The 137,340-nt window shown below is 34.9% G+C and overlaps 13 protein-coding genes and 1 pseudogene across 37 annotated transcripts; 7 read left to right on the top strand and 7 right to left on the bottom strand.

Annotated features, from left to right (window-relative positions):
• Positions 1-2,171: 2,171 nt before the first annotated feature.
• Positions 2,172-10,667, top strand: LOC140802976 (ABSCISIC ACID-INSENSITIVE 5-like protein 2). 9 transcript variants are annotated; one of them, XM_073158630.1, is made up of 5 exons: positions 2,172-2,275; positions 2,398-2,480; positions 2,760-3,643; positions 3,745-3,816; positions 4,171-4,514. In XM_073158630.1, the coding sequence occupies exons 3-5, from the start codon at positions 2,825-2,827 to the stop codon at positions 4,264-4,266; spliced, it is 987 nt and encodes a 328-aa protein (XP_073014731.1). In that variant the 5' UTR covers positions 2,172-2,275; positions 2,398-2,480; positions 2,760-2,824; the 3' UTR covers positions 4,267-4,514. The 9 variants fall into 9 exon arrangements, with proteins under 9 accessions (XP_073014731.1, XP_073014728.1, XP_073014727.1 ...); XM_073158627.1 differs by having other exon boundaries at positions 2,173-2,275; positions 2,585-3,643; XM_073158626.1 differs by having other exon boundaries at positions 2,173-2,275; positions 2,639-3,643; positions 4,171-4,513.
• Positions 10,668-15,679: 5,012 nt separating this feature from the next.
• LOC140802975 (uncharacterized) lies at positions 15,680-30,163 on the top strand. Of its 8 annotated transcripts, none has more exons than XM_073158622.1 (11): positions 15,695-15,793; positions 15,875-15,947; positions 17,347-17,453; positions 17,528-17,569; positions 25,922-26,015; positions 26,116-26,363; positions 27,492-27,650; positions 28,272-28,425; positions 28,762-28,901; positions 29,141-29,176; positions 29,344-30,163. In XM_073158622.1, exons 5-11 carry the CDS (start codon positions 25,937-25,939, stop codon positions 29,926-29,928), a joined length of 1,401 nt encoding a protein of 466 aa, XP_073014723.1. In that variant the 5' UTR covers positions 15,695-15,793; positions 15,875-15,947; positions 17,347-17,453; positions 17,528-17,569; positions 25,922-25,936; the 3' UTR covers positions 29,929-30,163. The 8 variants fall into 8 exon arrangements, with proteins under 8 accessions (XP_073014718.1, XP_073014723.1, XP_073014720.1 ...); XM_073158619.1 differs by having other exon boundaries at positions 15,875-15,951; positions 17,343-17,453; XM_073158621.1 differs by lacking the exon at positions 17,528-17,569.
• Positions 30,164-39,327: 9,164 nt separating this feature from the next.
• Positions 39,328-43,727, bottom strand: LOC140802974 (protein DETOXIFICATION 24-like). Of its 2 annotated transcripts, none has more exons than XM_073158614.1 (9): positions 43,586-43,727; positions 42,917-43,160; positions 42,197-42,738; positions 42,030-42,116; positions 41,897-41,953; positions 41,560-41,798; positions 40,099-40,217; positions 39,683-39,769; positions 39,328-39,580 (listed from the first exon to the last, which is right to left on the bottom strand). In XM_073158614.1, the coding sequence occupies exons 2-9, from the start codon at positions 43,154-43,156 to the stop codon at positions 39,500-39,502; spliced, it is 1,452 nt and encodes a 483-aa protein (XP_073014715.1). In that variant the 5' UTR covers positions 43,157-43,160; positions 43,586-43,727; the 3' UTR covers positions 39,328-39,499. The 2 variants fall into 2 exon arrangements, with proteins under 2 accessions (XP_073014715.1, XP_073014716.1); XM_073158615.1 differs by having other exon boundaries at positions 42,917-43,179; positions 43,586-43,684.
• A 21,177-nt stretch (positions 43,728-64,904) lies between these two features.
• Positions 64,905-70,070, top strand: LOC140802973 (uncharacterized). Of its 3 annotated transcripts, none has more exons than XM_073158612.1 (4): positions 64,905-65,061; positions 65,177-65,232; positions 65,351-68,249; positions 68,803-70,070. In XM_073158612.1, exons 3-4 carry the CDS (start codon positions 65,427-65,429, stop codon positions 69,703-69,705), a joined length of 3,726 nt encoding a protein of 1,241 aa, XP_073014713.1. In that variant the 5' UTR covers positions 64,905-65,061; positions 65,177-65,232; positions 65,351-65,426; the 3' UTR covers positions 69,706-70,070. The 3 variants fall into 3 exon arrangements, with proteins under 3 accessions (XP_073014713.1, XP_073014714.1, XP_073014712.1); XM_073158613.1 differs by having other exon boundaries at positions 65,177-65,249; XM_073158611.1 differs by having other exon boundaries at positions 65,177-68,249.
• Positions 70,071-71,676: 1,606 nt separating this feature from the next.
• Positions 71,677-76,005, top strand: LOC140802972 (uncharacterized). Of its 2 annotated transcripts, none has more exons than XM_073158609.1 (2): positions 71,677-71,855; positions 73,531-76,005. In XM_073158609.1, exons 1-2 carry the CDS (start codon positions 71,849-71,851, stop codon positions 75,618-75,620), a joined length of 2,097 nt encoding a protein of 698 aa, XP_073014710.1. In that variant the 5' UTR covers positions 71,677-71,848; the 3' UTR covers positions 75,621-76,005. The 2 variants fall into 2 exon arrangements, with proteins under 2 accessions (XP_073014710.1, XP_073014711.1); XM_073158610.1 differs by lacking the exon at positions 71,677-71,855 and adding an exon at positions 71,912-72,659.
• A 414-nt stretch (positions 76,006-76,419) lies between these two features.
• On the bottom strand, positions 76,420-77,946 carry LOC140802971 (probable cytochrome c oxidase subunit 5C-1). Of its 2 annotated transcripts, none has more exons than XM_073158607.1 (3): positions 77,863-77,946; positions 77,717-77,777; positions 76,420-76,883 (listed from the first exon to the last, which is right to left on the bottom strand). In XM_073158607.1, the coding sequence occupies exon 3, from the start codon at positions 76,853-76,855 to the stop codon at positions 76,661-76,663; it is 195 nt and encodes a 64-aa protein (XP_073014708.1). In that variant the 5' UTR covers positions 76,856-76,883; positions 77,717-77,777; positions 77,863-77,946; the 3' UTR covers positions 76,420-76,660. The 2 variants fall into 2 exon arrangements, with proteins under 2 accessions (XP_073014708.1, XP_073014709.1); XM_073158608.1 differs by having other exon boundaries at positions 76,420-76,896; positions 77,863-77,931.
• Positions 77,947-80,617: 2,671 nt separating this feature from the next.
• On the bottom strand, positions 80,618-84,430 carry LOC140802970 (probable protein S-acyltransferase 1). Of its 2 annotated transcripts, none has more exons than XM_073158604.1 (6): positions 84,020-84,430; positions 83,035-83,214; positions 82,640-82,945; positions 81,822-82,043; positions 81,123-81,566; positions 80,618-80,986 (listed from the first exon to the last, which is right to left on the bottom strand). In XM_073158604.1, exons 1-6 carry the CDS (start codon positions 84,116-84,118, stop codon positions 80,966-80,968), a joined length of 1,272 nt encoding a protein of 423 aa, XP_073014705.1. In that variant the 5' UTR covers positions 84,119-84,430; the 3' UTR covers positions 80,618-80,965. The 2 variants fall into 2 exon arrangements, with proteins under 2 accessions (XP_073014705.1, XP_073014706.1); XM_073158605.1 differs by having other exon boundaries at positions 81,116-81,566; positions 84,020-84,427.
• A 656-nt stretch (positions 84,431-85,086) lies between these two features.
• LOC140802969 (histone-lysine N-methyltransferase, H3 lysine-9 specific SUVH1-like) lies at positions 85,087-89,107 on the bottom strand (annotated as a pseudogene).
• Positions 89,108-93,640: 4,533 nt separating this feature from the next.
• On the top strand, positions 93,641-94,135 carry LOC140803749 (uncharacterized). Its single transcript, XM_073159632.1, has one exon. It carries the CDS (start codon positions 93,641-93,643, stop codon positions 94,133-94,135), a length of 495 nt encoding a protein of 164 aa, XP_073015733.1.
• Positions 94,136-99,950: 5,815 nt separating this feature from the next.
• LOC140802967 (alpha-L-arabinofuranosidase 1-like) lies at positions 99,951-107,061 on the top strand. The gene is made up of 17 exons (XM_073158603.1): positions 99,951-101,465; positions 101,538-101,592; positions 101,696-101,907; positions 102,223-102,344; positions 102,455-102,602; positions 102,863-102,932; positions 103,230-103,375; positions 103,463-103,508; positions 103,592-103,644; positions 103,765-103,909; positions 104,020-104,138; positions 104,226-104,297; positions 104,376-104,479; positions 104,787-104,843; positions 104,937-105,135; positions 105,596-105,742; positions 106,887-107,061. Exons 1-17 carry the CDS (start codon positions 101,289-101,291, stop codon positions 107,031-107,033), a joined length of 2,019 nt encoding a protein of 672 aa, XP_073014704.1. The 5' UTR covers positions 99,951-101,288; the 3' UTR covers positions 107,034-107,061.
• A 468-nt stretch (positions 107,062-107,529) lies between these two features.
• Positions 107,530-110,534, top strand: LOC140802966 (E3 ubiquitin protein ligase RIE1-like). Its single transcript, XM_073158602.1, has 4 exons — positions 107,530-108,275; positions 109,235-109,354; positions 109,450-109,738; positions 110,146-110,534. The coding sequence occupies exons 1-4, from the start codon at positions 107,806-107,808 to the stop codon at positions 110,305-110,307; spliced, it is 1,041 nt and encodes a 346-aa protein (XP_073014703.1). The 5' UTR covers positions 107,530-107,805; the 3' UTR covers positions 110,308-110,534.
• Positions 110,535-112,231: 1,697 nt separating this feature from the next.
• Positions 112,232-113,890, bottom strand: LOC140803634 (large ribosomal subunit protein cL37). The gene is made up of 2 exons (XM_073159539.1): positions 113,753-113,890; positions 112,232-112,713 (listed from the first exon to the last, which is right to left on the bottom strand). Exons 1-2 carry the CDS (start codon positions 113,829-113,831, stop codon positions 112,358-112,360), a joined length of 435 nt encoding a protein of 144 aa, XP_073015640.1. The 5' UTR covers positions 113,832-113,890; the 3' UTR covers positions 112,232-112,357.
• Positions 113,891-114,638: 748 nt separating this feature from the next.
• Positions 114,639-121,387, bottom strand: LOC140802965 (aladin). 4 transcript variants are annotated; one of them, XM_073158598.1, is made up of 15 exons: positions 121,260-121,387; positions 121,106-121,161; positions 120,816-120,977; positions 120,281-120,395; positions 120,084-120,183; positions 119,804-119,977; positions 119,333-119,391; positions 118,549-118,636; positions 118,363-118,438; positions 117,516-117,624; positions 116,767-116,818; positions 116,216-116,353; positions 115,972-116,059; positions 115,733-115,796; positions 114,639-115,157 (listed from the first exon to the last, which is right to left on the bottom strand). In XM_073158598.1, exons 1-14 carry the CDS (start codon positions 121,315-121,317, stop codon positions 115,749-115,751), a joined length of 1,323 nt encoding a protein of 440 aa, XP_073014699.1. In that variant the 5' UTR covers positions 121,318-121,387; the 3' UTR covers positions 114,639-115,157; positions 115,733-115,748. The 4 variants fall into 4 exon arrangements, with proteins under 4 accessions (XP_073014699.1, XP_073014701.1, XP_073014700.1 ...); XM_073158600.1 differs by having other exon boundaries at positions 114,639-115,106; XM_073158599.1 differs by having other exon boundaries at positions 114,639-115,016.
• Positions 121,388-131,021: 9,634 nt separating this feature from the next.
• On the bottom strand, positions 131,022-131,998 carry LOC140802964 (calmodulin-binding protein 25-like). Its single transcript, XM_073158597.1, has one exon. It carries the CDS (start codon positions 131,800-131,802, stop codon positions 131,170-131,172), a length of 633 nt encoding a protein of 210 aa, XP_073014698.1. The 5' UTR covers positions 131,803-131,998; the 3' UTR covers positions 131,022-131,169.
• Positions 131,999-137,340: the final 5,342 nt, after the last annotated feature.

The following is a 137,340-nucleotide window of genomic DNA, read 5'->3' as shown; positions in this document are numbered from 1 at the left end:
ACTCGTAAGCGAGCGGTGAATTCCCAAGTATAATGCATTGACTCCTACATATTATGAAACTACAAGCAACCTCATCACCCGATGACCCATAATGGATTTGGTAAACAGATCAAATTGTATGCTAATACGTAGAGCATCTACGTTGTCTTAGGTCAAATAACCAATGATGTACAACCCTAACAGCAAACTATTCCCCTCGATAAGTGATAACCACTTGAAAAGATCGAGGGAAGGTTGTTCGGTGCATCACCATGACGTTTACGTCACAGATGCTAGTCTCAAGTTCAAACGACATTTATCCTTATTTAGGCAAGTGAATCGACTATGAACCTGTTTAAACTATACAGTACACTTTATAATGAGTTTCGTTATCTTACGTTGCGAGAGAGACCTCGTGATATCTATTGTATATTCAAGAACTTTAACTATACAGCTTACATGAATATACAGATAAAGTAAATATCACAATCAGATAAAGCAGTTTTTTCCCTAAAAAAATCAAACATATAGAATCAGTTCGAATTAAAACTCGTGGTCCACCAAATAAAATAGTGTTTTCCTACTTTGCCATATAGAAATTGTATGTTTCTTAATTATAGTTGATATACTTATCAATATAAATTAAGATGATTATAAGAAAATCTTGTTAATAGGTACAAAACTAATTGACCAAGTTTGAGTCAAATTTTAAGATCCAACATACATATGGCCCCACGAGTTCCGACCATTTTACATGACATGACTCCACTATAAGATTTTTCTTCTAAAATGTCCTATAGATGTACCAAATAAGAACTCAAGGATTAAGGCGCACAAGACTATATTTTTAATCAACTCGATCTTTTATAATTATATTTAAATCATTATCAAAAAACTATATTTAAATTAAATAGATTCACAAACTCGATACATAATTCATGTTTTTGCTATTAAAGCTGAACAATTAACAATCAAGGTTTCATGTGCCAGTGGAGCAAAAACAGTTAACAATATGTCTTGAGTAGTTGTATCTACCATAATTTTTTTTATTAAAAATACTTAATTTGATATATAGTTGAATTAAAATTCACTTGAATTTTGTCCATATAAAAAATTTAATGAATTTAAACCGAAATTCATCAACCAAAACTCAACCGATATTCCATTACATGCTAACAAAATCATGATAGAATAAGTCTATTATGAGACGATCTCACGAATCTTTATCTGTGAAACGGGTCAATCCTACCGATATTCACAATAAAAAGTAATACTCTTTGCATAAAAGGTAATACTTTTTCATTGATGACTTAAATAAGAGCTCCGTCTCACAAAATACAACCCGTGAGACCGTCTCACACAAATTTTTGTCATCGAAATATATTATTTATTCCATTATTACATAATGAACACTTGCTAATTATAGAATACATATTAACATAATAGAACATGACATTTATTATACATAAACACTGGCATCTTGGTCTATAATGTCGTCATAATTTGATTTTTTTTTAATTTTCTTTAAATTGATAGGTGTGTACTTACTATTACCCCGTTTTGATAATTTTAAATTCAACAAAAAAATATCATAATCCAAAAGGTAATTATTAAATAAATTAAAGCATAGAGTACATAATAAGGATAAAGCAAAAATTTGTGTGAGATGGTTTCATGGGTCGTATTTTGTGAGACGGATATCTTATTTAGGTCATCCATGAAAAAATATTACTTTTTATGCTAAGAGTATTACTTTTTATTATGAATATCGGTATGTTATCACAGATAAATATACGTGAGACCGTCTCATAAGAGACACATTCTAAGGATAATCGTGCTTTTCAAAAAAAAAAATCATGTTTTAATTAAAATATTATAAGGTTAAAATAAAATTGTAATTATTTTAACACGGTTTTTTCATTGAATTTACCGCAAGTATTTTAATACATACCACATACGCACAGATTATATATTTCATTTTTTAAAACTACGTATATTATATTATATAATATAATACAAAAAACTTCGACAAGGAGGCACAAGTACCGGTAACGAAAAAAAAAATTCTAAGTATTTTTTTAAATTTAATTTCTTATATAAATAGACCCCAGAAATCAATTTCATTTAATATTATTGTTTTATTCCCTTTATTTAATTGTTATATTCCCTTTATTTAATTGTTATAAAATTTAATATGTAAATTTCTGACTTTTTTCTAGAGTACGAGGCTTGTGGGTGTTTCCTTAAGTCGAGCATATGTATACAGTTTACTCTCTCGGGGGAGAACAGAATGTGGGTCTGACTTCAAATTCCTCTGCATTTATAAATTGTTCTATGTTTAAAATTGATTTTTCCTGAGTCAGATTGAGGTTCTCAGGTTTTGTGGCTTCTGGGTTTTTTGTTTTTTTACATACACAGTGCGTTGGAGCGCAGTGACTGCATGCAAACCAAACTCGCAGGGTAAACGTTTGCTCTTTTCTGGGAATCTTTTAATCCTTCTGGTAAGTAAGATTTTGTGTTTGATTTTTCTCTATTTTTTTTCTCATGCATTTTGTGGGATTTGATCTGCCTCTAATTATTGGGAAAATTGATGTTTTTTCTGCAGTTTTTGATTGAGGGGCTTGCTAATTTGATGGGTTGCTCTTTTTGTTTGTATTAGGTTCAATGGTGCATTTCATGCAAAGCTTTGTGTGGCAGGAGTTTGTTTTGCTGCTTTGATTAAGGGTTTGTTATCTTTATATTTTTGGAAATTTTTGATTTCTTGATGGACTGAATTTTAGGTTGTGGGTGTAGAAGAAAGTGGAGAAGGGGGAGAGTGTGAAGTAACTGAATAGTTGTTGAGAAAATGGGATCTCAAGGGGGTGGTACTAATAGCAATGGGGGAACCCCTGCTCAGATCCAAGTTCAAAATCCAGACCCCAAATCCAACCCCTTGGTTAGCAAAGGGTCTCTGTACAACCTCACTCTTGATGAGGTACAGAATCAATTGGGGGATCTGGGGAAACCTTTAATTAGCATGAATATTGATGAGCTTTTGAAGAACGTGTGGACAGTTGAGGCTAATAATCAAGCTAGGGGAGGCATTGATTATGGGCCACCTGGGCAGCCTGAGTGTGGCTCGTCTTTGAACCGCCAGTCACGCCTCTCATTATCCAAGGATCTGAGCAGAAAGACCGTTGACGAGGTGTGGCATGATATTCAGCAAGGACAGAAAAGGAGTAGTCTTGATCGGAAAAGGACTCTCGGTGAAATGACTTTGGAGGATTTCGTGATTAAGGCAGGAGTAGTTGTCGAATCATCTGCAGGGAAAAATAATCAGGGCTCGGTTTTTGGAGGAGTTGATGTGATTGGATTACCTCCGCAAGCCCAATGGATGAATTATCAGATCCCCTCTATTCCGATGCAGCGGCTTCCTGCTTTCATGCCGAGCCAATCTGTTCAACAAACTGTTCCTCTTGGTGAAAATCATATAATGGATGCTACATACCCGGAAACTCAAATAACCATGTCTTCATCTCCACGGTCGGGTACTTTATCGGATACCCAGACTCCAGGACGAAAAAGGGTTGCACCTGGTGATTTTGTTGAAAGGAGTGTCGAGAGGAGACAAAAGAGGATGATCAAGAACAGGGAATCGGCTGCTCGATCACGAGCTAGGAAGCAGGTGTGTTTTTCATGCAAAAACTATCTGGCCCTTTTTTTGTTGGTTCTTCTTCGTGCTGGCTATAGACACACATTATCAGCTTTTTTACCTGCACTGTGCAGGCTTACACCCATGAGCTGGAGAACAAGGTTTCACGCCTTGAGGAGGAGAATGAACGCCTCAAGAGACAAAAGGTTGCCTTTTTATCTCTATTTTCGTCTATCTACTTCGATAAATGTTTTAGCATTTTAGTGCAATTCCTGCTACATTAGAATATGTACACATATAGTACCAAAACAGCTAACTTCATTTTCGAAAGATGACAATGAGACATGTTATTGTGAGAAGCTAAAACATATAAGCATTTTCCCCATGTAGATTTTTAACTCGTTCAGAAATTTATTTGAACTATTTGATCAGAAAATTTAAAATAACAACCTAAGTACTTACTGTCCCACCTCATTACTCTCTCTTATTAACATAAAGTCAAAATGAGAAAATTGACTTTTGCCAATTTCAGTGAGATTTTCATTAAGAACTTGATTCAGATTTCAAGGAATGCTTTGCTACGTGGAGAGCCAGTAAGAACTATCAATTTCAAACTGTTCGCAGACATTCATAATCGAAGTGTGCATCAATGTTAAGAGGAAAAGACATGTCAACTTCAGAAACTTTCAGGCATGCTATTTAGGTTAAAGTAACATAACCTGATGCTGTTTAGTTAATCCTCCTTCTACGGCTATGCCTTGAGCGAGTTGGAGTCCTGTTGAGCCTAATCCTCTAACAGACTAGAATGCAAATGAAATCCAATTTTCATCATAAATTCCATGGAACCTGTTTAGATCTGAGTTAACCATTTTCCATGCATAAAATATTTGGCAAAATAATATAGCAGTATTCTTGCTCTTTGTGAAGTTTGTGAATTTGGCTGAATAAATAATTTTATTCCTTACACTTGGTATTTATACAAGAATTACCAAATCTCCTATTAAAATAAAATATTCTATAAAATCTCCTATTAAATTAAAATATTCTATAAAATCTCCTATTAAAATAAAATATTCTATTTCTATTAAGCTTAGAATCCGGAATCATTTGTCAATAAATAATTCCGGATTTAGCATATTTTCCTATTATAGAATAAATAAATAAAATCATAAATACAAATCTGACTAGGAAATAATAGTAATTCTAACACTCCCCCTCAAGTTGATGCATAGATGTCGATCATGCGCAACTTGGATTTAAAAGAGTCAAACTGAGGTCGATGAAGATTCTTCGTAAGAATGTCAGCAAGTTGACCATCGGACGGGACGTACGGAATGCAAATTTCCCCGGTGTCAATCTTTTCTTTGATAAAATGACGGTCAATCTCGATATGTTTAGTTCGGTCATGTTGAACGGGATTATGAGCAATGCTGATAGCAGCCTTATTATCACATAATAACCGCAGAGGAGTAGTGAAGGACATATGCAGTTCCCGAAGTAGAATCTGTAGCCACAATAGTTCACACACACCGTTAGCCATAGCTCGATATTCTGCCTCCGCGCTACTTCGGGCAACAACAGATTGTTTCTTGCTCTTCCAGGTGACCAAATTTCCCCAAACAAAAGTGCAGTAACCCGACGTGGAGCGGCGATCATGAACCGAACCTGCCCAGTCCGCATCAGTATAGGCCGACACGTTCCGAGAGGAATTCTTGCGAAAAAGGAGGCCCGAACCCGGAGTACCCTTAAGGTAATGGAGAATGCGAAAAACAGCCTGAAGATGGTGGGCATAAGGGTCATGCATGAATTGACTGACTACATTCACGGCGTGAGCAATATCGGGGCGAGTATGTGCAAGGTAAATGAGGCGGCCTACCAAATGTTGGTACCGAGACTTGTCAACGGGAACAGCGTTAGGAACGTCGCACAATTTCTCATTAGGATCCATTGGAACAGTAACAGGTTTGCAATGTAAGAGACCTGTGTCGCGAAGTAAGTCGAGAACATACTTGGTTTGGGACAGAGCAATCCCTTCAGATGAGCGCGCGACCTCCATCCCCAAAAAATAACGTAGGGGTCCCAAGTCCTTCATAACAAAGGTAGAACTAAGAATTCCTTTAAGCCTTGCTAACTCCGGAAGATCACTGCCGGTAAGAACAATATCATCGACATACACAATCAAAATCGAAACAAGACCCTGAGAAGAGTGCTTAAAAAACAGAGTGTGGTCTGATTGAGCCTGAGAATAACCGTGGTTAGTGATGACGGATGTAAACTTCCCGAACCAAGCCCGGGGAGACTGCTTAAGGCCATAAATAGCCTTACGAAGGCGACAAACATGACCCGGAGGAGAGTCTGCAAGGAAGCCCGGAGGGAGCTTCATGTAAACTTCTTCTTCAAGCTCACCATTTAGGAAAGCATTCTTGACATCAAGCTGATAAAGGGGCCAATCAAGGTTAACGGCAAGTGAGAGTAGAACACGGATAGTATTAAGTTTAGCCACTGGGGCAAAGGTCTCCTCGTAATCCACCCCATAAGTTTGGGTATAACCTTTGGCAACTAACCGAGCCTTGAAGCGCTCTATTGAACCGTCGGAATTATACTTGATTGTAAATATCCAGCGGCAGCCAACCGCACGCTTCCCCGCTGGTAACACGCCCACTTCCCACGTTTTATTAGTAGTCAAGGCATCCATCTCCGACATAACAGCCTCCTTCCATTTCGGATCCTCCATGGCCTCATCGATAGAGGTAGGGACACAGGTAGTCTGTATAGCAGAGGCAAAGGCTCGATAGGAAGTGGAAAGTTTAGCAAAGGAAATAAAATTATTCATGGGATATAAAGGTGTCCTGGTACAAGTCCGCGTCGGTTTTCGCAGAGCAATCGGAACATCCAAATCAGTAAATACCGGGTTAGGTAAGGGAAAAGATGTATTACCTGAATCGTCGGTCGAAGTGGAATCAGGCAGTGGTAGAGGGGTGGCATGACCTGAAGTAACGGCAGGAGGGCGGCGCCGGGAATAGACCTGAAGAACCGGGGCCTGGTCAGAGGGCAGGGTAGATACCGAAGAAGGTTGATTTATGAAGGGAGTGGGTAATGGTATGGGAATAGGGTCGGGAAGGTCACACTCCCCCTGGGATGTAACCGAGTCATAGTAAGGAATGTTTTCAAAGAACGAAACATCCATGCTAACAAAAGATTTGTTAGTGACGGGATTATAACATCGATAGCCCTTTTGCGTAGGAGCATAACCCAAAAAAAATGCATTTTATGGCTCTTGGATCAAACTTGGAGCGAGTGGGCGATATATTATGAACAAAGGCAGTACAACCGAAAACTTTAGGGTTGACGGAGGTAAAAGAGCGGTTCTGCGGGAAGTAGGAGTGAAACAATGTAAAAGGCGTTTTAAAGCGAAGGACTTTGGACGGTAGCCGATTAATCAAATAGGCAGCGGTTAACACGGCATCGTTCCAAAAACGAGTAGGAACTTTAGATTGGAACATGAGGGAGCGGGCAGTCTCAAGTAAGTGGCGATTTTTCCTCTCTGCGACACCATTTTGTTGGGGGGTGTCGGTACAAGAGCTGTGATGAAGAATTCCGTGAGAGATAAGGTATTCCCCCAGAATAGAATTAAAGTATTCACGACCGTTATCAGTCCGCAGTACTTGAATATTGGTATGAAATTGAGTTTTGACAAAGGAGTGAAAATTTTTAAATGTGAGGGCTGCCTCTGATTTATCTTTAAGATTAAATACCCAGCAAAATCGAGTATGATCATCAATTAATGTTAAAAACCATCTTTTATTGGTATAACTCGGGACCCGAGATGGACCCCATAAATCACTGTGTATAAGGGAAAATGGAGCAGAAGGTGTATATGGATGTGGTGGATAGTGAACACGGTGGTGCTTTGCTAATTGACAGATATCACATTGAAAAGAAGACGGATTTTTATTTGTAAACAAAGAAGGGTACAAATGTTTTAAATAATGAAAACTCGGATGACCTAATCGGAAATGTAAAAGCTTAATTGGACACACATTAGAAAAGGAAAAGAGGCCTAAGTGTAAAGACCGATCTTTAATGGGACCAACGCCGTCTTCGTGGTGAAAGATGTAGAGGTCATCCACTCGTCTAGCATTGCCAATCATCCTCCCCGAACGACGATCCTGAAAAACACAGACATCGGGGGAAAACTGTAAGGAGCAATCTAGATCAGTGGTTAATTTACTGACGGATAGTAAATTGCAATGTAAATTAGGGACGTGTAAAACAGAGGTAAGGGTTAAGGTGGGTGAGATAGTAATGGAGCCTTTGCCAGCAATGGAAGAAAATGAGCCATCCGCAACCTTGACTTTATCACGACCCGAACAGGGAGTATAAGAAGAAAACAACTCGGAACATCCCGTCATGTGATCGGTGGCACCGGAGTCTATAAACCATGGTCGATGGTGTAAGAGCGAAGCTAAAGCTCGAGGGATGTTACCTTGACGAACATGGGAAGTCGATGAGGAAGCAGGAGTAGGCTTGAGGAGACTCAGCAATTGATGAATTTGATCAGTGGAAAAAGTCATAGGGGCAGGGGCAGAAGACCGTGGAGAGGTTGTAGTAGCCACAACGACACTTTTTCCAGTCGTCTTCGAGCTCGATGGTAACTTTGGGGGCTTGCCATGTAGGGCCCAACACTTCTCCCGAGTGTGCCACGGTTTATGACAGTAATCACACTCAAAATAGTCAGATTTGCCCGGTTTCCGGGAGTCATTGGTTCGAACTTTGGCTGGGGCAGGGGCCTGGGTAGCCATGGCAGAAGGCTCGAAAGAGGCGACGTCGGGGCCAAGCCTGACCGTACGGCGGCTTTCTTCACGACGAACCTCGGAGAAGACCTCCCGCGGAGTCGAGATAGGATCCCGGCCAAGTATCCGACCACGAACCTCATCGAGATCCTTATTAAGGCCAGCAAGGAATTGGAAGACACGGTCTTTCTCGATCAATTTGAGGAACCGAGCATGATCCGCAGAGCACTTCCATTCAAAGTCATAGTACAGATCGCATTCCATCCACAAGGCCATGAGATCGTTGAAATATTGAGTGACAGATTTGGATCCTTGCTTAGCATCCCGCATCTTAGTAGTTACCTCATAGAGTTGAGCCGAGTTCCCAACATCTGAATACGTATCCTTGACAGCGTCCCACAAAGCTCGTGCTGAAGGTAGAAACAAATAGGAGCGACCAATAGAGGGCTCCATGGAATTGATCAACCATGACATAACCATGGAATTCTCAATCTCCCAAGCATTGTAGGACGGGTCGGTTTTGGCAGGTTCAGTCGTGGTACCATTGAGGTGGCCAATTTTTCCTCGTCCTTTAATGAACAAGGTGACCGATTGGGACCACTGCAGAAAGTTGGTACCATTAAGCTTATGGGTAGTGATCAAAAAATTGGTGGAAATTTCATTTTGGTTAAGATTGGTGGAAGAGTGGCCTCCACCAGTGGGTTTTGTGGTAGATTCACCATCAATTGTAGTGTTCGGGGAAGATGACTCAGCCATAAAGCTTCCAAAGAAAAATTCCGGGTAGCTCATAATAGAAGAGCAATCGGAAAAAAAGAAAGGTTTAAAGTATCGGATCGATTATAGCTCTGATACCATGTGAAGTTTGTGAATTTGGCTGAATAAATAATTTTATTCCTTACACTTGGTATTTATACAAGAATTACCAAATCTCCTATTAAAATAAAATATTCTATAAAATCTCCTATTAAATTAAAATATTCTATAAAATCTCCTATTAAAATAAAATATTCTATTTCTATTAAGCTTAGAATCCGGAATCATTTGTCAATAAATAATTCCGGATTTAGCATATTTTCCTATTATAGAATAAATAAATAAAATCATAAATACAAATCTGACTAGGAAATAATAGTAATTCTAACACTCTTGAATTTGTCTTTCTTGTGTTAGTTGAAAGGGAGTCCAGAGGGCTTTGATCTAAGTTTCTCTTTTAGGATGTCATTTGCATGAGTTGCTCCACTACTGGATTTTGCCTTCCCAGATTAGGTGAAAGTGGGATGGAGTGGCAATGAGAGTGAAAGGTCTACCCACTTTGGATCTCTTGGAGGTTGGGGTGACGTAGAAGTGTAGGGCTGCCATATTCTTTGAACCCATCATTCCTGATCCCATATCGAATGGAATGGAAGGGAAGATGGAATAATGCTCGAAAATGTAGAAACCCAACCTATAAATGTGTTAGTTATTACAATTTTTGGACCATATCTAGTCATTGTCCATGCTTTTACTTACCCTTTTCTCTTAGTGTAATTCCCTTCCAAATCAATGAGGTGAACCTCTCTTGTTTCGAGAAAAGTTTCTCGCAGATTGGGTACTTCATCGGTGGAGGAATGATAATTTGCTTGAATAGCTTCAATTTTGTGTCCCAGTTAGCTGGTAATACAACAACTTCAGCAAACCGAGCCTTGGTTTTTCTATTTGAACGTATGTTCGTTATTGGTCACCCTTCCCAGCTTTTCTGTCCTATTTGCTTGACTCGAGCACAAAATTTGTGATGATGTATAACAATATTTTAATTCAAGCTAAAGGCCGAAGACTCTTTTTGGCTCGCAAGGAATACATTCTCTTTTAATTGCTTTCTGATGTCACGAATACGCACTCGATGCACGTGATTTATCCATTGCTATAATTATACTTGCAGGAATGGGAGAAGGTGTTGCCTAGCATGCCACCACCCGAGTCAAAGTATCAGCTTAGGAGAACGAGCTCTGCCCCCATATGAGGGTCATGTAGATTCATCGTGTTGTTCTGCCGTTGTTTTTACTCAGTAGTATTTGTTTTCATCGTCTTTGGTGCTTCCGGTATGCCGGACCTTGTCCAGACGACAGCCTTAGGTTGTAATCTTTCAGTTTTTCTATGTGTGAACAGTCTTCAGACTTCTTGTAGTGTTATGAGCCTCGTTCTTGTATGTACATTATTGTCGTAAATACTATGTTCGAGTCTGTGTCTATTGGAACTAATTATATAGTAAATTGGGTTTTTTTTTTTCCTTTCGGGTTTGCGCATTCGCACATTTTCTTATGGCTCGAACACATGATTTACACACCATGTTATCTGGTAAGCTACTCATATGTAAGTAGCATTTGCCATGGACTTTTGCTATCTAGTTGATTTTTCACTTGCAAGGGTCGGTTGAATTTTTGGTACTTTCGAAAAATATTTTATACAAGTGTATCTTTAAAAATGAAAATTGGAAAATGAGATGTAAGTTGGATGATGTTATCAATTTGTTTGGTTTTTTAGAGTTGGCCACCGTGTATGTGTTAATTTTTCTTTGTTTTAATTGATCTTCTCATCTCTTTAATTCATTGGGGTTTGGATTGGTTGCGCAAGTGAACGTGGAATTTGAAGCTACCACGTCGGATTTTAAAAAGTTGTTTTTTTTTTGCCTCACTTTTGATAATTAAATATAATCCTTGCAAATGGGTTGGATGTGACTCGCTTCGAAAGAGAAAATAAGATTCTTTTTTTTTAAAAAAAAAAGAATCTTATTTTATGAAAGTGAGAATTGAGTGTAAAGTGTGTGTGTATATACCGCGCTCACTTTTGTGTCCATCTATGAAGAAACACTCACATATTGGATGTGATGAATCATATTAAAATTGTATATCCAAAAAGTGATACCATAGACACAAATGTAGACACCGTTGGTAGATAACATAACAAAACCATATACATACATATGAGATCCACTTTTTTCAATGGACTGATATATGAGCATTTCACAAGGGAGAATTTAGAAATATTTAAAACATTTTGGATATGATTTTGTACAAAAAAAAAATTAGATATAACTTCACACCAAAAGAAACTAAAATTTTACTACTCAAATATGGCCAACAAGATGTTTAAACAGAACATCTCTAATCAAATTATCAAAAGTTCACGCTGATGATGTTTCCAGACATGGATCGGTAGATCCTGACTATATTCTCTCATATGATTCGGTAATAGTCTAGTCATTTAGCTCCTAGTTACAGTAAAGGAAGAGCCGTACTCCGATGTCCTAATCCTAGGATAACGCTTTGATCCTAGAGGGTACATGTTCAGAAAATGAGAGGAAAAAAATAAATAAAAACGACATTTTTATTCTCGAACACGATATTGGCTGGTATCTCCTCCTTGATAATCTTGTCAAAACTGTAGTTTCCAACATTCGATAAAAATCAAATACTCAAATTCACATACAAATAAATGTATGTATATGTATGTATGTATCTGAGTTGCTTACATGGTGGGAGAATTGGAGCGGGAAGCAGCAAGAGCAGCCTCTTTCTCGGAAGCCATTTTCGTCAGCTGCTGCTGCTGATTGCCGGGGTTTATGTTTTCAGGTAATTCGATATGGCCCCCATAAAGTACAAGTATTCTCCATTAACCCCTTTTAATTACATACCGTCCTTCTATATTTCTTACTATACATTTCGGTCCTAGATTGTCGATTTTCTCGGACATTTATGGCAAAAACTTGTGTGAGACGGTCTCACGGGTCGTATTTGTGAGACGTATATCTTATTTAGGTCATCCATGAAAAATTATTACTTTTTATGCTAAAAATATTACTTTTTATTGTGAATATAGGTAGAGTTGATCCGTCTCACAGATTAAGATCCGTGAGACGGTCTCACATGAGACTCACTCGACATTTATTAGGTAGTGTTATCAATAACTTATTTTAAGTAATTCCAAAATTTTATAATTAGAATATGTGAATCACTTAAAATAAAATTCTTGCAAACAATACGTTCCTTGTACCTTTGAAATATTGTATTTCGAAAAAAAAAAATAGTTAACATTTGCGAGAACAAATATTAAATCAGAATAATAATAATTTGTATTCACGATTAGATATTTTTTCCTTAATAAGATATTCTCAAAAACTAGATGTTTTCTTAGTTTTTTTCTATTATATATAGTAATAATCAGTAGCTAATGAAGAAATGTAAGAACATATTGTAAATATATTTCCAAGATTAAATCAAGTTTTCTTCATATTATTCACATTTATTTATGCAATCACATCTAATAAAAAAATTGTGTATCCATACTTACTTACAAAATATTACTAATATTTTTTTAATTTTTTTTTAAAAAAAGTTATAATTGATGTCTCATATTCGAGATCTAATCTTTTTATTAGATTGTTGATATCACTTAGTCAAGAGTGAGTCTCATGTGAGACCGTCTCACGGATCTTAATATGTGAGACGGGTCAACCCTACCCATATTTACAATAAAAAATAGTACTCTTAGCATAAAAAATAGTACTTTTTCATGGATAACCCAAATAAGATATCCGTCTCACAAATATGATCCGTGAGACCGTCTCACACAAGTTTTTGCCCTTAGGTCAAACTTTTGTGACATTGTTGTTGTTGTTATTTATCAAGAGGAGTGTAAAACAACTATCATGTGTGGTATCTAGTCGTGATTTTTTTTTTGACAGGTAATTTTCCTATTCTTTTTAGTTTTAAATTAGTGATAAAACTTAAGTTTCAAATCAATAATTTATTACACATATACATAATTATTATCTCTTCTTTACGGATAAAATATGATGCCTCGCAATCAAAGACAAAAATAGTGGCGTCGCTTTTGAATTAAGTGTTCGAAAATAACAACCTTCAATAATACAAAAATCAATAATCAATTTTTAATCGCATAAAAAAATCATCTTTACATTATAAATTCTCAAATACAACAATGAAAAAAAATATATTCTAAATAAAAATAGCAAAATATTTAATCTTGTTCTCATTTTCATTCTTACCCTGGAGAGGTAAAGTAGATGAGTGATATGAGAGTCGCTCAACAAGTGAAATGTGATTATTCCAATTTTTAATCAAAATAATATTCACAGATAACAATAAATCAAATAGAACAAGAATAAGATAATTATGTCAATTTCAAAATAGGTAAAAATTTGTGTAAAACGGTCTCACGAGTTGTATTTTGTGAGACAGATCTTTTATTTGTGTCATCTATGAAAAAATATTACTAAAAAATATTACTTTTTATGTTAAGAGTATTACTTTTTATTATGAATATCAGTAAGTTTGACACGTCTCACAGATAAAGATTCGTGAGACCGTCTCACAAGAGAACTACTCTTCAAAATATTATAGAGTATTAGAAAGTTAAATATTTCATGAATAGTATGTTTAATATTTTCGGTGTTAGACATTAATCATTTGGATATGAATCTTTTGATGGGAAAATATATATACATATTACATGTTTTCAATGTTCACGAATTTATAAAAATATCATAGTTCACAGCATTACAATGAACTTGAAATGATAAAACACCTTAGGCTGAGTTTTTTAAGTAGAAGAATGTATACTTTTAATATATAATTGATAGTGAATTTGGATTAATTTGTTTTATAACATTATTTATAGCTATAGTAGCGATAGTTCTTTAGGAATCGTCGCTAAAATAGCAACGGTAAACTATACACCGTTGCTAAAAAAATGACGGGTATTAGTAAACCGTCGCTTATTTTATTTAGCGACGATGTTTTGTTGAACCGTCGCTACATAACGACGGTTATAAAACAACCGTCGCAAATATAGAGACGGATTGTCTAAAACCGTCGCTATTCGATCCGTTTTTTTGTAGTATAGGCCTCAAGTATTGGTCTTGTAATTGCATGCTATTTATTTGGTCCGAAAGTTTAAATAATGTACATCGAAATATAGCAGTTGTATGTTTCTACGTTATAAAAAAAATTGTTTAGTAATAATCAAATTAATACGTTAAAGTTCATTGTTGTGAAAAGTTAAGACTGTATAATGATATTTAAGGCTACAATTAAAAAATATTTTAAAGATTATAAGGGAGAGGGGGAGGTGGAGAAATCGATTATCACATGAAATATTTCGTACTTTATTTTTTGAAATATTATTACAAAACTAATTAAACACAAAATATATCAATTATCAAGTACACCGAAGTTGTGTGCTCCAATTTTCAAAACTTCATAATAGAGGTGATCACGGTGTAGTTTTTTTTTTTAAAAAATAAAAACGAATTACCATATACGGTCGGTTAGTATTTTAAAAAAATAATCGCGGTTTTACATGTATAATTAATCTTACGGGTTTGAGCTGTTTCAGACGGTTGCAGTCGGTTTACAGTTTTTTAATGAAAACATTAAAACTTATATTTTAATTTATTTTAAAACAAAAATAATATAGTGTCTTCAAATATAAAATATAATTCAAGTCACACAAAGATAAAACTAGATAAAACAATAATCAAGATTCAAAACTAAGTTAATAATTTAACAATAAAACACACTCACAACAAAAATGACATTTACACTATTTTATTTTATTTTATTTTTTTTATTTTCAAACCTCAAACAAAATATTTTTGTAAAAGAAATAAATACTCTAATAAATTAAGATGAAGATAAGTTTATTTTATAGGAATAATATTTTAAAGAGAGTTGATATATAACGAATGACGACTTCTTTAATTGAATATGTTGTTTACAAATTATTATAATTTTATGTTAAATATTATGTCAAATGGTTTTGGCGGTGCAGTTTAGTGCGGATTGGCAAAAAAAAAAAAACCGAACTGCGAATGCGGTGCGATTTATGATTACTATTTTTAATCACAGTTTTTATAAAAATATTAGGAAAAACGATGCGATGCAATACGGTTCGGACGGTTTGTGCGTTTAATAAAAAATTTTGATGACCCCTAACTTCAGCTAATTAAACCCATTTATTTATAAGCCTTTATTTGCAAAATTCCACCATGTACATTAATTTTGAACAATAAATTTTTTAAAGTTTATTTATTAAAAAGTAAAAACCCTATTCATATTCATATTTTTTTAAAAAAGAAATATACTGTTTTTTCCAAAAAAAAATTGATTTAAAAAATTATATAAAAAATATAAAATGCAAGATTACAATCCACCCCCCATGCAATTTCATTCGACCCCTTCAATTTCCCTTTATTTACTCATTTCGACTTTTAAGGTTTTTTTCCTAAACCTCAGCCCACACATAAGGTCCCACGTCCTCTTCTGGCTGAAACAACAGTTTCCCATATCCTCAACGGTTTTTTCCAATTTCTTTAATTTTTTTGCGAACATATGTGAGTGTATTCGAACCCGTTTGTTTTCTTACTTGAATTTTGTGAATATTTGCTTACATATATAAATTTTATTTTTTTCAGGTTTTTTTTTTTTTGGAAAAAGCTGCTATCTTGGAAGTGCAGCCAGCCAGCAGGTGGAAGGCAATATTACTTTGTAGGTCAGTTTTTGTTAGTAATTTTACTGGTATTTCTGGGTGCCGCTATTAGTTTTTAACGTATTTCTTTAACCGGGTTTTATTGAGTTTTATCATAAAAGAGTGGAGTTGAGGTAAAAATATTCTTAGAACTGTGTATTCCAACTATATGAATGGATATTTCATATTTGTACTTGTAATATTTTGTGTATGCATCTCCATAAACGTGTGTACTTGTAATACATATGCCAATTGACGTTGAGCACCAACGTGTAAAACTTACTGGAAGGAGCATGTTTCAATGAAGTTGTGGTTTTCTTTTATTTTTGAGTGATGGTAAGGATCTATTGCAAGTAAAAGAATTCCTTTTTTTTTCAAGAATTAAGATCTTGTCTATTGGATTCCTCGAAGAGTGGTGCAACTATGGTAACTTTGGCATTTGTAATTTATGCTCTGTGTATGCTTCGACCAAAATTTAGTTATGTTGTGTTTCATGAATTATATCATATATCGTCATCTTTTTGATGTGTAATGTTATGATGAAATGAAAGAAAAACTAAATTGGTATCAGCCTTGGGTTTTCTAATTTAGAATGTATCCTTTAGTAAATTTCAAACCTGCAATCTATGCCTTCATATACTTCTTTGTCCCCTGTTCATGATTACACGTCTCCTAGAACAACCTTGTTTTGTCAATTAAATGTATGAATCATAGTTATTGAAGTCACAATGCTAAGGTAATATGTGCCTTGGAAGGCCAGTCACAAGTGAAAACATGCACGTAGAGCGCACGAATGAATAATATTTCAAATTTTAGATGCATAGAGTAAATTATGTCTTACAACTTATGATATAAAATTTTCTGTCCATTCAATATGAAGAAATCAAATATTATCCAGCAAATATGAACGGCTGTAAAATCAAATTTCACATCAATTACGGAATGATTTACGATGCACCAAGATGCATGCTTTAGGCCCAATCAAACTCTTAGGAATTATCATCCAAAATGAGAAACTCTACGGTTGTACAAAATCATTCAAGGCATGGCATAAGGGGTTTGGTTAGAAATACGCTTCAATGAAGCGTGTCGACAACTAACATGCAGAAAATGCGACAATTTTCAATATATTCGCTTAAATGAAACGTGTTGACGACTAACATGCAGCAATAGCGACAAGTTTCAATATAAATTTCTCAAACCCTAACTTATCCCACTTTGTTTCTGTTTCCCCTTCCCTCTGCACCGCCTAGAAATTTTTCCATTGCACCGCCTAGAAACCTTCATCTTCAACAAACGTCTTTGCAATTCAAACCAAGTTATTCAATACCTGGAAACAAAAAAATGGATGAGAAAAAATGTATTCATTCAGTGTTACATTTTTCAATGCATTGAACAATTTTTTGTTGTTATAGGCAGATTGCTACATGGACAACTTCACTCAGATAGTGAATAGAAGTTAAATGCTAGAAAATTGATTTCAGCGCTAATTTGTTCCTTGCTTTACAGCACAAAGGCAAAATTTTGTAAGATCCATTCCTTTACATTTGTGTGCTGATATCTTGATTTATTATGTTTGATTCTCCAATTTTAATTGCAGATCAACAATCCAGTTATAGTGTTCTCATATTTCTAACTGGTGGTTTAGACTTCCTCTTTTATACTCTCTTTTGTTCTGACCAAATCTCAAGTATGATCTTTGAGGATTGTAGAGTTAATACGAGTCCCAATCACCTAATTGGTAATGGCTAGATCCTAGATCTATGATGTGTCAAGCCAATTAGTTTGTACTTTCACACTTTTTGTAGAATACAAAATTTAATGAACTAGTAAATGGGACATCAAAGTTGTGTTAATATTTTTATCCTCGTCATGTGCACTTACTAGAGATTTGAAAGCTGTGACAAATAACATTTTAAGCTCTAATGATGGGTTAAAGTCTGTTTTGGACCCATGACGACGGGATGAATTCCATCATTCCGACTCGTAAACAACGAGGCTAAATAAGTGTGTTAGACCCATCGTGAAGGAGACAGTATTTGTCAATTCACTCTTTTAGCGGGCATGGTCAGTACTTATGGTACAGTCGTGTTGACATGATTATGAGTTTAGGGACCACAAGTATGATAAGTATATGCTCAGATTCGCTTTGTTTAGACTTTGGTCCCATATATTTTTGACAAATGGAGGAATGGAATTAGAGGTTTGGAGCTCGAGGATTAAGAAGTTGGGATTGAGAAATCGGTCCATATTTGAATAGAAATTATGTTTAAATATCTGAGATGCATAATAGGATTCCTTTATATGTTCTTGGAGAAATGTAATGAATACTGTTTTGACTTCGTAATTTTATTTAGTTGAATTCCTGGTTAAGCAACATTCTAATCCTACACAATAAATTATTTTTCTATTCATTTCCTCTGTTCTGTTTTGTTTATATGACCGCATTCATTTTTCTGCCAGAGAGAGACTCTGCTTCTGCAAATAATTTGTTTTTTGGGTTTAGATTTAGGTTTGAAATCCCGATTTTAGTTGTTTCTGCTAAGGAATCAAAATCTAAGAGCTTGGCGATCAATAGGATCGGTGATGAAGCCAGTTGCCTCTATCATTTGGGATTCCTGTAGTGACTGTGTGTTAGGGGTATTCAAAAACCGAACCAAACTCTAAAACCAAATCAGAACGCATGGTTTGGATTCCCAGTCAGTCGCAAGTTGGATTGATTTTAAACAAAACCGAAAAAATGGTTTGGTTCAAATTATGGATAAAAAAAACCTAACCAAACCAATTTACATGAATATAAAAAATTATGTAATAAAGTTTGTTAATCTAGTGTGAGAAAATCCCCTTCAGGCTCATGCCAACCAACCAAAAATTTTTTCGTAGAAAAAATAAAGATTATCGTTCTAATAAAAGATCAAAGTTTTGGATGGTTCTCACAATCCCATTTGTATATAGAATTTGGCCGAAAAGGCATCAGAAAGGTTGGAGTTTTTACCTTCTCGGGACTCCATGGACCAAGAACTTCATCTATTAAATGGTCAATACCGATTTACTCTGCGCTGTCCGTTAAGCTGCCATTTTCGTATGTTGAAGAAGAAAATCGACAAATTGAATAGGGAATCATATGTGGTCTGAATAAGATCAGCAGAAAACACAATGGATAGGGTGTCGATCAAGGTCGAAGAACCTCCCAAGGGATGTAACTGAAGTCCTAAGAGATGGACTTTGAAAGCAAAGGACAGCAACGGAAATTGGAGAAATCTATCTTTTCTTAGGGACAGTAAAGGCTACTAGAAGGCGGCTATCGCTCTATGAAAGTCCATGAATACCTTCTTGAAAAAGTCAAATTTTTATTCCCAACGACAAAGGAACGAGCATTTTCGGAGGTCCCCTTCTTTAACTCGTACAGTTCTTTAGGAAGCCCCTTAAAGCCATTAATAGAGACCATTAAGAACCATAGAAGGATAGCTATTTTTCTTGGATTTAAAAATATTTTAATTGATTTTAAATATGTCTTCTCTTATTAGTGAGTTTTGTCATAGTCGAATATAAATATAACGACAACCCTAAAAGTTTAGGTTTTTTATAAGTTGTAAAATTATTTTTTTTTTTTGATCAGAAACTAATATATATTAGATTAATAATGTTAAAAGATTACAATACGAGTGGATGAGCCATCCACGAATTCGAAAACAACCCATAAATGTAACTTGTTCAACAAAAAATATAACACCAATCCCTAATCAAATCGGATAATAGGTATGTCCGAAACTTTGGTACGCAAACTGTCCACGTCGCCACCCTGAATCTTATCTTCTCCCAAACGTCATCTCTTGATTCTTCTTTGTCACTGAATAATCTGTTGTTGCGCTCCAACCAAATCGACCAAAAAACACAGTGAACGATTATGTACCAGAAGTCTTTGAATCCCTTTCCTGTGAGAAATTCATTATCCAAAATGAACATATCTCTTGACGATTCTGGAAATGTCCACTCGAAACCCAAATGTTGCACTACCTTGTTCCAGACACTCGTCGTGAATGAACAGTGAAGCAAAATATGATCCTGATCTTCCTCGTGTTTCTTGCATAAGTAGCACCAATGTGGGTTCAAAACATGATCCGGCCGTCTCCTCTGAATGCTGTCACAAGTTTGCAGTTTTCCCAAAGCTACTATCCAGGAGAATACCTTAACTTTTTGTGGGATAGGAACTTTCCATATGTTGTAATAGTAGGGAAAGAAGGGGTGTGTAGTACTCTGAAAAAATGATGAGTATAAAGAACTGACAGAGAAAACACCAGATGAATCTCCTAACCAAACCCTGACATCCCCCGAACCCACACTCAAAGATACTGACTCTAAAACCCCTAAAAGATCAGTGAACTCACCCAACTCGACATCATTCAACCCTCTCCTGAACCTAATATCCCATGATATGACCGAATTACCTAGAGTACTGGACACCGTGAAGAACTGAGAGATAGGTTTGTCTCTTACAGTAGATAATGAATAAATGTGAGGATAAACAACTTTGAAGGACAATAAACCCACCCACCTATCCTCCCAGAACCTAATGAGATTCCCCCCCTTAAGCACCGTACTAATCAGTGTTTGACAAGTCGAGTAGGACCGAGAGATAAACTTCCAAGGGCTTTTAAAGGTCGTGTTCCTTGCGACCCTTAAGTCCCAGCCATTACTGTGAAATCCGTAAATGCTACCGACTACTGTTTTCCAAAGAGAGTTATCTTCCACAGCGCCTCTCCACCACCATTTCCCTAACAGTGCTATGTTCCTCAGTCGAATACTGCCCAATCCTAATCCCCCCTTGTCTAACGGTTTACACACCTGATTCCAATTGACAACATGGTACTGCGATTCTCCATCGGCTCCATCCCATAGGAAATTCCTCATCAATGCTTCCAATTGTTTTGCCACTTTGTTTGGGACCTTGAAAATTGACATGAAGTAAGTAGGCAGTGAACTAAGGACTGCTTTGATCAAAGTCAGTCGGCCTCCTCTTGATAAATAGGCTTTTTTCCAACTTGCTAGTTTGGTTGACATCTTGGAAATCACCGGAGCCCAAAACTCCAGCTTCGTTGGATTCCCACCCAACGGTAAGCCGAGGTATTTTATTGGCCAATTTTCTTTCTTGCAACCAATGGCTGATGCTAAACTGTCAATCTCATCGTCCAAACGATTGATTCCAAGCAGAAAACTCTTTTCTAAGTTGATTTTAAGTCCGGATTTAGAGCAAAATAGTTTGATAAGATCGACAACCGCAAGCATGTGTCTGTCAGTTTGAACTAAGAAGAGTGTGTCATCTGCAAATTGAATGTGCGAAACTTCCTTTTTGTCTTTCCCCACCACGAGCCCTCTAACATCATTACCCGTCCTTGCCTTATCCATCAATCTCCCCAGCCCATCTATCACTAAATTGAACAGAAAAGGTGATAGTGGATCGCTTTGTCTAAGACCCCTTTGTCCCTTGAACCTACCCCTTGGTCTGCCATTAATGAAAACCGAGTAAGAAACGTTACTGACACAACCCTTCATCCACTTCCTCCACTTATCCCCGAAGCCCTTCTTCTCGAGTACGAAGTCTAAAAACCTCCAATCCACATTGTCATAAGCCTTTTCCAAATCGATCTTCAAAACCCACCCTTTTTTCTTTTTTCTTCTATACTCTTCCACCACCTCATTAGCAATAAGACAACAGTCAATTATCTGTCTACCTCGAATGAATTCACATTGATTTTCTGAGACTGTTTTGGATAAAATTTTTGTCAATCTTCTCGTCAATACCTTAGCCAGTATTTTGTACAAGCTAGTAATTAGGCTAATTGGTCGAAAATCTTTTAGCTTCGTTGCTTCTTGTCTCTTAGGGATGAGACAAATGTACGTTTCGTTCGTCAAACCATTAACGATGCCATCTGAGAAGAAATCAGCGAACACTTTTGAAAGGTCATCTTTTATTGTGTCCCAATTGGATTGATAGAATGCTAAAGTGAAACCGTCAGGCCCCGGCGCTTTGGAGCCATCACAATCCATCACCGCACCTTTAATCTCCTCCTCCGTGAATGGCAGCTCCAATTGGTCAGCATCAGCAGTAGTTATTGGCGCCCAATCCACCCCATCAAGTCCCGAACCATCCCCTGTCGATGATTTGTACAGATTTGTGAAAAACTAATTATTGCATTTTGAATTTGAGCTTCATCAGAAAGGAGAGTCCCATCTTCCAATTCAACCTTATCTATCACTGCTTTGTTCTTTCTGTTTTGCAATAACGAATGAAAAAACTTAGAATTTTGGTCCCCATCTTGCATCCATTTCACTTTGGCTTTCTGACTTTCCATTTGTTGCTTTCGAATGATCAATGTTTCCAACTCACAACGAGCTTCCCGTCGCTGCTGATTTAGGTAAATTGTCCAGTTACCTTCCGTTTCTTGTGCATCTAGATGTTTCAATTTATTACGCAGCTCTGATATTTTAACATGTACGTCCCCAAAGACGTCCCGATTCCATGCTGTAACTTCCTTCTTAATGTTTTTAAGCCTTAGCATGAATTTGTACCCTTCCCAGCCATGGATCGTTTCACTAAGCCACCACGTAGGTAGAGATTCTTTAAAGTTCCTATGCGTCAACCAAACGTTCTCAAATCTAAATGGAGTTGGACCCCATTTTGACTTTGTTGTGTCCAATAAAATCGGGTAATGATCCGATGTAAGTCTTGGGAGAACCGTCTGTCGGAAAGTGGGGTATAATTCCTTCCACCCCTCGGAGAATAGGTACCTGTCAAGTCTACAACAAATCGGATTATCCCTGAAATTTGACCAAGTGTACCTAGCATTTAAAAGAGGTGGATCTTGAAGGCCCAGCTCCTGTATCAGATTATCAAAGCATTGCATACTAGTGGTGTATGAGTTGCTGTTTAACTTTTCACTCAGATTCCTGACAACGTTGAAATCTCCACCAACACACCATCTGTCACCACAGATCGAATACAAACCAGCTAGTTCATCCCATAGCAAATCCCTAGTCCTTGATTTACATGGACCGTACATAGCAGTAAACCACCAAACCAACTCGTCTTTCCAATGAATTTGTATCGAGACAGAAAAGTTCCCAACTAAATTGTCACAAACTCGGACCACTCTAGGATCCCACATCACCAAAATTCCTCCTGATCTACCTTCCGCTGGCAAAGAAACCCAATCCACGAATCTTGATTTCCATAAACTGGCTACAAAACGACGATCAACTGAAATTCTCTTTGTTTCTAACACCACTGCAATATCCGGGTTCTCCTTGCGAATGATTGAACGTACTAATTCCCTCTTCCTCGATGAACCTCCTCTCCTGATATTCCAGGAAACTATCTTCATAAACAACGTTTTGATCCCTTCAAGGTCGAACCTTTCTCATAGTTTATACTGCACTTCAATCTGCCAAGCTCTCTGATTAATTTGCCCGAGGACTTACTCAGCTCAATGTCTCCTTTCTCGACTTGGCCACCCTCCTGTAAATTCTCACTATCAATGTTGTCATTCTTCCTTTCATTCCCTAAGAGAGCATATCCCTCGATCCCAGACTTGTCAATGACTGAAGATTGCCCCCCTCCTAAGAACCCACTAGACAACCCCAAGGCATTGAAAGAACAAGGGAAAAGATAATTTAACGCGAAGGAATGATTAAGAGTTGAAGATTGAAAACAGGAAAGTACCTTATCCACTAAAGGATTAGTATTTTCGAGGATAGTAGCTTTTTTAGGAGTCACGATTACCTCGTTTTCTTCGAACAAAGCCTGTAGATCCACTTCGATTGCTTCGTTACTGAGCAAAGTTTCCGTATGCGAAGATATGTGGCTGTCTGCATCCGTTGAATCAAAGCCATCATCCAGAAAATCTTCATCTGAGTCCTCTAGTGGAAAATCATCAACATCATTCTGATGAAACTCCCCTGAGTTAATCGGTTGTTCAATGTCCAGCACTTCTGTGTTCTTCGAATCGCCAATATATATGGATTCCAGAACCTCCTCAGTATCTTTGTCATCTGAATTGCTGCACACCTGAATTCCTCTTTCCGATAGTGACTGAACTGGAGAGATTTTGAAATCCTCAATTGGTTTAGGGGAGATACGTTGCAGTATTTTTGCCACCTTCGTAGCCTTCGATTTATCTGCAGGCAAATCATAATCTTTACTGGTCGAGTGGCTGCATTCCGGCAAATCTTCATTCATAACCTTTAGACTTTTGGATGGCGCCCGTAATTCCTCATTGATCCCATTTAATTTAAACTTCCCCCTGCCTGCTACTGTCCTCATACCTTTGACCAAAACTTTGGCATAGGTCTGTTTCTGAGTTGTCTCGTAAGCCTTAAAATCAAATGTGTCGACGCTAATTTCGAGTTCCAGTTTGTCGTTGTTCAGTAAAATCGTCAATCTGTTATTAATAAAGCCATCATTCTTACCAATTACCCTTATCTTAGCAGCACTCAATTCAGTGAAACACCTTGTATCTTCACTGATTTCCATTAGCCCCCCACACTGATCCCCTATTGCTTTGAAACTTTCTTCCGTCCATAGATTCCAAGGTAACCCGTAAATCTTTATCCAGCTCTTGTAACACCTGAGTACCGAATCCACTGAATTGATGTTTGGGCTCCACTCCTCGAAGTTTAATACCACTCCGCCATTGAAGAATCCTCTTTTCAAATCTCGAAAGAACGTCAACTCCTTCGGAGAAGCAGGCCACCATACCGCTTTATTAGCTTGAAAAATCTGTAAATGGACCTTCCTCTTAACATCTTGTCCTAGTAGCATTTCCACTTGCTCCCACGAGGTGTTTACTTTTTCCTTAGAGACAATAAGAGCTTCATTCCAATTTCTCTCCGGTATCCTTCTGATATATGCATCCCTAACATTGCTCGAATGTTGACAGTAAGGCCGATCAATTATCTTGAGTGGCTGTTGAATGCTCGGAAATTCTCTCCTCTGAGGTTGCCTAGTCAATAGATTAATGAGGATATCAGAAATCCTTATCCATCCTTGAGAGTTATACCCGCTTGGCACTATAATACTCTTTTTTTTCCCCATGTTACTAAATCTTGAAATTTCTAAGAATCGGCCTCTTCTATTGGCAATCCTTTGGGCGACAATTGTTGCATTTGTGCCCCGAAGTCGGTTAAAATCCCATCTAGACTGAGGATTAATAATAACATTTTTGATAACTGAGCTTAACCAGCGTGCCTCTTCTCGTTCCAAATCCAACACATAGCTAGCATTCCTCGTTCTTTCAGTCCACCTCAGCGAAGTTCCCCCATTAACCAGCTTAAGTAAGAACAACTTGTACTCAATCTTTATCTCTTGCTCTTTGCCCGATGACATCGTTACGGAACGAAGAAAACCCCAAGGCGTGAGACCGTATAGATCGGCGTTGTAATATATCATAACATTAAAAGCAGTGAAAATTAAAATTTCTAGCCCACGATAAAATTGAATGTTCACTCAATTTCTATTAACTGTCAATTCCTACTTTTTAAAAATTAAAATTCATGCATTAATTCGCTATGAAATTCAAAAGTTGAAATTAATCATCCAAACTCGATCAACTGAACCAAACCGAAATTCATGGCTTGGTTTGGTTTGGCTATGAATAATTCATGGTTTGCTTTGATTTAGAATTTGTAAAACCGATTAAATATGGTTTTATTCGAATTTTCATCTAAACGCAAACCGAACCAAACCGTTGAACATCCCTACATGCCGTTACAATATAGATTATTTATTTACCCTTTGTTCTTCCCTTGTTCTATTTTTATTGGCATTATTAGTTGCTTGAACTTTTAAACTACTTCTTAGCTTTGGGTTGAGATGCTACAGTTTCAGCTCCATCCTATTTGTTATTACATTAAAGGACATGATCTCTTTTCCATCTTCACCCGCAAACAAAGTTTTCTCCTGCTTCTCTTCGGTTTAATTTTATGCTTTCTATTGCAGGCATTTCTAGGTGTAATGGCTGATGACATTTTAGATGAGAAATTGTTGATGGAGAAACTGTCTAAACTAAACAGTTCTCAACAAAGCATTGAAAGTATCCTTTCTTTTGAGACAATGACCATTTTTGTGTAGAGTGTGATAATTTAGATACATAATATACCGTGGTTTTCTTTCATCATCCAATCACTAATCAGCTTTATCTCGGTGGTGTGTTTTTCACCGCAAAAAGGCCCAGCAAGTTGTTGAAATATGGGATAGATTATTTAAATCTGCACAACAGGAGCAACTGGTTTCCTTTTTATATTTAGCTAATGATGTGCTACAAAATAGCAGGCGTAAGGGCAGTGAATTTGTGAGTGAGTACTTGAAGGTCCTTCCATCGGCTCTCAAGTTCGTTCATGAAACTGGCAACGAAAACTGCAGAAAAGCCGCATCTAGATTGGTACTTTTCTTTTTGCTTGCTTACTCGATCTATCATCATTTTACTCTTTTCTCGTGCTCGTGTATGCATGGCTTGCTTTATCGTGAATCGTGATAGTATAAACTGTTATGCTGTTTTTGGTATCCTACACAAATGTTCACGCCTTTCAGCTCTATATGTTTTGATGAGGATTGATTCTTGTCTTTGGATTCTCTGTATCAAGTAGATTAAGATCAAATTCCTATGATTTATACGACACTAAAAAGTCCAAATTTTAACTTGAACCAATAGAACCAAGCCTCTTAAAAGTAAGCACAGTTCTTGCTCATCCCGGGTAGCTTCTTTATCCAGGCGTGGGTTTACATGGAGCTAATCTGGTAATATTAATTTTCAATACACAACTAATATTAAATGATAATTTTTTTTACTAAAAAAATGGGGATGTTATTTTTTGAAACTTCAGTAGCTTTTGTTTTTGGAAAATTAATAAAACCAAATTAAGACAAAGTAAGAGATGTGACAGAAATAACGGACTCAAAACTACAACCATGCTAGGGAGGAATGCCTGTGTTAAAAAAAACCTGGAAAAATACCCTGGCCAATGAAAAACTAACTTAACATCCTGTCTAGTTTACGAGCCCAGGTGAATTAGCCCTGGTCTTAGCATATCTGGTTGTTACCACTGGGTTTTCTGAGTTCGGTTTATGCCACTTGTTATAGGAACTCTGAACGGTGAGTGGGAGTGTATACCTTGTATTTACTTTCTTTGTTCTACCCATGTGGCAGAAGATAAGTTACATTATGTCTACAAAGAATGGAATTTGAATGCCATCAAAGAAAATTCTCGATAACTATGTTTTTTATTTGTGTATTGAGTGTGAACTTCTATAAATATAGTTAATCATTTCGGCCTTTTTTATTTGGTGTTATCCGACAGACAACAGTTTATCATATTTGTGAAACCATAGAACCTCTGATCATAATTCTAAGATGGAGTTGTGGTCCACTAACTATTTTTTGAATGCTTCACTTTTATGGAACTCTATGCTTTTCATAATCATAGTCTATGTCCCTTTCCTTTTATCAATCACCCTTTAGTTTGATCTTATCTTCTTGGCTACTGACATCTGGGCATGCTCTTTACCGTAGGTGGACATATGGGAAGAAAGGAAAGTATTTGGATCGAGGGTTCAAAATCTTAAAAATGAAATGCTGGGAAATAATCTGTCTGCAGTCCACAGTGGAAATCTTTCTCCTGATATTAGCACTGGAACCAATTCTAATCCTATCAAGGTTGTGAAAAGAGATGTAAGTATAATTCCATCTAGTCGCGAGCCAAATGTCATTTTGTTTGTGGTTTTTTGTCCTTTGTTATGTGAATAGGGATGAAAACAACCTGGGATCCAAGCCAAAATTTTACCTGCCTCGAAAGAACTAAGCTAAAAATTAGTTTGGTGCTAAGCCTGGTCCGGTTAGAGTGAAAAAAATCCCACCATGTAAAAACTAAAAACCCATCTTGACATGGTGCCCAGCCCAATACCCTACCCTATATGTATATTTTAAAATTTTGTGACCTTTTAAATATATAGAAAGAAAGGAATTTTGTCAATTTAGACAAACGAGTGTTTTTTGTTACCAAAATATACACAATTTTTTAACAAGGTTTAGAATAGTTTATTTTCATCACTACTACGTACATGGGTCTGTCCAACTTACCCAAGTATGAAACAAACTTGTCCTATTATATATGCCTAGATTGGTTAATGCTCGAAAATCCTCCTGATTAACAATCAGACTCAACCAAGCTGGGCTTAATTGGTCCAGTTTTCATCTGATTGATAACGGTATTTTGGCTTTACGGTTTTCAACTTTCGTATCTATATGTTGGTCTTTTTCTTACTAGTGTCTTCCCCCTTTTGTGGATTCCAGAAATCGGCTGTTGGAGGCTTGCCAAGAAAACTCTTGACCAATTTCCAGCGGGTACAAGAAGAAGAAGTCCATGAAGAAACCACCTTAAACATTTGTGGAAATGTTGTTTCTAGCATTCAAGAAATATTGGATTTTGCAGGTGCTTCTTCTCAAGGTATGATTTGAACGAGTTTCCGTTAGATTTACTTTATGTTGAAAATGGACTACTGGTGAGTTTTGATACGGAATCATTTTTTTTTAAAACAGCACACTTTTTAAATAAGAAAACAAATGTTTTATTAGCAAAAGTTCTTTTTCTTTTTATTCAAACGCAATATATGCCTTGCTTCAAACTTCTAAAAAGCACTGTAATTCCATTGGTTCAGCAATCGCACGCTATACGTGTGATAGCTTCTGTTTTTTGATTTAATCGTGTGGTTGTTCTTTAGCTTAAGACACTCATTCCTTAACCTGTAAACCTCAAATATTGATCTTTTAACTTTGTCTTTAGGTAACCTGCAGGGTTCTGACATAGTGGATTACATACAGAAACAAGAGAACATCCTTCAGCAGTGCATTAGCCAGCTTGAGAGCTCCGCGGCGATCAGAGTTACTCTAATTTCTCAGCTGAAAAAAGCTCTCCAGGATCAAGTATGGTCTTATTTCTCGAAAATCCTTTGCGTACAATGAAGTTAGTTATGTGGGATTTGGTTGTGTTGTACCATTGGACTAGTGTTTTAGTTATCATTTGTGTAATAGGCATAAATTCTTATTATTTAGGTTAGTGTCTCAATTTCTCGTAAAAACGCTAAATTAATCTAAGAGAGAGATAATCACAGTCTACGTATCTTTGGCCTTCGGTTGTTAAATTCTGAGACTTTTTTTTGCAGGAGTTCAAGCTGGATCTGCTTCAAAATGAGTTACATGTAATATCTCTCTCGCTCTCTCTCACACACATAGCAATGCACACGCAAGAAGCGTGAATTGATATTTGATATGATCTTGATTGATATTTATTCTCTGTGTATTTTTTGTTCACTTTATTCTAGACTATGTGCACTTTTCGTGCATTAACTGTTCTCGTGACATGCAGGTTGCTCAGAGCCAGATCGAGAAAGCAGAAAATATAAGCCTGAAGCTAACATCGTCCCCAACTGTTCGAACAACGAATCAACCTATAGTTGAAACAGGATTTCCAACAGTGAAAAATTGGGTCGGGCCTCCGTTTTCCAACAAAGAGGAGAGCAAGAAGGCAACAGCTGCTGCTCTAGCTGCACAACTTACCTCCATATCATCTTCTGCGCAGATGCTTACTTCCATTCTCTCATCTCTTGTAGCAGAAGAGGCGGCATCAAAGAGCAGTGGCTTGAAATGGTCCAAGCTAGAATCACCATCACCACCTTTTTCTAGCTTGAACAATGCCGAGGTAGTTAGTTCTACCTATTTTCCTCAATTGATCCCATCACAAGCTCCGTTTTGCCCACCACTTGGTAGCTCTTATAACCATGGTTTGAGCAACCAACTGCCGCCTCCCACTATGGTACATTCTGGGCCTGGCTCATCACCACAGCAAACCAGCCAGCAGCCACAATTTCAGCAGCATCAGCAACCTGGAAGTGGTGGACATTTTGGATCCTACGAGCACCAGCCATCGATCCATCCTGTACAGAAACAGTGACATTTTTGTATACTACTATGATAGTTACTGACGGAGTAGGGATTTTTTATGATGTTTTTGTTTCATATTCATTTATACCGGGTATGATAGGGTTCTTTCTAACCAGAAATGCGGATAATGCAAACTAACCAGAAATGTGGAGAATGCAAACTACAAGTAGAAGAGTATCTAACCATAGGTAGAACTTGGCCAAGGTTCCAATTTGATTTAGTTGATATGTTCCCTTTTGCCCATTCATTTAGGAGTTCTATTGTTCATATTTTTTCTACTAACTTAACAAAATGCACGTATGTTGCACGTGCATGAACGTTGCATGTTTATCGCACGTAAAATACACGAAAGAATCTTAAAAAAAAAAACAGTGTTAAAAATGATGTTATTTTAATATTTATTGATATACTGTGTTTGTTCTATTTTATAAATCTATAATAAGTATATCTATTTTCATAATAAAATTATTGAAATCATATTAATTATTATGTGTTGCATGTTATATGCATCCTTTTCTTAATATTAGTAAACATATGCACATGATGTATATTCGTAAATTAATTTTTTTATATCTAAAATACAATTATAAATAATAAATTTTTATGTGAAATATAATGAGATTATATCAATTTTTATTAAACGTTATGTTTTTTAAATCACTAAAAATATTATTGTTTCGCTTAGATGTCGTAATGTCATCTATTTTTAAACTCGAAATCATACATAGCTATTTGTGAAATAACATTTGGGAAGTGTACCATAAAGTAAATCATTACTATATTCTTAAATGTTGAATGCATGGAGTATTATTTTATATAATTACTTAATAAAATTATTAAAGTATGATTAATAATTTAAAATTATTGTAATTACTTATTAAGTATGATTAATAATTTAAAATAAAATTGAAAATATTTCACATTTAGTAACCTATTCATTATATATTTATTATTGAACATTTAATACATTACACATATACTTACATGATATTATTATTTCTTTTCTGACAAATACATTTTACCATGATTTTACTAAATTTAGCATACAACTCTGTTTATATATATATATTTCAATATAAGTAATTAAATTATCATTTAAATATACATATTTCATTCGATTAATTGATTAAGACTTTGGTTGGAGTATAAAGAAAGGGCAACATAAATAAATTATAATAATAAGGAAGAAAAAACAATCTAATTTCTTTTAACTCTTCAAACTAGGGGTTTATATTCAGTCCGAACCGAATCAAATTTCACCAAAATTACGAACCAAAAACCAAAACGTATTTCACAGTTCGGTTCGCTTAAAAACTGAAATATTTTGGTTTAATCGAATTTCTATTTCTTTTAATTTTTTAATAAAATATTATTTAAAAACTTAACAATGAGTTTAAAAAAATTTTAAAAATCGGTTTTCAGTTCGGTCAACTGAGCTAAAAAAATCGAACCAAAAAATATATACCCAAAAAGTTAAAAATCGAAAACAGAACCGAATTTTAGATTTCTGTTGGTGTGAGGGATTAACTGAACCGTGAACACTCCTATTTCAAATATGTGTTCTTGGTTAAGGGTGGCAGGGTTTGGATGATTTTTTATTGTTTTATTATTAACAATAATTATTTGTAAAATTTTAAAACCTTTGAATATTTTTGAAATCAAAATTGAAAGGGGACAACTATGTGTCGATGCTCTAACTTCGTTTGGATAAAACATTTTTATAAAAGTGTTTTATACAAAGTTTTTATAAAAGGTGTTAACCGCTGTTTTAAGAACAAATATGATGTAGGACTGAGCGTTTCACTAAAAGATATAGCTGTTGTTAAATGTGCAACTCAAATATTTTAAAACGTACAATAGTCCAACACCACGTTTCGATTGTTATATTCAACATGAACAATTATTGCATGTAACAATCTCCCTACTAATAATTGCACTTTTTGTGATCAATGAGAATCAAACTCGTAACCTTGAGTCTAATATCAATTGTAGTACCTAACACTTGCAGTTTTACCAAAAGCAGTAGCTTACGATAATTATTCAACTCAAATAGTTTTAATCATACAGCACCTCAAGTACCATGTTTCAGTTGCTTTACCCAGCTGGATAATTATTGCATCTAACATATATATTTGAACAACTTTTCTATAAAAATATTTTTATACTTAAAAAATAATATGCTTTGATTTCCATCATGACTTTCATTTCTATAAACATATAAAACACATTTCAATTCTTCTTTGAAAGATAACACTTTTTTTAAAAAAAAAAATTTCAAAAATGTTTTATAAAATCTTATCTAAACACATATTTTAAAGTTTTTTTCCCATTCATAAAGCACTAAAAACATTTAAAGTACTTGTCCAAACGCATGATTAATTTCTCTCATTATTGTTGTTAAAAATAAATTATATACCAACTTAGGAATAATAAGAGCACTAACTATTAAACTCTTTCAAATACGCCATATAATTAATTTCAACAAATTAATTATCTTATATGTTAGGATCAATTGATTAGTTAGAAGAGGGTCGAATAAATAATCATCCCTTCTTCCTAGTGCGATGGATGTTCATTAGAAGGCTTTGAAGATTACTACTTTTGTAACAACACTGTCTAATTAAAACTCCTATTTTAGTTTACTTACTCAAACAACACGGAGCAATACATTAATTGTTAGTTTAAAATTATTTAGAAATCAAAATATCAAGCACAAATTGATGATCCACAATACTATGATATAATACTTAAGTGTGTGTTAATAAATTTTGAAAGCAGTTGGCTCATTGAAAGCTTAAATACTTGAACTTATGCCATGATTCCATAGAGCCTAACTAATTTACAAGTTCTTTTATTTATAAACTTGGATTCAACGGTAAGTAAATCAAATATTATATATTTTCCAAATATAATAGCCATTAATCTTGTCTTTTTCACGTCATTTCCTTTTTGACAATTCGTATACTATGGTACTGTTTGGTTCAAGTACTTGTAAGTACTAATATAAATAGTCCTATCATATCACTTGTTTTGTACAAGTATTATTTATCTCGATCAATCAAATTATTAATTATTTATTTCACATCAATCAAATTCGTAATAATTTATCTCACATCATCAAATCAATAATATAAAATTACGATATTACCGTTAATAAATAATATTATTAATATTCTATTAATATTTTGAAAATGACAAAATGGTAATATCATATTATCTTAAATTTAACCAATCAAATCAATTAAATCAAACACTACATTAACTATAATTTTCTATTTATTTTATTATTACAATATATTACTTATCTCCATACTATATATCTCATACCATGAACCAAACGGTACCTATAGGTAATGCTCGCGGATTTCTGATAATTCAGAGACTGTTGGTACGGAAGGCTTTATCCAATATTTCAGTTTTGTAACTTTGAGTAGTCTAACTGATTCTTCAGCGAATGCTTTTTCATTTAGCCAACTATTTTTTTCTTCCAGTTGGTCTTCAACTATCAGTTCGATAGACCTTAATATCAGTTAAACATCAAACATATTTAGTCTTGTGATACTTCGTTTTTAGCTCATTATCAATTCAATTTGATTTAGTTAAATCACAAAAACTTAGTCGTTTCAACATTAGGATATATATCTACTTTAAATAATTGCGTTGCACCTGGGCTTGTCTTCACAAATTAATTTGAATCCGATATTTTCCGAAAAACTGATTAGAAGTTACAAAAAATACTCGCAAAATTAATTAAACTTGTTTTATTTTCTGTTACTTTGTAAGAGAATGAATAAATATGGTAACCATACATTTTTACGTGAAAAATCCACGTGTTTCATATAAAGTGTGGGAAATTTATTTTTGTTTTATTTATATAAGAAATGAGAGATTAAATTAATTCATACCCACAGCCGCCGAATATACTTGTTCCAACTCTCATATAATCACCAAAGTTAAAATACATCACCAAAGTTAAAATACATCACCAAAGTTAAAATACATGTCTTCCGATCCTCTCAAGGGTTGGAGAAACTTCCCATGACCAAACTCAATCGTTTAAAGAAATACAAACACGATGCTAATCAATCAACAATGAAGTTTGATCATTAATTAGATCCATTCCATAATTTCACCCATTATATAAAGCCTATTTCATCGCCATACAAGCATCCGGAAAAAAAAAAAAAAAAAAAATAAAAAAAAAAAAAAAAACATAAAAAAGCATCGCGCGATTCGATCGGATATTACTAATTTGTTTCATCATGTCTAAGAGTAACATAGTCCCCATTAGTGTTTGCACTTTTCATGGGATTTGCACTTTGGTGTTATGTTAGTAATAATAACCCTACCTTGGTCGTCTCCAGGGATGGTTCAATGTTGGATGCTGATGGTTCTGAATATATTGATTCGTCTACATACAATTTTAATCCACTAATTTACATTTTCTTTTCATTTTAAATCATCTTACATTGGAGAGCTGATGTGACACTGAAAAATACAGATATGTCTCATGCTTAGAAATCGCTAAAATTGAAAAAACATACAAATTAATGGCTAAAAATGTGACATACCTGTGTTCCTAGCTGTTTGACTTACCTGATCAGCTCCTAGTTAGCCGACCACCTAGCTAACCTAGTGCTCGAGAAGATCTCAACCAGGGACGGAGCCACCCCAAAGGCTGGGGTGGGCTCCAGCCCAGGCTAGATTTTTGGGCCTATTAAAAAATATGGTGGAATTAGCGACGGTTTTACTAAATCCGTCGCTAAATTTTTTGAATTTATTAAAAATTTTAGCCTATAGTCCACACTAAAAAAAAACGGATGGATTATTTTAGTAAATCCGTCGCTAAAATTACGACGGTTTAGTACAACCGTCGCTATATAACGACGGTTGCGTACAAACCGTCGCCGATCTCGACGACGATTTAATCAAAACCGGCGACGGTGTTTGGAAGAGCCGTCGCTATTCAGCCCAGTCTTAACTTATTTCCTGGCTACGTCCCTGATCTCAACGAAAAGTGATGATGTGCAAGTCTTGGAGCAAAGTTTGTTGTGACCTCCACTATGTAAAGAAAACCGAATCCTTCAAGATTTATACTATTTGGACGTGTGTGAGAGCGACCTTTCGAATATATACATCATACATAAAAAAGAGTGGTCTCCGGTAGAGATTAATAATGTTCTGAAGGTGAAGGACTGACGATTTGGTTACAAGGGACAAATGAATGTTCCATCTCCCGTACGACAAGATCTCATAAGTGAGTGAGTCTCATGTGAGACCGTCTCACGGATCATAATCCGTGAGACGGGTCAACCCTACCCATATTCACAATAAAAAGTAATACTCTTAGCATAAAAAATAATACTTTTTCATGGATGACCCAAATAAGAGATCCGTCTCACAACTGCGACCCGTGAGATCGTCTCACACAAGTTTTTGCCCTCATAAGTTAATTTACTTGACTCAATTGGGGAGGGCTCAGTTCCCGATTTGACCTAAGATTTGCTAAAACAAGTGTTCCTTTAACTTTTGGTAACTCATTCTCCCTATAAATGTCAGATTTGATTTCATTTTCAGTGGTGCATACACTCTAATTTTCTGCATATATTTTTATATAGGAATTTGACTTGATTGTCGGAGAAGGTACACCGGAGCTCACCTCTAGTGATATGATTCTTGTAAGAATGAGAAACACAAACACAAGTATATTAAACATGTGTCATCGATTCCACAAACAACAAGAATTCACGGGGAAACGTCCTTATCATCTTTGACTCAAGATTCGTATTTCTACCTCTAAACTCTATGGTTTAGCAACAAAATAACAAGAAACAAACAATTGTAAACAATTGAACATTCAAAAAACTTGTCATTGACAACCCAATTGAAGAACAATCGACAAACACCACAAAATTGAAAACTTCGATAAAATTTTTTTTTGACAAAAACGACACGACTAGATGCAAAGAATTATGATATAAAATCAATAATTATCATCTAAAGTTTACTACAATTAGATATTCGTAGTGAACCAAACATACAAAAATTATAAAACTTTGTAAATAAGGAAATCTGCAATTCATCAAAAGAAACCTAAGTAGTACATATGACCTAAATTTCGAAATTAATTAATAAGTTTGAAATATAAACTTTAAAATTTGAATTTATATTAGAATAACCTAACTCAACCGAAGCCTTAGCCAAACAGCCAGTCGAGTTCCATACGCGCAATGAATGCATGTGATCTACTTGCCAAACTTCACTTTAAATCTCCATGCATGATCTTTGAACCTTTTTAATGGCTTGAATATGCTTGATACTTCATCTCCAATCGCTGTAAAGCTTGTACAATTTTGTTTTCTTGAAATCTCTTCCCTGATTTAACACATGATGCATGATTAAGATCACATCCTCACCTCGGCCGCAACGGCTGGTCCAATAAATTTTAATCAATGAAGAAACAATTAAATATCCTAACACAAAATGGAAGACAAAGCTACGACATGATACTTTATCAGGTGGAATGCTACGAAGGAATCTGTTAATAGCTTTATCAGGTGGAACCCTTCTCCAAAAACGTGGGGGAAGATGACGGGCTACGGTGGACTTTGGAGAAATGGATTGGGAGAATGGATCAAACTATCAAAGGTTTCATCCATAACATCGGATCATGCACTACTGAGAAAGCCGAATTATGGGCTGTGTACAAAAGACTTGAGCTAACTTGGGAATTAGGCTACAAGAAAGTGCTATTTGAAAGTGACTAAGAGAAATGGTGAAATTGCTTCGTAATGAAGAAGGCACATGCTTGGAAGTATTCAACCTGCTTACCAGATGAACTTAGTGTTAGAATAGGTGTTCAATGAATCAACTTGTAGCTTGGACTTTATAGACTCTTATATAAAAACAATCTATATTTTAAAAATAATTTATGATTTTATCCAATTGTGAAAAATATTTTATCTTTATACATATGTAAGCTGAATAAATATAAAGTTCTTGAATATGCAATAGGTACCACGAGGTCTACCTCGCAACCTAAGATCAAAAAACTCATTAGGAAGTGTATCGTATGTTCTAAACAGGTTCTTAGTCGAACCAGCCGCCTAAAGACACTCTTCTCAAACTCGTTAGGAAGTGCATCATACCACGAGGTCTGCTGGGTACTTATCTGATCAACACAAACCACGTTCTCAAACCGGATATGTATTTACTCGTGGAGGCACTGCAATTTCTTGCGTTCATAGAAACAAACACTCGTAACAATTTAATCAAATCATGGCGAGATTATTGCACTACATGAGCAAGCCGTCAATGTGTGTGGCTAAAATCAATGACCCAACATATCCAAATCTTATGCGGATCATTATCATTCGACAAGAAGCATATGACAACTATATGAAGATAATGATGCATGTGTTACTCAAATGAAAGTAGAATACATAAAAAGTGACATAACTAAACATATTCTCCCTAAGTTCTTCGCATTCACCCACGAGCTTGATTAGAATAAAGATATTGATATTCTTTACATTTAATCAAGTGAAAACTCATCATATCTCTTCACAAAGGCACTTCCTACAACAATATTCAAAAATCATATATATAACATTGGAATGCGCAATCTACGAAATTTGAAGAATAGTTCGTGTTAACGTGAGAGGGAGTTTACGTTACTGTACTTTTTTTCCTTGATATGGTTTTTATCCCTATGAGTTTTTTTAGTAAGGTTTTTAACAGCCCAATATAAAAACATGTAATAAAGCCAATCATTATATCATGATCATTATCAGAATAAGGAGTATTGAAAATATTGAAAATATGATGAATGCAATGATGTAATTATTTTCAAAGAAATTCTATAAATAGGGCTCTCAGTTTGTGAAAATTAAGTGAAAAAAATTTTACAAAGTGTGTAATTTAATATATTTTGTGAGTTTGAGATTTTATTATTTACCGTAAATTTTTATTTTAACAATAATTAAATAATTATCATTTTTTATATGTATAATTTTAATTATTAATATGTTATTATTAATGATTTTGAATTTATATCAAATATAATAAATTAAATAAAAATTTCTTAAAAAAATTGAAATAATACATATTAAATATAATCCGACTAATATTATATATATAAATATATTTCAAATCCGACTTATATATAAACTAAAGTGTGCAATAAGCTGCATCACCAACAAAATATAATAAAATCCTACGGTGCTTCGGTCTCGTCATATCTTCACCATCACAGTCATTGTGCATCACCCTTATACCCGTCTCGATCTCCGTTTTTTCGAGTTCAGGGAATCCTCAAACCCGAAACTTCGGGGATCAACTTTCCTATCCCCGCCTCCATCTCCATTCAAAAATATTAATATGGCAAAGCGATACGGATTCGGAGATTTTCTCAAACCAACACTTATTATTATCTATTATTATTAGTGGTAATATTAATATTATTATTAATATCAATATTAATAATAATATTTTAAAAAATAATGATATTATTATATTATTGATAATAATAATACTATTATTTTACTATTGATATTATTTTCGGGACGGATTCGGGGATGTGGATGGTAATCACATACCCGTCCCGAACTACATCGGGGATTTTAAAAAATCTCTGAACCTGAAAAAATCGGGGATCCTCATCCCCGTTTCTGGTTTTCCCCGTAGGGCCCCAAACCCATGAGGAAAGTTTAGGGGTGTCAATCAGGTAGGGTGGGTAGGGTTTCGGGTCAACCCGCGAATTTTTTTTTTCAACCCGAACCCAACCCGAGCCTGAAGCAACCTGAAAACCCCCAAACCAAACACGAACTCGTCTAACCCGACTCAACCCGTCTAACCCGCATAACCCGAATTTTATTTATTTATTTTTAAAAAAAATAATGAAAAAATTCAAAAAAAAAAATAATAATAAAATTTTAATTTAAACACATAATAACAAAATTTTCGATTTAAATTTGAAAGTTTAATGGTAAAAAATTAAAGTATATTTATTAAATCAAATAAACAATTGTTAAAAACATAAAAAAAATATACAAAATAAATATTAAATGATGAAAATTTATCATATCAATATACAATAAATTTTGTTCATACATACAATATATAAAAATATAGATAATATTTTCAAAAAAAAAAAGTTTTCGGGTCAACGTGTGACCCAACACGATCCAACCCAAAACCAGTCTAACTTGACACTAACCCGAACCAATTCATGTTTTATGCCTGTCAAATTTCTTTCGATGAATATTTGTATAACTTGTAATCAGTTTTTCAATGACGCGATTTATGGATAGATCTTTATAATTTCAAAATATATCATGAAAAATTCAGATATTACAGTCGTTGTATGTTCATGTGCAACGTACATACATGTCTTCTACTCATACAAAAATGACCAAAAAAAAAACTCAAATTAAAGAGACGAATTGTGAGCTTCTCTCCCAGAATTAGACCATCACGGACAGGGAAATAAATATGCATATCATTCAAAAGAATCAAACACGAAATTTGAACAAATTTCCTTCATTGAAAGTGCCCGCCACGCTCCTGTTCCGAGCTAGAACTCAAGCAGGATTAGTAGCTTGATTAGCCTCATCTGGAGTTTCCAAGTACCATCTTTTGAGTCGTGCTGAAGCTTTCAATACCTGTTATGTCCATCATCCGAGTCTCAGTCCAGACCAATAAACACAAACTAAAATGAGAGAAATTAATCATTGGCGCGAATCCATCCCGCGAATGGAGAATACCTCTTCATCCCAGTTTATTCTCCACATCATGACACTCAGAGCAAGTGTCTCGGTGATAACTCCACACAGCATTCCAATCCAAAGTCCCTGTTAGATCATCGTCACTTTTCAAATAAAACTACGGGTGTCATAATGTGTTGAGGAAAAATATAAAGTTGAAGATATGGGAACACGAATTTCAGTTATAAGTTAACATAGGAGTTGTGTGATATCTGTGTTCTTGATTGCTGAAAGCTGGATCTTTTCCTTTATGATCATAACTCTCATATGGACGAGTCGGGATAGTATAATCTATTATATTTGGTTACCCATTTCAATTCAGCTATAGACTGTGTTAATTAGTTATATATCCTCTACAACTTGAGTGAATCAAATGGTAAATATTTAGTTAGTTGCATTGGAAACGCCTTGTTTACCTTTACTTGAAGATTGGTCACATATCCAAGAATCAGGCCGATTGGTAGACCGATCAGATAGAAGCAAACGACGTTGACGATAGCTACCGTTGCTTGCAGACCAGCTCCCACAGCCACACCTAAGACCACGACAAGATTCCGGGATTTTTCAAGCACTACAAGAAAAATGGTTTTCCGCAGCACGTCATCAACGGCGTGCAATAAAAGCACGCTGCGAATACCACTTTCCGCGGCGTGCATCTAATGCACGCCGCAGAAATTCACTTTCCGCGGCGTGCATTAAATGCACGCCGCGGAAAGTGATTTTTCGCGGCGTGTATTAAATGCACGCCGCGGAAAGTGAATTTCTGCGGCGTGCATTTATGCGTGCTGTTAAAAAATCATATAGACGACAGCGTGCAGGTTTATGTGCACTGTTAATAATAATAAAAAATTTTAAAAATCGTGTCTAAATAGTAACGGCGTACATTAAGCGCACGCCGTAATAATTAGCGACGGTTTTGTGATAACTGTCGCTCATTAGCAACGGTTAAGGCAAACCTGTCGGTATTTTAAAATCAGCGACGGGTTTATTTTCGTCGCTATTAGCGACGGTTTAAAAACATTCCGTCGCTATTGGCGACAATGATTACAAACTGTCGCAAATTGCAACGGTATGTTAAATGCTGTCGCAATTAGCGACGGTGTACACATAAACCGTCGCAAATAGGGACAAATAATCTGACAGCCGTCGTACCATGTCTATAAATATCCCCACTTCCGCTCCATTTTCCCCACAGGACAACACTTAAATTTTTCGAACATTCTCGTTAAAATTTAGAGTTTGTTTTTTCGTTTCATTCTTTGTTAATTTTTAAGTGTTATTTTTTTTTTTATAAGAATTTTTAAGTGTTATTTTTTTTTTTATAATTAGTTTTTTCAGGTTCTTTTTTTTTACAAATTTATTACAATTTTATAAAAGTAATTTTTTTTTATTTTATTTAAAAACTTAGCGACGGAGTTTATATACCGTCGCTGATCCAGAAATTAGCGACGGCTGTAAAACCGTCGCCGATTTATAATTAGTGACGGCTATAAAACCGTCGCTGATTTAAAATGCGCGACGGTTTTATACCGTCGCTAATGTTATATGTTTCCACAGCAAACAATGCACGCTGCAAATAATGGTATTAATGGCGTACGCATGCACGCCGCGGATAATAGCATTAACAGCGTGCACATGCGCGCCGCGGATACTCTTTAACTTTCAACGGCTTTCAACTTTGCAGCGTGCAAATGTGCGCCGCGAATATCTTTCCGCGGCGCACATTGCACGCTGCGGAAACACACTTTTCTTGTAGTGAAGCATGACAGAGAGATTTGTAACTCACGTATTTCATTTACTTGAAACATTTATATTTCGCAGAAGTGTAGTTTTAAAACTAAGGTTTAGAAATCCATAGATGGAGAAATAAGAAAAACCTGAGAAAACTGGATAAATGCTATTGAACAAGACGGAGAATGCGAGCAGAATAGAGAGATCCGACACAGTCTGGGCAACATTTTCATCGTTGCTAAACACGTATCCAATTTTCTTGCCAAACACTAAGCAGAGAATCCAAAAGATGAGCCCTAATGCAACTGAAGTGGAGAGTATGACTTTGATTGCAAATTTAACAGCTTTAGCATCTCCTCTCCCGAGTTCATTTGCAACCCGCACGCTTTAACATCAAAAGAAGTGACTTGTCATGCAAAAATTTCAAATCTCAAGTGATAATATATGGGTTTGAATTGGAGCACGCGAGATAAGAACGCTTACCATGCCGCACCAAGTAGTCCTAGGCATATCATGAACTCCCAGCCGTTGATATTGATGCTGAGATTCTGAGTATTTTAGTGGCCATCTTTAAATAAAAGGCAAAAAAAGGATGAAAACCGAATGGAATTCTTACCAAACAGAGAAGGCGGAAATGGCAACTTCTGCATCTTTCATGTATCCTGCTACTAGCACAAGAATGGCATAGTACCACATCTCCAAGCTATACAATGATTATCATTGATCAACGACACAAGTAAACGACATTCGCTGAGACCTAAACATAAACGGGAAAGATTTTACCAAATCATAAGACCAGAAGAGATCGAGAGTTTCACAACCGGGAAGACATCCTTCAGTGCAGCCACCGTGAATCCTTTCCACGACTCATCACACCAGCCGCCAAAAATGTATATAAACTCACCAAACACAACAAACCATGAAGATATACACAGAGAACCCATTGCACCATCGATCCCGAAATCCAGAACGTTAACAAAAAGCCAAGACAGGGGGACATGGAGCACGAACTGCATAACCGAAAGCCATGCAATGACAATGTTCTTTTGCTGTGCTTGCAGATACATTTGTATTGTCAAACTAAAGACAAGGGCATAACAGAAGAGAATGAACCATAAAGAAATATATCCTGCAGATTTAGCGATAGTCTCGTCTTCGCCTAGGAGCTTAAAGATTGGCGTTGCGAATAAAAATACGGGAAGTAAGATTGTCAAAGTGATGAGATCAACGAGCCATGATCTTTGCAAGAAAATACCCATCATATGGTACTGTTTTGCTCCAAATGCTTGGCCGCATAGAGTTTCAGTCGCACTAGACATTCCTATCTGCGAAAACAGACATCAGGAAAAGGGAATGCGTGGCCAAATACAATCTCTCGTATAGTTTTAGCAGCGCAACAAATTTATGAAAACTCGAAAAAGGTATATCCAACACATGACACATCTAAAATCTAATCATTATCAAGAAAATCGCATTGTAAATGGTCACATAGCTCGAAATTACCAATATCCCGTTAACGAATCGGACGAGTAAGGTCTGAACAAGTGCGTAACCAGCAAGATCCTCGGAACTTAAGTGCCCAATAAACGATTGGGTCACTACAATAGTGCCGAAAGAAGTTACTCTTGATATTACACTGGGCAAGGCAACCCTCCATATCTTTTTCGATTCTTGACAAATTCTCCCTTTCAAATCACCCTCCTTTCCTGAGTCGAGCAGCCTTTCTTGGATTCCACCTTCCATTGCTCTACAACAATGAATGGAGACTGAAATTTCAGCAACGTGGAATAATATTTTTTTATTTATAATTCATAAGCCACAACTTTTTTTTTTTGACCACTTCACCGAAGTCGAGATCTTGGTTCCAATCCATGCTCTAAAATTAATTCTACTTGAGCAAATATGTTACACGAGGCATTAATCTCGTAACTGAATAGCCAAAGCTTACGTGCAGGCGCTTTGAAAAAAGATGAAGTCTCGTATTTAGCACATTAATGAAAATGGTTCGAACGTACAAACAAATCAAGAAACATGAACATCAATGTAACAATTACACACAAGATTCACTGAATAAAGATGCAAGAAATATAAAGTTTAAAACAGTATAACTCAAATGCCGAAATATTTAATGAACACGAAAATAAACACACGTTACATAAACAAAAAAGACACCTCAGAAGCTTGCTGTTTGACTGTGAAATCAAAGGTTTTTTCAGATTCTATAATGATTTATGAGTGTTTTATTTTGTCTGAAGAGGAAAATGAATTTGATAGTTAATGCTGTTGGTGGGTTCACTTAACCGGGGGTTGGGTAGGTAGAGCGACCGGTTAAGATTTATCAATCAACGTGGAAGACGTACGCCCATGACGAAACTGTACGGTACTTCTGAAATTTATTTGAAATTTGCAATATATTTTTGTTTTTTTTTAATCTAAAAACTAATAAACAAATATATATTTATTTGCGTTTTGACACAATTAAGAAAATTATTAGAAAAACAAATTTCATAAATAAATTAATTTAATGAATATTTCAATTAAAGATGTCAATTAGGTGAGTATGTGGCAGGTTTGGTTAAACCCAAGACTCTCCCTATGAAAAAAACTTTGAACTATTACCCGTCCCACCTCGGTTAAATATTCTTCGGACCCACCCCACCTCGAATACGAAACGGGGCCGGGTAGACCAGTGAGACCCGAATTTTTTTAAAATAAAAAAGTAATATTTCTTCTCACGTGACTAAATTATGAAACAGACAAGCCTCTAAATGCAACATTGTGGAAAATTAATTCGTGTTTTTGACCACACTTAATAATAACAAACAAAGTATTTGCACGACATAAAAAAAGTTGTTAGCTCTCCAAAAAAATCTTGACATCTCCAAAAATAAGTCATAACATAATTTAAACAGATCAATATAAAATCAGTGAGTAGGCAATATTTAAGTTTACTAAGATGAGAACCAATTATTCTTCCACTATTGCTAAAAGCATATTCAAATACAACAATTGACATAAGAATATCTAAGATCGTTATAGTTGAGGTAAGCTACTAAAAAAATGAAAATTAATAAAACTAAAATCCTAAAATATTTATATATACATATATGGGACGAGTATTATAGAACTCATGATCCGCCTCATATCCGGACGGGTCTGAAAAATTAGACCCGAGACCCATCCCATGACCCATTTAGTATACCCAAACCCACCTCATACACGCGGGTCTATTGCGGGTCTGGATAAAACCCAAATCCATTGACATCCCTAATTTCAATATGATATTTTTTTTTTAAAAAAAAGTAGCTAATATAATATATTATCCTGTATATTTGGAACATATGTGGATAAAAAAATACAATATTTATATTTAGAATAAGAGAGCGATGATTAATCAAATTTATCATTCCATAGGCTAGGCATGTCTAGATTCTAAATCTAAATCAAGACTTTTATGACCAGAATTTATTGTTATCATTATTATATTATATTCTATCTATTCTATTTTATTATAATTGATGACATGATAGTAACCATATAAGAATGACGTTAATTTTTTTTTCTCAATTTTATCCTTATATGATACTGATATTACAATTTTGTTTTTATTTTTTTTTAAATTTCAACACAGACTTTTATTTTTATTTTTTTATTTCAACGATTCAAATATCAATTTAGTCCCTCCATAATTTGTCAAATTTCACTTTAGCCAATCGATAATGATAAAAAAGAATATACACACGTACATCGCATGTGCAGAGTAACTAATTTGAATAATGGTCAAGAATTTAATTTAAATCATTATATTTGACAAACGAACCTTGAAATAATCAGACAAATATCTAAGATATTGTAATTGGCTGCCCTTCTCTTTCGTTGGAATAAATATATGTTAACTACAGTCCACAGAGAACTTGGGCGACATATTTTTTTCAAATATATATACTTCAAGTTTCGTTTATGGCAATGAGACGATAATATAATATTGTTTTAATTATTATTTTTTTTTTGGAAGAAACATTGCTTGTGGAAAAAGATTTTGAATATTTGAGAATTGAGAATTTTAAAATACTCGTGGGGAGAAAGGATAGTGTATTGATAATGAATGTCCCAGACTTTTATTTTTAAAAATATAAGTATTAATAAATTTGAATACATTATAGAAATAATTTGTCTTACGTACCTTGTATTAAATCATATCCTTAAAAATAGGCTTCATAATTAATTTTTATAATCTGAAATATTCTTATAATATAAATATTATTAATAACCCTTCAATTCATTTATGTCTCAACGGCTCCAACTCAATAAATTACTACAATTTACTCAAATAATAATTAAATATTAGTTAATTTAATGACACACAACTCATAGGCATTATTAAAGCAAAATATGTAAATTTTATGCTGAGATTTAAAGCAATTATAAATATTCATTGATTATATAAAGTAAAAATAAATTTAGTTTCAATTGTTTAAGCATTTAATCGATTGCTTAAACATTTTTAATCGTGTCGTTATTCATATCTTTTAAATTAATGTTATATATATATATATATATATATATATATATATATATATATCATGAGCTGGTAGGATTATTTAAATAATCCAATAAATTTTTATCTCAGATGGAATACTGTTAATATATGTAGGTTTTGAATAATGTTGCATATTTTCAATATATCATTGGTAAATATAAATATGAGAATTTCAGCATGCGGATGATTTCGATTGAAAGAATAAAAGCATTTAACTCTATCTAATAATCTTATGAGACGGTCTCACGAATATTTATCTGTGACACGGGTCAATCCTACTGATATTCATAATTAGGGGCGGAGCTATGTAAGCTTGTACCCGGGCTATAGCCCGAGTGGCCCAAATTTTTTTGGAAAATTTATAGGTAAATTTTTTATAATTTTAGAATAATATGATATTAGTCCGGGTATATTAATTTAAAATATTAAAAAATTCTAAAGTTAAAAATTCTAGCCCGGCGGAGCCATATTTCTGGCTCTGCCCCTGTTCATAATAAAAAGTAATACGCTGAGCATAAAAAGGATTATTTTTTCATGGATGACCCAATTAAGAGATTTGTCTCACAAAATACGACTAATGAGATCGTCTCACATAAGTTTTTGCCTAATCTTATATCGTTTATATATAGTTGAATAATTTCTTATTTATTTGAGAGTAACATTTAGAATCTAACATCTATACTATTTATTAAGGCTGAGCACCTTATAAAAACTGTCAAGGAGGACACTATCTTTTTTTTCCAGTTTTACCCTTACAGTTATAGTATTATTACACTTTTTTTTTTGTTTTTTTTTTATTTCAACACACACTTTTATTTTTATTTCAATCATTCAAATATCAATTTAGTTCCTCCATAATTTGTGTATTTTCACTTTAGTCCATCGATAATGATAAAAAAGATTGTACACACGCAACACGTGTGCAGAGTAACTAGTTGTATATAATTGAAGAAAGGTATGAATTTCTATGAATAATTAAAGTTAAATTCAGTTGTGGATGATGGGTTATAACTTATTATTATTTAGCTCACTAGATTGGTTTCATTATTCAGCCCACTAAATCGGGTTAAACCTCTTTTTAATTATTTATTATTTATTGAGGATAATCAAGGAGTGAACTACCATAAATTCATTTAAGCCGCAAAACTGCATGAAAATCTATAAATAATTCATGTTACCTTATTTTCAAAGTATAATATCTTTCTTGTCAAATGTTTTAGTTTTTCGAAACTTTTATTGAGCAACTACTGTAGTGACCCGTTCCAGAATCACCTACTAATCAAGAACTAAGCATGCGATTAACTTAATTAAAAACAATCAGACATAAAGGCGGAAAACTGTCACCAAAAGATAGTTATACAACCCAATCGAAAATCCAGGACACTAAACTAAAAGGAAAATATACGGTACAACCATATCGAATCAAAAAGATACCGAAGAACTAAATCAACCAGCTACTCAACGTCCTCCTCCTCCTCCTCCTGAGCTGTCTAACCTGAGGCCTGCCCCGTGGGAATGGGGTGTCCAAGATAAACAAAACCGAGGACGTGAGCGATAAGAACGCCCAGTACAAAAGCATGAGTATACAAGCCTATATGAAATGCACATGCTATGATATGATACCAGGGTAGTCAAGAAACAGGAGTAACAAAGGATCTCAAAATGCTCAGTCTAGAGGCGCCAAGTGGATAGTGCCGCGCGGTACTACCTCTGGGTCACTGCATCCACTGCAAGAACAGACGTGGACCTAAAATGTCCCGGATCACCGAAGCCCTCCCGACCCGTCGGCCACTGTGTACTCTCGGTGTCCATGCGTCCACAAGACAAGACAGGGCTGAGCGGCCCCACAAGATATAGCTTATCTCGAAAGAGATACAGCTCAACAGTAAAGGATATCTCGAAGGAGATACGGCTCAACATGAAATGCAACATGCATCATAAAACGTGACATAATAGCATGCATCATATGACATATATCAATGCACCACATAATCATGCAACACATATAAGGATGTATACTCGACCAGGATATCTCGGATAGTACTTTCGTACCTCTATCACAGCAAGCCTAGCCTTACGCAACACCGCTAATCAGGTCTAGAACAAGCCTACGCATCAAAAGCATACCCAATGAACAATACTACCATGCTCGACTAGCAAAACCAGTAATACCAAAGGTTTAGGGTTTACCTTCGTCCGTCGACAGCCCTTTGATATCAATTGCCTCGTAACTCAGGCGTCGCTACGCTACCAATCCTGGCAGCTCTTGGCTATCGCTCGACCAACAACTAACCCTAGAAACCTTCCAAACCTCTCAACTAGGAGACACAACTTCAAGAATTTGCAATCCAAAATGAGGAATTCCGAGCACTATTTATAGGCTATGTTCGGATCCACCGAACACACTTCGGACCGTCCGAACTCCTACGTGTCCATCGGCTCTTGACACCTCATGATCGGATCTACCGAACCTACACTTCGGATCATCCGAACTTGCATGCAAACTGACGTGTCGATCAACTCTTGACACCTCATGATCGGATCCACCGAACTCACTTCGGATCGTCCGAACTCTTCGGTGCTACCGAACCATCTTCGGTCCGTCCGATCATGACCACGGTCAAAATTACACATTAAACCTTCTTAATCACCATTAATCCGTTAATTACCCAATTTGGAATTCAGGCTACTACATTCTCCCCCCTTAAAAAGATTTCGTTCTCGAAATCAAGTTTAGAGGATGAACAAAAAGGAGTAACAACCTTGTTATTATATCTCAATTGTTGCTAAACACAACTGATATTTAGATTACAACGGAAAACACACACATAAACAAAGTAAAACTCAAAAGAGCTCTGGATGCTCCGAACGCATACGACTCTCTAGCTCCCAAGTGGCTTCTTCAGTGCCTCTGCGCTGCCACTGAACTAAGACAAGAGGAATGATCTTATTCCGCAACACCTTGTCTTTGCGATCGAGGATCCGCACTGGTCGTTCTACGTAAGACAAGTCCGTATTTAGTTGAACTTCAGATGGATGCAAGATGTGAGACTCATCTGCTACGTATCGTCTCAACAAAGATACGTGGAACACATCATGAATACTTGATAGGTACGGCGGCAATGCAAGTCTGTAAGCCAAATCTCCCACGCTTTCCAATATTTCAAATGGACCAATAAATCTCGGAGACAGCTTACCCTTGAGACCAAATCTCAAAATCCTGCGAAAAGGCGAAACTCGGAGAAACACTTTCTCACCTGGCTGAAATTGAAGAGGTCGACGCTTGATGTTCGCATAACTAGCCTGTCGATCCTGAGCAGTCTTAATCCGCTTCTTGATTACTGCAACCTTATCAATAGCCTGCTGGACTAACTCCGGTCCCTCAACATGTCGTTCCCCAACTTCGTCCCAGAATAATGGAGTACGACAACGTCGCCCATACAACGCCTCAAATGGTGCCATACCAATACTACGATGATAGCTGTTGTTGTACGCGAACTCAATCAAAGGCAAATGATCCTGCCAAGCGGGTCCGAAATCCATAACACAAGCTCGCAACATATCCTCAAGTGTACGGATAGTCCTCTCCGTCTGACCGTCGGTCTCTGGATGATAAGCCGTACTCAAACTTAGTGAAGTGCCCAATGCTGACTGGAAACTATCCCAAAATCGTGAGGTAAAACGAGGATCCCTGTCACTAACAATACTGACTGGTACCCCATGCAAACGTACAATCTCTTGAATGTACAATCGAGCCATACGATCGAAAGTGAAATCACGGTTATATGGCAGAAAATGAGCAGATTTGGTGAGTCGATCCACCACTACCCAAATAGCATCACTATTCCTCGAAGACAATGGCAAGTGAGTAATGAAATCCATCGCGATATGCTCCCACTTCCATTCGGGAATAGGTAAGTTCAGCAATAATCCTCCCGGTCGACGGTGCTCTGCCTTAACCTGCTGACAAACAAGACACTTGGAAACAAACTGATAAACGCTGCGCTTCATCCCTTTCCACCAAAATCGTGTCCTCAAATCTTTATACATCTTGTTGCTTCCCGGATGGACACTCAACTTGCTTCGATGAGCCTGAGCCAAGATTTCTTCCCTCAAAGTATCATCCTCTGGTACCACAACCCGATTAGACAAACACAGAAGACCATTAGACTGATAATGGAAATTGCTATCTCCACTAACCAATCGGGCTAATCTCTGAGTCTTGAGATCAGACATCTGTGCATCTCGAATCCGAGCGAACAAAGCTGGCTCAGATAAAATGGTAGCAACACGAATGCTCTCCATACCTTTCCGATGTTTGAAGTTAAATCCCAACGAACAACAATCCTGAATAGTACTAATCATAGCACTGGTCTGAAGTGCAGAGGCTCTCACCTTACGACTAAGAGCATCGGCTGTGAGATTCGCAGAACCTGGATGGTATTTGATCTCGCAATCATAATCTTTCAGTAGATCCATCCAACGACGTTGTCTCATGTTCAACTCAGCCTGAGTGAACAGATACTTCAGACTCTTATGATCAGTAAAAATTTCAAACTTAACCCCGTACAAGTAATGACGCCAGATCTTCAGTGCGAACACTATAGCTGCCAACTCTAAATCATGAATAGGGTACTTTTCCTCGTGAGATTTCAGCTGCCTGGAAGCGTAAGCGATCACATGACCATTCTGTGTCAACACACACCCTAAGCCTTGGAAAGAGGCATCGGTGTAAACACTGAAACCATCAGATCCTGACGGTAACGCCAAAACAGGTGCAGAAGTCAGAAGTCGACGAAGTTCTCTGAAACTATCTTCGCACTCAGATGACCACTCAAATGGAACATCCTTCCGAGTAAGTTGCGTCAAGGGTCTAGCTACCTGAGAGAAATTCACGATGAAGCGACGATAATACCCTGCCAGACCTAGAAAACTACGGATCTCAGCCACCGTCGTAGGACGTGACCAATTCAGCACTGCCTCAATCTTGCTGGGATCCACAGAAATTCCTTCCTTGGAAATCACATGACCAAGGAATACTACACGATCAATCCAGAACTCGCACTTACTCAGCTTAGCATACAATTGCTTCTCGCGAAGAATCTGCAACACAATCCTCAAGTGCTGGATATGCTCTTCCACACTGTGAGAATAAATCAAGATATCGTCGATAAAAACCACAACAAACTGATCTAGAAAATCCCGAAAGAGCTCGATTCATCAGATCCATGAACACTGCTGGCGCATTCGTCAATCCAAATGGCATAACTAGAAACTCGTAATGCCCATATCGAGTACGAAATGCAGTCTTGGAAATATCATCATCTCTAACTCTCATCTGATGATAACCCGATCGCAAGTCAATCTTGGAGTAAACAGAGGTACCCTGAAGCTGATCGAACAAATCATCGATACGAGGTAATGGATACTTGTTTTTGATCGTCACACGATTCAGCTGGCGATAATCAATGCACAATCGCATCGATCCATCCTTCTTCTTGACAAACAAAACTGGAGCTCCCCAAGGTGAAACACTCGGACGAATATAACCTTTATCAAGAAGATCCTGCAATTGCTGCTTCAATTCTCTCATCTCTGACGGAGCAAGACGATAGGGGGCACGAGAAATCGGTGCAGTCCCTGGCATTAACTCAATGCCAAATTCCACCTCTCTAACCGGAGGAAAACCAGGAATCTCATCTGGGAAGACATCAGGAAATTCACAAACCACTGGAATATCCTCTATACCAACACTACCTGTGGACGAATCAATCGCATAGATGAGGTAGCCTTCCCCGCCCGACTCTAAAGCACGACAGGCTTTCAGAGCAGATACCACTGGCATCGGAGGTCGCGCTCCCTCACCATAGAAAAACCAACTAGAGCTCTCAGTCGTACGAAACTGAACAAGCTTCTGGTAACAATCCACGGTAGCTCGGTAGGTAGTCAATAGGTCTATACCTAGAATACAATCGAAATCTTCCATCTCCAAGATCATAAGATTCGCAATCAATTCGTTACCCTCAAAATCTAAGGTACAACCCATCACTAGACGCTTGGCTAAAACCGAATGACCCATCGGGGTAGAAACGGAAAGAATGACGTCTAGAGAAACATATGGTAACTTATGACGCTTAACAAATCGTGCAGAAATGAATGAATGAGATGCTCCGGTATCTATAAGAACAAAAGCAGGAATACCGCATAAACAAAAAGTACCTGCTATGACTCTCCCGGTCTCATCTGCAGCCTGATCCTGGTTCAGCGCAAACACCTGACCTTGGGCACGAGGTCGAAGATTCGAACTACCCACTGCCTGACCCTGCCTCCTCTGCTGAACAGTCGTCTGAGATCCAGAACTGGATCCTGCTCCACCTCGCAACTGAGGACAATTCTTCTTGAGATGACCCATCTCTCCGCACTGAAAACAAGCTCCCGCGGCTGATCGGCATTGCTCCGATGGATGGTTCTTCCCACAATGCACACAAGAAACCTTCTTCTTACCAAAGCGGAAAACACCGCTAGACCGTGATCCAGATCCAGAAGAAGAAGAACCAGATTTCTTGAAAGACTGAGATCGAGGGCTCAAAGTACTCGGAGGTCTAGAAGAAAGAATAGCCCTACCACGCTGGAGACTGATCTCTGCCTGGCGACACCGGTTCACTAACCCATCATACGAAGTAGGATTATCACAGACAGTGACTCGATCAAAAATCTCCTGGTTAAGACCCTGGAGGAAATGGTCATACTTGGCCTCAGAACTGCCACTGATATGAGGGGCAAAGGGTAACAACTCGAAGAACTTCTGCTGATATTCATCAACAGACATACTCCCCTGCTTAAGATTCAGGAGCTCAATCGTCTTTGCCTGGCGAAGGGCTGGAGGAAAATACAACTGCATGAAAGCTGCACGGAAATCGGCCCAAGTCACCCTACCCTGGGACTGAACTATCGGCGCAGAAGTCGATCGCCACCACTTGCGCGCACGGCCCTCGAGAAGAAAACTAAGGGTCTCCATCTTCTGCTCCTCGGTGCACTGGAATGCTCGGAAACAACTCTCCATGCGCTCTAACCAATCCTCAGCATCATCGGGAGTCTCCCCGCCAACTAAAGGCTTAGGCCCCATCTGAATGAAACGGTGCAAATCAAAACGCCTAGGACCATCCCGACGATGACGATGTTCACGATGACGCCTACGATCGTCCTGGTCACCCCAACGACCTACACTTCCCTGACTACTCTCATCACCAAAATGGTCAGCCATCGCTACAAGATAGAATAGGGAAAATGGTAAAATGATCCACGAAAATCCCAAAACAGAATCTATATCCCAAAATCATAAGCATGCTCTGATACCATAAATGTAGTGACCCGTTCCAGAATCACCTACTAATCAAGAACTAAGCATGCGATTAACTTAATTAAAAACAATCAGAAATAAAGGCGGAAAACTGTCACCAAAAGATAGTTATACAACCCAATCGAAAATCCAGGACACTAAACTAAAAGGAAAATATACGGTACAACCATATCGAATCAAAAAGATACCGAAGAACTAAATCAACCAGCTACTCAACGTCCTCCTCCTCCTCCTCCTGAGCTGTCCAACCTGAGGCCTGCCCCGTGGGAATGGGGTGTCCAAGATAAACAAAACCGAGGACGTGAGCGATAAGAACGCCCAGTACAAAAGCATGAGTATACAAGCCTATATGAAATGCACATGCTATGATATGATACCAGGGTAGTCAAGAAACAGGAGTAACAAAGGATCTCAAAATGCTCAGTCTAGAGGCGCCAAGTGGATAGTGCCGCGCGGTACTACCTCTGGGTCACTGCATCCACTGCAAGAACAGACGTGGACCTAAAATGTCCCGGATCACCGAAGCCCTCCCGACCCGTCGGCCACTGTGTACTCTCGGTGTCCATGCGTCCACAAGACAAGACAGGGCTGAGCGGCCCCACAAGATATAGCTTATCTCGAAAGAGATACAGCTCAACAGTAAAGGCTATCTCGAAGGAGATACGGCTCAACATGAAATGCAACATGCATCATAAAACGTGACATAATAGCATGCATCATATGACATATATCAATGCACCACATAATCATGCAACACATATAAGGATGTATACTCGACCAAGATATCTCGGATAGTACTTTCGTACCTCTATCACAGCAAGCCTAGCCTTACGCAACACCGCTAATCAGGTCTAGAACAAGCCTACGCATCAAAAGCATACCCAATGAACAATACTACCATGCTCGACTAGCAAAACCAGTAATACCAAAGGTTTAGGGTTTACCTTCGTCCGTCGACAGCCCTTTGATATCAATTGCCTCGTAACTCAGGCGTCGCTACGCTACCAATCCTGGCAGCTCTTGGCTATCGCTCGACCAACAACTAACCCTAGAAACCTTCCAAACCTCTCAACTAGGAGACACAACTTCAAGAATTTGCAATCCAAAATGAGGAATTCCGAGCACTATTTATAGGCTATGTTCGGATCCACCGAACACACTTCGGACCGTCCGAACTCCTACGTGTCCATCGGCTCTTGACACCTCATGATCGGATCTACCGAACCTACACTTCGGATCATCCGAACTTGCATGCAAACTGACGTGTCGATCAACTCTTGACACCTCATGATCGGATCCACCGAACTCACTTCGGATCGTCCGAACTCTTCGGTGCTACCGAACCATCTTCGGTCCGTCCGATCATGACCACGGTCAAAATTACACATTAAACCTTCTTAATCACCATTAATCCGTTAATTACCCAATTTGGAATTCAGGCTACTACAACTACTGATATGAACGTCAGAGTGTTTTCGATTGGCAATCCTTGATTTCACTCATTTTGCTTTGTGATGCAGGTGACAACTCACGAAGTTCGTTATAATTTAGACTAGTTCGAGTACTAGCTAGTCACCTGGATCTCTGCGAACTACCCAGATTTTTTCACTAATCAAGTAGTATCAATTTTTGGCTCCTGACCGGGTTATTCAATGCTACGTTATGAGATCTACTCCAAGTATTTTTTTTACACAAAAATGTTTGCATGAACATCTTAATTAACAACTCACGTGAGGTTCATTGGTATTTTTTTTACTTTTGTAGAAGATGGTCCCGGTACAAAACACACCGATAACAACATTGCATGAAATCATCTTTCTTAATTTAAGTTATTCGCATCAAGAATCGAGTAAACAACAATTTTTCAGCATCAAATCAGGGTGCGAGTGCTGTCTGAAAACGTTCATCCATTTGGCATCTTCTTGTCACTTTTAAGGCCAACACTTCGAGGAGGAATTATTTTGTTGGATCGCCGAACACACGATGTAATTATTGTACATATCGATGTATGATATATTTGTTTTACTTTGGTATAGTTTGGTACATATGATAGGATAAGCATGCGATATATAATATAAGAATAAATAAGATGTAAGATATTATATTTAATGTTTTGGTATGATTTTAATAAGAATGATTAAATTTATATATTAGATTATAAAACAAAATTAACTTTATCATAATAAATTTTATAATTTCAAAGTAGTTGCTTGAGTTCACTTTTTTTATTTGTTCATACGCCGATAGTGCTTGCATGATTTATTTATTTTTACCTAATTTTATATATTATATAATATGATAATTGAACCCTTGATTTTGTGAGTCAAGTCAAATATCAATTTTTAATGTTAATCGGGTGATGCCAATAATTTTATTAAGATTAATAAAAATTATTTATATAATTATCTCGAATTCATTTATATAATCATCATATTATATAATAAAAATATTTATTTGATTTTAATTTCTAACTACTAGCATAGATTTATAAAAATCATTTATAAATTGAGGGTAATTAAGTCATTTGTAGTGTATTTTATCCTTAAATAAAAATTATCACACCTAATAGAAGAGATATTTTATCCTTCTAAAAAATTATTTATCAAGTGCACATGATATTATCATAAGCTTTTTAAAAATGTACCAAACATGGGATAAGGAGGATTATTTATCAATCCCTCCCTTATCCCATGTATTAAACTATGCTTTAAGGCATAGTTTGGTATACATGATAGGATAAACATGTGATATATAATATAAGGATAAGTTAAGGATAAATAAGATGTAGGATATTATATTTAATGTTTGGTATGATTTTAATAAGAGTGATTAAATTTATATATTAGATTGTAATGACAAAATTAACTTTATCATAATAAATTTTATAATTTCAAAGTTGTTGCTTGAGTTCATATTTTTTATCTGTTCATGTGTCGATAGTACTTGCATGATTTATTTATTTTTACGTAATTTTATATATTATATAATATGATAATTGTGCCCTTGATTTTTTGAGTCAAGTCAAATATCAATTTTTAAGGTTAATCGAGTGATAATAATAATTTTATTGAGATTTATAAAAATTATTTATATAATTATCTCGAATTCATTTATATAATTATCATATTATATAATATATAGAAATAAATAAAATATTTATTTGATTTTAATTTCTACCTACTAGCATAGATTTATAAAAAAATCATTTATAAATTGAGGGTAATTAAGTCATTTTTAGTGTATTTTATCATTAAATTAAAATTATCACACCTTCTATTAGGGATTTGTTTATTTAGTCAAGCTAGTTGAATAAAATCAGTTTTTATTTATATTTTGTTCAATATCAATGTAAAAATGTTTGGTCTAACGTATAAATACGGAAATAATTTATTTTTCCTATGGTTAAAAAATAAAGGATATAATATATAATTAATTAAATTATCAATCATATCTTAAACTTTTATCTAGAAACTATTCTTAGAATTCTTATTTCTTTCGTTTGTATTCTAATATATTATGAACATGTATTCAAATTTATTTATTTCTATATTAATATAAATTGTTTTTTTATAAAATTATTTACTAAATTTTTTTGTATATACAGAATATGTATTTACAGAATATATACAAATTTTTTTAAAAAATATAAAAGTTATTTATAAGCGCGTTTTTAAACATATTATGTTTTAATTTTTAAAATTAAATTGTACTTTCCATTTGTCTTTTGTCCAGTCTCATCCCTTATGTACGATTAGGATTTTGATTTTTGTACCTGAAGAAATTATATATATTCTGTAAATTAAAGATCGTTGTTGAAGAGAAATTTAATTTTTTTTTGTTATTGTTGAAGTTGTCGACACATGGTATACAAAAGCAAACATTTAGACCTAATAGATGGGCTCGTTTTAGGCGTATTTTGATACGAGATGTTAATATGAATATTTATCTTTTTTGTTTTGAATTTGAATTAAGATGTTCATATAAATATCTTGTATACACATCGATGTGATAGACTTAATTTAATTATGGTGATGATAGTCAGAACCAGTAGATCTCGTTAGTAAAACTAGAAGATAATATAAAGCAGAAGTTCTCGTGTCGCCGTAACAAAGTAGTACTCTTCGAGCATCATAACGAGACTCGGGACAGTGAGGACCCTATTGAGATAATGGGAATCCGGGACGGGGGTTGGTTGACACCGGCGTTGCTCTCGAATTTACATTCGAAAACAACAAGCCTCAGAAGTACTGAATTTCAGAAACCAGTCTTTTATTCATAATACGAAATAAATCAATTGTCTGTTACAACTCAAATACTGATTTTTTACAGCGGAAATGTAAAACCAAATATTACAGTATCTTAACAGATGCAACGGAATAGAAATAAACATAAACTGAGAACAACAGTCTTCTTCACCAGCCCCAGAACTGGATCTGCTCTTCTTCTTCTAACATTTCTTCAGTACTCTTATCTGAGATGGGTTTGGTGGGTGAGTGATATGATTGACACTCAGTAAGCAGGGGCGAGAATAACTCCCAGTTTTCGAAAATCATTTTAATACAGAACAGTATTTCAAGAATATACAGAAACTCTTACTTTCAGAACAGGAATCAGTATTCAGAAATCAGTAATCAGTCAATGTCAGTATTCAGTAATCAGAAGTTTAACAAGTAAACACTGAGCACGTTCGTGAATTTCATGGCTAAACTGATATCAGTCCCCTATATGTTCTCTCCTCTAAGGGGTGAGGCCAGTAATCAGTAATCAGAATTCAGTAATGTTCAGAATATATATTCCTACTATTTGTTCACTAAGTTTCAGTGCTTCAAAATCAGATATCAGAAATCGAGAATATACTTTGCTTTGAAACAGAAATCATCAAACGGGTTTTCAAGATATTTATACATAAGCCCACTTACTTGATTCGCTATAAAGTTTCGGTTGAAGTCTACTGGAATTTAGCTGCTCTCGCTACTGGATTTTGCTGCTTGACAAAGGCACTATCTCTTAACTCGAAATTTAAGTGATACTCTCAAATCTTGTGTAACCCATTTCAGAGACTTGAGGGTGCTATTTATAGGCCGAAATTTGACTGTTAGCCTTCCAATTAATGCCATAATCTGACATTAACAATCTTTATTTCGTGTTGAATGCTTCAGTTACAAGTTATGGTCTGAATTAGTAACTGTCTGCTGGAATTTCGTGCTGCTGCTGCTGGATTTTATCTGTTGTCTGCTGCTGGATTCCAATCTGCTGGAAAAATATCAGCTTCTGCTGGAATTTTTAGCTTCTGCTACTGCTGGAATTTCGGTTTCTCACATCAAAGTAGCCCAACTGGTACCAGAGTTGTGCCAAGTATCTATATGTCCAGAAGATCTTGGGTTCGACTTGTTATACAAAATGTATACGCACAAACAGAAAGGAACAAAGAAAACAACGAGAAACAAAACAGTATCGCACAGCTTAAAATAAGCAAACCGAGGCCTGTATGAAATACAGTGTCCTTAAAACAGATTCGTCCCCTCCGGTGCGTGCTGCGAGGATGAACGTGGACGTCTGTTTCCCAGGATACAACGGAAAACCAGTAGTACCGTAGCACAAGGCACCACCACGGCGAACTGAAAAAGTACCTGAACTTTATCACGGGACGGAGCAACGACAGAGGAGCGGCAGCCAGTGGAAACAGCGGGAGCCGAGACAGGAAAGCTAGAGCAGGGCCGAAAATATAAGAGTGCAGGGGAGTGTTGTTGGATATCTCGTAGGACTTGAGGTTGCCCCTATATGTATAGGCACTCATTGGACAGTTACGGCTGGCCAGCTGAAAGGCCAAAGGTCAGCAGATGGAGCACCAAAAGTCCTTTCGGTTTCAAGTCAGCTGAAGCACCAAAGGTCGTTTCAGTTTCGAGTCAGCTGAAACACCAAAGGTCTTGGTCCATTTTCGAAAATAAAATTAGCAAAAGCCAGGTGAACCTCGGTGGGAAATTTTGCCTTGATCGGTCCGACATTCGACGCGCCCAGGTCGCGCACGTACGCCTGCACACAAGTCAAGCCTTTTTCCACTGCAAATCGGGCCCATGATTTGCACCCCCCCTGCGCCTGTTCGCGCGAGAGAGAGTCTCTTGACCAATTATTTGTTACACCTCCATAAAGTGCAACTCAATATATGTTCACCAATGCTATATTCATTTTCCAATGTGGGACATTTCCCACTTGCCAACTATTGGGCATTGCTTGTCCAATTTCCCATTCACAAAACACAAGCCCAATAGGCCTCTTAGTCCAACACGACTCTGGGGAGGCACAAGCTCCAGTTCCTGGGCTGGAGAGTTCTATGAGTAATGACACATGGAAAAGCCCGTGAGGGAAAAGGCCCCAGTGGAAACCCAAGATGGGACAAGGCCCCCGAGGGAGCCCAAGATCGGGATAGCCCATGGTCGTTACAAAAAAAGGCGCCTTTTTTTGTAACGACCATGGGCTATCCCGATCTTGGGCTCCCTCGGGGGCCTTGTCCCATCTTGGGTTCCCACTGGGTGTAGTGACCCGTTCCAGAATCACCTACTAATCAAGAACTAAGCATGCAACTAACTTAATTAATAATAATCAGAGATAATTGCGGAAAAGGCCAACAAACGATAGTTATACAACCCAATCAAAATCCAGAACAACTCGAACTAAAATGAAATATACGGTACAACCATATCGAAAAGAATAGTACTGAAAATTAAACCAACCAGCCACTCACTGTCCTCCTCCTGCTCTTCCTGAGCTGTCCAACCTGAGGCCTGCCCCGTGGGAATGGGGTGTCCAAGATAAACAAAACCGAGGACGTGAGCGATAAGAACGCCCAGTACAAAAGCATGAGTATACAAGCCTATATGAAATGCACATGCTATGATATGATACCAGGGTAGTCAAGAAACAGGAGTAACAAAGGATCTCAAAATGCTCAGTCTAGAGGCGCCAAGTGGATAGTGCCGCGCGGTACTACCTCTGGGTCACTGCATCCACTGCAAGAACAGACGTGGACCTAAAATGTCCCGGATCACCGAAGCCCTCCCGACCCGTCGGCCACTGTGTACTCTCGGTGTCCATGCGTCCACAAGACAAGACAGGGCTGAGCGGCCCCACAAGATATAGCTTATCTCGAAAGAGATACAGCTCAACAGTAAAGACTATCTCGAAGGAGATACGGCTCAACATGAAATGCAACATGCATCATAAAACGTGACATAATAGCATGCATCATATGACATATATCAATGCACCACATAATCATGCAACACATATAAGGATGTATACTCGACCAGGATATCTCGGATAGTACTTTCGTACCTCTATCACAGCAAGCCTAGCCTTACGCAACACCGCTAATCAGGTCTAGAACAAGCCTACGCATCAAAAGCATACCCAATGAACAATACTACCATGCTCGACTAGCAAAACCAGTAATACCAAAGGTTTAGGGTTTACCTTCGTCCGTCGACAGCCCTTTGATATCAATTGCCTCGTAACTCAGGCGTCGCTACGCTACCAATCCTGGCAGCTCTTGGCTATCGCTCGACCAACAACTAACCCTAGAAACCTTCCAAACCTCTCAACTAGGAGACACAACTTCAAGAATTTGCAATCCAAAATGAGGAATTCCGAGCACTATTTATAGGCTATGTTCGGATCCACCGAACACACTTCGGAACGTCCGAACTCCTACGTGTCCATCGGCTCTTGACACCTCATGATCGGATCCACCGAACCTACACTTCGGATCATCCGAACTTGCATGCAAACTGACGTGTCGATCAACTCTTGACACCTCATGATCGGATCCACCGAACCCACTTCGGATCGTCCGAACTCTTCGGTGCTACCGAACCATCTTCGGTCCGTCCGATCATGACCATGGTCAACATTACACATTAAACCTTCTTAATCACCATTAATCCGTTAATTACCCAATTTGGAATTCAGGCTACTACACTGGGGCCTTTTCCCTCACGGGTTTTCCCATGCGTCATTACTCATAGAACTCTCCAGCCCAGGAACTGGAGCTTGTGCCTCCCCAGAGTCGAACCCAAGATCTCCTGGACATATAGATACTTGGCACCACTCTGGTACCAGTTGAGCTATATATGTCCAAGAGATCTTGGGTTCGACTCTGGGGAGGCACAAGCTCCAGTTCCTGGGCTGGAGAGTTCTATGAGTAATGACGAATGGGAAAGCCCGTGAGGGAAAAGGCCCCAGTGGGAACCCAAGATGGGACAAGGCCCCCGAGGGAGCCCAAGATCGGGATAGCCCATGGTCGTTACAATACTAATGATGGAAATGAGATTGATGAGAACAAGGAAGATGGAGGGGAGACTTTTCCATGGATCAGAAATGGAGTTTTAAATGTAAGTAGTGCTCCGGAAAGGGATCACTCGATGGAGGTCATTTCAACGGAGAGTGATAATCTTGTAGAGATTGAGGAGAGGAGGGAAGATATAGGTGAGAGTTTTCCTTTAATGGGTGACGGGGTTTCGAGGGAGAGCCAGTCGCCCCTTAATGACATTGGTCGTATTAGTAATACTCTCCGGGATAGGACGGAGCAGGGGCGGATTTAGTGTAGGGCGAATGGGGGCCACGGCCCCCCCAAAAAATTTTTAAAAATTTTTTAGTATATATTAATTTTTTTTAAACTAAATATATAAACAGATATATATATATATACATGGCCCCCCCAAAATGAATGATACGTCCATGTATCTCAGTGGCTAAAGCCAATTATAACGTTTGCTCCACCCGATTTCGAAACCTGATCCCCATTTTTTTTTTTTTGGCTTAGCGACGGTTGTGACAGAAACCGTCGCAAAATCCGCGACGGTTTCTTATAACCGTCGCCATATAGCGACGGTTGTTGAGAAAACCGTCGTAAAATAAACTAAGCGGCCCCCCAGTGTCGAAATCTTAGATCCGTCCCTGGGACGGAGAGGATAGAAATGACCGAAAGGGGGATAAAGCTTGGTATGGGGGACTTCATTTTCTATAGTGTGCTTGTTGGAAGAGCGGCTATGTATGATTTGATGACAGTTTACGCATGTTATCTCGCGATCATATCGGGACTAGGGTGTACTCTCATATTGTTGGCTGTTTTTCGTCATGCTTTGCATGCACTTCCGATTTCGATTACTTTGGGAGTGGTGTTTTACTTCTTGACCAGAGACTTGATGGAGCCATTTGTTGTTGGGGATTCTACTCATTTGATGATGTTCTAAAATGGCAGTCCTTGAGTATGTTAGTGAAATAGACAAAAAATAGATTTGGATCTTCTACTGTGTTGAAAAGACAATATTTAGTGCTATGTATTTTTTACACGAGATGATCACATGATCATCTTGTGGACATCTCATACCAGACCATGTATTGCATGCTAAATTATGAAATATTTTCAAGAAATCTATCAAAACGGGCTACATTTTTTGTGGGGTTGGATCTTCTACTGTATTGAAAATACAATAACCACGAGATGATCTCATTTAATATGACAACATTTTAAATTTATCTCTTAACGACTAACGACCACCCCCACAATGCATCAAATGTCGTCTCTAAACGAATTAAAAACAACAAAGTTGTAAGCACGTCCACTCATCATTAAAATATTAAGTTTTTTTATATCTAAAAATATAAAATAATAATTAAATTAACAAGTATAATATAAAGTTGTGTTTAGATTATTGGATTTGATTTGATGAAAGAATTGAGAAATGTATTTCAAATACAAATCCAGGACAATATTATTAAAATCGTTTGCTTTTCTTGTGGTCGGTCATTCTCATGAAGAAAATAATTACATACTTCTTGATACGAAAGAAAAACTTTATGCACTCTTTAGATTCACATATCTTTTTATGTATGAAAATCAGTATAAAATATTGAAAAATATAGTACTAATGTATAATATTTGAGTATCAATTATTCCAAACATGATACAAAAAATAAAATTTTGAGTTTAAAACTAGAACAAATTTATTAACACCGACACTGAATATACATTTTTGGATACTAATTTTAAAAAAATTTATGTGTAAAAATATTAATGATCGTATTGATTTATATATTTATAATATGAAATGACTCAAATAGGGTTCAAAATCATAATATATACTTTCAGTTTTAGATAAATGAAATGAAAAACATATATATGTCAGATATTTTTATACTCCAAGTAATTGTTTTTGTTCCAGATCTGAAAAGTCCATGGAGGTGCAATTTTTTTTAAAAATTATAAATCAAGAATTGTATAATCATTTTATCTCAAACAAGAATTGTTGAGTATGAGGATTTCAAGACAATTTACCATTAACTTGATGCGTAACATAAGATTAATTTGGATTGTCTTTGTTCTTTCTGAAGATATAGTTCAGAACATACCAACAATTCTACTTACAAATCTTACACATGCCAAGAATTTATTTTCAAAAGTTCCAACACGAAACGTAAATCCTCCTAGAAATTTAGTTGCATAGCTAACAATAAACAAATTCAACCTCACGGCCTTTGGCCGATTCCAAGAAACATCAGTTGTTCGATGACGTTCTAAATTTGTCATCCAAACATTCTCCGAAGAAAGACCCCAACTTTCTCTTTTACAATATGAAACATGAATTCTTCTAATTTAAAAGCCGTTTTTTAGAACTTGTAATTAAAATGATGCATAATTATCATCATATATGAAAGGTAGGGTTGTTGATCATAAACGTGTAAGAAATTAATATATTGCGTGTATCAGAAATTAGTGTTATGTTCTGGTTTTTCAACACGAGCGCACAATATGCAGTGGAAATTAATTATTTAACACACAAGTACAACTTGAATAAATAGAGACCGGATTTAAATTATGCACAAGTTGCCTCATGGCCAAAATTCACTAGAAAAAGACGTAATCGTTTACACCAAAATAATATTAGTGAGAATAATAAAACCAAATTTCTTGACACTCCAAGGAATTAAAATACATCAAAATAAACCAAAATAAAAAACTAAATTCATAAACCGAAGTTGCTTAAAAAACAATAAAAGAACACTTTTCGATCAACACTATGTGACAGTGTTGTTCTGCACGTGTCTTCAACACCAATCAGCAACACAGTATAACAATGAATTAACCACACAAAGTCTTCACCTGAAAATCTCCAATACTGAACTTTGTGTATGTTTAGGAAAAAAACTTCAGCAACTGCGTAAAGATCCTCTCCGAAGGTCATAGTTCTTCTCTCGATATTCCATATATATGTAAATCTTCATATTTTGATCTAATTATCTTTTCATAAGAACAAAATTTTACAAACATAAAAACAAGAGTTATTAGTAATAAAACTCCATTCAAATCTAAGTTATTATATCTCATGTATAAATAACAAATCATATAGTATAAATATTACGATTCAAGTCAAATTAGTCTAAACATACAAAACTCTTATTTTTTAATTTAAATAAAGATAAAAAAATTAATTAAGAATAAAATAATTTTTTTCAATATAAGAATTAAGATGGCCACCATTATATTATAGATTTGAAAAGTGACAACTTGAATCACATAATATAAAATGGAAAGATCCCAACTTTCTCTTTTCCTGAGTTTTGATGCTTTAATATATACAGACACAAATGCTGTGGAAGAAAATTAAATATACGCGAAGCAAATACATCTACAATACACTGTTTTTTCTGTTTTTTCCTTTTATTTTTCTGCGTGATTGGTCCTGTTTTGAGGTTGGTATGGTTGGAGTTTTGCTTCGTTTTTTGCCCTCTTAAATTTATTTATTTTTCTGCTGAAACATAATCTTTCTGGGATTTCATGCGTTTTGTTTTGTTTTGGGTTTTTCAGATACTGCTAGATTCTTAAATCCGATTTTCTAGACTTTGATTCCATATTGCATGAAGGTGAGTTCTTGATTGACGTAAATACTTGTTTCGATTCTTTTGTGTTTGTACATTGCCTCATTCCTTGACCTAATGGCTAATAATAGTTGGTTTTTTCTGAATTTAATTGATATGACAGATTTGAGAGGACATATTGCTTTTCAAAAGTAAGAATTTGGGAAGTGGGTATTGGATTATTGGAGATTTCAGTTAAGATGGGGAAACGTGAGGTTTTTTCAATCAAATTGCGTTTTAGATCAGTTTTCAATCATCCATTCCTTTTGGGTGTGCTTTGTTTCTTGATATTTTTGTACAGAACATCTCCTTTTATTTTTTCATTATTGGTATCTGCATCTCCTGTCCTCGTATGCACCGCTATTTTACTTGGAACCCTTCTAAGTTTTGGACAATCGAGCATACCCGATATTGAAATGGAAGTGAAAACCACCTGTGACACTTTTTTGATCAAAAGGGGTGCTTCAGGAGGCGCTACTGTTTTTGAGAAAAATGAGAGCTATTATGCTAAATACAGTGAGAAGAAAATGGATGAGATGGAGAAGTTGATTGAGAAATCCAGTTTCACAGCTGGTAAGTTTGGTGAGGGTTTGATCAAGGAAAGTTTGCGGGAAACTGAGCTGAAAAACCATGGGAATTGGAAAACAAACAGAGAGTCAGGTAATATGGATTTAGAGCAGAAGAGCGAATGGATTAAAGATAGACTTGGCGATGAGGAGGCCATGGAAAACCACTATGCTTCACTTCTGAAGATGAGTGATGGTGAACATCTTGAATTGGACGATGAGACATCGGTGGCAGACTCTTTTGATTCCGAGAGAGTAAATGTAGATACATCGGATTCTCCTCCTCATTCTCATGAAGATAAAGAGGAAGAAGAGGATGAAGAGGAGGAAGGGGATGATGATTCAGATTTGGGTTCGGATATGGCTGAAAGTTCCTCTCCAGATGCTTCCATGGCTGACATGATGCCAATGCTCGATGAACTTCACCCTCTTTTGGATGAAGACGCTCCACAACCTGTTCATACATCTCATGATGGCTCTGATGCAGCATCTGAACTGTCTTTGGAAGCCAGTACTAGTAGTCACGAGTCAGATGATGAGTCTGAAAATCACGAGGTTTTGGAAGTTGCAGATGAAGATGTTGAAGATGGTGAAGACGCAGAAAATGCACGAGGAGACTACGATGAGCAAGCAAAGTCTGCTATCACATGGACAGAAGAGGATCAAAAGAATCTCATGGATCTCGGAAGCTCGGAAATCGAAAGAAACCAATGGTTGGAAAAAATAATTTTGAGGAGAAAATCAAGGAAAAATATGAGCATGGTGCCAGAAATAAACTTGATAGACTTTGAAAATTCTGATTTTTCATTCAACATTCCTCCCATTTCAACAGTGAGAGAAAATCCATTCAACCTTCCTCATGGTTCATATGATAATTCAGGGATACCTCCTATTCCTGGTTCAGCTCCTTCTATTTTATTGGCGAGGCAGAACCCTTTCGACATTCCTTATGACTCAAGTGAAGAGAAGCCTAATCTTATGAGAGATGGAATTCAAGAATCATTTTTCACGGTTCAATCAAGAGAGCAATTGTTTCGAAGACGGGAGAGTTTTAACGTGGGACCTTCATTCTTTGCACCCAACAGGCAAGGCAGACAAGAAACCAAATGGAGGCCTTCTTTTGTTCCTGAGCCAATGGTTTCTAAAGGATCTAGCTATTCAATATTTCAACGACAATCGAGTGAACTAAGTGAGTCCAAGGCGAGTTCTGTTCTTGAAACAGAATCACTTGGTTCAGTTGAGGAGTTGGAGGAAAGGAAGCTCTCAGAAGAAGATAACTCAAAGGAATTAGAACCCATTCTTGGAATAAACGATGCCATAGAAGAGAGATCATCAATGGAACCAGAACGATTTTCCAATGGGGAACCAGCACATCAAGAAAACTCACTTCAAGAACTACAGTCTATTCCTGAGATGGAGCATGTTTCTGAGCATGTCGGGCATGGTATCCAGTCTTCGGAAAATGAAGGATCTCTGGAATTAGCCAAAGTTGAGAAGAGAGACTCAGAAGTCAATGAAATTGATTTTCTATTTGGGGATGTGGAAGACCATCACGAGGAAACTAGTGCAACCCGACCTTTGGAAGTTGAGGCTACCGAATATCATTCAAATCCTGACAATGTTGAAAGATACAGTAGCATTTCAAGCTCTTCATCGCTGTCAGAAGTTAGTGAAAGGGTCTTCGATGAAACGGGAGCAGAACAGCAGTCAATGCTGGAGGCAAGAATCGGCGGCATTGCCGAACAGCCAAGAATCTCAATCCAAACTTCTTTAAGAAGTAATGATTCGATTGCTACATTAGCTGATGGTGTTTTACAAAGGGAGCCTGTTTATGATTCGAGCCCCCCAACCATTACAAAGAGCTTCTCGTCTTCCTCTGTATCTTCTTCTGATGTTCATGCAGAGTCTGATCTAAGTTTTCCACCTGTATTGGTCAAGAGGACGGTATCTTTTATTGAGAGAGAATCACCAATCATCCATGATCCTGTAAACGAACATGAATCAGGGCAGATAGATGTTGTCAATATGGCAGAAAACGATAATATATGCTCTGGATTCTCAAGTGTTGATCAGAGATTGAAAGAATCGGTTGAAGCTTCTGTAGAGGATAATCTGATGGGTCAACATTCTCAGGGTCAAGTTCCTTGTTCATGTGCTGATAAAAACCAGTTCAAATCTTCTGAACATCAAAATCCAGGCAAATCAGAGGAAAAGCATTTACCGATTTTGGACACAGAGAGTCTAGTTCAAAGCAATTCTCGGCAGTCCGAGGGTCAGTTGACTGAGGACCATTCAATGAACACAGAAGAAACTGTTCAATCACCAAATTCTGATGCCGATATTTACCATGAAGCGTATGAGAAATTAATTTCCACACCTTCTGCTGAAGGAAATGTGACTCTCTTTTATGATAAAGCAGTGCAGAAGCCAACTTTTGAGCATCTTATTCAAGCTAAGGTGAGAAGAGACCTTTCAGGCTTTTTCAGCTTTTTTTCAATCTATTCTAGTCTAGCCTACTGATGAACAACTTGTTGCAATTAAATAATTTACTGGAGTGATTTAATCACAAAACAGTCTCATTCACATCTTTACGGATTTATGTTGATTTCTAGCATTATTATTTTTCATTAATTGTGTTTATACATTTGCCGATTTTGTTTTCTGAAATCTAATAAAAGAATTCTAGATCAATAGCTGTCTAAATCGTCTGTCTCAAGGATCGATGACACTGTTTTATCATCAATGCCTACTTAAATTCTTGGGTATATTCTCGATGCACCATCCTTGTTTATGCTTTTGAAGCCTCTTAAAACTTCTTTATGAAAATGTTCGCAAAATGACCAATCATGGTCTTGAGTGTTTCCCTTATAAATTTTTAATTACACTTTATCAGACGTGCCACGTTTCCAAAACTGAATGAAGTAATATTTGATCTCTGGAATTTGTTACTGCTTCATAATATTTGATTATTTGTGCATATAGAAATCTATTGACACATGTAAATATGCAGGTACAAAAAAACTCAACCTCGTTTGAGGAAGGCCGAACTGTACGGATTCTGAAAATTCGAGAGATTCTGGAGGTTAACCATGATATCTCACCAAATGTACATTCTCCACTAAGCCCTGACTTTATTTCTATCCCATCCAGTGCTTCAGAAGCTGCTAGCCCTCGTGTTGATTTGCAGACAATAATCCAAGAGGAGGATGAGATCAAGAACATTGATGAAGAAATGATGGTGGAATTAGATGGTGTCAGGGGATTCAGTTTGAGAAAATGGAAATTGGGTTCAAATGATCTTGAGAAACACATATACTGTATTGGAGAAACTAGCGATATGAGAGTTGATGATGTTAACCTTACCGATGTAAATAAAATGGAACATGAAATGCATTTGGAGAACTCTAGGGACGTTATTGATATATATGAAGAGGACATGGAATGTGTTTCAAAGATTACGGTGCTAGAAAGTGGTGTAGCTGAACATAATGATATCTTGAATGAACATAATGATATCTTGAATAACGAGTCGACTGATGCGGAGAACCAGGATTCTCATTATCAGAATACGTCCGAAAAGAAGATGATGCTTCCCAAAGTTTTAGAACCTCCTGAAACCAAGTTTGAGATCGGAAACTCGTCATCCGAGTATTATGATGATGGAAAAGTGAACGTAAATCCAAATGTGTCAGACTCAGAAACCGAACTACCAATTCTTGAACTGACATCAGTCGAAGTTTGTGGCGTTCGATCCGGAAAGCCTGATCATGGAGTCGAAGCGCCTGAAAATGGACATTCAATTAAATCAGGTAAATGTAAGGGTAAATATTCTAAAAGTTCGAGTTCTGAATCGAGTTCGAGTGATTCTGATAGGGAGTATGAATCACAGGATAGGAAAAACCACGTTCTTTGAGTCCTTTTTACTTTTCACAATCCCCATTCGTTATTTCATCATTAGCTACTTGTATCTTTTTCTTCAAGAACGAGCTTTTCATTCATTTTCTTGGAGATTTGAGCTCTGTTGAGGTTTCCGTTTGCGTGCCGCACTTCTCTTTTTCTCATGAGAGTATTTTTGCTTCTCGGTGTGTGGATAACTCATTAACATGTTCAGCTGATCGAATCAAACGAGCGTGCTGTAAAATACTTGCACCGAACTTACGTTTGTTCATCATTTTTTCTATGGTGAAGAGGTTTTGTGATGATCCCAGAGATTTTTTCTGTATTTGAATGTTCAATGATGATCTGAGTGCAGTTTTCATAAATTTTGTTTCAATTCTACTTCTTCTCTTTTCTTTTCTTGTAGAAATTGTTATTGTCCTCTTCCTGATCGTGAATAGTAATAGTTCCAGATTTTGCGTGTGATCTATGGATGTGATTATTGGTCATAACAATTCAAATAAAGATCTGAGTTTATACAGTTAACAATTCCTCAGGTTATAAATTTGATAGACCATTTATAAGATTCTACAAGAATAAAAATATAATTTAACGACATTGAATCATCTTACACGTTTGTCACTGTCCATACATCTATACTATACTATTATATTAAGTATGATGTCTTAATAATAACCGTTCTACGAGGACACCAAGTTTCTTTCCTGTTTTATCCTTTTTAATTTTTTATATTTACTATTTATTATTTTATTATAGTTGAGCCTCTAATAATAATCGCTCTATGAGGACACCATCTTTCTTTCCTATTTTACTCTTTCTCATTTTTTATATTATATTTTTTCTTAACAAATAATATTATATTCACCGTCATAAGAAAACTGCTCACGTGAAAAATAATATTATTTCTTCTTCAAATTAGCCATCGTGAAAAATAAACTCTCTCTTTATGTTGTGACGTCATTATGTTGTAATATCATGAATATTTAATATATTAGCCACATGTATTCAGGACACACGCAACGCGTGTTCCACGATTACTAGTTATATATTAATAACTAGCCATTTTTAGTACAATTGAAAATCGAAGGTTTATTTAACAAACGTTACTAAATTATTCAGCTTTGAAATTTTGAATGCTTCGACTTTTATTATTTTTCAATCTGAACAGTCATTTATGATTTCCGTAAAAGATTTGACACTTGCCGATTATGGAAGCTCATTCCTTAATATCCTTCCAAAAGTCTTCCAATGTCCCTTTTTATAAAATCTCCTAATGCCACGTCAATATTTTTTCTTACATCTCATTATTTCATAGATTTATTTCTTTGAGTAGAGTCGGTCTTATCTACAGAAAAAAAATAATATTTTTCATGAATTGAGTCGGATTAGAGATATATTTCATGAAATTAGATCGTGTGACCATCTTACATGAATTTTTGTTCTCGTGATTATTTTATAAAATCGTTTGTGGCTTTAATTACCTATAATTTATACCAAAATATTTACTCAGACAAATTTTTCCAAAGAAAAAATACTAACTCGAAATCAATCAAAAAAACTACTCGGGAGATAATATATTACTATATATGAAAAATAGAAGCATATATTATGACTGTAATCATTTATAGAATTTGAGTTAAATAATGTTTTTATCATACGGTTACCATTAAACATGATTGGATTAGAATTGGGATATCAATTAGGCCGACGAATTGATGATATTAACTAATATTCCTATGTGCTTTGTAAATTACTTAATTAATGAAATATATAAATATTTAGAGATTTATATATTTATATATATACATCAGTTTTATATACTTATGTGAACATCGATAAACTGATACTCACTCTCAGATGAAATAAAATATATCATAATTATATATATAATAAATTAGTTTTACAAACTCAACTATTTAACATTCAAAATATCAAAACTATATATATATATATATATATATATATATATATATATTCTCTCTTTTGACGACAAAGAGAATGGAAAGAAAGCATATGCCATATGACACGCTTCTCTCATCTTACCGATGCATCTGAGCGTATACGTACACAGAGAGAAACAACTGTCCCGAAGAGAGAGAGATGGGATTCTTACAGAATATCTGCTAACTGATGTCAACGATCTAGACGAAATTTGAACCATGGAAGGTATAATTGCATTTCAGATTTTCATGCTATCTGAACCCTAATTTTATTTTTGTAAGAAAAATGGTTGAGCTTTGCAGTTGGATGAATTTGGGTTTACTGAATTGTGACTTGATTGTGCCGTATCTTTCGACCGTTTCCCGAAAATAGTTTACTTTGTTGTTTTTCTTTCTTCTTTGCTGTTCATAGTTTCATCGGGCTTCAAATTTTTTTATATATATATATATTTTTTGAGTTGGTGCTTATGAGTTATGTGCATGGTGAAATTTTCATCAAATTTTTAGTTTGTGATGGTGTGTGTTAGTGGGGAAGTTGCCTCGTGGATGAAAAATTATGGTAATGTCTCTGAGATGAATTGAGTTCATTGTCCATTAAATTTCCTGGTCCAACCTAAGCCGGCCAAGCAGCAAGGACGTCGGTTGTCAAGGTTTGAGGTTCGTTTATTGTTGAATGAAGCCATTGACCTGAGGAAATCACTCCGTAATTTGTTCAACCGCACCGTACTCTGGATTAGTCTGGACCCAATGTGATTATGAGAACCAAGAATTCTAGGAAAAATAAAAAGTCTTGGCCCTCTAGAGTTTGGATGTTCGATTTTTCACTTTTGTCTGTTACACATGTACAGGTGAAGGATTGTATAAAACATGTGACAAGTTATACTTCTGACCTTAGAAGATTTTTGTACTCGAATGTGCATTATTTTATTGATGCATGGGCAAGAGTGTAGTGTGTATCCTTGTATTTGGCGCAGCTGCGTAGAATTGTATTTGGAAAAGACCTGACTGCTGCCATGCTGAGTGCATACATGTAAGAGTGTCATGTCTGCTAGGTCCAAAATGAAATGCTCTCCGTTCATATTTGCCTTGATGATCGTATGTTTTAATGAGTTTTAATCCTGAGAAGTAATTTTGATGCATAGTTTATAGAGAGTTTAGTTGTTAATTCTTAAGATTCAGCAAAATGGTAAAAGTTCCAAGGAAGTTATTTATGTCACACAGGGTCAATCAAAGAAACACAGGGTTTAGTATACTCGAGCAATCTGCTAACGAATTTATAATATTCAGGCAGACGAAGTCTGCATAGTTCCCTTGTATACCTTCCAAAACCACATTTATATTTTCTTGTCAGTTCATTAATCCAGTTGTGTCAATAGGTCATTACGTTGGAATTGTTCCCTTTCTTAAACTGTGGTGGATTCTTCTAGATTCACCTTGAGAAAATCAACATCACCGTCCAAATGGATCTCATATTGTTTCCCACAAATTTCTTGTTTGTCTTTTCTGTCGTCATTATATAACTACGATTGCTAATTTAGATAGCAATTGCTTCTGGTTCACAGGCGCCACAATATTTTTCTGACAAAAAAATCAAATACCGTAGATATTGGGGTAAATGGATTCAATACCCAAAGTTTTGGGTTAATGCCTAATCGATAGACCAGTTTGAAGAGATGACAGACAAACTTGTCATGTCTGAATGATTTTCACCTGTGGCAAAAGAGTTCTACCTGCTTCTCTTTGAAATGACTTATCCCTCGGCCTATTCATAAGACAGTTCTGCTTCTTTCACCTTGTTCGTAATGAATTTATTTTCCAGCATCAGTTCAGTTTCATCTCAAATTTAAACTCGTCCTTGAGTAAAGTCTTATAATGACTTGTGATCAACAATTTATTTACAGGTGTATCACCTGATCAGGATTCGGTGGATTCTGCTACACAAAAGCTGAGTATTTCATCAGGTGATAGGACTCATGATAGGAAGGAGTTTCTCCGTAGATTTGTTAACAGTGAAATCTTAAATGCAAATCTTACATATTGGTTTGAGGATATAACAGAAAACGGTGCGCCACCTGCCTTCGACGTTCCTTTTGAGTTGGTAGACCTACAAAAGTTTGATTATGCATTAGAAGGTGTACCCTTTCAGCAACTAGTTAGGATGCCTAGCGCTATAAATGCGCCGGTATCAAACTCTGTAGAATCATCGGGTTATCTTGCTCTTGAGGACTTCCTGCATGCAAGTGTGAACGGCTTGTGGGAAGCTTTCTGGGGTCATGAGAATGATCAAATGCCTTTCTATGTTTCCTCATTATATGGTGGGAACTCGAGATTTTACCAAGCAGAAAAGGCTGTTTCTAAAGGTAAGCTTGGGGGGTTGTGTGCCTCGGCTATAATGCTGAAGAACCCGAGACATCCTCAAGGGAAGTGGGACGATATTGTTGAATTAGCTCTGCTAAGGCCCGATATCGGAAGTCTTACTTCATCGAATGGCAACTACAAGCCCCAACTCTCCATTATTGGTGAAGCTTTGTTCTTTGCTCTTCGAGTATTGCTTGCTAGAAGCATTAGCAGGTCGTATAGGCATCTGAATCATAACTCAATTTTCGTACTTCTTGTTGATTCTCAATATGGTGGAGTTGTTAAAGTGGAGGGGGATCTCGATAAGTTGGACTTGGATCTTGATAGTGTCTATGAATCTGCTGCCGCATGGATCAAGGATCATTCACAGGTAGCAATATCCCCGGTCGAAAAGATATGGAACAAGCTCGGAAATGCTAATTGGAATGATATTGGTGCTTTACAGGTTCTTTATGCTACATTTCATTCTTTAACTCAATATTGTGGAATGCCTAAGAATACAGTCGAAGATTTAGCTGCGGACCACAGTTCCCGTCTTCAAACAAGGAGAGCTAAAAGGCAATTGAGGGACACGAATGTTGATGGTAATCATTTGCTTCGTTTCCAGCATCGCCCTTCTTCTCCTGAAATTGTAGAATTACAAAAAGAAGACATTAAGTTGGATCCCAAAAAACTGGTGAAGCTAGAAGTTGGATCCATTTTGTTGATAGAAGATTCAAGCCGACAAAATGGTTATCAGATAGATGAAGTTCCAAATGATGGGGAGATTGTGTTTTATGTCGTGTCCTCTGTTGAAAATCCAGGGAAGAGTCTGTTCCTGTACATTGGCTCTCACCCTTCTCACCTTGAGCCGGCATTAGAAGGTATGGAATTATGGTATCAGGTTCAGAGGCAGACTAAAGTGTTGAGTATTATGAAACAAAAAGGTTTGTCAAGTAAGTATATTCCCCGTCTGTATGCATCTGGACGAGTTGTTCATCCTGGTCAATGTCATAAGCAGAGGTCAGGCCGTAACTGTGAGTACCCGTGGTGTAGGATTCCCGTCTTAGTGACCAGTCCAGTTGGCATGACCATTCCCGACATGGTGAGAGCCAACCAGTTTGGCCTTGATGAGGCCATCAGATGTTGCCACGATTGTTTGTCGGCCCTATCTTCTGCTTCTTCAGCTGGAATTCGGCACGGAGACATAAGACCTGAAAATATAATATGCGTGAAATCTAGCATGGGGCAATGTTATTATGTTCTTATAGGTTGGGGGCATGCCATTTTAGAAGATAGAGACCGTCCACCGTTGAATCTTCATTTCTCGTCTACTTCTGCTCTTCAAGAGGGGAAGTTGTGTTCTGCCTCTGATGCAGAGAGCCTGGTATATACGCTATATTTTTCTTCTGGTGGAGATTTACCCATTCTAGATTCGGTGGAAGGCGCACTACAATGGAGAGAAATTTCTTGGTCTAGGAGGGTGATTCAGCAGAAGCTTGGTGACATCTCCGCGGTCTTGAAAGCATTTGCAGATTATGTTGATAGCCTTTGTGGAACCCCTTACCCTGTGGACTATGAAATCTGGCTAAGAAGGTTAAAACGACATGTTCGTGATAATGATAATGGAAAGGAAGTCGAGTCTTCTTGTTAGGATTTTGCCCTCGAGTTACACTGGCTAGTCTGCTCCCCGTTTCAGGAAAATATTCCAGTTTAGGATGTTTCAAATTTAAAGTATTTGGGATATTGTGGTCGCGATTTTAACAGCACTGGTGGTGAGACGAAAAGGACTTAGCATCATTGATGGTTTTTGTTTATGCACTTTGCTTGGAGAATCACAATTTCATTGCTGGTAAAGGCTGTTGCGTATCAGTGAGGGCCTCCTGTTTATGTTTGTGTTTCATTTCATGTATGCAGATGAATGATATGTGTGTATTTAATCATTTTTGGATTTATTATAGGATCATAAATCATTCATCTATATACATGTATAATCGATTACTCATCATTTGGAAGAAAATGTTTGGACCAATAGCCTCGGCGTTTTTGTAAAGAGTGGATGGTGATGTTTATATTGATTAGTGAATATTTGTTTACAAGAAAACTACAATTTTTTGTATTTTTTAAATTTTACCATATATTTTGTTATAAAAAAACGAACTGTAGAAACATGTGCCTATACCGAATGCTGGCATACACAATTAAATAGATGATGTATAAAAAATTTCCCGATTTAAAGGCCCGAACAATTAAATGTGGTTGAATTACAGATTTTAAACATATTGCTTCAAATCCCTCAATCCATTGATTTTTAAATAACATAAATCATCCAAGTTAATCACGATAAAGCATGGCATTGCCGCATGTCCTGCCATACCAATGAAAGGCTGTTCAAACATCGAGGACTAAAAAAACAAACCATACACACACAATCAGCACATACTCGATTGTAATATTTGAAAGCACTGGTATCCATAAATCTTTCCAGCATAAATCAGGTTCAGCAGCCAAAAGCAAGACAACAGAGACCAGAAAACTTGAGTATTCGCAGGAGATTGAATATATGGTCTGCAATTATTGACAAGAAATCCAAACTAAACAAGCCCAATTCTGATCAAAGAGCCAAAGCAATGGAAATTCTGATCAGCATTACACCAGTATGGGTGACAATAACCAAGAAAAATTGCAGAAGTTTTATTCTTCTGCAGCGACAACAGTGACCTCGCCTTTATCCAATAAGTCATAGAATGCCCTCGTCTTTCTTTGCTCGTTCCAATGGTGCATCTTCCAAAGACCGCCTGCAGCGAGGCCAAGTGCAGTTGCTATGAGTATCTCCTTCACCACGCTTGGTCCTTTCAGAGTGACATGAGCAACCCTAGAGCCAGCCATTTAACTTGCTAATAGAGGTGTACAAATCCTGATTTCACAAACTTTTGTAATTTCAGAAACATTATGTCGGAGGGATTTACATAAATGAATAGACTACATTTCAACATGAAATGAGGTAAATATATTCTAAAATCTAAATTCAGCAAAATATCATAAGACATTATCAAAGTCAGTACAATGATGCTGGCATTCCCAGCGGAGGAGTGAAATATTGTTGAACTGAACCAACACACTTTGTTATCTAATGGTGCAATTACCATTTCTAGAATAAAGAAAGCCACAAGTTGAACACCTAATTCATCTGAAAAATTAAATAACTTCTGCACAGAGGAAAAATGGATGGAAAACATATGTTTATGGCATATAAAAATAAATAAAGGCTCGGTATTTGATCCATGTATAAGCTCAAAAATCCAGCAGCCTTATTTAATCCAGCATCCATGAGACACTATTCTAGAATTCTACCTTGGTTTCTCTTAGCATTTATTTACAAAGAGTTGATAAAGATGTGCTAAAGTTAATCTTATGAAATTCTCAACTAGTTAACACAATGAAAGGAACAATTTTCTGTCCCCGTTCACCAAAACACAACCAAACCAAGAACGCAGAAATCAAATTACAAAACTACAAATTCATCCAATCAAAATGCAAAAAAGGTAATAAGGTGAGGAAATTCGAACCCAAATACCATACAACATAGGATTAATATATATAACCGCGACCCAATAACATCACAATATCAAATTCAGAGCCGTGATCAAATAATAGCTCTTTGTTAAAATCAGCTTCCCAGAATCCTATAGGAATCTTAAAAATTCACACAAAAATAAACAAATCTAAAAATGAAAGGGAAATCCATACCTAGAATGAAGCTCAACTTCTAAACTTCTATCGAATTTCGAGACGCTCAGATCCGTAGAACCTGCACTGACAAATTGGAAGATGAGAAATCGTTTCAGCAAAACAAAAATCGGATCGATGTGTGTGTGTGTGTGTGTGAGATTTACCCTAACGAGATTGCGAAAATGGAACATCAGCGATGAGCTTGGGGTTTTCCATCACTATTTATTTTTATTTTTTTAGAGAAACTGTTAATTTTTTTTTTTAAAGATAGAAAGTAAAAACTTGTATGAGAATATTATATTTTATAAGATAGATATTTTATTTGAGTCATTATTTTTTATTGTGAATATCGATAGGGTTGATCCGTCTCACAGATAAAGATTTGTGAGATCACTTCACAAGAGACTTACTCTAGAAACTATTTATTTAATATTCATATAATGTACAACTATCAAATATTATGTGTCTCAAAAGACTCAAAAATATCAGCAGATGCAATCCACTCTGACATACCAGATCTCACTGAATTTGGCCTCACTATCAATGCTTGCCGGGCTATCACTAGGAATCAGAGTTCGTTAACAGTCGAACACGTTAGGAGACAAGCTAATAGAGCCGCTCATACATTGGTTAAAACGGCTCTTCAACAAGCTTGTTTTGGTATTTTTGATATTATGCCTCTTTCTATTAGCTCTATTATTATGGACGAATGTAATGCTCAAGTTGAAGTTGAATAAATGACGTCGATTCGTTTCAAAAAAAAAAATATTGACAGACGAAATTGTTTATACATGTGAGATGATATCATATATCTATTTCAATTAAACGATTTGAATCGATCTATATTTTCAATAAAAAATAATATTTTTTTATGAGTGAGGTCAAATCGAAGATCAATCTCACACAATTGATATGTGAGATTTTCTCATAAATTTTTTATGTAAAAATAAACACTTTTATAACATAAATTTTATACCGCTATTTATTTTACTTCTGGTAAAATTTTATATTAATTACAAATTATTTTATTATTCGGTACATAGCAACAAAAAATTCTATTATTTTAAAGACAAAAAACTTTTGTGAGACGGTCTCACGGGTCGTATTTGTGAGACATGTCTCTTATTTGGTTCATCCATGAAAAAATATTATTTTTTATGCTAAGAGTATTACTTTTTATTGTGAATATTGGTAGGATTGACCCGTCTAACAGATTAAAATCCGTGAGACACTATCACATGAGACTCACTCTATTTTAAATGGATGATTGGAAAAGTATCTTTCTGATTCACGAAAAATGATGGGCAAGGGGATTGAATCTTCCAAGAAGAGTTAATAGTAATTGATCAAATTCGTAGGATGTTTTTACGAGACCGATCTTATAGCACCCTTCAATTCGAATTAGCAAAAACACCTCCTATTATTTTCGGGCATTCGATCATTTCTCTACGATATAGATCTTTTTTTATTTGGATTTGGAATAAAAAAAAAATAACTCACTGCTTACTACGTTATTATTATACTATACATCATAATATATATTAACTAATCATTTAATGTTATAAATTATTCTAAATCATCAATTTCATTTCAGTCTTAGATAGACAACATAGTGAGTTATTGCGTGAAAATTAAAAATAATTTTCCTATCAATTTTAAAAAGATTAATGTTATTTGCCTTGTGACTATATTCTATTTTGAATTCTTATATTACAAATAGACAAATTTTATCGATACTTAATTCGTTATAAATAGTTGCACGTTTTCCAATACTTAGTTAAAATAGATATAGAAACATGACTGTATATAACTTTTTATCCTATCAATGTTTTGTAATTTTATTATGCAAAAATTATATTACTTGGGTGCTCAACCAGTCATTGTTCAATATTTTGAAGTTCACAATCTTTTATCAAAATTATTTAATAATCTATTATTATTCCCATTTTCTATTTAATGAAATTAATATCGTGTCATCTCGATCTAAAATCAAAATAATAAATTAACAGTGGGTAAAAGCTGGCCCAATTGTCCTGATCCTGAAATAGCCATTCCCCAGTAATTAAGCTAGCAGGCTGTGCTATCCATTCTTGGACAACCTCAGAGTAGTCGAGTTAGACATGCAGGGTAGTTCGGCTTGGCGAGCCCCCAACTTTTGGATTCCGATAGCTAAGCATGCAGGTCATGATATTTATGTCGGAATTTTTCTAAAAAATCATGTTTCAACACATTTATAAATATGATAAATAATATGTGAAAGCAGATCGAGCGTTACTTCCGGCCATCGAGAAATTTGTAAGTTTTCTGATTTCTTTCATATTGAAGTCTTCTAAGCACTTCACACTCTCTATAGATGATGTATTTTGTTCTTATGAGATGTGTTCAATCACCGTTATTTATAGGTGTTTCTCATTTATCGATAAGTTTATCGGGAGCCCGAGAGTCAAAAGAATAGGTGCATGCGCATCTCAATTTTCTAAAGTTGAGGCGACGGACACATATTTTGTCAAAAATTGTAAGCAATGGTCATCGTCATTTCCTACACGTCTTTCCTTCTTTTGATTGATATAGGTCATTTTTCTTGCAATTTATTTCAAGCCAGGCGAACCCCCAAAATATGCATGGTTGTTCGGCTCTTCAATGTGACATGAATCACAAAAGTAAGACAAAATCCCAAAGAGGTCAGAAGATCATTATAGAATCTTTGCTCGCTTTGCTCGGGCGTCAAGCGAAGCTTTACGCCGGGCGGCCTAAGCGAGTTGATTTGAAGGATAGAACACAGTTCCTAGCCGAATATGCAAATCAAGAAAGTTGCATATGATTTGTATTAAGGATGCAATATCTATCAGTGGGAGCATCCAACTTTGATCTCTCCCTTTTTCTTTAAAAAATTGTATTTGATTCAAGAGAGTAGTAGTATTCAGTAAAGTTGTGATAATACAATCTTCAATATGTAAATATATACACATAATTATGTGGCAAAATAAAACCAGACTTTTCCCCCTATTTTCATGGTTGGACACAAAGAACAAGTCCTACTCGACGACACCACAAAATAATAAATAAAATCAAAAGGAAAGAACAAAGGAAGAAAACAAGGACACATCTAATTTGGCGCAACAGTTTGAGAAGAAATTACATACATCTTTCTAATATTCACAACATACATTTATATTCGTCCCAAAATCTTGGTCACTTCCTCTTGGATTCCATTCGTGAAGAGAAGAGGATTGCATACGATACTCAGCCTTTCGCTACATAAATCCTTCAAACTTCCACAATATGGTCCTGCAAAAAGGATCACAAATTCACAAATTGATTATAAAGAAATATAAACTTTACTCTCCGAATAAAATTACTGGCTTCGCAAATAAAGTTCTAACTATGATGATAACGATAAACCGGGAATGAACTCACGTTATACCCGAAGCACAGCTGATGAAGTTCTTTGTGAGCTATTTTCTGTCCCATCATCCTCATCGGCATTACTGTCTCTGCCACAGTCTCCTTCTTGAGCCGTGGGAAAGAAAAAGGGATCGGTAACGATTTTCCCTCCTCGGTCCTTCTTTAAGCTGTCTTCGATTCCTTTATAATCAAGATTCTGCAAAAGATCCGGATATGGTTTACCATCTTTTCCAAGAATGCCGGCTTCTATATCCATCTTCCCATTTGATTTCATGATGTCGCCACAGAATTTCTTTGTTATGGACTCTAAAATAGAGTCGTCTTCTTCGGTCACCCATTCCCGGAAGTTTACCAGAGAAGGTACCGTCTTGGAGAAAAATATTTCCTTGAGGTTCTTGATCATTCCTCGATTATATGGATTTTCCTTCTTATCATAGCGGTAACGAAAGTTTTCATACGTTGTCTGTGAGTTGTTGAGACGATGCTTTAGAATGTGTACAAACCATGGAAATAACAATATGCATGGATGTTTCATCTGTTAAATCTTGAAACGGCATTTTAGAACTTATTTATCGAAAATGGAACGTGTAAATGGACTATTGTAGTTTCACAATAAATCACAAGGGCATTATTAGGCAGGCAAAAATCTTTAGTAATTTAATATCAAGTAACTTCCAGAATATGATTTAGCCCTCGGTTAAAATGAAAAGAGGCAAACCTGGTTGGTGCAGATGAGATAAAAATGGAATACGCTTAGGCCACCAACAAACCACACCGCAATGAAGCAGTAGATTATAAGAGCAACTGACACGATATCCCTCGACATGCTAGTCCAAATGCGACCCGGTTGTTCAAGGAGATGTAACAAAGAAAATGTGAAAACGTATATGCACAAGATTGTTGAAGATGACACGAACATGATAAAAATCCGGTAGTTGCGCTGCATCAAATCAGCATAAAGAGGGAAGCGTGAGACAGTTCTACGATAAAATGGAGACGACCTAGCACAAAGTTCATAAGCGAAACCAATACAATGGGCTTCACCATCAATTATTGCATGTCTACGTTTACTTTGCAACATTAAAGAAAATATTTTCAGGATAAATATGAGTTTGAACTATTTTATTCAATTGCTTGTGAGCTTTGATGTTTTATTTGGTATATTATAAATGTACTTAAAATTAACAGTGCTCGACCCATTGTTTGAGCTTCTTAGTTGATAGAGCTCGATTATTAGTATCAAGCCAAACAAATCAAGCTCAGATTTGAGCTCTGCATTGAGTCGAACTCAAATAAAATATCATTTTCAAGCTTCTAGTAGAACATCTAGTTAGATTAAATTGTAGGAGGTGGAGTTCAAATATAAAAGATTAAATTACTATCAGGCTAGATTTGGTTCATTTGCACCTCTGCATGTGGGATACTATGAGGTTGTGGGCTATTCATGGCCGAAAACAAAAAGTCCATCAGCAGTCCACCACTAGATGAAATATTATATAAAGAAACCAAGAGGTTTAAAACATAAAAGTAACTTACAACACCAATACATTGGCCCACCCATGGACAATGGTGATCGAACCTCTGGACACAGTTGTTGCAGATTGAGCAATGAGATGAACGTGGGGGACGATACAGCAAACATGTATCACAATACTTCACTTTAACTGTATGGCCATTGATAAAGATATCTTTTGTTCTTGGCAATTTTAAGTCAGGTGTAGCATTGTTAATCCACTCTATAGATGAATTGGAATTCGACAAGCTGTCTGGCTCAGGTGGCCTCGCGTTCCTCGGGACTATTCCAGGATTTCTCGAAGATGTCATGATGAGAAAAGTCAAAACCTGTAAATTCAATCCTATGTTAATAAAGCATGGTACTTTATAAAACCATTACACCATAAATTCTATATAGAATGCTTAAGTTTACGCACCAGAAACGTGAGGACAAGTCCAACTATAAATACAATGTGTCCGTACAAGGAATCAACTTCTGAGATCCTTACAAGCATCTTAGTACAGAATGTTAATGCAGGGGCTCCTATTAGGAAGCTAGACAGAAGAAGTGATGCCGCATCAGGACCAAAGATCAATCTCCCTCCACACAAAAATTTCTGAAAGTCGAACGAATCAGTTCACTACTGATTGAGCTATTTTTCAGAAGGGATTAAAAAAAATTCAAATGAAATCAGCACTTCAAGTAAGATGACAGAACATAATGGGCAAAATACAATTGTGTATGTCATAAAGATCAGAAGAGAAGAGAAAATATACGAAAAAATAGTTATGCGTTTTCTTCTATTTATGTCTCTCTCAAGATTTTCTTCTTCAAAACACCAAATTCAACAAAGTTGTCAAATATTGTTTGAGAAAATCAAACAACCACAGGTTTGCCCCCGTGTTAAATCAAGAACCTTTAAAGATCAACAGACGTAAAATTTATCAAATTTCTTGGAGTTCAGGACAAAAATATAGTTAAATAATCGGAAATTGTACATGTATTCAATAAAAAGGTTTCAACACATACATATATAATATATATACACATCATATTTTCTCCGATGTACATAATTCAATCCAAACAAGAATCAGGAATACAAATAATATTTTTCATGACTGAAAAAAACATAGGATAAGTTCTCAACCTTTTCCACATAGCAAACATATCAAACAATAAAATTTGACATTGCAAACAAAAACTTGAAAAGAAATTCATTGTAATAACAGAAGTCCAAAAAGGGTTCCATTTTTCAAGAAACCCATTTGAAATCCAACATTTTCTTGCGCCAAAAATTCATAAAAGAACATAAATGGAGAAAAGCCCACATCTGATAATGAAGAATGACAATGCTCACATCCATAATCACACGATAATCAAAACAAAGAAAACATGAAAAATGGTCCAAGAAACACATATACATTTCGACCCTTCCAAACTTGATAAAGCCTTTTCTTGGATTTAGCAGAATCCATGCATTTGGAAGGCAGAACAAAATCTGGATTTTTAGCCCCACCCATCAAAATCTTCTAATCAAATCCTGCAAATTCTCCTTCTTTATTTCTCCAAGTCTCTCCTTTCCTCCCTTGCAAACTATTTCATTGCAAAACAATATCATCCATCACATGGGGAATAAAGGAGATCGAGAATTTGTCAGATGGGCAGGGCTGAATTATGGAGGTGAACAAGAAGAAACACATGAATGTATTTATTTATTTATTTTACAAAAAAAAAAATTGTTTTCTTTACGGTTGGCTTCAAGTTCGAAGGATTCATTCTTGGTATCCGAATTTCTCGCGCTCGCGGATTATATATATAAGGAATCCATTAACCGTTCTGTCAAATTGGATGTCCGAAGTTCGATACCTTTATCGACATTTTTTCTATTTGGATTGTGGCAAAGAGTTTGTTTAATATAATTTATTTAATTAATGTGATTTATAAACTATTATGTTAATTCGAAAATTTACTAATGCGTTTCAAATGATTACTGCGAGTTTCAATTTGTTAAGATATTTTTACATTTTCACGAGCTTTATGATAAACACATTTGAGATTCTCTTGAAAATTCAAAACTTGACATGTATGTCTCTATCATTAGTTTATTCTTTCATTTTCCTCTAGAAATTCGAGTTCCCAAATGTTGATGATTCATGTATTGTTTGCTTGTGTTTAATTCACTTAGAGAATCGATAAATATATAAAAATAATACCGAACATGATCAAGAATTGATCATTCTCACCAAATCAAATGTCATGGATGAATTTGACATGAGAAAAAAGGACAGCTTGGGAAGCCTCTTTTCCGAGCAACCGAGTGGCTCCAGCAAAAAATGAAAAATCTCTTAACTTATATATATATATATATATATATATATATATATATATAAATGTTTCTAACTGTTGCAAATCATATAAATGTTTTTTACTGTTGCAAATCAAACAACTCACCAGATCAAACAAACCTACTGTATGAGGGTGGCTAGAGTTTAAAGGGAAGCTTCTAATATTAAAGATCAATGCCCCAAAGTCAAATTTACAGCTACATTGCTAATATCAAACTTGACACAACGAGCAAAATGCAAAAATCAACGGAGTTCAAATCCGAGTCCATAAGCTCCCCGTCAACACGTCCCAATTCATTCACATACCTTTAAATTACAGTGCTAATAATTGAGACAAAATGCGAAACACCATCCGGCCATCAAACGAGAAATATTTTTTCTTTGAGCTTCACACCTGGAATTACTTTCTACGGGTTGCAATTTCTTGGCAGGTAAATGCACGGAAACTTACCTGATAGACACAAAAACACCGTTCATCCGGCAGGGGAACATCTGGCCTATATAATTAACAGATGCATTAATTTAGTACAAAGTCGAGTAAATTTTGAACTATTTTCACAGTGCACAGTGATAATATTAGAAAAATACTAAGGTGGTCTTTTTGACACAGAATAATTTTATTTGAGAGTGCAACAAGAAAACCATAACACAAGATAGATTTGTACCTTATATACAAGTGTCACTGGTACACAGGTCGCGTGTAAATCACAAGTTGAGTTATAAATGCTTCAGGTAAAATTCGACGTCTATATTTCAATGATAGAAGAATCGAAAATCTACTATGCCTTTTATATGGACTCATAATACAATCAGGAAGAAGTTACATAATTCTGTTGGAGAATGTAAATTTACAGTTCTAAACAAATAATGTCCATTATTTTCACATTTATGAATTCCAAACATAAAAATAATGCATAATTAATCAAAAAGTTATAGGCTAAAGAATCTAAATATAGTTCGTATACTGAATCTTCGGATGTTTCAATTCCAATATTTTGATGCCGAGTAAAACGAAAGATTATGTAACCTTTTCCTTTAACCATTGCACACGGTGATGTAAAAAAACATGTTGTCTACAGGGAAGAATTAAATCAATTAAAAACTAATAGAAGCTGAAAATCCATGTTTCCTCTACCAAGAAATCAATCATGTCCAAATCAATCATGTCGTGATGAACAAATAATAATGTTGACGCCGGTGAAATAAGTGACAACAGAGTAAGGTTCATTAAAACAGAAATATCACCTTTATTCCATGTTATGGAGCACCAAAATCCACCACTCATACTTGGTACCATCAATAGAAGTATCCTCGGCACTTCTCGGATCCACACAAACACTTTTTCTTTCCTTTATCCCCTTTTTCGGATGGAACCAGTCCATAATCATAAGTTAGCTCTTGCATTGGAGGAATATGTCGGATGGCAAAGAATGCAACATGGAGATATGAGTCATTGTTTCGTTCACGTAAAACTGGCTGCCAGAACACATTTGGCGAACAGCTATGGTTCATGAAACGAGCTACATTTCCGCAATTCTTTCCACTTATAACAAGCGGGAATGGGGCCTTATTATAACCAGCAGAACTGTCTCGTATAAGCTCTAATGGCTCAAAATAGCGTGTGGAATCAAAGATATAACTATTATCATTTTCACTTCCAAAATCACCGGTATCACTGATTACATCCCCAGCATATTCACAAATAAAAGCTCCCACACGAATAGGATCCCAAGACCTCAGTCCCCAACCACTGTTCTTTGTTTTGAAAACCTCAAGACGAAATTTAATACCGGCTTGAGACATTCGACTCCGGCAGTTTGGAGGACAGGCACAAGTCGGTCCACACTCATATATCAAAGATTTGTTAGTTAGAAGAACCCCGGTTGAAGAATACGGAAGTAGGCCCTCGTTTACACGATTACAAGGGCAGTTGATATCACCTGGCTGGCATCCACCCAAGCAGTGGCAACCAGAAGAAGGTTTAGATGTCAAAAAAGGCTTGGAGTATCTCAGAGTAGAAATATACGAGAAATGGGCCGGGCCCTTTTCATTATCAACGTCATTCACAAGAGTGACAGGCTGACTCTCGGCACCCGAAGTCAGATCTGGAAGAATCACACCATTAGGCCTAGTAAATCCATCCTTCCACTGCTGAATTGACTTCCACACAGAATAAGCTTCTGGCTGCCCCGGAACTCTGACCAACTTATATTTGAAAACATTGCATCCTGACTTGTTTTTTTCTGCCCATGACTCCCGAATCTTGTACAGACCATCATAGATATAGATCTTGCCGTTTGACAGAGAATCTTTTATACCCCTTATAACCCTTACATCATTGGCACGATGTAAACTCTTTTCAAGAGCCAAATTTCCCCTTTCAAGCTTCTGATCAAACATTTGCCCGTCTGGCCTCTGCACACCACCCTGACCACTGTAGATCAACACATCTACGCCATCCCCCTCATCATCATATCCCCCAGATGAAACTATACTAACAGCGACAGGCTCTTCATCTACGGTAACTCTAACACTCAAATAATCTATTCCAGCCATACTTTGGGAATGTAGACCAGCAATGCAGAGTTCCATTCTGAAAAAGAATATATCGCCAACTTCAATTCCAGGTACATGCCCAATCCTCTTAGTGCTATTTGTTCGAATCCCTTTCGCCATCAAAAATTTGCCTGCCTTCAGGTCAGGACGTTTGGCAATCGCTGTTGCCAAGTCACTCGCTTCTTCGAGTTGAGTAAGCTTTCTCCTTAATAAACTAAAAACCAGGAGTATGGTTCTAACAGTCTCCATGTCACCATTAGATCTTCTAAAGTCATCAAACTCGTGAAGCTTAAATGGTGTCAAGAAGCTACAAACTAGAGATTCCACATCAAAGCCATCACTGTTCCTGGCCCCTCTCCTCCTCGCCCTGCCACTTCTCAACTCTGAGTTGCTGCCATTCTCTGCATCATTGCATGTGCACTGGATCCACTAGGATATTGGTCATTCTGTGAGTCATTATACCCATCATCCACCACAACAACATATTTCTGAGCATTGAAGGACCTCTTAGGCTTCCCACGGCGGCTTTGGGCTCGGGGTGTTGGGCTCATATATGAATTAAGTGGAACAGGAGCTGGTATAGGGCCATCGGAACCTAAATTGTCTTGGTATTGGGCAGCAGAAGGAGTTTGTTGAGAACTATTGGGAATCAGAAAAGGGTAAAATGGTCGGACTCCAGGTGGAAATGGGCCTGAGGGTGGAAAACAAGAGAAGGGTGCTGGGTGGACTGAACCTGAAGACACATTGGGTGTGTTCGGGAAAATTGGGACGAGGCACTGCAATGGCCTCACATCCAACACCCTGGTTTTATCAATTGACACAGGAAGAGAATTTGGCTCCGAACCAAAACCCTGCTCCATCGATTCAGAATGCAGAATACCCTATATAATAGCGCTAACCCTAAAATTTTAACTTAAACTGCGCGCACTGAAATCCACAGAAACTTCTCGAGGAACAGTCAAAATGCACAAAACGAAAAAACCTAATCTTTTTCAACTGAGAAATATTAGTCATTAAATGGTCAAAAACCAAACTAACCACTTGGTATTTCCAGGAAAAAACATAGTGCAGCGCTTGTACGGATCTGCCTCCTGCAACATGCAAAATCATTTATTGGAATGAAAATTTCAATAAAAATCAAATCTTGGTGGAAAAGGAACATCGAATCACTAAGTAGCCTAAACCCCGAAAAGAACCACCCGTCGCACAGTACACAAGCAAAGCTACAAATTCGAGAACCCAATTGATAAACGAAGGGAAAAAACAAAAAATTTCAGTCCCAACATCTCCCAAGGGGTCCAAGAAACCTCAAAAACAGTAGAGTAAACTGCGAAGAACACAAAGCAAAACAATAAATCGTAAAATGTAAGAAATCTGAAACAAAAACCAAGTTCATTCATTGTACTTCTTCCACATCATGGTCGAACGAACAGTTCTTGACATAGAAAAAAATTACCCCTGTGGTTTACGCTTGAGACCGATTGAATTCTGAGCGAGGGTTTCAATTTCTGCGCATCAGCTGCATTTTGTAATATTTCTCATCGATGACAGCGTACACTTGGAAAGTCATCATATAATATGCACTTCAGATTTTCATTTTTGGTATCCATTTTGTATTAACTGATTTTTTCTATTTATTCAAAGTCAATTTCTTAAAATTTAAGACTTTTAGATGCAATAGAAAAAATTAACTATTCAATTCCATATTTATATATAAAAAATTCATATATCCCTTATCTCCTATCATTTTAATTTCAAAAAAATGATAATTTTAATTTTTTTTTTAAAAAAAAACCAACATTTCAGTTCATTTCATTTCGATTTAAAAAAAGAGTGGTATCATATGAGATCGTCTCACGGATCTTAATATGTGAGACGGTTCAACCTTACCGATATTCACAATAAAAAGTAATACTCTTAGCATAAAAAGTAATATTTTTTCATGGATAGCCCAAATAAGATATCCGTCTCACAAATACGATCCGTGAGACCGTCTCACACAAGTTTTTGTCTTAAAAAATTGATAATTTTATTTTCAAAAAGAAAAAAACAGCATTTCGTTCTTTTTTTTTTACAGTTTTGAGGATCTTATATTAACGAACTTCTAATTGATTTTATAAAATCTTATTTTAAATTACAATAATACATCATTATATCACTTTATTGATAATTTTTTACTTTACTAAAATATATTTTCTTTTACAATCTTTTAATCATATCTATTTTTTTTTTTTTGAAACTATCATATCTATATTTTTAAATTCAATCATACAATTATTTATGTTTTAAAATTTTAGATTAAAAAAAATAATCATTTTGAAAATAAATTGTACGAGACAATTATTTCAACTAACAATGTGTGCACAAGTACTATGTTAATATTTTATTGAAAAGCGATTTTTATTTTTTTATATATAGTAATTTATATATAAAATTGAAATAATTGTCTCGTACAATATATATATATTGAAATTTATATTGAAATAATTGTCTCGTACAATATATATATATATATATAATAAATAGAGATATATTAGTTTTTTCATCAATATCGATTTATGTATGTTATATTATAGAGTGGGTCTCATGTGAGATCGTCTCACTGATCTTAATCAGTGAGACGGGTCAATCATAGTTATATTTACAATAAAAAATAATACTCTTAGCATAAAAAATAATACATTTTTATGGATAACCCAAATAAGAGACTCGTCTCACAAATACGACCCGTGAGACCGTCTCACAAAAAATTTTGCCTATATTATATAGCTCCTTTTACATTACCAACGCAATTGCCATTGTAATAACATATTATTTAAAGTGTTGTTTGTTGTTACTATAATTAATCTAAAAATTGTTATGAGACGATCTCACGAGTCAATTTATGAAATAGATACTCGATCATACCCAAATAATAAAAAAAATTATTTTAAATTACAAATATAGATAGAGCTGATTAATTTCACAACATAAATACTCATTAATTGATATTTGTTTCTTGTATTATAATTATATCATTTTGCTAATCCCCGACCATAACGATGATTACTTAAGTTTATAATATGACAAAAACTTGTGTGAGACGGTTTCACGGGTAGTATTTTTTTATACGGATCTCTTATTTGGGTCATCAATAAAAAAATATTACTTTTATGCTAAGAGTATTACTTTCTATTGTGAATATCGATAAGGTTGACTCATCTCACAGATAAAGATTCGTGAGACCGTCTCACAAGAAACCTACTCTTATAATATATATGGAATGTGATTTATCGGGTCTCGAACTCGAGACATTTATCATCTAAGGACGTCTATAGTAATGGTTACTTAAGTTCTAATTTATTAAATATTAGTGTCTTGGAATAATGATAATTAATTTTGCATATTTTTTTATTATGAATGACATCTAAAAATTTAAAGGTATAGATATGTAAAAAAATTATAAATTTAAAAGATTTTTAAAGATGAATAAGATATATTATACCAAAATTAGATTTAGGTTAAAACACTCTTGCTTTATAGTATAGATATGATTTCTTGTCACTGAGAAGCTGTAGAACACCTGCTCTTCATCTGCCTAGCCTACAGTATTAGAAAAACCCACATCTTTGGACCCCTGAAGCAGTTTTATCAGTTGATGCGATCACATTTGAATATATTTGGAGAGCATTGAAGCAATGGGATGCACAAAATTTGATGAAATACATGGATCAAGCAAAGATTGAATATGGACTGTTGGAGAATACGAGTCCAAGATCAAGAGTTTTTTTGTTTTTTTTTTAATGTAATTTGCCAAAAACGTACGTATTTTTATTTGTTTGTGTTGTGCATAATATTTCAGAAGCCCAAAACAAATCCAACAGATGAAAGCCAATTGTTATGCCCAAAAATCAAAGAAGCCTAAAATTCGGCCCAAGTGAGATTGCAGTTGGCCCAATGAAGAAACGTGGTATCAGTTGCTGTCATTGCCCGACGTGGAAGAACGTGGAGTGATGAGGGAAGGGAAAACTGCTGTGCAGAATGTGACAAAAGTGAATGAAGGAAATAAGAAAATGCCCCCCGACAAAATCAATTCACAAAAAATCAACAACAATCTTCTGCAGAATTCTGTCATTAATTGTTCGCTCACTTTTCCATTTCCAAGCAGTATATTTTCTTATTCCTTCAACTTTATTGTAGAACGTTGATCAAAATTCATAATAACATATTTAAGTTTGATGTTGTCAATGGATTCTCTCTATAATTCCTTTATTTTCCTCAGTTTATACGTTTAATTTTGAAGTCATTTCGAAGGAGTTAGAACTTACGACCGAATCGAGACTCACAACGTTTGATAAACGAATTCGGATTATTTCATAATTTTGGCACGAACACGTGCCTGGCACGCCCGCAAATTTTCGTGACAAACAAGTTGGCACGCCCAGTGGGACACAATGCCTCCAAAGCGTACTGAGAAGAGTGAAGGAATTCCTCCATCACAGGGGAAAAGTCATCGCTCACAAGAAGATTTTCAGGAAACTGATGCAGATGGAAGAACTATTGAAAGACTTGTTCATCAGTTCGAAGAGGAGACTATGAAGGAAGGAGTTGTCGTTTCTGGTGGTGATGGACCTTCAACAAACTTCATGGTGACTATGGGAAAGAATATCCCCAGTGATCTCAGAGAAATGACCCAAGCTTTCGCTACTGTTATGATGGAATTTTTGGCAGAGATGAAGGAATGGAGGAAGTCTGCAAAAGGAGAGGTTGTTACATCAGAAAATGATAAACTTCAAGAAGCGTACACTAAACTATTTAAAGATCAAGGCCAAGGACCGGGGATTCCTCAAGCAGGTGAAAATAGCCGCTTGGGAGAAGCACTGATTCCTGAATCTGCCAGGGAAGGAAGGTACAATCCTCCGCACAAAAATGATGAGGAATTGGAGTTAAAATTCCAAAATTGCAGTAACAGTAAACAAATAGCTGGAAATATGTTCTCTGTGATGTCTCCTAACTTACATCCAGGGATGTGTGGTGATGGGGGAATGCGTGGATATTCAGTTCCAGGTCCGGGGAATAACACTCGGGGGCAAATTATTCCCCGCACCCATTGCGAAAAACTCCAGTCTTGGACTCCGAGACTGTACATGATGTTATTCAATGATGAGTGAGGCCAATCAACCGACCAGAGTTTCATAAGCCATACCCCGATGTTGTTGATCGTGAAAATCCTTACCCACGAGGATATCACATTCCAGACTTTACTTTGTACTCGGGGGAAGACTGTCAATCTAACGTGGAACATGTGACAAGGTTTTCAATACAGTGTGGGGAACTAGCAAATTTGAATAATTTTTCCAACTACAAGTTACGTTTGTTTCCCAATTCATTAACTAGTATTGTTTTTACTTGGTATGCCACACTGCCTCGGAAAATGATGTTTGAGGTAAAGGAGAACAAGACAGAAATTTTTCATGGAAGAGGCCGCTGTCACAGTGGAGATAATATGTATCATAGTGGGAGGAATATGAGGTACATTAGGGGATCCATGGCCAAAAGGCCGGAGAACCAGCACCTCGGAAATGTTTCGTTTCATGGGTCAATGAATGGCGAGGGAAGGAGTGACCGACAGTCATTCCAGAAGTTAATACAGAGGCCACCACCTCTAGACACCAATAATAGATATGAAAGAAAATCTCGTTTGTTATTCCTCCCAGAGCATTCCCCAATGGCGTATGGAGGCGAGTATAACATCCAAAGTTTCCAAAACCTCTTTCTCGGACCCAAAAGCGACGTTTGTTGAGGGAAAAAGCTGTTGAGCGCAGGTTGAAGATGGAGGAACCAGGTAAAGAGAATAAAAAATTTGGGAGGAATGCTACTGAAGATAATGAGGAAGAAGATGGTGACTTGTTATCTGAGGAAGACAGTAATGTGGTCAAGAAAGCTACTTTCAGGGTGGGACAGATTCTCATTTCATTTGAATGTGCCACTGGTTCGTTAATGCTGCCAGAGGAGTTTAAACGCAAAAGAACATTTGAATCCAATGTATTCACCGGAAATCAGAGTGGTACATAATCCATTCAAACTAATATTTTGAATGAGAGCGTCAGTGTTCTTGTCGATGAAGAGAAAAGAGTGTTAATGAAGCGACCCACCAACGAGATGACGAAACATATCAAACCACTCTACATTGTAGCTCATGTGAATGGAAAGCCGTTGTCTAGATTGCTGATAGATAATGGATCTGCTGTGAATATTTTGCCGTACAGAATCCTTCAGAAATTGGGGAAGAATGTGGAGGACTTAATTCCTACTGAAGTCTCTGTGGCAGCCTTTACCGGGGAGTCAACAAAAACTCTTGGAGTGTTGCCGGCAAACATCACTGTAGGGTCCCGATCTTCGTTGTCAGCCTTTTTTGTGGTAAATTCCAGTGCTAGTTTCCACGCTTTGTTAGGAAGGGATTGGATTCACACCAATCATTGTGTACCATCATCCATGCACCAGTTATTGTTGATGTGGAAATGGGATGAAGTGGAAGTGGTACAGGCTGATTCACAGCCGTATCAATCTAATTCCAACGCAGTTGAGGCTAGATATTATGATGGAGCCTTCGGACCTATCAGAATTCGTGATTACAAGGTGAATGGACAGCAATGAGCAGTCTACATGGACACCAAGAAAGTAAGGGAAGCAGTTGAAAAAATTCTCAAACCCACCGCCATGGTCTCTCCTAGACCCATGGTTCGACCTATTATCGAGGAGGTCGATGATTAAATTCACTAATGAAGAGATGGAAGTGGCTGCAACTTCCGAGTGGAAAGCCACATTGCAGCAGCTGGTGACTGAAATACAATCTCAAGAATTGTGGGACATTGACGAAACTGAAATAATATTTGAAGATGAATGTGATAACAATGAGGAAGAAAAGTTACAAATGGAGGATTTCATCTTAGCTCCGGCTCAGATGAAAGAATGACTGCGGGAGACAGATGGTTCATGAAGCGGGGTGTGAGGAAGTCCGGTACAAAGTAGGCTAGATGGCCACTTTGTTTGAATCTGTCATATTATCTTGTAAGAAGTTTCTGTAAATATGTAAGGAATAGGCTTTTAAGCCATTCCTTTCTGAAGTTTTGTAAATAATGATGGAGCATTGTGAATAAATAAAATGATTGCACATGGAATCCGATGTAGTTGATGTATTTTGCGAGGAATATTTGTTGTGTTAGTTGGCAAAATCGGTGACAAAGCGAAGTTCATTTAGTGCAGGTCTTGAAACTTCCTTGAGCTTTATTTGGAAAAATGTGGTTTGGCCGTTCAATATGTGTTGATTTGTGTTGGTTTGCGTCGTTATGAGATGTTCATTTTTTAGAAAAATTTTGACAGAGTTTCCCTTGTAAATGTAGTATGCCAAAAGTGTGAATATCTGCAAACAAACCCCAAGCAATGGATATCCAAACAACATTATATTCCAACAGAAAAGTCGAGTTTCTAGTCATTCATCAACATTCACGAAGCAAAAAGAACAAGCCAAATCATGGCAAACAAGTGTAACATGTCAAGAAAACACTACATTAGTGTTCCAAAAATTCCACAAAATACCAAAACATAAACCAAGATCGCCATAAAGATGAGATGGAGTCTTCAAGAGAAATCAAGTTGACGTAGCTCTTCCCATTTGGACAAGCGAGCTCCGCATCTAATTTCTTCACCAACTCTTCCTTGACATCAAACTTTGCTGTCTTTTGATGCAAAGTGGACAGAACGGTTTCTCTTGGAGAGCATGCCATCCAATCTCTCTTTCTGTCCCTTGAAGTTTTTGACCTAAATCAATGTCTCGAAAAAGTGAGGCTTGAATCCTGAAAAGCTGAAAACGTTGAAGGCATATTATCTAAGATATCATGCAGTGGTGTTGCAAGGTATTTCTCATAAAAATCTCACTCAGACATATGCACAAACACCTTGAGTGCAACATGAAATGTGACATATTCTACAATATTTTTATGATGGAGGATTGAGAAAAATGGTGAAATATACTTACCTTGAGATAGTATGGCTTGATGGGAATGATGTTGATGATGGCAATTTTCAGAAACTTGGTTGATATGGGATATGGGATCTCTGTGAGGGGTTGATTAGTTTTCTCAAAGTGAAAGAGGATCGGTTGTGAAAAGCAATGAAGAATTGGATGATTTTGGGGGAAGAAGGCAATGAAGAAGTCTAGGAGGAATGGTGCTGTAAACCACACTGTTATCTTTCTTTTTCTCCTCATCTGCCTCCTCATTCTATATATCGTATTAGCACTTGGGCCCAACTTATAAATGGGCTAAAATATTGGAATTATTACACACATAGCCAAATTGGCCCATGGGCCAAATTGGCTACGGGGGGCAATTGTTGTGCATAATATTTCAGAAGCCCAAAACAAATCCAACAGATGAAAGCCAATTGTTATGCCCAAAAATCAAAGAAGCCCAAAATTCGGCCCAAGTGAGATTGTAGTTGGCCCAATGAAGAAACGTGGTATCAGTTGCTGCCATTGCCCGACGTGGAAGAACGTGGAGTGATGGGGGAAGGGAAAACTGCTGTGCAGAATGTGACAAAAGTGAATGAAGGAAATCAGAAAATGCCCCCCGACAGAATCAATTCACAAAAAATCAACAACAATCTTCTGCAGAATTATGTCATTAATTGTTCGCTCACTTTTCCATTTCCAAGCAGTATATTTTCTTATTCCTTCAACTTTATTGTAGAACGTTGATCAAAATTCATAACAACATATTTAAGTTTGATGTTGTCAATGGATTCTCTCTATAATTCCTTTATTTTCCTCAGTTTATACGTTTAATTTTGAAGTCATTTCGAAGGAGTTAGAACTTACGACCGAATCGAGATTCACAACATTTCATAAACGAAGTCGGATTATTTCACAATTTTGGCACGAACACGTGCCTGGCACGCCCGCAAATTTTCGTGACAAACAGTTTGATAGGTTGTTAATGTTTTATATTTTTTTAGTTTGGCTTTCCGATTTAAAAAAAAGTTTGAACACTTCTCGCCGATATAGCGTCTCTGTGGTGGTGACGTGTCGGTGACATAGCGGTGACTTATGTAGTATTATATCAGCATTTTTATGTGAATAAATGATTGAGGGTGTACGGAACTTCAGCTTATAAGCTATAAATATTTGTTTGGTAAAGTTTTCCTCACAATAAATAGAAAAAAATAGATAATACGTCTTTGAGGATTTAGTAAGAAAATAAGTCAGGCTTATATATAGTTAACAAATCAAACGATAATATATAAATGTAATCAAACGATAATATATAAGTGTAGCATTTCAAAATGAGATGACATGTATAACGCATTGCCACCAAATATCTTGTTAAGTGAAATACATTGACAGTTCAAGGCACTGAAGTGAAATCAAGGGTTAAAAAGATGACTCCCACCAACATCCACTGCAACACTTTTCTCACATACTCAAGTAGGATCCATACATACAATCGATCATTTATTAGCCAGGGTGAACTCACATTTCAGACCGAAATCAGAGTGGTTTAAACTTGTTGTTCATTGAACTCGAATTTTCGATCGAAGCCACGTTGTCTTGTGAACTCACATTTTCGGCTCGAAGCCGCTTGTCTTGTGGACTAGTAATCAGGTACATAGATCGTTGTCCGGGGCTCCAGTCATTTAGTCATTCATTCATTCAATCAATAATAGTCGATCCGTAGCCATTCAGAAATCAATAAATCCAGAAATTCAAAATAAGACACAATATGAGAAATGCATGATATGATGCAATATATATGAATAAATTGGTTGTTTGTGAAGCTTTAGTGTAAATTACATGCTGAATACCAAAAGGGTCCTAGTTGAAGAAAAACGAGTAATAAACTTGATGGTTGAAACCTCAAACTAGAGAAACCTCGTATTGATAGCTTACTTCTTCGTCTTGGTATCAATCTTAAACAGAGATAATTTCCTATAAATATAATTTGAATTATTTTACATTGATTAGGACCTATGTGTTGTAACATTTAAGAAATAATTTGTGTACAAAACTTGTAGCGAGTAGTTTTGAATAAAGCTTTAAAAATTCTTAATAATTCAAAAGAAATGTCCAAAAATTATGAAACTTCACCAAGTGTTGCAATTATGTCAAAAATTGATAGAAAAATGTAAAATCCGGCTTCTAGTGCGCATGTGGCTGCTTTGATGGCCACACACGACTCGATTTTCCATACTTATGTATTTCAAGACTGATCAGACTATTAACAAGAAATATTAAACTAACATCAATCAATAATTAAAATCAAGAAAATTAAATATAATGAAAATAAAACAAATATCCAATAAAATATTGTTTGGCCCTATCGTGGTCTTAGCCTAAAGAAAATTATTTCATGAATTCAAAATAGAAGTGAAAAGTCATATTTAAGTTCATAGAAGAAAACAAAAGAAAGAAATAAATAAGAGGAATTCTCTGTGATTTAGGCGTGTGTTGAGGAATTCCTCCAGTTTTTGCCTCTGTCTTCCTCCCTGTTTTTCCTTCTTCCGCGCTGGTGCTACTTCACAGTAGCTTCTGTTCCTTTCTTCCGCGGTCTTCTGCGCTTCTTTCTTCCTGTACGTTCTGTTCTTTTCCTTCCCTCTCCTTCTGCGATGCCTTCTTCTGTCTCTTCCCTCTATACGCTTCTCTCTTCTCTCCTCTCTTCTCTCCCTTCCGCGCTGGTTTTTTTCTTTTGTTTTGCGCCTCCCCTCTTCTGCTCACGTACGTTGCTTTTTATAATTCTTCATGGGCCTAATCCTCCAATTTCTTTTTAAGCTCATCTCAAACTTAAACCTTGTAAATAAGATTGTAGATTTTATTTTCAAATATGAGACTCAATCTTTATCAAAACTTCAATAATATCAAGATAATATATAAGAATATTTTATTTCTTTTCCTTTGGTATTTTCTTTCTTTAGAGTCTTGTAGATTTATTTTATTTCCAAATTTAATCATTTTTCCTCTTTTATTTAAATCTACAATTATTAATTCAATTAAGCATATAATTATGGATAAAAAGTCTAGATAAGGACAAATATTATCAAATCAAATCCCTAAAATCTTTGTAAGATTTGGCCTTTATCAAAGACGATTCACAACTTTTATGTTTACTACTTTTCAAAATTCATAACTGATTGATAATGGGTTTTGAAAAACTAGATGAGGATTGTTGGGATGATAGGTTGGAGTGAGTCTCATGTGAGACTGTTTCACGGATCATAATCTGTGAGACGGGTCAACTCTATCCATATTCACAATAAGAAGTAATATTCTTAACATAAAAAGTAATACTTTTTCATGAGTGGTCCAAATAAGAGATCCGTCTCACAAATACGACCCATGAGATCGTCTCACCCAAGTTTTTGTCTGATCGGTTGACATATGGTTTAACTAGAAGACATTTCAAACAATTTTATTTAAAAGCGAACTGAAAATCTTTCAAATGAAGGGGAAAAATAGATGTAAATAGCTATCTGAAACAAAAGTTTTTGAAATTTTTTCATAAATTGTTCTTCATGGATCTTGATTTTCTGAACAAAATCGATTCATGATTTTGTTACACTACCTATACATTATGTTTCTTGGTGGATGAGGATTGTTGTATAAATTTTTCGGAATTTTTTGTGACATTGTACTCTTTTTCACTATTTTTATTCTTTTTCAAACCTACTATTTTATATTTTTATTTAATATATATATATATATATATATATTGTTTTTTTTCATTTTATTTATTTATGTTATATTATTTTAAAAACATATTTTATATATTTGTAGAGTTCAATATAAATTTTATTTGTAGGATAATAAAATTCATTTCATTATTAAATTATTATTATTATTATTATTATTTATAAAGCATTTTTATTTATTTCATTATAATCATTTTGGACATTAAAGTAGATTAATATGTAGGACAAATTATTTATACATATGTCAAATCTAAACAGTTGTATTTATTTATTATTATTAAATTCAAATTCATTACTTAAATTTTGACTAAACACATCAAAATTTTTAGGATGTTACAATAATGAACCAAACTCTCAATAAACAAACATATCATGACTATGACATCACCCTACCTAAATATATATTATATATAGATAAATAGATATATACATATGTGATTTATATATATCATGACTAAGACATCCAATTATTTGTGGTTACTACTCACCAAAGATAATTTTCTAGAGTATTCATACTCAATTAAATAATTATAGATATATATGGGGTGGTTCATGAACAATATTTTCCAATGATAATCGCTACCACGCCACCGCATCACTCCCCCACAACTTGATCTCCCACCTTTGAAATAGTAAAAATACATATAACTTCGATTCAAACGGGATCAGTTTTCACTTTACTATCTAAATGTAATACACAAATTTTGTAAATGATAGATATAGATAAAGTCCATGGATTTTTATAAAATAGATAATAAGATATCTTGATAGATTCTTGTGTATTTTATTAGAAAGATTTTTACAAAACATTGAGTGTACATCTGAAGTGGATGGATACAAGGCAGACTCGGTGGCGTTAAGGAAGATTGTTACCGAAACTTATAATAATTCTTCAACGGCAGAATGGTCGTTTCCTTAAAGCAAAGATCACTCTGGTAAATAAATGGCACTTTGCATCATCACACAACACAAATACAGGTTTCTTCCTTCATTAATCTGGCTTGGACTCTGATCTACAGCCTGCAGGTATGTTTTCAAGTGATCGTCTTTAATTTTTCCCAACTGGATCTCCTTCTCTCACCAGATCATTCATCGCCTTCTGGTTCTTTATAAGTAAAATGCGCAAGAGTTTGTAGGTTCTATACTGCATATTCTAAGAATATGTGCCAGATGTTTTTTGTCTTATGGATTTTGATTCAAAAAATTTGGATTCTTTAATGGTTGTCTTTGAGACCTGATTGATATACTAATATCTCTTATCATTTCTTGACTTGGTTATTTGGATTCTTATTTTATGTCTTTTTTTTCCCAATTGGGTAGTATTTTTACACTCATATGTATTGTTTATATATGACAAAGCTCTATGAAAATGGTTGGGTTTCATTCGACCTTATCCTTTTGGGGCGTTGACTTCCACATCTAGAAGTATATGTTGTCTCTTTGGATTTGTTTTGTTTGTCCTCTATTGATAGATTCACCTCCACGTTGGGGGTTACAGTTGCAGTTAATTTATGTCTAGTTTCTTTTAGGCTTACATTGCTTGTGTGAAATCCTAAAATTCTAAAAACATCTCATGAAAAAAAAATTTATTTCCCATTCTTTCTAATTGTTTCCAAATATGAGCACAAACACTTGTCCGTACGTGTTTTAATGTGTATATGTGCTCAAGATTTGAAAACACATGGGATTAATAGTATGAAGAGGATTTTTATTTTATATACATGCCAAGTTTCTTGTCAAATATATCTATCTACTAAGTATATATGTGTGTCTGTATAGATATGTATTCATGTTTCAAAACAATGCATCAAATTAAAAACAAAGGATTCGGTTGCTTCAAGTTGCATAACTTATCAGCCAAAGAAAGCTAAAAGGCCTTTTCAGTGGTGAGGGAGTTAGTTATTTTGTTTAAACCTTTTTTCTGTTTTTGAAAACATACAAGCTATCAGAAAATACAACTAAATTTGATAATATTTCATCACCATTTCATGGCATATGCGATAAGGATTCGAACTTTATTTCCAGCTTAAATAGGGGGCCAATAATCGAAAGTAGTACTGAGGAAGGGATGGACCCGAGTCGCACTTCCTATGCTACCCTACTTTTCATGATTATTGGATTCTGCATAGCTTGTCAGTGTTGTTCTAGTGGAATTGATGTAAAACAGACGGCATCGTTGTTCGTTAACGCTTCTGAAAAGTCACTTCGACAAATACCTCGTACCATGTTTGGTATATCATTCGAGGTTAGTTTTATAATGTTTGTTCAGCGTGTGTCCTTTGGTTTGTTCAGTCAAAACACCAGAAATTTTTTGCAGGAGATCAATCATTCTGGGACTGGAGGACTGTGGGGAGAGCTAGTCAATAACCGAGGTTCGTCCGATTTTTCTTTAATTTCCAAAATGTTCGGAATTTTCTTGGTGCTAATATTTTCGAACTATGAATTCTCACAGCTTTAATATATATATGCACTCAGGTTTCGAGGCCGGAGGCCAGAATACTCCATCAAACTTTAATCCTTGGACGATCCTGGGGAATGAGTCGTTGTTACATGTTTCAACAGACCGTTCATCCTGCTTCGACAGAAATAAGGTTGCACTTCGAATGGAGATTTTGTGTGACATTCGTGGTGACAATATATGTCCAGCACGAGGAGTTGGCATATATAATCCTGGATTCTGGGGAATGGTAAGAATATTTTTTCCTGGAGTTATTAGTGTTTCCATTCGAAGAACGAGTGTTTTCCATTATACCAAAAAATATAGCTGATGATAACAATGAAATTGAGATCGTTTAGATCATATAACAGCTTTTTCATTATTTCACATGCAAGAAAACATAATTAAGTTTCGTTGGCTGCAATTTTTTGCTGATATATCTGCATTGTACGTATCTATCTTCTGGAAAGATGCGATCATGCGAAGGTTCACTGCATTTCTTGTTTGATCTAAATAAAATGTTTCTGGATTTGTGGATGAATTGCTCGTTCCTATTTTCTTGCAGAATATAGAAGAAGGAAAGACATATAAAGTGACGCTATATATTAGTTCATCGCGACCAACTGAAATATCTGTATCATTTATCGGTTCAAAAGGACAACAGATATTAGCCACGGGAAATATAAAGTATGCATCTGTTGTAGTACCTTTTGTGTAGATTTTAAGCAATTTTAAGAAATTAATTGATGCTTTCATGTCACAAATTTGTAAATATTTGTTCTTAACTGATGAATCAGCACTGGTGATGTCACAAACTGGACAAAAAAGGAGATCTTCTTGGTAGCACAGGGAACAGATCGTAACTCAAGATTGCAGTTTACGACAAGAAAAAAGGGTATTGTATGGTTTGATCAAGTGTCAGCTATGCCTTTAAGCACACATAAGGTATGAGACTTTTAGCCAAAAAACATGTTAATATCTAAATAGTAACCGGTTTCATATGTTTATATTTAGATGTTCTGCTTATGGTACCGAAGTAATGGCCTCGTGCAAAGTCTTGTTCACTCAGAAATTGTTCGCATATTTGGTCACACACATTCTTTTGCTTGAAGACTTCTATATTTTTTGTCCTTGACATTGTTTGATAGTAGGAAAAAAGATTGCAGTTTGTGTGACTGAGATCTTTAAGGAAACTCATGGTGTAGGAACATGGATTCCGAGCCGATCTTTTCAACATGCTTGTGGACTTGAAGCCGGGTTTTATCAGATTTCCAGGTGAAATATTTGACTTACATTGCTCCATCCTAAATTATCCAATGTGAGCACTCTTCATTGCTATATTTAGTATCTGCTATTGTGGCTGGAGAACCAAAAGCTCTATCACAGGGTTGTTTCTTTGGCCCTTCTTGTAATTTAAGTATATGCAGTTATCTGCTTGGTACCCGTAAATGTTCATGTATATGCATTAAAATTTTGATGCCGCGTATTGTTAATTTTAACATCCTTAGCAACATTACCTTGTCTGTATCTTTTTCCCTTAACTAAGCATTCATTTGACTCGGCTCTTTTCAGGGGGTTCCTTTGTCGAAGGAAAATGGTTAGCCAATGCATTTCGATGGAAAGAAACCATCGGACCATGGGAAGAGAGACCGGGGCATTTTGGAGATGTTTGGCAGTATTGGACTGATGATGGGCTCGGTTTTTTTGAGTATCTCCAAGTAATATGTAGTATTAGTTAGCATGCTTTTAACTTCTTTCGAATTTCAATCATATCTCACATGCATACCCTTATTCATATTCTGTAGCTCGCAGAAGATTTAGGTGCACTACCGGTTTGGGTGTTCAATAATGGTACTGACCAAATACACCTCAGTGATTATGTGTTCGGTTTTCGAATATTTCTGTTACTTATGCTCTTTCTTTTCTTTCCATAGGAATCAGTCTTAATGATCAAGTTGACACTTCCCTCATTTTACCTTTTGTGCAAGTATGTTTTTTTATAATTCTGTCTTTATATAATCGTTAATTAAAAAATTTGAACTTGGTCTGAACCATCAAGATTTTTATTTATAAATCATTGATTTTGCGAACTTGAATGCCTTTGCAGGACATCCTGGATGCTATTGAATTTGCTCGAGGAGACTCCAAGTCTAAGTGGGGTTCTGTTCGAGTTGCAATGGGACACACAGAGCCGTTTGATTTACGATACGTCGCTGTTGGAAATCAAGATTGTGGAAGCAAGAATTATCGAGGTATACATCTGTTTGTAGAGTAAAATAATTTCAGGTTTTTGACATGCTATTTTCTTATGCTATAAACTGTAAGATCTGCAATTACTTACTGTATTGCTACACAAGTTCAGGAAATTACAATAAGTTCTACAATGCGATAAAACAAATCTATCCAGATATCAAGATTATCTCGAACTGTGATGGCTCATATCAGCAGCTGGATCACCCAGCAGATTTGTACGATTTTCATGTACGAATCTCAGATTTGACATATAAATCCTTGCGTAATATTGGCAGAACTGTCTTCTTTCTTAGTATTCTTGTATCATGTGTTTAGGTGTACACGAATGCGAATACTATGTATTCGATGGCTCACAACTTTGATCACACCTCACGTCGTGGCCCAAAGGTGTTTGGCAAATTGTTCATTTACTTATTTTTGTTTGGAGAAATGCCTAAATATTTCATCTGATAAATGAATTATCAGGCTTTTGTGAGTGAGTACGCAGTGACTGGAAATGATGCAGGAAGGGGAAATCTTTTAAAGGCACTTGCTGAGGCTGGTTTTCTTATTGGTCTAGAGACAAATAGGTACTAAATTTGAAATTTGAAGTCCCTTCAGCAGAAATTCATTGTCACGTGTTTGTTGAGTCGTCGTACCACCGGGATTGTGAAATCATAGAACACGAGTTTTCTCTAACACATCGAACGTTAACTGAAAGCAAGTTGCCTTTGCTGTTGCCGAAATCAGATGTAATATGGTGCACATAGTTCAGCTAAAGTCTGTAACTTGCTCTAAGTTTTCTTTCTTGTCCAATTGACTCACAAGTCACAATCTTCTTTCTTTACGAAGGTAGGATGGACACAAGAAATTACTGATTTTATTGCTTTGTTGCAGCGATGTCGTTGAAATGGCAAGCAATGCACCTTTGTTTGTTAACGCCAATGATTGGAGGTATGTTTCATATAAACCCTTTATGCAGAACATGTGGTTTTCCTCTGCATATTAGTTTTCTTGAACGAACCGCGCGATACTGTGTTGTTTCAGTTTCAATCCAGATGCTATAGTATTTGATTCTTCAGAGGCATATGGAACTCCAAGTTATTGGATGCAACATTTCTTCAAAGAATCAAATGGTGCCATTCTACTTGATTCCAAACTGCAAGCCGACCCATCAACCTCTATAGTCACATCTGCTATTTCTTGGAATGATTCAGACAAAAACAAAAGTTATGTGAGGATAAAGGTATGAATATTTTCTTGAAATTGCATTGGCTCTTGAAAAGTCTTTGCAAGAAACTGAGAAAAAGAAACTCGTGAATGTATACATTGGCGAATCATATGATACTATCTTGTCACACACTGAGCCCATAAGGCAGAAATCTAGAATCCGTTAAAAAAGATTTATCGCACGTTTGAATTGAGTGTATGTTGATAGTACAAACAAGTGGGGTCTCTCAGTATCTCGTCACCCTCGGAGGCTTCGGATTCGAATCTAGAGGATGCTAGACAAAGAAAAATGTGGATGTTGTTATCAACTATTTGACATATACCCTTATTTTGTGAAAATAATTATCCCGGATTAACTATGTTCACATCCGATTCATAAATTGTTACTCATCGTGAAATATAACATCTATTCGCGATTTTAATAGAAATATGGCATGGTTTTTGGGTTATGTTATGAATGGAAGTCTCTTGTGCAGGTTGTGAACTTAGGTAGCAACAAATTGCCTCTCAAGATTTCAGTTAATGGGGTGGGAAAGAATTCATTTGAATCAAAAGGGTCCCAAATGACGATTTTGACATCCACCAATGTGAAGGATGAAAATTCTTTCAGTGAGCCTAAAAAGGTATATCTATCGACTATTTTTAGTCTATGTGTTTTTTTTTATAAAATAATTTAGTGATTAATGTTTTTTTAACCAAAAAGTAATTAATGTGAATTGAACTCGTATGTGGTAACAATGCATATATGAGCACCAAAATTTATAAATCATTAGCGCCGCAGAAAATTTATGGAGTGTTTAGAAATCGAACCAAACTATAAAACCAACTAAATCGCATAGTTTGGATTGGTTTTTAGTCAATCATGATTTGTATTAATTTTTTTAAAATCTACCAAATCGATTGCATTAATGTAATGTTGACTTAGTGTTATTTTTCTTGGATATAAAATATTTTATTTGATTTTTTAGTTTGTAGTATATTTTTACACAGTCCAATGACATTAAAAATCTACTTATTGCATATTTTAGCTCAAATAAACTTCAGTAGAACATTAAAAGTTTAATTTCTTTTATAAGTTACAAAATTTTGTAACCTGCATAAGTATTTTAATTTATAGTATTTTAGTTATATTCATTCGAGTCTATAATCAAATATATGTTAACTCAACTTTTATCAAGTCTCATTTGTTACCACTTGAACACTCTTAAGAATTTTCAATATACTCTCCCATCTCATGTATAAAAGGAGTAGGGTTTTTGTGATATGGTTTCACGAATCTTGATCTGTGAGACGGGTCAACACTACCGATATTTTAAATAAAAAGTAATACTCTTAGCATAAAAAGTAATATTTTTTCATGGATGACCCAAATAAGATATATGTCTCATAAAATACGACACATGAGACCGTCTCATACAAGCTTTTGTCATATAAAGATTGCATTATTTTTTTCCATTCATATCAAATATGTAACTTAATGTCTATGTTTAATATTATTTTAAATATATCAGCTATTTCTCATCAAGCTTTTATTTCTATATATAAATAAGGGTAAATAGAAATTTTTTTGTTGAATTTGTTTTTCCAATAATTTTTAAAATCTGTATGAAAATACTAATAAAACCATATATATTGGATGGATGAGGTACTTATGTAGTTGTTCGCCTACGTATTACGAATGATTCTAACCATAATCTACTGGTTCTTAATTCTGAAATAATCATTGAAATATTATCAGCTCTTTGATATATATTATTGTTTATGCAGGTGGCACCAATTACAATTCCACTTAAAAATGTTGGCAACAATATGAATGTCGTGTTGCCTCCATATTCTTTAACTTCAATTAACTTGTTGAAAAAACCAAATTCTATATGTCTTGTAGGATCCGATACTGCTGAAAAAACTATGTAGTTTCTCATTTTAATCATTGCCATTATGGATGTATTTTTTTAAAAGAGATAAAAATATATATTTGTAAATCACTGTGTTTCTGCTAACAAGATTATGCTAAAAAGATTTTTAAATTGCAAAACTATATATATATATATATATAAATATATATATATATATATATATATATATATATATATACACACACACAAATCAATTGTGATTATTTATGTGTCTAGCTTAGGTAATAGTCACTTATTGTACGTAATGAAATATATCAAAATTGTATATCTATTATACGAGTGTCATATTAAAAGTTGATCTTAGTGACGGACATATGAATGAACATGATTAATACGAAGCATATCAAATAAATAAATAAATATATATATATATATATATATATATATATATATATATAATCCATTATATATATTCAATAAAAATCCATTATATATATTCAATAAAAACTCCATTTTTTTGTTTTCCTTCTATTTTCTTTCATCGTTTTCTCCGCTGCAAAATTGTGTACGAGGATTTTGGTTTGTCTGCGAGTCTGTAGTCAAAACCATTTCCATAGTATGACTTGACCACATTTTCGTACCCCCACACTACCCCACCCTCCACCCACCACCTCAAAGATGTAAAAAGCAGGCCCCACCACCATTAATACACGGCCATCTTCCATTTCCCTCCTCCCTTCTTCTTCCCAAGCTTCCATTTTTCGTGTGATACCAGCACTTTCCGGCTCGATCTTGCCCATTTCACAGCGCCAAGTACTGACACCGAAACGATGAACCGAGATTACCTGCGTTTTTTCCGAGGTGATGACGATTTGAGGCCCACCAGAAATTCCATAGCCACCTCACTCACACCCCCTTTTGCAAGAATAGCCACCGATTCTGACCAGCATAGGATCTTGGTTGATAGTGAACAAGAAATTTACAGTATTGATGACGATTGTGAGGAGGATGATTTAGCAGCTCAAATTGGCAGGGATTGTGGCTACTCAAAACCCTTTCTGTTTCTTGATATGATATGGAATCTGGCATTTGTTCTGGTCTCTGCCTTTGTGATTTTAACCACCATGCAAGAGAGGCCTTCCACTCCTTTGAGGCTGTGGATTAGTGGGTATGCTTTGCAATGCATTCTGCACATGGGGTTTGTGTGGGCTGAGTATCAAAGGCGGAGTATTGATGATGATTTTGAAGGTTTTCAAGATTATAATTTTTATGGGGTGTTCTCTTCTCTCTGTCACAACAGGTAAAATTTTAGTTAAAAAAAAAAAATTAGTTCAGTGGTGTTTTTTTTCTCAAGGCAGTTTGGGGCTTTGAAATGGACAACGACCTTTTGGTTTATGTATGAATGATTTTTTTGACTGGTTCTTATTATTAGATTAAGAGTTTGTTGATGTTTTGTTATCCCTGATGCAATCATGACATTGCTAGAGGCCTATATTGACTTATTTTTGCGTTTCTGTTATGTAAAGTTCTTTTTTTTTGGGGATATATGTTATGTAAAGTTCTGTCTGTTAGGAGTTAGTGGTATTATTATAGATGAAAGACATTTAATTTTGTATATATTAATCATTGACTATATGGCAATGCATATAATAAATGCTAATATAATCCATTTATAACCTCTGTATTTATCTACGATGAATAGAATAGAGTGGAAGCCAATTTATTATAATTTTATCTGGGTAGGATTGAGGTTTTGGGGATGATTCCCTAAACAGATTTAAGGTTGGATTTCTTGTATTTCTAGAAAAAATCTTGTGATAGATGTACTGTAAAATGAGATGGGACTGGATACAACATGATCATATCACCAAATCAGAATAAGTGGCATCTGTCTAAGGAAATTTGGTAGTGAGTTTGCTGATATGGTTTAGGATAATTAGGCCAAGTTCATTTGGTGCACGTGTATCAGAATCGTAGTAACAAAATTGAGTTTGTAGTTGAGATAAAATCTTAAGGCGGATGTGTTGTTGATCGAGGAACAGATAAACATGAATGTAGCACCAACTTGGTTTAAGGGTCATCCGTGAAAAATTTGCCGGAACTTGGGGTTTAGCTATTTTAACCAAAGGTCCTAGCAAAATTGACGGAGCTAAATTTTCTGATGAAGAAAGACATTAAAATGACATGACTTTAGAAATGGCATTATTTGACAAAGAGAAACAATCAATATGAACAACCGATCCCAATATCTTTCCACAGGATATTCCAAAAGTTGGAGTCCGTCAATACTGTTCTTTCGTCAATCTGGTGGGTCTTTGGATTCTATTGGATAGTGATGGGAGGCCAGCTGCTTCTGCAAGATTCTCCACGTCTATACTGGTAATTACCATACTTGTACATTTCAAAAATACAAAAAAATTATGCATAAATTATTGATATCCATCGCCCTGTGAAATGGATGCTCTAAACTGCAGGCTATCGGTAGTGTTTTTAGCATTCGATGTGTTCTTTCTGATCTTCTGCATTGTGGTGGCTTGTATTGTTTTTCTTGTGCTGTTCTGTTGCTTTCCGATCTTAGCTACAGTTGCTTACGCAATGTCTATTGGGGATGGGGCCTCGGAAAATGATATCAAATCTCTACCAAAATATTTATTTCGCCACCAAAATCACACGTTCGAAAATGAAAGGAAACAAGTTCAGTTAACACCACTGTCAAGCCACAGCAATTCCATGGCTGAGCTTTTTCTTCCTCCAGAGGATTCTGTAAGTATCCCCTCTCTTCTAAGCTGTCCCCTGAACGAAAAAAATTTCAAATTTTATATAAAAATATTTTTAAAAATAAAAATCCAGAAACCCTTTGCTAGAAAAGCAACAACTATCCTTGCAGTTTTGTGTGATTGTTTGTACAATTATATAAATGACAGTGATATTGGCCAACACTCTCTCGTATGATTAGAATCGAAGCTTAGATCATGTGTTCGATTATCATGAATTTCAAATTTGAATGGTTATTTCATACTTTGAGTATCCGATGCCTTGTGTTTTGGGCTTTGTTTTTATTCAAAATTTAGTCGTTGAATTCATATTATAGCCGATCACATAAATATTTTTATTCTTGTGAGGTCTTAATCACTCATCATAACAAGTATGTGACTATTTCTACCATGTAGGAATGCTGCATATGCCTATACAAATATATAGATGGGGTGGAGTTATGTTCACTTCCCTGCAACCATCATTTCCACCATAAATGCATTGCTAAATGGCTCCGTGTCAACGCGACGTGCCCTCTCTGCAAACTTAACATTCTTCGGGGCGACATGTTGGTCTGACCGGTTCCTAACTGGATTTCATAAAGCATAGAGACGAATAGGTCTTACAACAGCAGGAAATGATCGAGAATCATTAACCATTTGCCTCTCTTTCTTGCAAAACGTACAGTTCAAATGCATATCAAATCATCTTAAGCAGAATCTAACTTTCTTGTATTTTTCTTTTTAGATGTATCACTTGAGTGGGGTGGCGTACTTTGACTTTAATATGTAGCTTGATTTTGATATATTGGAAGTGATATTTTAATAATTTGGAATGGTTGATGCTGACTCGGGACTTGTAAACGAACCGAGCTAGTTGGTGAGTTTTTCGAGCTGCCTCGAAAAAATATTTGATTTGTATTTGAGCTTATCGAATTCGAGCTGAATTTGAACATGTTCGAATTTTTTCCGTGTCGAATTCGAGTCTAAATTATTTTATACGATAGTTCGCGAGCCGCTCGAAAGTCGTAATATTTTATTAATATAATATTATAAATAAATTTTGAGCATTTCGAGTGCTTATTTTCGAACAGTTAACGAATATGTTCGAGTCTTTCGAGCTGAACTTGGACTCGAGCTTTAATTCGAGTTTGCAAGGAGGCAATATGGATTAAAAGGTTATTGGAGGAGATCGAGCACAGACAAGAGAATGTTCTTTTGTTTTGTGACAGTCAAAGTGCCCTGCACATCGCAAGGAATTCAGCCTTTCATTTCAGGACTAAACACATTGGAGTTCAACACTTTGTATTGAAGTAAAAGAAGAAGTAAGTGTGGATATGCAGAAAATTCATACAAAAGATAACATAGATGATTTTCTGACCAAGCCAGTGAACACTGATAGTTTGAATGGTGTATATCCTTAAATGGTCTAGCGGAAACGTAAGCAGCAGGGAATGACAAGATCGAAAAGATGTGTAGAGATGTGTTTGATTCTTAATCAAATCTCCAAGTGGAGATATGTCAGTAGATAATGACAATGCTTTAAATACATTTGTCATTTAATCAACAAATATTGGCCGGTAGCATTCAACAAATGTTTGTCGGTACTTGTCAAAACGAGCTGCAGCAGAATTTGAAGATGGAAGACGCACTTTCTATTTGAGTTTTCCCTCATTTTATAGCATTAAGTGCTTAGTTCTATAATATTTTTGAGGTGTTTGTTCTTCTGTATTAAAGAGTGTTTATTCTCTTTGAAAACACAGTGAGTGGATTGTACACCATAAAATATTATAGTGGAATTCTTTTCATCTTGTCCGTGGTTTTTACCCTATTAATTTTTAGGGGTTTTCCACGTAAATCTCGATGTCCAATTTATTCTTTATTTTCATTTTTATTATCTCAAATTACCGCACCTCATACCAACAATTTATAGTTCAGGTGTTAAATTTTACATTGAGCTTGATTGTGTTAAATTATGTTCTTGAGTCAAACTGGAATCCAGATTAGTTTGTTCACAATGTAAGCTCTTTATGACTAGCTAGTATTTGAAACCAAATACGAACGAGCACAAGCCGTATTCTTAATCAAGTTCAATAAAGAATTTGAAGCAAATGAGAAGAAATCGATTTATTATTTTAAATTCAAGCAGGCTAAAATGTTTCAACTCGAAATTTAAAATGAAAACGAAAGAAATATTAACCTGGACACAATTTCCTTTAGGCTTTATTCTCCTTGTACACAGTTAAGTGCACCATTTTCACATTGTTGAATTCAATCTTAGAGGCTACTAAAATAGAAATGAATTCCACCGTGTTAAAACTTGTCAAGACAAGAAACAGAATAGAAAGAGCAGAAATATTGTATATTTTAAAAACAACAAAAATAAAGCTAAAAAATAATTTATGCCAAGAAATCTTAGCAGGAAAATAAATAGAGATTAATCCATTTAATAAAACACATAAATAATGCCGTATCCCATCCATAAGCAACTTCAAAGGTGGAATGGAATTGGAAACTGATATCTTTAACGCAATGATAATCCATTAGACAAAAATATATTGATGAACTGCGATTATACAGTGAGCAGACAAAGTAATGAATAAACAGGTAAGTTATCATGAAACAAAGTTTACACGTTCTTGTTTTTCTTCAACTTCGAATGCGGCCATCGTCCCTTCTTCCTCAAATGGCGCTTCCTCAGAAGCCTCTTTCTCTTTAATCTGATTTTCTTTGCTATTTTCATTTTCATCTTCTGCTCAAGATTCATCTTAATTTTGGATTCCAATGGGAGATTCTCAACAGGCACAGTTTCATTTGTGTCCTTTGGAGTAGGAGAATCGGGAGCACTAGGTTCAGTTCCATCAATATCAGAAGATGCCTTAACAATCAATGCACCTCTGCTTTTCCAAACAAGAGGTGCTCGATTCGTGTGTCCAACAGACGGTTTTGGACGCTTATTGATGAAGTTGTTGCCCAAACTGAAGACTAGAAACAGAAAAACCAATGCCACATAATTCAGAAACATTGACAAATTCACCGGAAGACTAAGAGCCAGTTTGGATACAAAAAAAACTTTGTTTAAAAAAGTATTTTATCAAGCAAGGTTTTTAAAGAAAAATAGGAGCAGGTCAATGTTTAAAGACAGTAGCGGATAGAAGTTTTTTTTTAAGCTGCAGTTCAGCTACTTTTCGGACTTGTCACTTTGAAAACTTTTCTTTTTCAAATAAAATACAAACAGAAACTTTCTTTTAGAAAAAAAAGCTTTCTAAAGGCTGTAAAAGTCCCTGCTCGACCCCCCCACCAGCTCCGTATCTTCCTCCGAGGCTACAAAATTACAAATGATATTTAACCACATTGCATTTGAAGGGTAAAACATTCCTCACTCAACCCTGCATAACATCACAGTACACAACTAAGCAACCTGTAATATATCTCCAACTCCAATTAGGCAATTACTTGTGTCCTTGGCTAAAAACTAGTTAAAATTAGTTTCTGATCAAATCTAAAAGTCTCGTTAAGGTTTGCGTACAACAATACTGCAAACCAAATTTGAATGCGGAACATATTGTAAGTCCACGTACCTTCAAAACAGACCTTTCTGTAAACATAAGATGTGGTTTATATGCTCCACATTGTCCAAATTTAATCGTTTTAAACCAGAAAATTGTATGGGTGGTACTAGGAATACAAGGAAAAATACATTTTTTTTTATCAATCTTGTTCAGAGCACAGAATTAAAAAATAGAAAAGAAGCAAAGAAAAAGGCCACTCATACCATAAACATCCCATTTTCTTTCTCTTGTAAATAATTTACAGAAGAAGAACGAGGCGCAATGACCACACACTACACGCGTCAAACAAAACCCAGAAATCATGCAAAAGAAAACTCAACTAGTCAAGAAATTCCATTTAAATCAACCTAAATCCAATATATCAATAAAAATCAAATTATTCAAGTAGCAAGATTCAGAGGGAAAAGTATTATAATACAAATTATTACTGTACAAAACATTAATACACTTACAAGGGTGAGCAACTGATGCTGAGGTCGAAGATGGAGAAGACGAAGTATAGAAGAGTGGACCGGTGAAATGGAGAGCCATATCACCTTCGTCACTGTTTCTTTCTTTCTCGATGAGTTTGGGATAAGCAATTTACAGGTTTTTATTTGATTTTTGTTGTTTCTTTATATTTTAATATTTATAAATTAAAAATAACGATTTTTCCCTTTTATTTATTTTAATAAATAAAGAAATTAAATAAATAAATAATCAGTGGAAATACTGACAAGAGGTTGTGCTGTTAGGATTTTTGTTTGAATTTTATTGAAAGTTTTTATTATATTAATTAAACCTATTTAATATATAAACAAATTAAGATAGTAACAGATTGAAAGTCAATTATGGAACCACTGGAAAATTTTTATTCAATTAACTCACGCTTGTTTTATCTATTATGCAATATTATAAATTATATATATCTTACAAAATATGCAATTTCCTTATTACCCTTGTATCCTTGTGTTTAAAAAGAAAAACTTGACAAAATAAATACCATATAACAAAAAAAAATTGTTCCAATTTTCACGAATTTAAACATAAAAAGGTCAAAACAACTTTCAAAAGCTACGCAAATTTTCAATTTCATATTCTCACCATATGCTTGAGTAAACCATTTCGACTACTTTTTCAAGCCTTGGGTAACAGGAAATTGAATAGAGGAACATCCACAACTTTTGTCGACAATTGCAAGTAAAATAACATGGTAAAATCTAAAAATCATCCTCAAATATAAATTTGAAGCTACAAAATCACATTATCAGAGAGCATATTTATGAAATATAAAATATTTAATTTTGCATTAAATGGAGATGCAAATCATTCACATAATGGTGAATAGAGAGAGGTGAATAGGAAACTATGGCACGAACCCAATCCACATTAAAATTTAACTACATTTCCAGTATACAAAGTATGATAGAAATGTAAAAACTTTGCCTCAAAAGAAAAGTATTTCCTTGCGTCTGTCATCGACATATAAGTTCACTGGTCAGAGGTTACATTATAACAAAAAACTTCAAAAAAAACAGAGAATTTGAAAATAGGCAAAATGCGACTCCCGATTCAAATAAATATCAACTTCGACAGAGGTCATGCATCCGAGACTTCTCACGACTGAATCGGCAGAAAAGATTGTACACATGTATTTTCAACAATAACATTCCTGGGACAGTTTCTACCAGCTTGAACTGAACACTTAAGAGGGCTCAAGACCGAGATGCGTATGACCTTCAGGAGGGATATGTGAAAAAAGCAATAGTCAGAGTAGATACTCCTTTTCCGAGTGCATTGCAATGTTTGCAAGATCAAGACCATAAGCTGATCGATGGATTCAAAACGATTTCAACAAGAAATCAAGTCTCTTTTTATCTATCAATTATCAAATACCTAATATCAACGCTAAGCAAAAAACATGATCTTCAGTGGCCAACAATAATAAAGAATGTGAAACCATGTCAGCATTTGTAGTAAATTATTTTTAGCATGCATTAATGACCGAATGGCCAGGGCATGTGATCTATCACAATTCACATGATATGTTTTTACAAACTCACTGTTCTCTCTTGCATTTTTTAAATATAGAACAACACTCATTAATCATACCAAATGATTACAGTAGAGGTCTTGTTTATGAATACAAACCAAGCCACCAGGGAGCAACTTGGTCAAAGTTCTATATTAGCTCGAGCACATACATTAGTGTTCTTCAAACAGCTCAGATTAGAATCAAAATTGTATATCTTCCATAGGTATATAATGTTATTTAAATTTACAGATCTTAATGCTATAGGTAAGCAAGCCAAGCTCGAGTATCAAAATACGCAAGTGCTTAGCTTTTCAACCTTGCTCGCTTATTTGAACTGTAGAATTATATATGATGTATTGCAGAAGTGCAGTAAAGAGTAGGGAATTGTAAAACTTCAAAAGCTTAATAAAGATCATACCTTAACTTGGGCGTTGTCATCGAAATATAAGAGGATAGGTGCAGCAATATCCAGTGCTCCAACTCTGCACAAGAATCTTCGTCAGCCAATATACTTCAGTCAAGATGGCAGAAATTGTCACACAACTAGAATAAAAGCGAACAGCAGGAGCATCTGACTTCCAATGATTTCATCATACAAACCTTAAAATGTTACAGAAAGCACGAGCATAAACTTCATGCAAAGAAAAGGGGACTAACCACTGAAAGCAATGGTCCCTGTTTGAACTTATTGTAGAACCCAAATGCCAATGGCTTTGGATTGTCCCCAGGACCTCTGATGAATCCACTGAATTAGCAAAAATACATATCCAAATAAGTTAATAACTAAAGTTCAATTACAAAAATCCAGAAAGTGTGCAACAAAACATGTCCTACATAACCATGCCAATGATAAAAGGAACATCATTATGATGTGACAAGTACCGAACAAATCCGCACTTACATCAATGATGTTGAAATTAAGGGTGTTCTTTTAACATCAAATAAAGCTACAAGTCCTTTGTATAACTCATCACCATCCACATATGATGCTGCCAATCGCTCTCCTGAGGCATCCCAAGCTATATTCTTAATAACTTGACTGCGGAAACGAAATATAAAAGAGAGAAAATCAACGAGATGTGTCATGAGTGACAAGCACAACCAACAATTCCTCAAAATAAGGATCTCTCTTGCTGGGGATATGAAATCGAAAGTGATCTTCTCACATAGAGATTTGCAAATCCTGACTAAAAAAGGTAATTTTTTCAATAAATAATAATTATACAGGACCAAAGATGCAGTACTTGAATGATAAATGCTAAAAATATATATTATCAGAGCAAAAAAAAGTTCTGGTAAAATTTTAATTAACTGACAACTTTCTTAAAAGCAATTAGTTGGTATGGCAACTGAATGGTTGTATATAAACTATAAAGCTGCTTTAATTGGTGTTAACAATCGAATAGGCAAAGTACATCTAACAACTACACTAAACAATACAGATATCTCTACCTGCCCGTCAAAGATTTTATTTCAGGCAGCTCAACGGGTATGAGGTGTGCATCTGAAGAAGACATCATTAAGAGTTACAATATGAATATGTTGACACTGAATTACATTCAAGCATCCATTAGCTTACATATGCCAAATTTAAACAAGTTAACATACATGAGACTCAAAATCCCATAAAGCTATAAATAACACAAGTACAAACAGAGAAACAACAGAACATTTCTGTGGTATAGTGCCTCGTGCATCCACAGGTTACTTAAGGGTCTGTGAAACATCAAAAGTTAATGTTCTCTAAAATAAAATATTTGATTAAGAAACAGAGTATTCCAGAAGTCGCTTTAAATCTTCCACTTCACCTTCGACACATCAGAAGATAACTTACATGCTACGAGTGTACAATTATTTGTGGCAAACTAGTTATTAGTGAACAACTGTCTCTGTCCCCGTTATCCTTAGAAAGGTTAAGTCAAATTCACAAAGACGTCGCAGACATATGAGATAATCGACAGGATAAAAATGAATACATACGAACAATGTCAAAAATCACATTATACACTAATTGTTCTCTGAGAAGACACCAGAAAGAACCACAGGGCATAGTCATCATCAACCATGCAGCATAATTAGCATCACATACAACTAGTTGTCATTCTAAGGTCCTCATATGTTAGTTTACAAGTCAAAAAACCATATCTCTTATTCACATCAGAAGGATGTTATTTAATAGAACTAGTTAAGTGTGGAGATACATGATATACCCAGCGATGGAGCTTTTGATGCAAAGTGAATGGAACCTAAAGTTGAAGATTCTGAAAAAGAAAGAAGTATCATACGCCCATCAGGATCCCACGTTGCACCCTATCATCAATTGATCCCAAGAACAATTAGAGAACATAATAAGATGAAGTCATACTTTAGCCCATAACAAGAGCAAAAAAGAAAAACACAGAAGTAATAACTCGGCTAAGGAAATAAATAAAAACATTAGAAGGCAGCAGAAACATGTATTAACAGCAAATTTTTCATTTTTATTTTTTCTATTAACACCTTCTCGGGTTCTCAGGAAGATCAGCTAAGGAACATTCAAACCAAGACAAAAGTTAAAAAAACACAGAAGACACGGAAAAGTAATAGGAAATGAATCATAATAATTGGTACATAATTTCATATTTCTTTATCAGCATTTCAGAGACCACCAAACACTCAAGCACAAATACCCCCTTTCAATCCTAAAAAAGAAGGCAGGTTATCAGTGAGCTGTTTTAGACCAACCATGAAATCTGCAAACATTATTCATGACGAGCAACACGGTTTTGAACTTGATACATCAAAATCTGTCCAACAAAATCACAAGAATACTTGAAATGGCAGGCAACACGCCAACACCTCGCATGCACTATGAACATGCTTGTCAAGGAAAAAATGCAGACTAAAAGATTGCATTCACCTGGCCTCCAAACCAAACAACATATATGAAGGGATGAAAGAACCATTACGGGACTCCATATTTTGATTTCTTTATACTAATAAGTAATAACTTAAAATGAGACTCAAGAAGTACAATCACAGATAAGAATAAGAGGGGAATATATCAACCGTGACATATCCATTCTTTGAGGACCATGGTTCTGATGTCCACGTGTTTGTTTCCCACAGATAAAATGTCCCATCACTGTAGAAAGTATATGGACACTCTTAACGTACACGTTTCAAAACATAGCGAGTTCATAAAGTCAACAGCATGCTTAAGAAATTTGGCATTATTCTACTGAATTTCAGTACAATTTTGCAGCAAAAAAATAATCCCCACACGGAGACCAACTCAGCATCGATATGCCTCCTAAACCTCGTCGGAAAGGAGTGCCCAGTCCTGTATAACATAAAGCAATAAAAATATAGCTGGAAATCAATACAGAAGTGGAAGTTATGGAGGAAAAAACCACATGTATGAAATTTGATAGATTACGGTTAGCAATATATTGGTTCGAAATCACAAACAGTAAAATTGATTACAGAAAATAATGAAAATTATGCATAAAAAAGAAATTTCATTGGGCTAGTTACTAGTAAAGTTGCAATCCATGAGCGAGGAGATAGATTTCATCATGCTTCATGTCAAGCGAATAAATTTTAATGATAGGCAGGCACCCATCCTTCTATTTAAAGTCTGCATTTACCTAAGCTGACACAGGTTTAAAATAGCACCCTCAAGTTATCTTTGAACATAACCATCCATAATCTAACAAATATAGATCTTTGTACACCAAATTTTAACAGGGCTAATGCCACCAAATCATATCGTCCTCCCCCGCAAACTGAGCAAATGTCGTGAGAAAGATCAATAAACAAGCACCCTGTAACTTCATATAACTTGCAGTTAATAATTAGTCGCTAAAAAGTATTAGCATTTTTAATGTCCAGACTGACACTCAGTCAGATGGGAGAGGTGCCATGGACAGTATTTTGATATTGATAAAGCTATATAATAATAAGAGACCAACCAACATACGTTGCCATTGAAATATTTTAGTTTGCATGAATGAGATAAGATGAAAAAATAACTAACCTTGTGCTACATCCCATATGGTGAAAGATGAATTATCAAATGCAGCTGATGCCAAATATGTAGAAATATGTCAAGAAAATTTTCAGATAACAAGGAGAACCACATTTTAGATCTGAACAGCAACTTCTCACGAATAATATTAGATGTAAACACAAAAGGTTCTGGGAAACAAGAAATACAATAGTCCAAAATTTTCAGCTTTCTAACATTAAACAGTAATAAATCAAACTACTAAATAAAAAAAAAATGGAAACTAGAAGCATAGATTCACATAGCCTACTTGCTGACAGAAAGAATGGAACAACTAACTAGACAACATATGTGAGCAGACGAGTGCAGGAGATTGCATTTTAGCTAACAACAAAAAATAACAGAACATATTGGAACATAAATAAAAATTAGAGATGATAGAAAGAACAGGTTATGTATCATTAATTAACCCATGAACTAAAGCGCATAACGTTTGGATATCTTCCATTAGGGCTCCATGCAAGCGCACTTATTTGTTCATTATCATCACTTCGAAGGAAATCCACTAGAGTCCATCTAGTGTTAGAACTTCTAGAAATGATGCTTGACGTCACCACAGATCTTACAGATGCGACATTACCAGGATAAGAAGCAGCCCAAATGCAAATGCCACCCCTATTCATTGAGTAATTCAAACAGCACCAAGTTAAAGCAATCAGCAAACCTAAAAAGGCAATTTACCAATTGCAATAAAAAAAATGGTCAATATACAAGTACGAACTTGCATGCAACAGAAAGTGTTTTCCCATCATTTGGTCTCCACTCAATAAATTTCACATCTTTTTGTGACTCGCTGGACAATACACAAGGAGACTTCCCATCTGATGAACATAAAATAAATGAAATCATCTTTCGAAATCAAGAAATGACATAAGACGGTCCAGCCATTTTAATTAAGATAGTGGTGATGTCATTTACCAGAATCATCATAATCGCAAATTGTCACCTGATGTGGTCCAGAAATGAATGCTAAAATACGCTTATGGCTGTGCCAACTTACAGCATGAAGATCAATATATTGTAGTAATTTTACCTGGAAAATACATAATTAAATTAAAAAGGTATTTTTACAAGTCATTAATCATATTATACAATCAAATCACACAGATGGCAATTCTGCCTCCAATGATTGCAAAAGCAGAAAACTTTTTTAGGTCTCGATCTCACATACGAAGACAAATCATTTTCCTCCAAAACACTCAGAAGTACTACCACCAACATATCTTGCTTTCACATTACCACTTTACAGAATCACATCCACCACATAAAGGTGCTTTCATCTAAAAATTCCAGATTACTAACATTCCTGCAACAAGAATATAATGCAAAAAACTAGAGCTACTAACTCACTCCATATAAAAACCTAATCAGCAACAGCACCAACGACAATACTGACAATACAGCAGAAAACCAAAATAAAAATAATAAAACAAGTATCAAACAGGATATTTACATCAGCCGGCTCAAAAAGGGGCTTTACAGAACCGCTCATCAGGGCCTGTACCACTGCAGATAGAATACCTATATTGCCTTGCCGTGGCAAAACATCTATCTGTTCAGCTTCGGTGCCCAAAATACTATCTGACTCAAATGGAACTGGACCAAATACAGTTCCCTGCAATCATATCAACCCATCAACGCTATAATCAAGTGAATCCACATTGCCCTTTTTATATTAAAAAAAAAGGTAAATTCACGTTAATTTTTCGAAAAATGGGTAAAACGAATGTATAGAGCGAGTACGAGAATTTCCCCGTAGGTCTCCCTGGCCTGATCATCGCTGAGATGGTCCGCAGTGACTGCATAATCAAGTCCAATTTAAAATAATTTGTAATCGAACACATTACGGAATCAAAGTAGCGTTATCAAAAGAAGGTTACAACTGATCGTTGGTTACCAAGTTCTCTGTTGATTTCGCCGATTGTGACCTTGCCTGGCTGAGGAAACGAAGGCATAGCTTGTTTGGGAAAAAATGGGAGAGAAATTAGGGTTTATATGTCTTCTCCTCCCACCAGGGTTTTAAATTTTAATCCATTTTATTTTATTTATTTATTATTTATTTTGCAAAAAAAATTAATTTTATTTTCGATTAAATACATATAACTTTGTTTTTGTTGAAAATAATAATTATTGAACGTTGAAAATAAAGAGTCGTAAACATTTGAATTTGAATGTTGAAAATAAGAGTCGTAAATATGGAAAAATAGTGTGTCATGATGTATATAATGAGATATTTATTTTTATATTATTTTCAAAGAAATTCTATAAATAGATCTCTTAATTTCTGAAGTAAATCACAATTCAGTCGAGAAAAAATTTATAGAGGGTGTAGTTTGATAAATTTTGAGAGTTTGAGATTTTTACTTTTTACCATAAATTTTTACTTTTAACACGTTATCAGCACGATACACACGTTATAAAGTGTGTAGTTCGGTATTTTTTTCGTTTCTTTTCTTCTCTTTTTTTGACGCTTCTGTCATTTGAAAAGTGCTTATTTTTTGTACACTGCAATTTAAAAGATAGAATCTTGCAGATTGAAGTAAGTTCGGATAACCCATTTATTTTCATCTGGGCGTGAAGCATTCGATCCCACATACAAGAACTCCAAAATGCGAGAGGCATTAAATTTCCTTCGATAGTTCGATGGATTAGTACATGGTGGAAGACTGCCTGAGAAGCTCCATCAAGTGAGCCTTTGTCACGACTCACGCTCTGTTGTTTTTCGACGATCGAAGATTCTTTTGTGTTGTGAGCTTGACTGTAGCCTGGATACGCCCTAAAAGAGAAGTTCTGCAAAGCTTTGTTCTGATGGTAACTGTTTCTCTCTCGGAGATCTTTTGCATGTCTGGTGGAAGACTGTCACCCACCCCAGCTATGGATGAAAGGATCACTTGAACAGACATCTGCTTCAACATGAAGGGAAATTGTTTAAATTTCCCGTGGAGGGCTGTAAAATCAGATTTACAGTGCAGAGTAATATGAAGCTGCATGCGAAAGAGTCTCGTGATAATTCTGATTCTTATTCTGCTGACATTGAGCACCCAAAATAATATGCCTGTCCTGAACTTGGATGTGGCAAGGTGTTTAAATATCTGTCCAAATTGCGCAAACATGAAAATTCCCATGGTTAGTTGGTTTTGTGAACAGACTATCTTTTGGCTTTTGATGTTCTTTATGTTATGAGGAGCCTCAGTTGTTGAGGAATGCTCCATTAGGGATGGCAATGAGTAGGGTATGGGTCGGATTTCATACATTCATCCCCATACTCATTTATTAAATTCATCCCCATACCCATCGGGTATTGAATTTCATCGTCATCCCCATACCCATCGGATTATCGAATACTCATACCCTACCCAATACCCTATTATCATATACAATTGAATTTTTTCAAATTTAAATTGTTTCAATGAAGTTATAAATATTTAAAAATTATTTAAATGAGCAATATGAAAAATTATTAATAATAAAAATTTACAAATAAACTTTATAGAAAAAATAACAAAATATTAAAAATAATTTATATTAGTTGAATAAAAGTACGCAATTCAACAAAAATAAAATATTTTTCAATTTTTGAAGTCAAACATGGAATAAACTTATCAATGGAGAAGATGAAAAATTGAATGAAAAATAAAAGAGCGGTAAAACCTTGAAACATAAAAGTGAAAGCGAAAGGGAAGAAAAAAGAAAAAGTATCGATTTACTTGAATTTGAGAAGATGAATCTTTAATATAAATAAATATAATTACTATATATGTATGATTTACTTGGATTTGAGATGATGAATCTTTAATATAAATAAATATAATTACTATATATATACATATATATATTTATATTTAATTTAAACGGGTATTCGGGTCGGGTGTGGGTCGGATTATATCAAACCCGCCTCCATACCCAAACCCGAAAATCCTCATACCCGATTACCCAATTATTTAATCGGGTCTAAAAATCCCTCCATACCCTCTTCTATTCGGATCGGATATTGGATCTTCCAACGAGTTCGGAGGAAATTGCCATCCCTATGCTCCATTGATCGTCCCTGCTGAAACCTGAATGGACTCTTGTAAACTCTATTCAGTCGAGGCATTTAGTAATAAAATTAATATATCTTTCAAATCACCAAAAACAATTCGGAATAAAATATGTATTGATTTCGATTATGTTTTATATTGACAATACATTCATCAAAATTGACGGTTTGATCTTAAAAATATGAATATTATCTTAACCAAATTGTGAATGATTCATAGCAACCGACACACAAAAATAAAAAAATAAAAAAAAAATTGTGTTTGACGGTATCACGGATCGTATTTGTTAGATAAATATCTTATTTGTGTCACCCATGAAAAAGTATTATTTTTTATGTTAAGAGTATTACTTTTTATTATGAATATGAGTAGGATTGATCCGTCTGTGAGACGGTCTCACATAAAACTCACTAAAAATAAAATAGAGTAATTAATGGAATTAAAAAAAAAAGAATAGAACGATGATAATAATCGACAAATGACTTGTACAAGTCAACGCCACGTCACTGCTTAGGACCCGACACAACTGTTGTTAGGTCAACAACCTTCCTATTCCCATACCCCGGTGCTATTCCAATTTTGAAATATTGGGTCCATCCATAAATTTTTTAAATTCTACATTTTAAAATTAAAATTGTTCGTTTCCAAAATCTTATTTTGAATTACATACATTTTTACCCTCAAAAAGTTTTTTTATTTTTTAAATTTTTCCGGCATGAAATATAAATAATGGAAGATCTTTATCACACTTTATATAACTTAAATTGCGAGATTGTCTCCGACTTTAGTGTCCAACTTCAGAACGAACAGTTAATGATTTCCACTTATTGAATATGTTTATATGGTTGGTCTGCGACCCATGGATGTTGAAAACGCCATTGGGGTGATCTCGTAGTTCCTACGGGGTAAAAATGATGGAATCAGATTTCAAATCAATCTATATTGGTTGTCTCCATCGTGTTGTTGCTAGCAAATACAACCATTTTTTGTTTTGAATCTTTCAAATAATTTCCGCGAGAGATCCAGACCCATCTTTTTCTGATAATTAAAGAAAAAGATTCATCATCTTCATAAAAAATAAGAGGTAGAATCAATAAATCTTTCTTTTTCGATACGACGAAAATTCTCCCAACTAATAGTTGTTTGTGTCGAAACTCGGGGTCAATCCTAACAATTTTCGGACATGACTCCAACTTTAAAAAACACTGGTAAATCATATATATATTCATGATTAAATCAATATATTAAAGATAATTTTAAAAATCAAATACAAAAGAGTCAAAATATTTTTATTAAAATTAAATAATAAAGTCAAACAACTCCCACATTAAATGCTTAATGAAGTAATAACTGCGACTAAGTATGTATTCAATAAACATAATTCGTCGCTATAGAAGAGTCAACTTTCGACTGCAGTCGTTGGATCAATTTGATTTCTTTAATTTTTATATGCGTGAGATATTTTGATATTGAATTTAGAAGTGAATAAATCTTCATCGAGGCCACATCAAAGCTTTATTCACGATGAAAATTCAATTTGAGTTATTCGTAAAAAAATTATTATATTTTATGTTAAAAATATTATTATTTTTATAAATATGAGCATGATTGATCTATCTCACTAATAAAGACCAATAAGATCATCTTGCAACATACCAGCATGATATTTTATTCAAATAAATTTCAAAAACATTATTTATGATATCAATAACATGTGATGTAGTTGATTAAATTTAAACATTACATTTTAATTTCAATTAATAAAATTTGATATCAGAATTCATTAAGAAATTTTTGTACAAATTTCAATATAATAATGTTATACTCTGAGGTTCCGTTTGGTACGTTTGATAGGATAAATAAATGATTAATAATTAGAGTGATTAAAAAATGAGATATATGAATTAATAGTATGATGAACATGATGTTTGGTATGATTTTAAAATGATGGATTAATTTTGTAAATTTTGTTGTAACACCCTAAATGCTAATTATATATATATTCTTATAATTGGATAGATAATTTAATTTTTATAATTATAATTTACATTTATTAAAATTAATTTAAATATATTTATTAGAAATAAATTTGTAAACATGCATTTACTTTAATAATTAAAATAATAATAATATTTTGAATATTACTGTTAAATAAAGTTTTAGTAATAATTACAATATTATTATTTTTCTTAAAATAGTTATAATATTCTTAAAATAATTTGATAGATAATTAAATATTTATAAATAATAATTAAAATAGTAGTAATATTTTGAATATTAATTTTAAGGTTAAATAAAGTTTAGTGATATTGTAATATTATTGTTTTTTTATATAATTATAAATATTCTTAAAATGATTAAATAGATAATTAAATATTTATAATTATAATTTATGTTTATTAAAATTAATGTAAATATATTTATTAGAAATCTATTTAAAAATATTAGGGTAATCATTAAACACAATAAATTAAAATTTAATAAATATTTATTTTCATAAGAGATAAAAGGATAAAAATGTAATTTGTGGTGTGTTGATAATTTATCCCACTTAATTTGTTAGATTAATAATCAAATAATTAATCATAAAATTAGGTCTTAAATCGGGTCAAAATGATTATTAATATATCTTAAAATTTTACCAAACATTATATAACTATGAGATTATGCATCTATCTTTATTTAATCACATCAACCAAACACACCCTGCATTATGTCCAACAAATAACTAATTGATAAAACCATTAATACTTTATCATAAAAATATAAATAAATATTTTTATAATTTTCAAAACACAGTCTATAAATTGGTTAATTCTACTATCATTTTAACCAAATATTTTAATGATATTTCCCTAAAATCTCATGTTCGACGCTTATTCTAATCTCAATAATGCGTATATATCTATTTATTTAGAATTTTAAAAGAATTAGAACATTTTTAAATCGGTTTGGTTGTAATTTTCGTAATTGCACAAATAAAATAAAATAAAATAAAATCCACATGTTAAAATTGTAAAATAAAAACTAATCTACAATTATTTTTTAGTATAAAATATTTTAGTAATTTATATTAATAGGTTAATTTACATATATATACACTAAAACGTATTTATCAAAGTACCAAATTATTTGTCATTTTGTTATTATATATATGACAAAAACATGTGTGAGACGGTCCCACGGGTTGTATTTGTGAGACAGATCTCTTATTTGGGTCATCCATGAAAAATTATTACTTTTTATGCTAAAAGTATTATTTTTTATTGTGAATATGGGTAGAGTTGACCCGTCTCACAGATTAAGATCCGTGAGACCCACTCTTTATATATCTATATATATATAAAAGCAGAGTTTTTGCTAAAAATAGTAATTTCCTGCCAAAATCTCATTTCTATAAAAGGAAAGATTTATCATCAATATTGAAATATGTGCACTGCAATAAATGATCACTTCAATTATTGTTTGCATTGATTATATCAGTTCTTTTAATTCAATTTTGAATTTAATTAATTTTTATATTAATTCAAATATAATTTATGTATTAAATATTTTTTATTTTTTTATTCAAATTAAAACTAGACTATATTAAAATTTTTTGCATTAATTATATCAATCGGTTTAAGTAAAAACTATATAAATAAATTTAAAATAAAAATGATTGTAATGTTCAGTATCACTCATGAAGTAAATCATCCAAAAATAAATTTGCTATTTTAAGTAATTTATTTCTCAAAATACTTACTAAAAAAATAATATATTTAATTAGTTTATTTAAATTTTCTAAAAATAAAATTGGTTGAGTGTTAAAAAGTATCATTACAACAAAATATTCCAATTGACATTAATGTACTATCTAATAATCATAAATTTTTTATCTCAAATACATATTATTTCGAAATTACCTTAATTTTAAAGAATTATTGCATTGTAGTTTTTTCCAAAATCATATGTATATTGTATATCTTGATTTATCTTCTTAAAAATTCAAATAAGATAGCACAAGAAATTAAAAGAGATAGATTCAAAAGAACCACCTATTTGGACATTAAATTACTTTCGATACACATGTATATTACCCTCAATAATCAGAAATATTTGACACTCAATGCATGCAATTCGGGATTTCCATAATTTGAAAGAGTTAATGTATGTTATAATTCTGTCAAAAGCGTTCAATGTATATTTTTTGTCCCTTGAAATGTCTTATGTGAATTTTAAATTATAAATAATGCAATATTGCATATTATATTAGAAACCAATTTTATTAAAATTTATCTTATTAAATTTATCTATTCCAAAATTGAATTCTGAAATGGCTCTTCTTTTCAGCACCATATATAAGTTGAATCCTTTCAAGATGTAATGTTCGTTTAAGTTTAGATTTGTTCGTTGTTATGAAATACATACATATGGAAACAACGAGACATTAAGTTTGAAATCTATCTTTCATGATCAAGAAATAAAAAATATTATTCTTCTATTTATACAAAATTTTAATTATTATTTATTACTGATTTGATAATTTTCTTTTATATTACAAAGTTCACGGACACATGATAGTATAATGTCCCGTAATGGAAATGATTAAATCAATTCTAAAGAAAGCAAACATCTTATTAGATGACACCTTTTAAAATTTGTTGACATTATTTTGGAATACACATAGTAAATGTTAATAAAATAACTTTTCTGATTTATACATAGTCTACTTATGATCAAATGTTTCATTTTTCTTTCGGAGTAATAGGCTATTGTGTATATTACGAAGAGATTTTGTAAATTAAATCACTACCCATTTGGATAAAGATATTGATGAAAAAATTATTGTTATCATTCAAATGTGTCAAACACGTGTCATGTCACAAAATTGTTTATGAATGTGGATTAGACGAAATTACTGAATTTTTAAGAAATAATTTTTATTAATTTTATTGAATGTGATTTAAAAATATTTTCTTATCGCATGTTAAAAAATAATAATATATAACTTCTCGAAAAGTAAATAATTAAATATGTATTAAGGTTGATGGTCGACGTCAATACACTAAACACGATGAACATCATGTTATTGCCTTAGGCTAACACGGTCTAAAATTTTGATATATGACAGTGATTATTATCCAAAAAAAAATAATTGACATGCGTTGTATATAAGAAACTTTTTAAAATTAGTGAAAAAATAGTTTTTATTTTTATTTTTTATAATTGTATTATTTTTTAAAATTTAAATATCTATTCATTTTTCACTAATTTTTAATAATATTATCCCGTGCATCGCACGGGTTAAATACTAGTATATAATTAAAAAGAAGAAGAATGAACTCCCCCATATGTCAACAGTATGTCATGCTTATGTCACCGTGAGTAAACTATGGGCAGTACTCGTATTTATTTCGTGACCCCTGCTAGCTAATTAGAGTTCTAGAAAACACTTGATAATTTAAGTAAACAAAGTCAATTCATATATATACAAATAATATTAATTTATATAATTTCTTATTTATATATATATATATATATATATATATATATATATATATATATATATATATATATATATATATATATATATATATATATATATATATATAACAAGTAGATTCAAGTATTCGCTAGTATCGAAACTATATGACAAAAATAATAATAAAATGTACAGACCTAAGTCAATACACCTAACGTGCTACATTATTATATTTCATTTCATATAAATATAAATATAAATATAAAATAATATATAAGATTAATATAATAATCTTCTGATCATACTTTATTGACTTCTCAAACCGCCTTTTTTAATAAAATTTATTGGACAATACAACTATGCTTAAAAATATATCTTTTTAATAATAAATAAATTAAAAGTCCGAGTATTTCAATTCGGTTATGAAATACTCGCTCCTATTAATGTCTAACTCATGACAGAGCCTCAAGTATTTTAGAATTCTGACTCCGTCTCATGTTGAATCGATAATAGTAACAAAAAATAGCCACAAATTGCAGGTCATGAGTCATAACCAAGACCAAATTGGATGTCTTTCATGGTACTCCAACAACCTCCACATATTATGGCTTCATCTTTTATAAAACTAATTGATTGGAAAAAAAATTAACCACGATTGTTTGAATTTTAAATAATAAAAGGATATATCGTTGAACCAGTCTTCCCTTCCCAAGGAGGAGTGCCTATATAATATGATAGACTTAGAGAAATCTACTTTAGGAAATTGTGAAATTAATAGGGGGAAAAAATAGCTTTACCTCAATCTGGGCCAACACAACTTCAATTATTTGCCTTTTTCAAATAGACTTGACTCCCGTCAAGCAAACCACTACGGGGAATTTCAAATTTCCCACTTCATTTGTGCACACTTACCCATGAAAATGTCATAGCTCGCGTACAGAGAAAGGTTCGTGCACACACTTGAAGAAACGAAGTTGTTTTAAGAACAAGACGACTGTAGTTTATATACATGTCTCGATTTGCTTTCTATGTTCCATTTTCTGTATGTTTACTCACAAATCTCGGCAAAAGCAATTGTTAGTGACGTCAAATCCTAACGTACATGACCTGAACTCAAATCCAAAATGTAATTCATTCGAATTTTCAATCCAAGTATGTAAATTTGAAATTATACATAAAATATATTACTCAGCTTAGGTTCAATCCATGCATCCTCGAAACCCTAATATTATGTGTAGACCGAAATATATATATCAAAAAAAAAAAAATCGAAGTCGAACATTTCATCATGCAAAATTTTGACGCATAATTAAGTAAAATTTATTTAATGATATACTGAAACATGAGAGAAGGAGTCCAGATCAAAAGCAAAATTTGTGTGAGACGGTCTCAAAAGTCGTATTTTGTGATAAGATCTCTTATTTGGGTCATCTATGAAAAAATATTGCTTTTTATATTAAGAGTATTACTTTTTATTGTGAATATCAGTAGAATTAACCCGTCTCATAGATAGAGATTCGTGAGACCATCTCACAAAAGACCTACTCCAGATCGAAAATCGAATGACAATATTCCGAAATCGGTATATCCAAATTAACTTCGTAGTAACAAGAGATTAACAAAAGCACTGAGAAAGTTAAACATCAACATCCCAATTTACTTTTTGTTTGGGATTTAAATAGGATGGATGTGAAGTGTCTGAACAAACACCTTAATTAACCAAACATATGATTGTGGCAAAATTTCTAAAAACATTCATTCTAACTTTTAGGTTGTTAATATATAGATTACTCTTTTTAAAACATACTCTCGTCAGATGATGCTTAAATATAAGTAAACTTGTATACCAATCCAATAAGAAATGAACAGGTCAAGATGTTCCCGAATCTTTATATGTGAGATTGGTCAACACTACTAATATTCAAAATTAAAAATAATACTATTAACATAAAAAAATAATATTTTTCCATAGATAACCCAAATAAAAGATTCGTCTCACAAAATACGATTTATGAGACCGTCTGTTTTTGTCATAAGAAATATGTTCCCTTTTCTCCCCCGGAATTAAATGAGATATGAAATCTGATTATTTTAAAATGGGAAGAAATGACTTAAAAATTTAAGAATTGATAATCAAAATATGCATCAAATCAAATACTATAATAATATATTATATTGATGGGAAAAAAGAAGAAATAATAGAGTTACATTCTTACATGGCATCATCATTACTCATTGATCCCCACTAGTATTAACAGATGTTCCCGTTTTACCCTTCCCCCATCGCATTAAAGTAAACTAAATTACACAACATTCCATGACTCCAGAGTCGGGAACCTACAAAGAGAGTCAAAGTCAAGCCCAGTCCCAGCCGCAGCTCCACCATCAGACGCGGCTGTCGGCGGAGGAGCCAGATGGGACACCAGAGACCCACCAGCGCCGTTTATGATAAACTCCGACGGGTCAACAGCGGTCAGGTACATACCCGGATGAAGTCGGCTCATCAGCCTGTGCGGCTCAGGCTTGTGCACCGGCGCGAAAGGGAGGTGCCCGTTCAAGCCGCTGAAATTCACGCCGGTTACTTGCTGCACCATCTGCCTGAAATTCGAGGGATCTGCCGTGATGAAAGTCGTGGTCGCACGCTTCGACGCGCGTGGCTTACGCTTTGTCACCCTACCCGTCGGAGCCATGCTCCGGCGCTGCTTTGTCGTGAGAGCCTCGTTCTCTGATCCTCCGGAGGCGGTCGGCGTCGTGACGGGCGTCGTGTCGGGAATGGCGAAAAGGGATTCCACCATTTCAGCAGGGAACAACTCGTCGCTGTACTGGGATTCAAAGGAATTCTGTAGAGCTATAGTTAGTGTCTCATTTTCCCTGGCAAACAATTCCGAAATCCAAGCGTCACCATTTGCCGGCCGTATCTGCCATAGCTGCTCCATCACTCTCGGCAAAAAAGGTTACAAAATCTAAGAAATCCCAAAAAATTTCACCAACTCTGAAGGTGAAATCAGTACATAGTGTGGAGAAATTGCGAAGCAATCAAGCTGAAAATGCAACCGAGGCGGGCGTACTATGCGTGTTATCTTGGGGCAGGATAAGCGGTGAATGGGAATGAAACGTTGGGGGATAGAAGGTGACTAAATAAGGCGGTGGTGGGGACTGTGGGGCGTGGAAGAAACCGCGTAATGAGGAACACGTGGCGAGCTGACATGTACGGAAAACTTAACCTTGGTTAAATATCATTTGACTGTGGACTCAGTGATGTAATAAATTATTTGAGGTAATTTAAGGTAAGCCGCCTCGTCGTTCGGCTTGGATTTTACTCTAAGCCGCATCGTCTATGAGTAGTACGCCGATAGATACATGGTCGATCCTAATAATCAAGTTGTTTAGTAATTCTTTTCTCAATCGATAACATAGACAATCCATTAAATCTTTCTCGTGACATGATTGATCGGAAAAAGTTTTGATGAGCTCTATCTTTGAGAAACTTCGCTTTGCACTTGCTACTGCGACCGGGACATTCAACAAGATTTTATAAGCAATATAAACATTTGAAAGTCTGATAAGCATTACATCCACCAAAATTTCAGTCAAAAAACGTAGATTATAGATACCATATAAAACCTTGAAGAGAGTAAAAAACTACAATAAAAAAATTAGAAGCCCGAACAAAGCAAATACAAGAAAATAGACTTACAGCTCCTCACAGGTCTTTCAATCAAACCTAAAGACGACGCAACGACTGGAGTCGATTAAGGCTTGTCTGCAGATGAATATTGGAGAAGATTGGTGAATAAATTGATAAACTAAGCAAGTTCCATTTAATAAATACTTGGTTTTGGGTTATCTAGTAACTAATATTATATATAATAATTTTTTTTGAGCCTCAAAAAAATGATGGGTCTGAGTCATTGGACTCGTTTGCCTCTTAATAGGCACGGTCCCTAGATAGATATATTGTGTATTTGTATAATATATTTTATAATTTATTTGATTTATATTTAAATAAAAATAATAAAAGACTACACTGTAATTTTGATTAAAAAAATAAATAGGAAAAAAGTAAAACAAAAACTCAAGTTGGAATTGAACCAATAACTTGATGTTTAGGAAACAAAAATTTCATCCGTTGAGCTATATGTGACTTACGTAGTTTTAAGAGTTTATTAACATATATAATTATTAAAACAGACTATGACACAAAAAATTAGTTATTTCAAGTGTCTCAAACGCGATAATATAGATATTATTAATAGTATACATGTTAGATTTTACCTAATTACCCTTTTGGCTTATGCGTTAAAGTTAGCTTAATTTTTATTTTACTTTGTTAGTGTTGTTTTTTTATATATATTATTATGCTATATATAAAAGTTATATATTAATTTATCGACTTTGTAACAACAATTAATTTACGAATATATTATATTTATTTAAATAAAAATTGATTATCATATAACTTACTCTTGACTATGATATCAAATCTACTTTAAAACTACACATAATATCTTTACAAATTACATATTAATATAATTGCATAATATTTATTAAATAATAATTTAAAAGTACAACAAAATTTTATTAATAAACTTCATCTATTAATAATTAGAGTGAGTCTCATGTGAGACCGTCTCACGGATCATAATATGTGAGACGGGTTAACCCTACCCATATTCACAATAAAAAGTAATACTCTCAGCATAAAAAGTAGTATTTTTCATGGGTGACCCAAATAAGAGATTCGTCTCACAAATACGACCCGTGAGACCGTCTCACACAAGTTTTTGCGTAATAATTATGGTTATGATATAAATATGAGTATGTCTCATGTGAGACCGTCTCACAGATTCCAATCTGTGAGACGGGTTAACCTTACCCATATTCATAGTAAAAAGTAATACTCTTAGCATAAAAAGTAATAATTTTTCATGGGTTACCCAAATAAAGATCCGTCTCACAAAATACGACCCGTGAGACCGTTTCACACTAATTTTTGTCCATAAATATAAGTGTGTTTCTTGTTCACTAGCGGTGTTTAATAATTGAGGTAGCAAAAAGTGATAAACGGGAAGCAACGTTCTTTCTTTGAAAATTCAGAAAAATGGAAGTTATGCAAATAATATCATCTTCTCGCCCCGTCATTTACGCTGCTTGTTCTCTATCCTATATTCTCTTTCCTATATATATATATATATATATATATATATATATATATATATATATATATATATATATATATATATATATCTTTTATTATTTATTAAGTTTAAGCATATATTAGAATAACTGTTTTTGGTGTCTTTGGTCTGTTTTTTGGTTTCCCTATTTTGCCCCTATTTGATATCAAAATTACATTTTTGTTTTTTTTTTAATTTCAAAAAACATTTTTGATTTTATTTTTTTTATTACAATTATTCAAATAGCACTTTAGTACCTCGATAATTTGTCAAATTTCATTTTAGTCCATAAATAATTATAAAAAAAAATTGTACACACACGCGGTGCGTGTGCAGAGTAGCTAGTATTTTATTAAAATTGGGGACATGATAGTAACTACCTGGGGAGAATACTGACTTTTTCTTCCAATTTATGATACTAATATTATACTTTTGTTTTTTTGTAAAAAAAAAAAATCAACACACATTTTTTATTTTTTTGATTTCAACAATTCAAATATCAATTTAGTCTTTCCATAATTTGTCAAATTTCACTTTAGTCTATTAATAATGATAAAAATGACCATACACACACGCGCTGCATGTGTAGGATTGAATAACTAGTATATATATATATATATATATATATATATATATATATATATAATATATCTAGATTAATGATAATATTTACTAAATTATATGTTATTCATTTCAATTTATATTATTAACTAACTTAAAACACACACAGTAACTAACTTTTAGAATGCTTTTTTTAAAATTCTACAATTGTCATATTTACGTTTTTAAAGCACATACCTCACTTTTTATTTGATTTTTCATTCAAAATAAATTTTCCATATTTCTTTTCAATTTTTCGTTCAATTAAAATAATTCAATGTTTTAAAATCCATATATATAGTCAATTTATATATATAATATCTATATTTTATTAAAAAAGTCGGTCACTTGTAAGACGATCTTATATGTATTTATTTATAAGACGGATCAAATCTACTCATTTTTGACATAAAAATTAATATATATATTTTTTCATAAAAATTAATTTTTTTATAAATTAATTTAAATAAAATATTTATCTTATAAAATCATTTCAGATGATTTTTTGTATAGTTAAAAATAGAGAGAGGATATGTGGAGAATAACTAATCGCCGTGATGATGGTTATCTGATCTTAAATTGCAATAGCGGGAGCCAATTAGGCTGAGGCTGGCACCGTGTGATGTTCCCATCTATGATGTCACTCCATTATTTTAATCTATCCCCTTTGCTTTTGGGTCCCAAAGAATCTCGTACAATTATTATTGTCACACACACACACATATATATATATATATATATATATATATATATATATATATGATTAGGCCACTTGTAAGACGGTCGTACGAATATTTATCGATGAGACAAGTTAAATCTATCGATTTTCACAATAAAAAGTAATACTCTTAGCATAAAAAGTAAAAAAAAATCATGGATAACTCAAATAAATGATCATAAGACCATATCACACAAGTTTTTGCATATATATATTCCCTTTGTTTTAAAACATAAAATTTGGGACTGAAAAACTAACTGTTTAAATTCTTACTTAAATTGATCCATAAGTAACATAATTTGATCGCAATAGCAATCAAATGTTCGAATCATGTTAGCAACATAGTTAATAAGTTGAATGTTATTTTAGATTTCGATCAGAACGATAATTTGTCGAAACCTTAACATCGAATATGATATATTTGGATATAACCAAGTGATCTAGAGAGAAACTCTTTTGCTATAAAATATATCTTGTTTTAATTAAATATTCAGAGGTTATTAATAGTTGATTTTTCAAAAATTTACATGCAAAATTTTCTAAAGGACCACAGTGGAACGTATCTTTGATCGAGGATAGAATTCAGACAGGGTGAGCTGTCTAAGTAAAGCCAAAGCCTCACTTTCTAGAAGGGGTGGGGAGGGCAAAAACGGTAATTCCTTTTCAAATATAAGAAGGGGGGAAATCGCTGACATCATAGTGATTGATTATGACGACATGATGACGTAGAGTTGAGAATATATCTGGGCTTGATACTTACACCGAAAGCTGTTTTAGTATCCCAATACACGGACAGTCTTGTAGCCGAAGATAGTTTCGCTCGGCTCAGCCGGCTTACGCCGTCACCGTTAATTTCATGAGCCGGCTTCAGCACAAGCAAATTTCTTTAATTAAAATTCATAAGTTCGTTCGTTAAAATATCAAGTACCATTTTGTATATAAGATCTTTAATTTATAAGGATTTTTCGAATTGGAAGTTCAATTGTAATTAATTTTCATTCTCCTAACTAAAAAAAAGAGATATTGCATTTATTTGGCGAACAATAAATTATGTGTCATGAACATGATTATATTGCATAAATTTATAATGCGGTGATGCTCACTGAAAATTTAAGATTCGATTCCAGCAAGTGTCACTAATCTAGGTGCATGTTTCGAATTTATTATGAGTTTGAAATCACGAATAAGACCGTAAGAAGGGGGCTAGAAGGGTGTCCTGGCGTAACTATTCCGACGCTTAAGTCAAAGACTGATGATATAAGTGGGGAGCAACTAAGGATGTTGCTGAAAAATAATATAATGAATGGATGAATTAAATACTCAAACTTGATATTTATAGAGAAATACATGGATCCGTCATGGATCTGCCTTCCATTTGAACTAAAGATGTGCTAGAAGTAGTAGGCTCATCCATGAGGTATCATACTCGATTATTAAATATATGATATTTAATCAAATGGAACTAGTTTATTACTTTTTTATTTCAAACTATTTATGTTGAAGTAAGTTTTTTGTGAGGTATGTCGATCCGGTCCATACTACAATGAAAATTAATACTTTAACATAAACATAATATTTTTTCATTGATTGAGCCTGATTGAATTAGATATCAATATCACAAAATTAATCTATGAAACCGTCTTTTAAATCGACTATAAATGTTAGATTTCAATAATAATAATAATAAATATTTATATAATTTTTATGTATTTCATAGAAGCTAAAAGGAATTTTGTTGTTCAATCGGATACACTTCATTTGCACGTGATGTTACGCTTGAAGACTTTTGACTTTTGAGAAATGTTTTGGTCTAGCAAGCACTGAATTAGCTTTTATAACTGCAAAAAAAAATAATAATAATAATAACTTTTTTGACATATGATTGTTATTCTATAAAAATAATTGTTTTATATCTTTATTTTCAGTTAATTTTTGGGTCGTAACTTAAATATTGAGCTTTTTATCTCAAGATTTTGCAC

Source organism: Primulina eburnea, chromosome 10, assembly GCF_022965805.1.
Source record: "Primulina eburnea isolate SZY01 chromosome 10, ASM2296580v1, whole genome shotgun sequence".
Lineage (NCBI taxonomy): Eukaryota > Viridiplantae > Streptophyta > Magnoliopsida > Lamiales > Gesneriaceae > Primulina > Primulina eburnea.
The sequence above is the reverse complement of the archived record's forward strand: the minus strand, read 5'-3'. Positions and strand labels throughout refer to the sequence as shown.

Excerpts from the sequence above, each read along its gene's own strand:
- LOC140802966 (XM_073158602.1), top strand. The coding sequence starts at position 107,806 with ATGAACCGAGATTACCTGCGTTTTTTCCGAGGTGATGACGATTTGAGG. Across the intron at positions 108,276-109,234 it reads TCTTCTCTCTGTCACAACAG|GATATTCCAAAAGTTGGAGT; the intron begins GTAAAATTTTAG and ends ATCTTTCCACAG. Across the intron at positions 109,739-110,145 it reads TTCTTCCTCCAGAGGATTCT|GAATGCTGCATATGCCTATA; the intron begins GTAAGTATCCCC and ends TCTACCATGTAG.
- LOC140802971 (XM_073158607.1), bottom strand. The coding sequence starts at position 76,855 with ATGGCTGGCTCTAGGGTTGCTCATGTCACTCTGAAAGGACCAAGCGTG.
- LOC140802964 (XM_073158597.1), bottom strand. The coding sequence starts at position 131,802 with ATGGAGCAGCTATGGCAGATACGGCCGGCAAATGGTGACGCTTGGATT.
- LOC140803634 (XM_073159539.1), bottom strand. The coding sequence starts at position 113,831 with ATGGCTCTCCATTTCACCGGTCCACTCTTCTATACTTCGTCTTCTCCA. Across the intron at positions 112,714-113,752 it reads AGCATCAGTTGCTCACCCTT|TCTTCAGTTTGGGCAACAAC; the intron begins GTAAGTGTATTA and ends TTCTGTTTCTAG.
- LOC140802976 (XM_073158630.1), top strand. The coding sequence starts at position 2,825 with ATGGGATCTCAAGGGGGTGGTACTAATAGCAATGGGGGAACCCCTGCT. Across the intron at positions 3,644-3,744 it reads GATCACGAGCTAGGAAGCAG|GCTTACACCCATGAGCTGGA; the intron begins GTGTGTTTTTCA and ends TGCACTGTGCAG. Across the intron at positions 3,817-4,170 it reads AACGCCTCAAGAGACAAAAG|ATTTCAAGGAATGCTTTGCT; the intron begins GTTGCCTTTTTA and ends AACTTGATTCAG.
- LOC140803749 (XM_073159632.1), top strand. The coding sequence starts at position 93,641 with ATGACGAAACATATCAAACCACTCTACATTGTAGCTCATGTGAATGGA.
- LOC140802975 (XM_073158617.1), top strand. Across the intron at positions 27,651-28,271 it reads TCAAGGTTGTGAAAAGAGAT|AAATCGGCTGTTGGAGGCTT; the intron begins GTAAGTATAATT and ends TGTGGATTCCAG. Across the intron at positions 28,902-29,140 it reads AAAAAGCTCTCCAGGATCAA|GAGTTCAAGCTGGATCTGCT; the intron begins GTATGGTCTTAT and ends TTTTTTTTGCAG.
- LOC140802973 (XM_073158612.1), top strand. The coding sequence starts at position 65,427 with ATGGGGAAACGTGAGGTTTTTTCAATCAAATTGCGTTTTAGATCAGTT. Across the intron at positions 68,250-68,802 it reads AGCATCTTATTCAAGCTAAG|GTACAAAAAAACTCAACCTC; the intron begins GTGAGAAGAGAC and ends GTAAATATGCAG.
- LOC140802965 (XM_073158598.1), bottom strand. The coding sequence starts at position 121,317 with ATGCCTTCGTTTCCTCAGCCAGGCAAGGTCACAATCGGCGAAATCAAC. Across the intron at positions 118,439-118,548 it reads TATTTTTTTGCTGCAAAATT|TGATGGGACATTTTATCTGT; the intron begins GTACTGAAATTC and ends TACTTTCTACAG. Across the intron at positions 116,060-116,215 it reads TTAATTTCAACATCATTGAT|TGGATTCATCAGAGGTCCTG; the intron begins GTAAGTGCGGAT and ends TTGCTAATTCAG.
- LOC140802974 (XM_073158614.1), bottom strand. The coding sequence starts at position 43,156 with ATGGAAGGTGGAATCCAAGAAAGGCTGCTCGACTCAGGAAAGGAGGGT. Across the intron at positions 42,739-42,916 it reads GATTCGTTAACGGGATATTG|ATAGGAATGTCTAGTGCGAC; the intron begins GTAATTTCGAGC and ends CTGTTTTCGCAG. Across the intron at positions 39,581-39,682 it reads GAATAAACTGGGATGAAGAG|GTATTGAAAGCTTCAGCACG; the intron begins GTATTCTCCATT and ends TGGACATAACAG.
- LOC140802967 (XM_073158603.1), top strand. The coding sequence starts at position 101,289 with ATGGACCCGAGTCGCACTTCCTATGCTACCCTACTTTTCATGATTATT. Across the intron at positions 103,376-103,462 it reads GTTTTTTTGAGTATCTCCAA|CTCGCAGAAGATTTAGGTGC; the intron begins GTAATATGTAGT and ends CATATTCTGTAG. Across the intron at positions 104,139-104,225 it reads CAGATTTGTACGATTTTCAT|GTGTACACGAATGCGAATAC; the intron begins GTACGAATCTCA and ends TCATGTGTTTAG.
- LOC140802970 (XM_073158604.1), bottom strand. The coding sequence starts at position 84,118 with ATGGGTGGGGCTAAAAATCCAGATTTTGTTCTGCCTTCCAAATGCATG. Across the intron at positions 82,044-82,639 it reads TGGGCCAATGTATTGGTGTT|CGCAACTACCGGATTTTTAT; the intron begins GTAAGTTACTTT and ends GATTTGATGCAG. Across the intron at positions 80,987-81,122 it reads CTTCATCAGCTGTGCTTCGG|GACCATATTGTGGAAGTTTG; the intron begins GTATAACGTGAG and ends TCCTTTTTGCAG.